This window comes from Leptodactylus fuscus, chromosome 3 (genome assembly GCF_031893055.1).
Source record: "Leptodactylus fuscus isolate aLepFus1 chromosome 3, aLepFus1.hap2, whole genome shotgun sequence".
Lineage (NCBI taxonomy): Eukaryota > Metazoa > Chordata > Amphibia > Anura > Leptodactylidae > Leptodactylus > Leptodactylus fuscus.
The window spans coordinates 117,133,132-117,277,310 of NC_134267.1; positions in this window are offsets into that span (position 1 = coordinate 117,133,132).

Genomic DNA, 144,179 nt, shown 5'->3' on the forward strand with positions numbered 1-144,179 from the left:
CTGGAGGATGGGAGTTATAGTGACGCCAGCTGTGTCAGCTACTAGGCTGGGGATGCTCCTCACACACTCCAATCCCACTCCAGGGCTGGACACAGCCAAGGAGGTCCTGCAGCACTACCTGATGGTGGTGGTAGTGGTATTATTTCCCCCAGGGTACTTCTAGTTGGGAGAGGGGACCTCTCCTAGTTGAGCCGGTGTGATGATGTTCAGAAGGGCCATTGATGGTGATGCAAACAACTACTCAGGAGGCCAGTGTTGCAGTGTAAACCAGAGAACTCTTTATCAACAGAAACAAAAATTTCACCAGCAGCTTGCAGATGGGTTACACATACAGTTCAGTTTCCATGCCTTGGTAATAGGAGGTTGGCCAGGAAAAACACAGACTCTGCAGAAATACTCTTCCACTACTCTTCCTCTCGTAATACTCCCATTCTAAGTAGATAGGAGTTGTAGCAGAGAAAAGAGACCTGATAGGGATCTGGGTACCTGGAAACTAGGCCTGAATGAGTTACTCCTGTCAGGGTCTTCTGTTGCTCCTACAGGCACGGATGGCAGATGTCTCTCAGAGATGCACCAAATTATCTCCCTGTCTCAGGGGCTGTCTCTGGGTGAACCTGGGACAAGAAGAAATCCTCCAAGAGGCTGTACTGGTGACCGTTGAAGCCCTGTTTGGGTTCTCCTTCTGTACAGCACAACAAGCACTGTGCAAGATGGCTGCTCACACTAAACTGAGGACCCCAACTGCCACCAGGAGACTAAAGTCTCTTTACATCCCTGCTCAGTGGCCTGTGATTGGCCAAAGCTGAACCAAAGCACCACTTTGAACTTCAGAGGGGGAAAAATAACAGGAAAACAATATACAAACTACATTTAACACAAAACACATAGGACGGGATAAAACAAGAGAACCTGCAGGTACAATGGACAAACAGAAAAATAACAGCTTACTTCAGGATGCTGCACATGACCAATCTGCTCCTACCATCGACTGTGTGAAAAAAAACATGGGTAACTGCGAGTTATTATTAGAGCATTTTAAAGGATTTGACATTTAAAATCAAATTGAACAACCAGAGAAGAACCAATTATGCTATTGAAATCAATAGCCGATGCTGGCTTATCTATGATTGGCTCTTTTGAATTTAGCGCCAAAGCAGATGCTATGACACTGAATTCAGATAGACCAATCACAGGAGAGACACTGCTGCTATTGAATACCATAGCAGCAGTGGCTCTTCTGTAAGGGTGCATTCACACGATGTAACGTACAGCGTGATCTGGCACGTATACGGCGTGTCAGAGTTTGCATGCCGTAAAAGCTCCCATTCATTTCAATGGGAGTTAGGATCGTATACGACGCGTATACGCCGGGAAATGTTCTGATACCTGGTCTGCTGTACTGAGTGGTCTTGTTAGGAAAGTTTTTTTCCCGTCTGGTTAAACGTTACTTTGGACAAATGGGTCTTACAGATCATAGAACGTGGTTCTATGGGCATGCACATATTGGAAATTACCATCCAGGGATGACGCTGAGCTATGATGAATGCCCCCTTTGACAGTACAAGTTTATGTTGGAGTACAGTCAAGGGGGCATTCCTCACAGTCCAGCGATGACGCTAATCTGTAAGGCTTGCGCTTCTGACAGTGGGGAGATATTGGTGCCGATGGCACATACTGGATTCAGCACACTGTCGGCTTTCTTGCTGTGTATAACACTGCACATTTATGAGGACATGAAAGGTCTTCTTTAATCTATAGGGAAACCGTTCCCAATTCCGCAGCTTAGCGGATAGGGCTATATGACTATGCTAATATTGCTCTATATTTATCCCATTATTTATGTTTTTTCTTAAGTTGCTGAACCTTTGAGACCCAAATGTGGCATAAAAAATTAATATCACAAATATTATATATATGTTGTTGATTTACATTTACATGTGCGACTATAAGAGCTGAAATTTCAAAGTATTATTTAAACTAAAAGTGTATTTCCTACATGATTTGCTGTGGTCTAATAAACTATTGAACTCAACTTTGTTCTTGGCTTCCAGTCTGAATTTCCCTCCCAGTTGTATGCCTTCCACATAAATGGATTTTGCTACCAGATCATTCTCAGTTTCTTATATTTTTTTAATAACTTTGGGACTTAAAAAGTCAAATGAAGTTTGAGGCGCTGATCATATTTTCTGTTATAGTTTTGCAAATATGTTTTAAAAGAACAAGATAAGTATACATTAACACATTAGCTTATATTAAAAGCGGATGACTAAAGCTGCTAAAATCCACTTATCTTAAACACTTTCTTGTAAGCTACTAGCCAAATAATCTCATAGTTCAATAGTTGAAAAGTTCACATTCCTAATGCTACAGTGTATCAGAAAACAACAGCCTTTCTACTTATGCAAATTCGGTTGGCATCTATTTTCTGTAGTGCAACATTAGCTACTTCTTTTGTCAAAAATAAGACCTCTGCTATGTTAGAGATAGGAGGGCTGCAGATAGAGACATGTGAATTTAATCAATGCAGAGTGACTTTGATCACCCGGGTTAGACGCAGATTCTGTGGCATCCAGCATTTTGCAAATTATTACTAAATGCAATGCAGATGACATGTCACATGTTGTGTCAAGTCTAGCTATCTACTTATTGTGCATTCAGTATTTCTGGCTTTACTACATATTTATATCTAAAGTACGTGAAGTGTTTGTTAATGTTCAAATGCTAAGGTCTGTTTTCTTATGTACTATATATATATATATATATATATATATATATATATATATATATATATATATATATAACTCTATCCTATAGTGCAATTTTAAGAGTAATTTATAATAATCATAATCACCTAACATATTGAAGATATACTGGGATACAGCCACAACTCAGTGACTGCTAATTAAAACAGATGCATGATGGAAATGTGTCTTGCTAATAAAAGCATCACAAATACTGCTAAGGTATGCAGTAAATTATATTGTTTCTGGCTGTCCGCTACTACCACTATAGGAGACTTAGAAGCATTCATACTAGTATTTGTAATTCAATATTAATAATATATTTAGGATTCTAATCTCCATTTAGTGATAGCTGCAGTTAGGCAGTCTTCAAGTTACTTTTTAAATGTGGTATACTTCAACAAGGAGACCTCCAGTATACATTAAGCTATCCACAGCTATCCATCAGCGCACCCCTGCTTGATGAACTTCTGAGAATTCCAAATGATAGACTTGGAAAACACACATATATATATATATATATATATATATATATATATACACACACACACATAGACAAAATTGTTAGTACCCCTCTAATGAAAGAAAAACGCACAGTGGTCAAAAGTTAGTATTTTCTTTTTAGAGTTCGGACTAGCAGGATTTTGATTTGCTATTATTTTGCCTGAAGTTAAGGCTGTATTTTATTTTGCTCATTTTTGTGCATGATATAAATGTTTATTTATTTTGCTCTTTTTCTTAAACAAACCTATTTGCTGCAAGATGTGTGTCCCTGTTTCTGAATGCTTGGGTCTGCATCACGGCTTCTACTGAGCTAGCCTCCCCACAATATATATATATATGTGTGTGTCTGTGTGTGTGTGAAAATGCTACAGTACTTGGAAACCTTTTAATGGCAGAACAACCTGCTAAAATATGCAAATTTACAAGACAGCAATGTATGAATATTATTTACTTATTTACATTTGATACTTTTCCAATTGAACTTCTTCAAGATGTGATCCCTGAAGTTCCTAATGTTCCAATTCATTGCTGCTGTAAGGAAAATGTAGAATTACTCTAAATGTAGTGCATGATCATTCTATGTCTGCCAATATGAGAGACAGTAAAGGGGCTCTCTACTCTGCTATTCCTATGGGCATAGCAAATCTCCTTTAAGCCTAAGGCCAACACCCTGGCCATAATTTTAGCATGCTGAAAGGGGATATCACAGTAATTCTCAAAAAACACTTGGGGAAGTATTAATAAAGCTACTCAAGCAAAGACTAAGAGGCATGGATTAAGTACCTTGCCAAATGACCTCATAAGTAATTCTTAGTCGCCTCGAAAATACAGTACAGTCTACAACAAAACTGACTGCATTCCTGTATAAATGCTAATCATGTGAATGCGCCTTGTCAGTGGCAAGTATGTTACTAAATGTACAATATTGCCAGGTTTTCAGTAACCTTGTACTATTGATTTTAGTTTTTTCAAAACTTAATGACAAGTAGACTGAAAGGAAATTCTGACAATGACCAAGTTAGGCTAATCTAGGTGACAAAATAAAACGCAAGGCAAGCAAGGAAGATTTTATCTTTTATCATGCATCATGTATCATGGCTTTTAGCTGATTTTCTAAGTGAAAGCACAGTACAGTATATATTCTCACATCGCAAAGCTGAATTTGCCTTATATTTCTTTTGTACACGATGACAACTCATTGAGTTATAGTCCTTTCTTAGGTTTACAAGTTCACTAGAGATGAGCGAGTATATTCGATTGAATACCTACCCTGCATAGTTGGTGTATAAAAGCGCCAGGGAAAGTGAGAGGGGCAGTAAAAATTTGATGCCCCTCCCACTTTTCCCAGCGCGTTTTTACACCAACTATGCAGGGTAGTTATTCGATTAAATATACTCACTCATCTCTAAAGTTCACATAGAAGTAAATGCAGCAATCTGGCAGCAATGAGAATTATTCCAATATTTGGTGAGTAAACGTTAATACAACTAATATATAAAAGTTATGACTTTTGAAAAAGTAGTAAATGGTTGTAATGATCAAGAGGAGGAGAAGGAGAAGAAGGAGAAAAAGGAGAAGAAGAAGAAATGTTACTTGTGTTATGGTAGGAGGAAGAAGGAGAAGAATTGTAGGAGGGGGGAGGCGATAGGAGAAGCTTGATAGTTCTATCCACTCCAATCTCACATCTAGGTCAAGATGAGCTGTAGCCACTCCTGCCATGTCTTCAGGAATCTCGGATGTGTCCTCCGAGACCAACTCATCAGTTCCTTGAATCCTTATTTATTTATTTTGTATTTAATATTTATTGGTAAAAGAGGTTGAAATGTCAGTGTGCCCCCAAAAGACACCAATGATCTGCAGTAAAATCACACAGTTTTCACTATCTCTAAACACAGGGGAAGGAAGGTTTCACAGTGACCATTGAATTCAATTTACCACCCAATTTTTCATGTTTTATTTCGTAATAATAAACATAGACCAACACATTGAATTTGTATATTTTATACTGATAAAAAAGGGTTATTTAAAATCAATATGAACACAGTCTCACTGAGGGAACTGTATTTATTACAATGATTAAACATAATATAAGCATAATTATTTACATCCTTTGGCAGAGATATTTGGCAGAGGCTTAATGTACAAGTTTTATCTAATAGCTATGCATATAGGGATATTATAATTTCCCTTATATTGTTCTCTTTAACCCCTTCTGTAACTTTAACCCCTTCTTTAACGCCATAGTCTGTAACTATGGCGACCGCCCGGGAGCCGGGCGGCCGCCATAGCCGCCGGGTGTCTACTGCTTTAAGCAGTAGACAACCGGCTTTAAGGCCTCTGATCGGTCACCGGACCGATTGGAGGCATTAACCCCTCCGGCGCCGCGATCAAAGGCGCCGGAGGTGCCATTTTCCCGGCGGCGCATGGGCACCGCCATTTTGGCCGGGATCGCCGGCTCCTGGAGCATGCTCCAGGGCTGACGTCCCGTTGCCATGACAGCCGGGAGCCTTGTACAGGCTCCCAGGCTTGTCTGCAAATCCTCTCCTTTGCAGGCTGGTCTATGCAGCCTGCAAAAGAAAGGATGCTTTTTTGCAATGCATTGTAATGCATTGCATTAGTGAGCAGACCCCCTGGGGTTCAACACCCCTAGGGGGTCTAATAAATGCAAAAAAAAAAAAAAAAAAATTAAAAAAATATAAAAAAAATATAAAAAGAATTAAAAGTTCAAATCACCCCCCTTTCCCTAGAACACATATAAAAGTAGTTAAAAACTGTGAAACATATACATGTTAGGTATCCCCGTGTCTGAAATCGCCCACTCTACAAATCTATAAAAATATTTTTCCTGTTCGGTAAACACCGTAGCGGGAAAAATAGTCGAAAGTGCCAAACCGCCGTTTTTTCACTGTTTTGATTCTGATAAAAATTTGAATAAAAAGTAATCAAAGCAATAACATTTCCCGAAAATGGTAGAACTAAAAAGTACACCCGGCCCCGCAAAAAAAGACGCCCTATGCATCCCCGTACACTTACGTATAAAAAAGTTACGGCCATCGGAATATGGCGACTTTTAGAAAAAAATTTTTTAACACAGTTTTGGAATTTTTTTTAGGGGTCAAAATGTAAATAAAACCATATAAATTTGGTATCCCTGGAACCGTACCGAAACACAGAATATAAGGGACATGTCATTTTGGCTGCACAGTGAACGTCATAAAACCAAAGCCCGTAAGAAAGTCGCAGAAATGCATTTTTTCTTCAAATCCACCCCATTCTGAATTTTTTTCCTGCTTCCCAGTACATTATATAGAATAATTAATGGTATCATCATGAAGAAAAATTTGTCCCGCAAAAATTAAGACCTCATATGGCTCTGGGAGCAGAGAAATAAAAAAGTTATGGGGTTTTGAAGGAGGGGAGTCAAAAATGAAAAACGAAAATCAAAAAATGCCATCGGCGGGAAGGGGTTAAAGGGATTCTACCATTAAAATACTTTTTTTCTAGTTAACATGTCGGAATAGCCTTAAGAAAGGCTATTCATCTCCTACCTTTATCAGTCACCTCTGGCCCGCCGTTTGGTAGAAATGCCGTTTTTTACCAGTATGCAAATGAGTTCTCTTGCAGCACTGGGGGTGGGCTCCAGCGCTCAAACAGCACTGGAGGCATCCCCAATGCTGCCATAGAACTCTCTCCAGCGACACCTCCATCTTCTTCTATAACCGCCTCTTCTGCTGTCTTCTTCTGGCTGGGGTCAAACTCCGGTGCCTGCACAGTCGGCTCTGCCATTGGGACGCAGGCAAAAGCCGAGTGCACAAGCCAGCCGGCGGCCATTTTTTGAAGGCTGCTTAAGCGCATGTGCGCAGTATGCTCCTCTAGTTCCATGGAGAACTGGAGCGTACTGCGCATGCGCGTGTGACCCCAGCCGGAAGAAGACGGCAGAAGAGTCAGTTGCAGAAGAAGATGGAGGTGTTGCTGGAGAGAGTTCTCTGGCAGCATTGGGGATGCCACCAGTGCTGTATAAGCAGAGGCCCGCCCCCAGTGCTGTGAGAGAACTCATTTGCATACCGGCAAAAAATGGTATTTCTACCGAATGGCGGGCCGGAGGCCACTGATAAAAGTAAGAGATGAATAGCCTTTCTTAAGGCTATTCCGATGTGTTAACTAGAAAAAAATGTATTTTAATGGTAGAATCCCTTTAAAACTGTCCAAGCATTTATTGCTGACTTCAGCCGTAATTTTCATGTCCAGCCACAAATTTTTGATGACACCGAAGTATGGAATTGGCCCCCTCAGGACATTATTAAAATGATTAACAATTTACTAAAACCAGATAGCAAAATACATAACTTTTTCTAATCGTTTTTTTAATTTTAGATCTTTTTTTTTTATTTTTTTTCTATTCAATTTTCTGTACATGGTTATGAGAGCTGCCACCTTGTCTTAGCTTCTCCCCTGCTGTGTTAACAGCATTTAGAGATATGGCTCATGGCCATAGGAAGCAATAGTGTGGAGCTAAATCATTTAGGTCTATGTAGGGAGGGGGAGTAGATAAGCTGTGATATCATCTATTGTCAACATTGGATACAATGATGGGTCAATGTTCATGTTTTATGTAGCGGTGTGATGTTCTATTGTGATCTTGTCTGTCTGTAAAGGATGTGACTGCAATAAAGATGCCTATAGAACTGGCATGTCTCAGACAATTATTAGGCTTAATGACCAGGGTGTAAATTAGAGGATATAGTATTTTATATATATATATATATATATATATATATATATATATATATATATATATATATATGCTCCCCTTAATAGTAAAAGACTATAAAGGTGTACCATGAGGGAGGGGGATAAATGCAAAGCTGAAGGTGAATTCAAGTGAATTTCAATATATCACACCCCCTATCTTAGAGGTCCTCTTTAAGATAGATCATGCTCCACTAAGTATTGTTTTGCTGAAATGTCCAACCTCAGGATAGTTATACTGTACGTACGTGCCATTCAGTGTGTTATTCTGGAGCTCATGCAATATTTTGAAAAAATAAAAAAGCACTGAAATATGCTCTCTGAACATCTTGAAAGAATTTGGTACAGACATGAATTTTACCATAGGCCAGTAATGCCATTGTATTTATGGCAAGGGCATTGGCACAACTATAATAATACTGTACAATGATAACTAGAGTAGTTCTAGCTTTTAGTGCAGAAATGAACGTATCTGTGCATTTGTTGTTAGGAGAATAAGAATGTCTGGGTACTATATTGTCATCTAAATGTCTTTTCTGTACCCCTCATTAGTGTCTTATCTGCAGTAGGAATACAATGGCAATCCATTGCTACAGATTCCTTTACTACTTATTAGTTCATTGGTCCAGCCTCATTACTTAATGCTTATCTTCTATATATAAATGATTCATGTTGGTGTCAAATATAAACTACTTATTAAACTGGTGGTGGCTTTCTTGCTGAAACAAGCTCTAAATGGGGAAAACTCCTTTGAAAATGGGAAAATTGGAGCTCATTTAATGCTGATGTGTTCTGCACTATAATAGGAGACATTTAACTTGGAAGTGCCTTGTGACACCAAATAGTCTCTTAGTCTCTGTAAATGATTGTCAGTAACTCGGGCAAGGACTCGTATATCGTTCTCTCCTCCTTAATTATACCACGTATAGGGGATGGTGGTGGAAATAGTTTTTTTTTGTCTATCCCCTTACAGTCACATGCAAGTATGAAATATACATTTGCGAACAGTACGGAAAATGAAAATTAACTTATTTCACATGTATATTGACAACACGTATTTCTTGGTTCTCTTAGGTGGATTCACACAGAGTAGAGTTTGTTTCAGAAATAACTTCAATTGTCTCATCTATCCAAACATGGCTTGAAGAAATTCATCTGCTCAAAACAGCTCCATTGTGTCGAATAAAACATATTTCCAGTTGCAGATATTTTGCAACAAAATCTACCGATTGTAAATCTTCCCTAACACAGGATCTGGTTAAATAAATGAAGTTCCTCCTACAATAGATTTATAGGATAATGTATGAACCCAACAACAAAGCAATTTCCATTAGCATATTAATTATTAAAATGTATTAATGTTAATTTTTTATCTAGTCACTTTATTTCTTTTATTTGTAGATTAGTATTAAAGGGGTTGGCCACCCTTAAGCTGAAAAAAACACAGTGCCCCAGGCAACTCAGAAAGATGGTTATAGGACAAATGTGCAGTAAAAATGAAATTTATCTTACCTGTTCCCCATTAAAATGAGATATTGCAGCGTGAGCTCAGCCAGCCTGTGAGGGCGGGACATCAATAAACTGAAAGTAAAACTCCTGGCCTACATTCCAGGCTGAGGCGCATCAAAGCGCTGCCCACACATAGGATGTGATCACACAGCTTCATTCACCTCAGCACCTCCGGCTAGCAGAATGCGCTCACAATGGCTGTCACTGTTACAACACTGGGCTGAATCCTAGGGGTCCTGCACAACTAATAGCCGCTGAGGGCCGCTATGATTCATCCAATATGAAAGGAGCCCCAAGACACCTTCTTTAGCGCTAAATTCAAATGGACTAATCAATAAAATGCCACTGGACACCATCGATTACAATAGGGTTGTGACTAAGTCCTATACTCAGTAAGGCCCTGGTCCTTATCACTTATAGTATTAGCCGCCTCAGTGTCATCTATTTCACATTACTGGTCAGGACCTTTTCCCCCTAGTGGTCAGGATCTGAACTGAAGTAGTATTTAGTCAGCTCACAGTAAAATGGCTAAATCTCCTACTCCAGAAGGACCAGGTCCTCACCAGTGACTGTGCATATATATATACAGTATATATATATATATATATATATATACAGCCAGGTCCTCACCAGTGACTGTGCATATATATATATACACAGTATATATATATATATATATATATATATATATATATATATATATATATATATATATATTACACAGCCAGGTCCTCACCAGTCCAAATTCCAGAGAAAAGTTCAAATTCTTATGACCCCCCCTTGCAAGATACCCACAGGGGAGGGGATAACTTGTTGCAGATAGCCCCTGTAAGTCTACCCCCGCACTGCTAGCAGTTATGTCACCAATAGCCATATATTTCCTGTGCACCCCCAGACAAGCATTCTACATCTCTCTAGTGCACCCCCATAGTGTTAATAAGCACTCCACAGCTCAGAACACTCCAAACATCCAAACAAGTTTCACACAGCTCCCCATGTGTCTTTTATGGCCGAAGCCCAACGTTTGCCTCTAATGGAAACCTAAGGCTTAGTTCACACGTAAATTACGTGTGGCTTATTTTGGTACCGGAAAAAAATGCTTCCTAATTAGGAAGCGTTTTTTTGGACCTTGGCCTGTTTTTGTGGAGCTTTTTTTTGTAAAAACTGCTTCCAACAAGGCCAGGCAGTTTTCCCATCCCTTAAAAGAGAACAGGCCGAAAAAACCGTGTTGCATTTTTACTGCGCGTTTTTTTGTAGAAAAAAAAAACGCGATGCATTTGTATGCAAAAAACCGCGCGGTAAAAAAAAGCCTGAAGAAAGATCATGTAGCTTCTTTTTTCGTCTAGGGTAAAAAACGCTAGCGAAAAAAAAAAAAAAAAAGCCTCTACATAGACTATCATTGTATGGAGGCGGATTATGACATGGATTCCGCTGTCAAAATCCGCCTCCATGTCCCCGTGTGAACTAGCCTTAACACACACAGATATGAAAGATTCCTCCATTCTTCATGAGCCTCTTGTGCATCACCAAGCCCCCCCTTCCTGAATGTATCTTCAGTGCAAGGAGCACACACAACCACCCCCTAGCTCTCCATGTGCCTCTCTACTATGCACCCCACATCTCTCCTCCATAGTACCGTCAAGGTATCCCAATGGCATGGGTTGTCATAAAACTTGGAGAGAAATGACAGAATAGCCTCATAAATGGTGGTCACTGATAGGGTCATATAGATGCCCAAATAGAGTAATCTCGACTGATTCCACTAAAAGTCAACGTTCAGTTTCAAGAGTTTGACCACCTGTGTAGGTTGAGTAAGAGCTTTAGATTATACAGCATTGAGCTCTAAGACAGATATTGGAGAGCTTTGATATCAGATAGAACAAGTTGGAAAACAAAGTTAAAGGGAACCTCAACAATAAATTGTCAGCAAACAGAGCACATTTATGTTTGTTCCTTCCCACTATAAAACCTTTAACATTATGGCTGCTACTAGTGGCTCCATTACCAACATTAGTAAAGCAGAGAACAGTAGGCATCCATGCCTGGTCCCTCTAGCTATGGGAATAGTAAAATGTGGTCCAAAGCCCCATCTTCTCAGAATGTACCTCCATAGCATTGCATAGGGGCCTTCCCAGTTTAATGTCACCCTCCATCTGCCCCCCAGTTTAATGTCCCCCCTTCATCTGCCTTCACTTAAATTGCTCCCTACATCTGCCCCCAGTTCCATCCTTTTGCTCACACATACTCTCTTCTCTCGTCTTTATCTTCCATCAGTCTCCATTCCCGGCAGCTTGCTCTATCTGTGTAACACCTACCACACTGTCCTGTACAATCAAGAATAGCTCCGCCCACTAAAGGGTACATCCTAGTGAGCTAAAGGACCTTTGATGACGTCATCAAAGGTCCTTTAGCTGACTTGCCATTCATCATCTACCTTTACCTGCACTATATGTGGGCCAGTCAGAGGCAGTTAGAGGGCTGGATGTGGCCCGTGGGCCGTTCAATGCCCAGGTCTGTTCTAAATTATACAAGATAGTGACCCTAACCAATTAGTATCTCCCTAACCAGGAAATTGGAATGGGAAACTTCTTTGTGAACTGATTTATCTGAGGAGGTGCTAGTAACTTTTATAAATAACAGAGATACAAGGAGCAGCAAGTAAAATAAATCCAAACATAAGCTGAGCAAGGGAACAGTGAGTATTTTGCACTCCTGTGGATGTATTTGCAGATAATTTTTGGAACCTGGATAACCCCTTTAATGCATGGTTTTCAACAAAACCTAAAGCATACTCTGAGAATAATAGCCAAGCCACAATAAGTGACTCCTGTGGTGTAGACCAGGGCCACACCTCTAATGAGGCAAGGTGAGGTGACGGTATTTTGGAGGGGGCTGCAGCTCACAGACGGATCCACCGTATTCTCCTCCTTCTGAGGCTCTGGTACCAGATAGATGCAAACATCGCCATGAGTATCACAGCACCAGAACTGGCCACATGCTGCAGTGTGATCCGGACACTTGCTTATGTATATGTATAGATGTGTATATGTGTTTACATTATGTGTTTTATATACTGTGTGAGTCCTGTATGTGTGTAGATAGGTGTGTGTGTCTATGTTGTATATGAATGTACATGTGTAAATAAATGGGTATATGTGTAGGTATATACAGCATATCAATATCTATCTATCTATCTATCTATCTATCTATCCATATATTATCTATCTATCTATCTATCATCTATCTATCTATCTATCTATCTATCTATCTATCTACAGTCCTATGAAAAAGTTTGGGCACCCCTATTAATCTTAATCATTTTTAGTTCTAAATATTTTGGTATTTGCAACAGCCATTTCAGTTTGATATATCTAATAACTGATGGACACAGTAATATTTCAGGATTGAAATGAGGTTTATTGTACTAACAGAAAATGTGCAATATGCATTAAACCAAAATTTGACCGGTGCAAAAGTATGGGCACCTCAACAGAAAAGTGACATTAATATTTAGTAGATCCTCCTTTTGCAAAGATAACAGCCTCTAGTCGCTTCCTGTAGCTTTTAATCAGTTCCTGGATCCTGGATAAAGGTATTTTGGACAAACAATTCAAGTTCAGTTAAGTTAGATGGTCGCCGAGCATGGACAGCCCGCTTCAAATCATCCCACAGATGTTCAATGATATTCAGGTCTGGGGACTGGGATGGCCATTCCAGAACATTGTAATTGTTCCTCTGCATGAATGCCTGAGGATTTGGAGCGGTGTTTTGGATCATTGTCTTGCTGAAATATCCATCCCCGGCGTAACTTCAACTTCGTCACTGATTCTTGAACATTATTCTCAAGAATCTGCTGATACTGAGTGGAATCCATACGACTCTCAACTTTAACAAGATTCCCGATGCCGGCATTGGCCACACAGCCCCAAAGCATGATGGAACCTCCACCAAATTTTACAGTGGGTAGCATGTGTTTTTCTTGGAATGCTGTTTCTTTTTGGACGCCATGCATAACGCCTTTTTTTATAACCAAACAACTCAATTTTTGTTTCCAAAATGAAGCTGCCTTGTCCAAATGTGCTTTTTCATACCTCAGGCAACTCTATTTGTGGCGTACGTGCAGAAACGGCTTCTTTCTCATCACTCTCCCATACAGCTTCTATTTGTGCAAAGTGCGCTGTATAGTTGACCGATGCACAGTGACACCATCTGCAGCAAGATGATGCTGCAGCTCTTTGGAGGTGTCTGTGGATTGTCCTTGACTGTTCTCACCATTCTTCTTCTCTGCCTTTCTGATATTTTTCTTGGCCTGCCACTTCTGGGCTTAACAAGAACTGTCCCTGTGGTCTTCCATTTCCTTACTATGTTCCTCACAGTGGAAACTGACAGGTTAAATCTCTGAGACAACGTTTTGTATCCTCCCCTGAACAACTATGTTGAACAATCTTTGTTTTCAGATCATTTGAGAGCGGGCTGTCCATGCTCGGCGACCATCAAACTTAACTGAACTTGAATTGTTTTGTAGAAAGAAATGGTCCAAAATACCTTCATCCAGGATCCAGGAACTGATTAAAAGCTACAGGAAGCGACTAGAGGCTGTTATCTTTGCAAAAGGAGGATGTACTAAATATTAATGTCACTTTTCTGTTGAGGTGCCCATATTTTTGCACCGGTCAAATTTTGGTTTAATGCATATTGCGCATTTTCTGTTAGTACAATAAACCTCATTTCAATCCTGAAATATTACTGTGTCCATCAGTTATTAGATATATCAAACTGAAATGGCTGTTGCAAACACCAAAATATTTAGAACTAAAAATGATTAAGATTAATAGGGGTGCCCAAACTTTTTCATAGGACTGTATCTATCTCATATCTATCTATCTATCTATCTATCTATCTATCTATCTATCTAGTGGCGTAACTAGGAATGGCGGGGCCCCGTGGCGAACCTTTGACATGGCCCCCCCCCCCCCCCCGGCTGACGTCGAAAACCCCGATCGACGCCGAAAACCCCGACCGACCCTACTCCCCGCATTCCTGCACACACTATTACGCCCCATAGTGGCCCCTGCACATTATTACACCCCATAGTGGCCCCTGCACACAGTATTACACCCCATAGTGGCCCCTGCACACATTATTACACCCCATAGTGGCCCCTGCACACATTATTACACCCCATAGTGGCCCCTGCACACAGTATTACACCCCATAGTGGCCCCTGCACACATTATTACACCCCATAGTGGCCCCTGCACACATTACACCCCATAGTGGCCCCTGCACACATTATTACACCCCATAGTGCCCTCTGCACACAGTATTACACCCCATAGTGGCCCCTTCACACATTATTACGCCCCATAGTGGCCCCTGCACACATTATTACGTCCCATAGTGGCCCCTGTACACAGTATTACGTCCCATAGTGGCCCCTGTACACAGTATTACGTCCCATAGTGGCCCCTGTACACATTATTATGCCCCATAGTGGCCCCTGCACCCAGTATTATGTCCCATTGTGGCCCCTTCACTCACTATTATATCCCGTTGTGGACACCCATTAACAATTATTATACTCTGGAGTCTTTTCAGACCCCAGAGTATAATAATCGGAGACCCAGAGGAAGAACAACATAAAAAAAAACAAAAAAAAAAAACACTGTAACTTACCTGTCTCCCGACTCCCCGCTGGCGGCCATCTTCAATGACGTCAGGGACGTCATGTGACCGGGAGCCTGCGTCGCAACGCACAAGGACGCAGGCCCCGATCATGTGACGTCTGAGACGTCACACAAGTAGGCCGAATCCTGCGCAGAGCCTGCCAGGATCGGTAAGTATATGGGGCCCGTTAGCGGCTGGAGTAACTCCAGCTGGTAACGGCCTATTAAAAAAAAAAAAAAAAAACGCAGCGGTAGCGGCTGTCACCGGGCCCCTAATGTCCCGGGCGTATTTTTACATGTGTAAAAAATATCATTGAAGTCGATGGGATAGCAAAATTTACAAGTGTAATTTTACTCTACAAAATAAGCTAGCGTTTACTCAGTGTGAACTTGAGGCATTTTTTAAATAGTTAGCTGTGTGTGACCAACTTATAAAACTGACCTTTTTGTGTACTATTATAGTAGTTTCTAATGTGCATGCATGTGCATCGCAAGCGCGCACGCAAGGCCAGCGGCATAGAAGCGACGTCATCTTGCTGCTGGCTTTGCATATGAAACCCCGCCCACCAATTGACGCAAGAAAACCAGGGAGAAAGAAGAGTTTACAGGGCCGGCTCCAGGTTTTTATGGGCCCTTGGGCGACAGAGCCTCAGTGGAGGCTCCCCTTGTGGAGCAAATCATGTAGTGACAGTAAAACAGCAGGTATCACAGAGACCCAAATATTTTACGCTATACACAGATACGCTATATTCAGCCAGGCTGAGTTCTAAGTGTGGGGAAAAAAACCCAGTCCTCAAACTCAGGGAAGGGGCAGACAGACAACCAAAACAGGCTGAATATAGCATATCTGCAGTGCTCCTATTAACCCCTTCCCGACAGAATAGGAGCACTGCAGATACGCTATATTCAGTAGACTGGGCACTTTCAGACACAGGGATACCTATTGTGTATGTGTTTCACGATAATTTTCTACTTTGAGGGCTGGTTCACACCAGCGCCCGATCTCTGTTATGCAGGTTTCCGTTTTCTGCCTGAGAAACTCGGCAGGAGACGGAAACCGGCAGGCAGCTTTCAAAGCCATTCATGGGTTTGAAAAGTGTCCGCCGATGTGCCTCTTCTACTCTCCACAGCGAAACCATTTTCTTTTTTAACCAGACACAAAGCCGGACATGCAAAACTTTGTGTCCGGTAACCCCCCCCCCCCCCCAAGAAAAACCCGGTTTCTCCGTGGAGAGTAGAAGATGCTCATTGGCGCTCACCGGCGGACACTGAATGATGGTTTCTGTCTTCTGCAGACAGAAAACGGAAACCTGCATAACGGAGATCGGGTGTTGATATGAACCCGCCCTTATATGTATTCTAGGGAAAGGAGTGATTTACAGCTTTTATTTATTTTAAAACTTTTTTTTTCACTATTTTAATAGAACCCTCCCCCCCAGGGTACTTGAACATGTAATCATTTGATTAGAAGTCCCATTTTGTCCCACTTTGAAGTGTATTGCCGTCTATGGGAGATTCTATACATTACTATTGCAGTTGGTCATAGCCGAAATAGTAATATAGCAGTGACAGGCCTGGGAGCCTTCATTAGGCTCTCGGCTGTCATCGGAACAGGTCGGGTGGGGGGGAAGAGGACATCTCCTGAGGGCATCTCCGGTGTTAACTCTTACAGCGGAGATGCTAGGCCGAAGCTCGTGCCTGCGGCACTTACATTACACTTGCATACCCGGCATCCGGACCTGGCATACAGACACTGGGGCGGATGCCGGGGCCTGCAGAACAGCAGCCAGGCATCAGCACAGAACGCAGGTGCAGCGGACAAGTGCTGGGGGGCCGCCAGAGGCTCTGTGGGCCCCGGCACTTGCCCGACTATGCCGTGTGCTGATGCCGGCCCTGGGCCCGGGCCGCACCGCGGGGGCCTGCTGGGCGCGGGGCCCCAGGCATTTGCCCAGCCCTGGATCCGCCCCTGTATCTATCTATCTATCTATCTATCTATCTATCTATCTATCTATCTATCTATCTATCTATCTATCTATCTATCTACAGTATCTAGCTATCTCATATCTATCTATCTATCTATCTATCTATGAAGTGGAAAAAATGGCAGCACTCCAACATTTAGAAAAAGGGTGAGTTTATTCCAAGCAGCGACGTTTCGGTTCTTATCTGAACCTTTTTCAAGCAAAGAAGTGAGGAAAACCACCAGTTTAAATAACAACCACATCATATTAATTACAATTAATTACTCAGCATGTGGAAACAATGTATCACAACATCAAAACACACTTAGGTGGAGTGAAAGATGCAGTGTAACAAAGTGCTATAAATGTACGATGATCTAGTAACAATTTTTAGATCAATATAAGTACACACACACACACACACACATATATATATATATATATAAAAATCACACCATATAAAAATATTTATAAATATGAGGAGGAACATCCACTTACTTTCACTAGTATCATGGGCGTTTATTCATACATCGCAGTGTCCACAAGTGACTACTGCGCAAAATCAGAAAAAAACGTGCCTTCCCAGGCTGAATATATCAATCATAGTATATCCCTGCACGCACAGAGTAAACTAAAGTCATGTGCGGCATACCAAATGCTAGCATCCACCCAGACTACCCAGTGCGCATGTGTAAACCTGCATGTTGATAAACAAACAGCAGACACAGCTCATCTACATAGTCAGGTGTTACTATATCCACTAAATAAATGAAATAAATAAATGAATAAATGAATGAGTAAATCAAAAACATATATAGTTTAATCTAAACCATAAATTATAAATATAAATGATAATAACATTGCCCAAAATCAAAGAAATATTTTTTTAAAAAACATTTTTTTTAGCTATAGTCCAATTAAAGGGTATATTATGGCAGACCTACATCAGCGTTGCACAAACGACCCGAATATATTACTGCCCAAGATTTCATTGTACACCTCGATAGATCATTGTAGAGGTATGGCGGCGGTGTGGAAAAAATTGGGTTCTTCCAATTATCCCCCAGAGATAAGTGACTTGATCTTGAGATTACTTGAATTGGTATTGACGCACAATTATTTTCTTTTTGGAGATGATTATTTTTTACAGTTAAAAGGGACAGTATGGCACCCACGTACGCTAACATTGTTATGTCTGTCCTGGAGGAGGATTTGTCTATGTGTCCCACCACTTCACACATGTGCTTGGGTGGTGGCAATACATAGACGTCTTCCTCCTTTGGACTGGTACAGTATTACAACTTGATGCATTTCATCAATATCTTAATACTATTGATCCAGACATTAAATTTACGGTGACATATACAAGAGATCAGTTACAATTTTTGGTTGTGTTAATTGGCTATGATAATGGGAGTTTCTCTACCCATGTCAAAAACCTACAGATAGGAATAACTTATTGAGATACAAAAGTGGCCACCCTCGATCAATGGTCAGGAGCCTTCCCCTGTCACAATTTTTACGTGTGAAGAGGATTGATAGTCAGGTTGAACAACTGCAGGGTGATTTGGATAATATGGCAGTTAAATTCAAAAATAGAGGATATCCCATTGATGTTATTTCTAGAAACAGATGTAGGGCTGAGCAATACAGTAGGGAACAATTACTAAGGGGATGAGCACTCAGATTTCAGACATTGTATGCAAACATTGGGGAGTCTTACGTATGTGTGCAGTCAATTTGCCAGAATTTCATGCCCCTCTACTTTTTTCTTATAGGCGAGTGTTAGGATTGTGCAGAAGCTGCGGCCATGAGATGGGCGTCGCTGTCTGTTCTTCTGTACAGTCCAGGGTTTAACCTGCCTTGCAACAGCCGGGTGTGGTTGAGTCTTTGATGGACTTATGTGTCGACCAATGGACGCTCGGATTGGGCAGCTGGTGTGTGTGTGTGTGTTCTGTGATAGTACTCAGTGGCTTTAGCTACCATCCCTTCTCAGTCTGGGGCCACTGGAAGTGGGCTTGGCAGTAGTTGCCTTGGTGGTTGGGTGGAACGGCATCACACTGGGTTTAGTTGGTCGCTGGCTAGTCCAGGAGTTCTGGCTAGCCAGTTAGTTTATTTGGGCGGCTGCTCTGACTGCACAGGACTCTGTGAATTGTTAACACAGCACACCTGGTCCTTTAACCGGTTAAGGACCGCCGTACGTAAATTTACGGCCTGCGGTCCAGGTACCTAAAGACCGGACTATTGTAAAAATACGTCCTGTCTTTAGGTACCTATTTCGCGGGGGGAGGGGTGCGGGGAGGACGGGGGTTAGGTGTTACTAACACCTAACCCCTTCCTCAATAACGTCCAGTCGGAACTGAGTCCGACTGGACGTTTTAACCCTTTCGATCGTGCCGTGAAACATCACGGCGCGATCGAAAGGCATCCGCCGACAATTGAAGTTGATCGGCACCTCCCGCGGCGAGATCGGGGGGTGCCGATAGCAGTAAAAGGTAGTCTGGGGTCTGGCCAGTGACCCCAGACTGCCCGGAGCCCCCACATACCTGGTGATCCTGCCAGGACCTTCTGATGTCAGGCTGTGCGTCTACACAGCCTGACATCCTGCTACGGAATGCCATGTGGGACACCTGCATGCTGTGTCTCACATGGCATTCTATATCAGCAAAGTATTGCTGATTGAAGTGCCCTAAAAGGACACATGAAAAAGTAAAAAAAAATGAAGTGTATGAAAAAAATTAATAAAGTTATAAAGCCCAAAAATCCCTTTTTCTCAATAGAAAATGAATTATATAAAAAAAGAACTAAAAAGTAATAAAAACAAAGCATATTTGGTATTGTCGCATCCGTAACAATCTGTACAATAAAACTGAAATAATATTTAATGTACACGGTGAACGCCGGGAAAAAAAACCGGAAAAAACTCGCCGGAAGTAATGATTTTTCGCCATCTCACCATACAAAATATGCTATAAAAAGTGATCAAAAAGTCATATGCATCCGACAACAGTACCAATAAAAAGCGCAGGTTGTCCCGCAAAAAATAAGCCCTCAACCAACTCTGTCAACCGAAAAATAAAAATGTTACGCCTCTTAGAAGATGCGATGCAAAAAACATTGATTTATGTCCCCAAATGTGTTTTTCCTCCGCAGAACTAGTAACACATAAAAAAATAATATAAATGAGGTATCGCCGTAACCGTACCGACCCGCAGAATAAAGGTCACATGTTACTTATACTGTACGCTGCATGGTGTAAAATTAAAAAAGTAAAACTCAATGCCAGGATTGATTTTTTTTTTTTTAAATCCAGCAAAAAAGGGTTAATAAAATGTATTCAATAAGATGTAGACACCCAAAGATGGTGTCATTACGAAATGCATCTCATCCCGCAAAGAATAAGCCCTTATATGGCCGCGTCACCAGAAAAATAAAGAAAATATAGCATCTACCAATGTGAAGACAAAAACCCGCAAAAATCGCCAAATTATTAGAACACAACTGGCTGCGTCAGGAAGGGAATATATAAGCTGTGTGAGCGAATGTCAGGGGACATCCCAGATTTACAGCTTATGAGGGAACAGACACCAGAAGTGACCCCTAAAGTGACCCCCAGAGTGACTCCCCCAATCATAGGAGCTACTGGGACATAGTAGGGAATTTGGTGTTTGCAATGTTCTCCGCACAGCTTATACATTCCCTCTTCGCCATCCGCTGTGCAGTCACGTCCGGGATACTAATACTCACTACACCCCCTGATAAATTCTTTGAGGGGTGCAGTTTTCAAAATGGGGTCACTCCTGGTACCCCATGGAATCCACTTTTCTGGTACCTTACAGGCTCTACAAACATGACATGGCGTCCAGATACCAAACATCTGAATCTGTACTCCAAAAGCCGCATAGCGCTCCTTCCCTTCTGCGCCCTGCTGTGCGCCCAAACTTCAGTTTATGACACGTATGACACATGTATGACACTGGTGTACCCCGGATAACGGACATAATGTCATATGTGGGTATAAACTGATATTAGGGCACAGCCGGACACAGAAGGGAAGAAGGGTCATTTGGTTTTTGGGGCACAGACGGTTTGGTTTTTGGATGCCATGACACTTTTGTAGAGCTGAAACGCTAGTAAAGTGGAATCCCCTGATATGAGACGTTATTTTGGAAACTACACCCCTGAAGGATTTCTCCAGGGGTACAGAGAGCATTTTTAACCCCCAAGTGTTGCTATAACTTTATATATATAACTATAACTGTAGCGGATTGTGAGAGGTGAAAATGACCATTTTTCCAGGAATACGTCCTTTCAGTGCGTAATATGTTGTGCCCACCTTGTATCAGAGATGAACGCTCTAAAAGCTGTTGTGCCTGGGATACCCGTTTAACAGTTTTTGGAGTGTCTCTGCTGACATAAGTCGGGCACAACATGTTGCACACTGAAATGGCAAATCTGTAAAATTTTCATTTTTAACTTCTCTATCAGTTGCGATTTCATTTCTGGAAACTAAATAAATGCAACACTCAAGGGTTAAAAATTCTCGCTACACCACTTGATAAATCCCATCAGTGGGGTAGTGTCCAAAATAGGGTGACATGTCTGCGGATTCCACTTTATTGGCAATTCAGGGGCTTTGCAAAAGTGGCATGACGTCCAAAAACCAAACTGTGCTCCAAAAACCAAAATAGCGCTCCTTCCCTTCTGTCCCCAGCTGTGCCCAAACAGCCATTTCTACCCACATATGGTATTAAGTCCGTTATCCGGGGTACACCAGTGTCATACATGTGGGCATACACTGCTATTTGGGTACCCAGCAGGGTGCAGATGTGAAGGAGCAATATGTGCTTTTGGAGTGCAGATTTAGATTCTTTGTTTTTGGACACCATGTCACATTTGCAGAGACCCTAAAATTGCCCCTACAAAATTGGGTCACTTCTTGGTGAATTCCAGTTTACTGGAACCTCCAGGGCTCTGCAAAAACATCATGGTGCCCAGAGGGTCCCTCTAAATCTGTACCCCAAAAGCTAAAACGCACAGTGGTCCTTCCCTTCTGAGCCCTGCTGTGTGCCCAAGCAGCAGTTTACACCCACATATATAATTTTTTGACCCCGGGATGGCCCACTTAATAGTTTTAGGAGTGCAGGTCTCTGACAACACAAAGTGGGTGCAACGTATTGGGCACCGAAATGGCATATTTTTAAAAATTTCAATTTTCATTTTGTACATTAATTTTTGGGAAGCATTTTAGGCTCAAAATGATAATACCCCTTGATACATTCCTTGACAGGTGTAGTTTCTAAAATGGGGTCACTTTTGAGGGGTTTCCATTGTATTGATACTTTAGGGGCTCTGCAAATGCGACATGGCCCCTGAAAACTATTCCAGCAACATCTGCCCTCCAAAATCCAAATAGCGCTCTTTCCATTCTGAGCCCCACCATGTACCCATACAGCAGATTATGGCCACATACGGGGTATTCTCGTGTTCAGGAGAAATTGTGTAACAAACTGTGGGGGGCTTTTAATTCTTAAACTATTTGCAAAATTAAAACTATGGCGCTAAATGGACGATTTATTGGGAAAAAAAGTAATTTTTCATTTTCACGTCCCAATGTTAATAAAATCTGTGAAACACCTGTGAGGCCAAAATACTCACTCTACCCCTAGACAAATTCTATGAGGGGTGTAGTTTCCAAAATGGGGTCACTTATAGGGAGTTTCCACTGTATTGGTACTTTAGGGGCTCTGCAAATGCGACATGGGACCTGAAAAATATTCCAGCAAAATCTGCCCTCCAAAAGCCAAATAGCCCTCTTTCCATTCTGAGCCCCGCCATGTTCCCATACAGCAGATTATGACCACATATGGGGCATTTCTGTGTTCAGGAGAATTTGTGTAACGAACTTAAGGGAGCTTTTTCTCCTTTATCCTCTTGTGAAAATTAAAAATTTGGGGCTAAATTGACAGTTTGTTGGAAAAAAAGTAATTTTTCATTTTCATGGCCCAATGTTAATAAAATCTGTGAAACAGCTGTAGGGTCAAAATGCTCACTATACCCTTTAATATGTTCTGTGGGGGGTGTAGTTTCCCAAATGGGGTCACTTTTAGGGCGTTTCCACTGTATTGGTTCTCTAGGGGCTCTGCTAATGCTACATGGCACCTAAAATTATTCCAGCAAAATCTGCCATCCAAAAGCCAAATAGCGCTCCTTCCATTCTGAGCCCCGCCATGTTCCCATACAGCAGATTATAGCCACATATGGGGTATTGCCGTGTTCAGGAGAAATTGTTTAACAAACTGTGGGGGGCTTTTACTCCTTTAACCCCTTGTGAAAATGAAAACTTTGGAGATAAAGTGACATTTTAGTAATTTTTCATTTACACATCCCAATGTTAGTAAAATCTGTGAAACAACTGTAGAGTCTAAATGCTGACTATACCCCTTGATGAATTCTGTGAGGTGTGTGGATTCTAAAATGGGGTCACTTTTGGGGGTTTCCATTGTTTTGGTACTCTAGGGTCTCTGCAAATAAGGCATGGCGCTGAAAATTATTCCAGCAAAATCTGCTGTTCAAACACCCAGTGTCGCTCCTTCCCTTCCATGCACTGCCGTGTGCCCAAAAATCAGTTTACACCCACATGTGGGGTATTTCTGTGCACAGGAGAAATTGCACAATAAACTGTCAGATGCATTTTCTCCTTTAACCCTTTGTGAATGTGTTAATTTTGGGTCTAAATGAATGTATTAGTGAAAAAAAATGAAATGTCTAAATTTCACTGCCATATTATTTTTATTCTTATGAAATGCTTAAAGGGTTAACAAATAGAGATGAGAGAACACTAAAATGTTCGAGGTTCGAAATTCGATTCGAACAGCCGCTCAATGTTCGTGTGTTCGAACGGGTTTCGAACCCCATTATAGTCTATGGGGAACAGATACTCGTTAAGGGGGAAACCCAAATCCGTGTCTGGAGGGTCACCAAGTCCACTATGACACCCCAGGAAATGATGCCAACACCTCTGGAATGACACTGGGACAGCAGGGGAAGCATGTCTGGGGCATCTAACACACCAAAGACCCTCTATTACCCCAACATCACAGCCTAACAACTACACACTTTACACACTCAATACCACCTCTCTGACAGTAGGAAAACACCTTGAAACATGTGTATTTGGCACTTGCAGTGAGGAGAGCTTGTCACCAGCAGTGAATTTGGCCCTTGTAGTAAGTTGAGGTTGGCACCAACATTTGTTTTGAAAATCAGGGTGGATTGAGCCTCTAACCAGCAGAGTTTGGGCAAATTCATGGTGGAGGGAGCCTCTAAAAACCCCAGTTTGGACCAATTCATGGTGGAGGGAGCCTCTAACCAGCCCAGTTTGGACCAATTCATGGTGGAGGGAGCCTCTAAAAAACCCAGTTTGGACCAATTCATGGTGGAGGGAGCCTCTAAACAGCCCAGTTTGGACCAATTCATGGTGGAGGGAGCCTCTAAAAACCCCAGTTTGGACCAATTCATGGTGGAGGGAGCCTCTAACCAGCAGAGTTGTGGGAAAACAGGGTGGAGGGAGCCTCTAACCAGCAGAGTTGGTGGAAATCAGGGTGGAGGGAGCCTCTAACCAGCAGAGTTGTGGGAAAGCAGGGTGGAGGGAGCCTCTAACCAGCAGAGTTGGTGGAAATCAGGGTGGAGGGAGCCTCTAACCAGCAGAGTTGTGGGAAAGCAGGGTGGAGGGAGCCTCTAACCAGCAGAGTTGGTGGAAATCAGGGTGGAGGGAGCCTCTAACCAGCAGAGTTGGGGGAAATCAGGGTGGAGGGAGCCTAGTATTAGCAGAATTGTGCAACGCTTATGGTGGATGAGTATGAGGATGCGGAGGAATTGGAGAGGTTGAGTACAGACATGGAGTTTCATGTTGGGGTGCTTTACACAGGTGGGCACAAAAATGAAGGCTCTATCCAGTGGTGGTTCATTTTTATCAAAGTGAGCCGGTCGACACTCTCAGCTGACAGACGGGTGCGCTTGTCAGTGATGATGCCACCGGCTGCACTGAACACCCTCTCAGATAGGACGCTGGCGGCAGGACAGGACAGCACCTCCAAGGCATATAGGGCAAGTTCAAGCCACAGGTCCAACTTCGACACCCAATACGTGTAGGGCGCAGAGGGGTCAGAGAGGACAGGGCTGTGGTCGGAAAGGTATTCCCGCAACATGCGCCTATACTTCTCACGCCTGGTGACACTAGGACCCTCCGTGGCGGCACTTTGGCGAGGGGGTGCCATCAAGGTGTCCCAGACCTTAGACAGTGTGCCCCTCGTTTGTGTGGACCGGTGAGAACTTGGTTGCTTACTGGAGGAACTGCCCTCCCTGCCACCAACGTCACATGCTGGAAACATCTCCATCATATTCTGCACCAATTGCCTGTGGCAAGCATTGATGCGATTGGCCCTCCCCTCTACCGGAATAAAAGACGAGATGTTGTTTTTATACCGGGGGTCAAGGATAGCAAAGATCCAGTACTGGTTGTCCTCCATGATTTTGACAATACGCTTGTCGGTTGTAAAGCACCCCAACATGAACTCAGCCATGTCTGCCACAGTGTTAGTTGGCATGACTCCTCTGGCCCCACTGGAAAGTTCAATCTCCATTTCCTCCTCATCCTCCATGTCTACCCATCCGCGCTGCAACAATGGGACGATTCGAAGTTGCCCGGAAGCCTCCTGTATCACCATCACATCATCGGACAACTCTTCTTCCTCCTCCTCCTCCTCCATTAAACGCGATGAAGCGGACAGATGTGTGGACCTACTCTCCAGCTGTGACGGATCGGATGCTATCCCTAACTCCTCTGTGTGATCTGAGTTATCCCTGATGTCAATCAGGGATTCTCTCAGAACACACAAGAGCGGGATTGTAAGGCTCACCATCGCATCCTCAGAGCTCACCCTCCTTGTGGACTCCTCAAAGACCCGTAGGATGTCACAAAGGTCTCTCATCCATGGCCACTCATGGATGTGAAACTGAGGCAGCTGACTTTGTGGCACCCTAGGGTTTTGTAGCTGGTATTCCATCAAAGGTCTCTGCTGCTCAACCACTCTATTCAACATCTGAAACGTTGAGTTCCAGCGTGTGGGGACGTCGCACAAAAGCCGGTGTTGTGGCACATGCAGGCGTTGCTGGAGAGATTTTAAGCTAGCAGCGGCTACTGTCGACTTGTGAAAGTGGGCGCACATGCGCCGCACTTTCACCAGTAGCTCTGGAACATTGGGGTAGCTCTTTAGGAAACGTTGCACCACTAGGTTGAAGACGTGGGCCAGGAATGGAACATGTTGGAGTCCGGCAAGCTCCAGAGCTGCTACCAGGTTCCGGCCGTTATCACAAATGACCATGCCTGGGCCCAGGTGCAGCGGCTCAAACCATATTGCCGTCTCATCGAGGAGGGCATCCCTCACCTCGGAGGCAGTGTGCTGTCTGTCCCCCAAGCTGATCAGCTTCAGCACAGCCTGCTGACGTCTACCAACGCCAGTGCTGCAACGTTTCCAACTCGTAGCTGGGGTCAATCTAACAGCTGAGGAGGAGGCGGTGGCGGAGGAGGAGGCGGTGGCGGAGGAGGCGGCGGTAGAGGAGGAGGAGGAGGGGGGTGTTCTTCTCGTGTCCCTGCCAGGAATGTTAGGCGGGGAGACGAGGTACACCGGGCCAGTTTGGGAAGCAGTCCCAGCCTCAACTACATTCACCCAGTGTGCCGTCAGTGAAATGTAGCGTCCCTGTCCGCATGCACTTGTCCACGCGTCGGTGGTCAAGTGGACCTTTGTGCAAAGCGCGGAACTAAGGGCCCGCCTGATGTTGAGTGACACTTGCTGGTGCAAGGCGGGGACGGCACACCGGGAGAAGTAGTGACGGCTAGGGACGGCATAGCGAGGTGCCGCAGTTGCCATCAGGTCCAGGAAGGCGGGAGTTTCAACAAGCCGGAACGCCAACATCTCCTGGGCCAGCAGTTTAGCGATGTTGGCGTTCAAGGCTTGCGCGTGTGGGTGGTTAGCAGTGTATTTCTGCCGCCGCTCCAATGTCTGAGAGATGGTGGGTTGTTGTAAAGAAGCGCCTGATGGTGCCTTTGATGGTGCAGGAGAAGGAGATAAAACAGGAACAGGGGAGGATGAGGGAGAAGTCAACAAAGTGGCGGAGGCAGATGAAGTGGTGTCCTGGCTCGTCCTCTGGAGTGCATCGCCAGCACAGTCAGCAGTGGCAGTGGCAGAGGCAGTGGCGTGAACGGCAGGCGGCCTTTGTCCTGCCGTTGCTGCCTGCCACTGATTCCAGTGCTTGGATTCCAAATGACGGCGCATTGAAGTGGTGGACAGGTTGCTCTTCTCAGAGCCCCTAATCAATTTCGAGAGGCAAATTGTGCAGACAACACTATATTTGTCCTCGGCGCATTCCTTGAAAAAACTCCACACCTTCGAGAAACGTGCCCTCGAGGTGGGAGTTTTTCGGGGCTGGGTACGAACTGGAACATCTTGGGAGATTCCGGGTGTGGCCTGGCTTCGCCTAAGCTGCTGACCTCTGCCTCTGCCTCTAGCTACCCTTTTTGGTGCTGCACCTGCCTCAACATCCACACTACTTTCCCCGCTTGACATCCCCCCTGTCCAGGTCGGGTCAGTGTCCTCATCATCCACCACTTCCTCTTCCAACTCCTGTCTCATCTCCTCCTCCCGCACAATGCACCGGTCAACTGGATGCCCTGATGGCAACTGCGTCACATCATCGTCGATGAGGATGGGTTGCTGGTCATCCACCACCAAATCGAACGGAGATGGAGGAGACTCTAGTGTTTGAGCATCTGGACACAGATGCTCCTCTGTTAGGTTCGTGGAATCGTGACGTGGAGAGGCAGGTTGAGGGACAATGAAAGGAGCGGAGAACAGCTCTGGGGAGCAGGGACAGTTGGGGTTATTGTTCTGTGAAGCTTGGGAATTTTGGGAGGAAGGAGGACAAGACTGTTGGGTAATAGGAGGAGAGGAGGCAGAGTCTGACTGGCTGCTGGACAATGTGCTGTAAGCGTTCTCTGACAGCCATTGCAAGACCTGTTCCTGGTTCTCGGGCCTACTAAGGTTTGTACCCTGCAGTTTAGTTAATGTGGCAAGCAACCCTGGCACTGTGGAGTGGCGCAATGCTTGCTGCCCCACAGGAGTAGGCACAGGACGCCCTGTGGCTTTACTGCTACCTTGCTCCCCAGAACCATTCCCCCGACCTCGCCCACGGCCTCGTCCACGTCCCTTTCCGGGAGCCTTGCGCATTTTGAATTCCCAGTTAGAAACTGGCACTATATACCAGTAGCAAAAATTGTGGGTGCACGTAACCCCAATATATTCTTTGAATTACCAGTCAGAAACTGGCACTATATGGCAGTAGCAAGAAATGAGGGTATTTGTAACCCCAATATATTCTTTGAATTCCCAGTCAGACAATGGCACTATATACCAGTAGCAAAAATTGTGGGTGCACGTAACCCCAATATATTCTTTGAATTACCAGTCAGAAACTGGCACTATATGGCAGTAGCAAGAAATGAGGGTATTTATAACCCCAATATATTCTTTGAATTCCCAGTCAGACAATGGCACTATATACCAGTAGCAAGAAATGAGGGTATTTATAACCCCAATATATTCTTTGAATTCCCAGTCAGACAATGGCACTATATACCAGTAGCAAGAAATGAGGGTATTTGTAACCCCAATATATTCTTTGAATTCCCAGTCAGACAATGGCACTATATACCAGTAGCAAGAAATGAGGGTATTTATAACCCCAATATATTCTTTGAATTCCCAGTCAGAAACTGGCACTATATGGCAGTAGCAAGAAATGAGGGTATTTATAACCCCAATATATTCTTTGAATTACCAGTCAGAAACTGGCACTATATGGCAGTAGCAAGAAATGAGGGTATTTGTAACCCCAATATATTCTTTGAATTCCCAGTCAGACAATGGCACTATATACCAGTAGCAAAAATTGTGGGTGCACGTAACCCCAATATATTCTTTGAATTACCAGTCAGAAACTGGCACTATATGGCAGTAGCAAGAAATGAGGGTATTTGTAACCCCAATATATTCTTTGAATTCCCAGTCAGACAATGGCACTATATACCAGTAGCAAAAATTGTGGGTGCACGTAACCCCAATATATTCTTTGAATTACCAGTCAGAAACTGGCACTATATGGCAGTAGCAAGAAATGAGGGTATTTGTAACCCCAATATATTCTTTGAATTCCCAGTCAGACAATGGCACTATATACCAGTAGCAAAAATTGTGGGTGCACGTAACCCCAATATATTCTTTGAATTACCAGTCAGAAACTGGCACTATATGGCAGTAGCAAGAAATGAGGGTATTTGTAACCCCAATATATTCTTTGAATTCCCAGTCAGACAATGGCACTATATACCAGTAGCAAGAAATGAGGGTATTTATAACCCCAATATATTCTTTGAATTCCCAGTCAGACAATGGCACTATATACCAGTAGCAAGAAATGAGGGTATTTGTAACCCCAATATATTCTTTGAATTCCCAGTCAGACAATGGCACTATATACCAGTAGCAAGAAATGAGGGTATTTATAACCCCAATATATTCTTTGAATTCCCAGTCAGAAACTGGCACTATATGGCAGTAGCAAGAAATGAGGGTATTTATAACCCCAATATATTCTTTGAATTACCAGTCAGAAACTGACACTATATGGCAGTAGCAAGAAATGAGGGTATTTGTAACCCCAATATATTCTTTGAATTCCCAGTCAGACAATGGCACTATATACCAGTAGCAAGAAATTTGGGTATTTATAACCCCAATATATTCTTTGAATTCCCAGTCAGACAATGGCACTATATGGCAGTAGCAAAAATAGTGGGTGTATATAGCCCCATTTCTATTGCTAGGGGACTTGCAGGGTATTTCTGGGGTGAAGGTGGGGGGGCACACCGTTGGAACGGGGATTTGGGGTGTATATATGGGGTATACGGGAATACACTGTCAGTGTATTCCATTCAGGATCCTGGGAAAGCTGGGTTGCGGCGATTGAGCCTGTCAGTGCCACGTTACACTGACAAGCTTCTCCCTGGAATTTAGCTCTTATAAGAGCTGTTGGTTGTCTTCTCCTTCCTATCCTAGCCTGTCCCTGCCTACCCAGAATCTAAGCCCTAGCTAACTGGACGGAAACCTCCGTCCCCGGTGAATTGCAAGCTCAGAATGACGCGAAGCTGGGCGTCGCTGTTCTTTTAAATTAGAGGTCACATGTTTTCGGCAGCCAATGGGTTTTGCCTACTTTTTTCAACGTCACCGGTGTCGTAGTTCCTGTCCCACCTACCCTGCGCTGTTATTGGAGCAAAAAAGGCGCCAGGGAAGGTGGGAGGGGAATCGAGTAATGGCGCACTTTACCACGCGGTGTTCGATTCGATTCGAACATGCCGAACAGCCTAATATCCGATCGAACATGAGTTCGATAGAACACTGTTCGCTCATCTCTATTAACAAACATCCCAAATGCTGTTTTGAATAATTTGAGGGGTGCAGTTTTGAAAATGGGGTAATTTATGGGGGTTTCTATTATACAGGCCTTTATAATTACTTTCAGAACTGAAGTGGTCCCTGAAAAATTGGTTTGGAGAATTTTCTCGTAAATCTGGAAAATTGCTGTTACACTTGTAAGCCTTGTGACGTCCAAAATGAATTAAAAGACAATCAAAAGATGATGCCAATATAAAGCAGAGATATGGGAGATAATATTTATTCATGTATTTGGATGGTATGACTATTTGCCTGAAAAGCAGAGAATTTCACATTTTGAAAATTGCAATTTTTTTCAAATTTCCATCAAATTTCCTAGTTTTTTTTTATAAATAAATGCAAAAATATTGATTAGTGTTTACCACTAACATGAAGTATAATGTGTTACGAGGTTTTCATTTCTTTAGTTTTTTTTAATAAACCCTGCTGACCATAACAGCGAGCTAGAAATCTGAAAGACCAATTGGTCTGTTCAAATGTAGGCAGTTTTAAGAGCAGCAGACAAACAACTTTAACAGGAGTAGTTAGGAAGGGTTGCTACCCTTGCTGTGGGTGTGTGAATTGTTCCTTTATGATTAAGGGGAATAATTTTATACACAATGGAGTAGAGTATAAGATTAAGCATTACTTGACTTGTGATTCAGACCATGTCATATATATGCTTTCCTGCCCATGCGGGTTGGTATATATAGGCGAAACGACTCTTGATGCAAAGACAAGATTGAATCAACACCGATATACTATTCGGAAACAAAAACAAGACCTGCCAGTTTCCAAACATTTCTCAGATCTTAAACATTCTGAATCTCAACTTAGATTTAGGATCATTGATTGTGTCCCCCCTCTCAGGAGAGGAGGTGATAGAGAAAAGATAATCAAAAGAAAAGAGAACGAGTGGATCTTCAAATTAAATACTTTAAAATCTCTGTGGAGTTTCTGCAAAAAGTGTTGCAAGAAAAACTGATGTGTTGACGCCAGGGGTTTTCCCACAGTGCTTTTTTGCTGCGGGACGCTGTGTCAGGCCTTATCCTTATAGTGTGATGTACAGTATATTGAGATGTTAAAGAGGACCTTTCACCTCCTGGGACACATGCGGTTTAATACACTGCTAGAGAGCTGACAGTGCGATGATTTCAGCGCACTTTCGGCTTTCCCATTCTGTGCCCCCATAAAGAGCTATCGGTGCCGGTACCGTAGCTCTTCACTGTCAGAAAGGTGTTTCTGACAGTCAGTCCGGAATGCCCTTCCTCACAGCAGCGCCTATAGTGCTGTACTGTGAGAGCGCTATAGGCGCACAGCGTCATCGCTGGCTGGTAAGCAACGACCCCTCTCATAGTACAGTGCTATAGACGCTACCGTGAGGAAGGGCGTTCCTGACTGACTGAACGTGAAAGCCAATAGTGCGCTGAATTCACCGCACTGTTGGCTTTCTAGCGGTGTATTAAACCACATGTGCCCCAGATGGTGAAAGGTCTTCTTTAAGGATTAGGCGCAACAGCGAGATGCAGCTAAAAAAAACATTGTGGGAAAAAAATTGCAGTGAATCTCAATATATTTTTTCCACAGTGTTTTTCATTGAGCTTTTGTCCCCAGCACTCCGTTGTCCCCTTCATGTGTCTGTTAGATCTCATGGCCTCATTTCTGGAAATCCTTTATCTAATTGGTTTCAGTGGTCCCATGAGGTGCAGGACTCCCAGCGTGGAGGCAACGGCGCGAGACTGAATAGACACTGGCAGCAACAGGAACAGGTGAAGGCGCTTTTTATTTATTTTTGTATTTTACACCTCCCTCCCAGCACATGGGTCGCTCCAATTCCTGGACAAATTTTTAAAGGGTTTATCCATCTTTGTAATATTAATGGTCTGTCCTTGGGATAGACCATCAATATTACATCTGTGATGACACAACAGCCAGGACCTCTGCAGATCAGCTGTTCCAGGACAGCGCGGCTACAGGTAATGGTAACATTTCTAGGAGCTGCTCTGTTTCCTTTCCATACAGTGTGTAGCATTAGGTTTAGGTAGTGCATTGTTGCATATCGTATGGCGGGTGAGCAGCATGGCTCCTGATATGTTATTACCTTCAGCCGCCCTGTCTTGGTATCGCTGGTTTGCAGGGATCCTGATGGTGGGCCCCTAGAAAAAATTCCACTGGTGGGCCCTAGACACCCCAGTCCGACACTGTCTGTGTTTGTTTCCATACATGTGGACCATTTATTCATGGCCGCAAACTAGCGCGGCGCATACGCTCCCCGCTCCCATTGAACTCAATGGGAGCGTGTACGGCACGCAAAGGGTCATGCGGCGTCTACGTGCCAAATCTCGCGGCACGTAACTCCGTGTGAACCCGGCCTAAAGCAGATCGCATTGTTTTCTATGGGAGCCGGCAGACGCGCGCTCGCCATAGAAATGAATGGGCTGCTTTTTCCATTCATTTCTATGGGGAGCTCACGTATGCCGGCTCCCATAGAAAACAATGGGAACTGCTTTAGACGCCGCTGCTACGGAACGTTTACAAGTTCTAAAGCAGCCAGCGTATCAGCCGTGTGAAGGGGCCCTTAGTTTGTAAATTAAATATTTTCACACACACATTTTTCACAAACAAAAATAGAATAAATAATGCAAACACAATAAAGAAAGTTAATGGGAAGTTTATTCTATCTATTTTATTCTATCTATTTTTATATGTGCTGGTTACCTCCCATCACTCACGAAGAGCATACAGCAACACTCAGGGCAGGAAAAAACCCCAGTGGAGGAAACCTGCAGGGAAACCATGGCCACTGTATTGCCCCTCCTCTGGGCATACTAAGGGAGGCGACCGCTAGAGCATGTATCAGTGCATATGTGTATGCATGTGTGTGATGATTGTGTGTATGTGCAGTGACTGTGTATAGTGATGTAACGAGTATGTGTGTGTGACCATGGAGGATACTTCTCTCCTTGGTTTAGGTCTTCATCCATCCCGTGTTGTTCTTCTCTTTTTACGTCTGGTCGTCCATCGTGTCTTCTTAGTTCTTCTTCTTCTTCTTGGTCTGGTTGCTGTACATTTAAGTAGAAATGATAGAAAGAAAACTTTAGTAACACATTTATTATAGAATAGAAGCAGTGCAATGTTACCAAGATCTTCTATATCAACTTCTTATTGAAAAGGTATTTCAGGTCCAACAATATGCCATAACAATCCCATAGATGTGGTTCCCGACCTCCAGTATGAAGAATAAAGGGGTAGGGGTCTCTGCAACATTGCCACAGAACCTCATTCAACTGTTAGGGTTTGGCTTCCATGATTTGTATGTTAGGAGCCATTCACATCACATTTTTTTCTTTCAGTTGTGCAGACACGCTTGAATCCAAAAAAAGTAAAAATGTGTTGTTCAACATCCCCATAGACTTCTGTTTGTAAAACAAATGTCGAAAGTGTATACTGTACTTCTGACTCAATTATAGCTCCAGTACGTCATATTCTGTTGCATTTAATGGACAGAGAAGTGCGGCATACCTCACTTTTCATCATCCTTCCAAATGAACAACGGATAGAAATATATACTTTGGGGACCTCTCAGACCCTAGAGTATAATATGTGGAGGCCCAGGGGAGGTGAATGAAAATAACAATCAGCTATTTCTCACCTCTCCAGCGGCCTCCTGGCATCTTTTTTGGTCTCTTTTGGTCCCTGGATGATGATATGCACTTCCAGGTCACCACTGAGGCCTGTGATTGGCCCTCATCGGTCACATGGTGTGTGATGTCAGAATGCCCCATGTCACCACTGAGGCCAAAACACAAGTCTCATCTGGGACCCAGGGGCACGTAATGTCATCCAGCGACCGGATGAGGCCTGAATAAAATGCAAATGGACTGTTTGTTATTTTCATTCACCCCCCTTGGTCTTATTATATTTTGGGGTCTGAGGTGACCCAAGAGTATAATAATAGCACTTTTGGAAACCATGTGGGGGAGGGGTGACCCTCACAAATATTTGTCAAAAGAAATCTTTTGAGATTTGTCCATGTCTACACACCAGTATTCATGGCTCTGTTCAATCAAACTGATATGTTTTTAAATGTAAAAACAGATGAATATTTGTATTTCTATCCATTTTTACTATTTAAAAATCATATTTGTTGAACAGATCTGCTTAACGGACAACAAAAACGTCATGTGAATGGCCCCTTACCTGAAGTTCTCTATCACACAATGGATACACTTACCTGAGATGATTATAGCTGATGTTCCAGGTTTCTCCTCTGCGTCTGTCTGATGATGAGAGTCTTCTGCCTCTTCTTCCTTGCTCGACTCTAGAATGGGGTTACAAAGAGAGCAGGTTGGAAGGGTGGTCCATGGGCCTCTTATGCGGAATTCTGTAAAATCCCTCCTGAACCAGCGTATAGCCAGGCTGTGATGGTCTTCTCTCTGTCTCTTCCATGCCCAGTGGTCGGGGTCTTGTGCCATGATCTAGAATTTAACATAATATAGAATTATTATAATCATCACAAGCTTTAGTTCAAAGTTTATATCTTTCTGTTTTATGCTACACCCCAGATCGCAGGTTTCCTTTTCTACCCAAGCTCTGAAGTCCATCTTGATGAGCATTAGGTCACGAAGGTGAAGCAGCTGGATCCTCTTCATCTCCAATGTCTGTCCAGGGGTCCAGGCGTAGATCTCCTCTCGAAATTCCAGATCCTCTTCAAACTGGTTGGCTAAAAACCTGGAAGAAATAAAAAGTAGGGCAAAGAAATGATAGAACATGTGAAAAGAAGATAATGAGGAGAAGAAGGTGGTGATATCACTAATGTTAAAGGGGTTCCCAGGCAATTAAAATAATTTTAAAAACAGTTCAGTTTTGTAACAAATAACACAAGACATACTTACCTTATCGATCCCCTCCCGCTCCAGTTGCAATGCTGCTAGGGACCCCACTGGTCTCTGCTGTGCTGCAGCAATGATGTCCTAACACAGGAAGATGTGACCACTGCAGCCAGTCACTGGCCAGAGATAGGGTGTGGTGACATGTTCTGGTGTCAGGATGTTATTGCTAATATACTGCTGTTATGTAGTAGTGTATGAATGGCATGCTATGTTATTAGCATACAGTGCTATGGTGCACTACATTAATAGCACGCCGATCTATGGTTGTACAATTAATGGCTGTTATAAGCCTATAAAGGGAATTTGACAACTGTCTTCTCTGAAACACATACCATAGGTACAGATTGGGTTAATAATAATTATAATAGAAACTTACAGAGAAGGAAAGAAATACTGGCGATATTCCTCTACACATAGTTTGGCTCTTCTGAAGTAGATCAGGACCATCGCCAGGAGATACTAATGGGATAAAAGGAGAGTTAGTAGTTTGTCATAGATTTCCTAATACATAATAGTATGCAGTACAGATATATGAGCTCAGTATATTCTTGTGTATACTGATATCTAGTTACAACCTGACTGCCGCATAGATTAGGGTTATATTTCTTTGTATAGCATCTACTACTGATATCAGGTCATAGTTTGCAGAGCTCAGGAATATTTTCTATTCTTTCCCTCTATATAATAATACCTTGTCCGAGATCTTAAGACATCTGTCCCTGTCTAGAAATAACTTGATGTCCTCGTCGTCTATCAAAGTAACAAAAATAAGATAATAGGTTAATGTATTTCATAAATACCTTCTGATATGTTCAGAACACCTTTATATCTACAGCAAAGGAACAAACTGTTTTATCTTTGTGTATACTTTTACTGAAACATTGTATTCTATATACTATACTATATTCTGTATATAAGTATACTAAATCTCCATAATATAACACATTGTAATAATAATAAACTTAATAAATAAACATAATAAACTCCACAGCAGTTCTGCAGGGTGAACATTAACTTTCCTGAAGAACAGCGGGGGATTTGGCTTCAAATGATATTTATTACATTACGTCAATAAGAGAAATTGTAGAAAAAAGAACAACCTCAATATAATCCTCAGAAATACTCACATGTGCAAAATAAGATTTTTTAAAGAGAACCTTTCATGTCCTCAGAGATGTGCGGTAGTACATACCGCTAAAAAGCCGACAGCTGAATTCAGTGCACTGTTGGCCTTCTCGGTATGTGCCAGGTACTGGAGATATTAGATATTAGTCATGAGTTTTGGCACCAATATCTCTTTACTGTCAGAAAGTTGGGCCTTACAGCCTATCATCATAGCTGGTCAGTGAGGAACGCCCACCCCCCACCTCCTCGACAGTCAGGGCCGCCGATAGGCCAGTATTACTGCTACTGGCGTCAGGGGCCCGGCCAAATTAAAAAATGGGGGGGCCCGGTTTTGGTCAGCCCCTGGCGCCCACAGCAGCAATTGTGCCCTGGGCCAGCGTCAATGTAGTATAGTCGGGCAAGTGCCGGGGCCCACAGAGCCTCTTGGGGCCCCCCGGCACTTGCCTGTCCTGATTTCAGCTCATCGGGGTGGGGAGAGAATGGCATGACACTGGGGCAGATGAAGGGGGGAGAATGACATTACACTGGGGCAGATGAGGGGGGGAGAATGGCATTACACTGGGGCAGATGAAGGGGGAGAATGGCATTACACTGGGGCAGATGAACGGGGGGAGAATGGCATTACACTGGGGCAGATGAAGTGGGAGAATGGCATGACACTGGGGCAGATGAAGGGGGTGGGGAGAGAATGGCATGGACACTGGGGCAGATGAAGGGGGGGAATGGCATGACACTGCGGCAGATGAAGGGGGAATGACATGACACTGGGGCAGATGAGGGGGGGAACGGCATGACACTGGGGCAGAGATGGGGGGACATGAAACTGTGGGCAGTTGAAAGGGGGAGAAGAGCATGAAACTGGAGGCAGAGATAGAGGGAGGAACATGAAACTGGGGGCAGAGGAAGGGTGTATATGAAACTGGGGGAGAGATGGAGGGGAGGCATATAATTTACAGGTGACTGTAGGAGGATTATACTGTGTGGGAGCACATGAAAATGAATGAGAATGGGTGGAGTTAACAGAAAAGTGGGCGGATAATAAAGTAGTGCTAAAATGGCGGGGGGGCGGGCAGACACTTAGGGTGTATGGGGCCCCAAAATTCCTGGTGGCAGCCCTGTCGACAGTACAAGGCTACAAAAGAATACCTACCCCATGTCATTGTTTAAAAAATATACAAATATTTAATTGAATTAATATAAATGACATGGAGGTCCAACCAGTTTTTCAGCCAGATATGACAAGTAGCAGAAGCCTGAAATCATCAGGGTGGGAAAGGTCATGGTTCAGTCCTTCCTAGCCTTATAATAGTAGCCTGCGGCCGTTCCACTATCCAATAGTCTCTTTAGACCAGGGGTTGGCAGCTTTTTTTGTATGTTGTGTCGTTTTAGATTAAAAATACAAAGATAAGGTACTTTGGGTGCCGCACAATAATTGTAAGGCTGACAACCTCTATACTAAAGTCATATACCACAATCCATAACACAGAAGTGCTGCCATGAGATGCTTCTGGACGCATGCGCTTACTGCTATTTCCCGGGATGCACCTGTACTTTCCCATTATAAGCAATGAAAGTCCATGTATAGCCCCCAATTGGTGGTAAATGTATGTGTCCAGGAGCACCGTGTGGCAGCATCCTTAGAGTGGTGACATACTATGTATCTGAATGTAGCTATAGCTGCATACAGTCTTAGGCCACTGGTACTTTCACTTCACTGTAAAGTTGCGTTCACATGGTGCGGTTTTGCACAAAAAATGCATGCATTTTTTACTGGAAAACTGTCTGTGTTTTTCTGAGAAAACAAACCGTCACACGGAATAATGTTCCATAGTGGCCCCTCCACACAAAATAATGATCCATAGTGGCCCTTCCACACAGTATAATGTTATATAGCGGCCTCTTCACACAGTATAATTTTCCATAGTGGCCTCCATACACATTGTAATGAACCATAGTGGTCCCTTCACACAGTATAATGTCCCATAGTGGCCTCCCATATGGTATATTGTCCCATAGTGCTCCCCTATATGTTATAATGTCTCATAGTGGCCTCTCCACTCAGTATAATGTCCCATAGTGACCTCACCACACACTATAATGCCCCATAGTGGCCTCTCCTCACAGTATAATGTCCCATAGTGGCCCTCCCCAACATAGTATAATGTCCCATAGCGGCCTCTCCACACAGTATAATGTCCCATAGTGACCTCACCACACACTATAATGTCCCATAGTGGCCCCCTAATATGGTATAATGTCCCATAGTCGCCTTGCCCACATAGTATAATGTCCCATAGCGGCCCTTCCACGTGGTATAATGTACTGTAGTAGCCCTTCCACACAGTATAATGTTAAGTAGTGGCCCCTTCACATAGTATAATATCCATTATTGGCCCCCTCCACACAATATAGAACCCCCTTGTGGCCACAACAAATTTTCCAAAAATTTCAGGTTCAACTGAACTGGAAGTTTTTGGGGTTCGCCACAGGCTGGAAGGAGTATCTTACCCAGGAGCTTGAAGAAAGCAGTCTGTTCTCTCTGTATGCTGTCATCCATCTTCTGCTTCTTGGATTCCTCCTCGGGGTCAGGTCGTGAACTGTGAGAGAAGAAACAGATATTAATTCCCATGTGACCTATTACAGTTTATCCAAGTTGCATAATATGGTAAAAAAGGACTTGTATGGGACCATAGTGGGCCACAACATGGCTATGAATTAATATTATGGCATATAGAGGCTTTTACTATTCAATCTTATGATATCTGAGAGATTGTATACAGAGCCATGTGTCATCAGATGCCATTAGAAGATTTCTTTCTCTTAAATACACTGCATTCATCTAGGAGCATAATCTTCCACTGTATAAAGGGCCCATTCATAGGTACAAGGAGTGCATATGGCTCTGTAGTTTAGAACCCTACAAACCCCAAGTGACAAAATAGGTGAACCTGTACATAAGTCTGGTTTTTGCATTATAGTATGTGTAAGGTGCAGACACTTAATAACAAAGGGCAGCATTCACCTTGATCTCCTCATAGGTAAATCTCGTAATAAAGTGGCTGTCCAAGATTAGATATTGACGTGCTATCCTTAGGTTAGGTCATTAATATTAAATCAGTAGCTCCAACATCTGACCGCCCCCCTTCCTACATGGATCAGATGATATGGGTACAGAGTTGGCTCCTTATATGGCTCCTTAAACTGTGTAAGAAAAAATGCCTTTGTACCGTGTTAGTCAGTGGATATGAAAAATTTATTTGAGAGAAGTCTTCAGTAGTTGATGCCTTTATTAATGACTAACTTAAAAAAAGATGACAAATTGACAAAGCTCGCAATTTGTCATCTTTTTTTTAAACTGTGTAGTATCTGTGCTATAAGTGAATGGGAGCTGAGCTGCCATAGAACTACAAGGCCACTACATAGTGGATGAAGCCATCTTCTACTGGCTCTGTGTGTAAATTAGATGATGGTGGTGGTGTCAGTTAGCGGACTCTTACTGATCTGATATTGATGACCTATTCTAAGGACAGGCCACCATTGACAGATCTTTGTAATAGAGTGATAAATACTATTGCACTTACGTTTCCTCTTCATACTGGGCAATACGTTCTCTCTTCCTCTTCCGCTTCATCTTCTCTTCCTCCAAGGAAATGTGAAGAAAAAGAAAATTGTACACAAATACTTGGTAATATGACTTAACAAGACCTTACAGAGAAGTTTGAGCATAAACTTAGGAAAATCTAACACCACAACAGCGGTCAGTTCACCAATATGGAGGTAGTAGCTTGGTGAGGGGGATGTGACCTACAAGGTCCTGTGGTAGCTTAACATTGATTATTCAGATGACAGACTCCCTTTAAAGATGTCTCATAAACAATATAAGCTTTTATTACTGACAGACATGAAATGTTAACCAAAAGGATCTGCCTTTTTGGTAACTATATCAGCTAATGGTTTGTCTGTTATCTCAGCTCAGCTCCATGTACTGGATAGGGAGTAACAGCGTCTAATAAAAGAGACTTTTCCTAATTCCATACAATCTCTGTAACAGTTATTATATCAGGAATGACTGGAATGATCCTCCATGTTTCTCTATATCATCAATAAGCGTCCAATATTCCCCACATTACACTATGAGCACCCAATTCTGTTATGTTTTCCCTATAGTCTCCAAGGAATTATCAATGTACATCCAAGCCATCTACTATATCTCACACAGTGTGAATCATTTCCATTATGTAAGTACAGGGGTCCCCTCACTGTCACATTTCAGGGAACATGAATCTGGATTTCACAATAAAGTGATGCTATCTTACCTCTGGTGACTCGCTATTAGCGGTTCTCTTCTTAATCCTCAGGTGTTGATCAGGAATCTGTAATAAAAAACTGTCGCTTCTGTCGCTTTCTCGCAAGTGGGAGCAATAGGGAGCCGGTCTAATCTCTATAAGAGCAATCGCTGACTGGCACCAACTGACGTTTCTTTTCCTGGTTTGTAGCCACATGCTGTGATTCTATTGCGGCACATGCCAGGATAAGTCATGCGGCACATGCCAGTGCCAGTTATACTGCAGTAAACTATATTACATGTATTCTGTATCATGAGATCTTGCTAATTAATAGAAATTTAGGAAAAAAACTCAGCATTGAAAGTCACATATAAAAAACAGATCAAAAACATTAACATTAAAGTCATGTCAGGAGAGAAATGTAAAGAGCCTAAAGTATAAATATGTTACACATGGCCGATAGTGTGTGCATCTCCATTCTTATTATACAGTAAGGCTTCATGCACACAACCAGGCGCACAGTCAATGTGCTAGCCGTGTTTTTCATGACCCATTCATTTCTATGGCGCCATAGGCACCACAGAGTATTTTCACAGCCTGGTTTATGGGGTCGCAAGTTGTGAGCAAAACTCAAGATAGGCCTTATTCCTGTTCATTTTGTGGACTGTGATCACTGGTCCTAATGAATGGAGCCGTTGAAGTATGGGTGGTGTAACATTCACCGTCGTGTTTAAGTTGCCTAAAGCTCTGTTCACATTTCCAGCACATTGGGTGCGCCGACTAATACTGGTTGACGCAACGATGTATAATTGATCCATCAATTTGTTCTTTTGGAGACTTTCATTTAGTATGCAGGCCTGGGAGGCTTGACACACCAAAGTATTTATGACTATTTTTTCATTGTTAGATTATATTTATTTTTTTATTATTCTTTTATTTTTTATTTTTTCATTATTATTATTTTTTTTCAATTTTTGTCCGGTCCCTTTATTCATTTAGCCTCCCTATATAGTTTCATTATATAGCTCTATACTAAGTGTTTTCCCTCTAACTAATAAACTATGGAGTTTCTTAATCATATATAATATACCTTGCTATTTTTTTTAGAGATACAACATCAATTTTAATTTAGCGCTAGTAACTGGCAGTCATCTGCCATTAGTTGGTCATCTATAATTAAAGCACTTACTCACTGCTCTGCCGGCAGGACAATCTGCTCAACTAATTGCAGTTTGCAGATAAACCTATCACTCTATGTAAACACACAGATAACAGAATACAGTCAGAAGGGCGTTCCTGACAGTCAGTCAGGTATGTCCTTCTCCACAGCAGTGCCTATCTCGCTGTACAGTGTGAGCGGGGAGGAACGCCCCCTCTCTCTACTCACAGTGCTTGTCCATAGACGAGTATTATCAGGAGGGGAGGGCGCATTCCTCCCCGCTCACACTGTACAGCGCGATTGGCGCTGCTGTGGAGAAGGACGTACCTGACTGACTGTCAAGAGCCCCTTCTGACTGTAAAGAGCTACCGTACCTGGACCAATAGCTCTTTACCCGGGGCACAGATCGGCAAAGCCGACAGTGCGCTGAATTCAGCACACTGTCGGCTTTCCAGGAGTATATAGAACTGCCTGTGCCCCAATCGGTGAAAGGTCCTCTTTAAGGTTTTGGACCTCCGTCTCTGTTCCAAAATTAAAAAAAGAATAGAGAGATGATAATAAAGGGCTTGTACATGGACAAATTATTTAGCTTTATCTATAGTTTTAGTTCTCTTTTGTGGAAAGGTTAGCACCATGTGAATTAGAATATATTGAGTTTGTACCCAAACCAGAAGTCCACCTTAAAAATGAGAAAATGTCAGCATTCCAATGACTGTAATAAAAAAAAAAATCTGTTATCATTCAGTGCCGCACGTTGACTATATTATTAAATATATTATCTATATAGTTATGCTGTCAAATTCATAGTCTTAAAGGGGTTGGCAACCCTTAAGCTGAAAAAACCACAGTGCTCCAGGCAACTCAGAAAGATGGTTATAGGACAAATGTGCTATAAAAATGAAATTTATCTTACCTGTTCCCCATTAAAATGAGATTTTGCAGTGTGAGCTCAGCCGGCCTGTGTGGGCGGGACATCAATAAACCGAAAGTAAAACTCCTGGCCTACATTCCAGGCTGAGGCGCATCAAAGCGCTGCCCACACATAGGATGTGATCACACAGCTTCATTCACCTCAGCACCTCCGGCTAGCAGAATGCGCTCACAATGGCTGTCACTGTCACAACACTGGGCTGAATCCTAGGGGTCCTGCACAACTAATAGCCGCTGAGGGCCGCTATGATTCATCCAATATGAAAGGAGCCCCAAGACACCTTCTTTAGCGCTAAATTCAAATGGACTAATCAATAAAATGCCACCGGACACCATCGATTACAATGGGGTTGTGACTAAATCCTATACTCAGTAAGGACCTGCTCCTTATCACTTATAGTATTAGCCGCCTCAGTGTCATCTATTTCACATTACTGGTCAGGACCTTTTCCCCCTAGTGGTCAGGATCTGAACTGAAGTAGTATTTAGCCAGCTCACAGTAAAATGGCTAAATCTCCTACTCCAGAAGGACCAGGTCCTCACCAGTGACTGTGTGTATATATATATATATATATATATATATATATATATATATATATATATATACACAGCAAGGTCCTCACCAGTCCAAATTCCAGAGAAAAGTTCAAATTCTTATGACCCCCCTTGCAAGATACCGACAGGGGAGGGGATAACTTGTCGCAGATAGCCCCTGTAAGTCTACCCCCGCACTGCTAGCAGTTATGTCACCAATAGCTATATATTTCCTGTGCACCCCCAGACAAGCATTCTACATCTCTCTAGTGCACCCCCATAGTGTTAATAAGCACTCCACAGATCAGAACACTCCAAACAAGTTTCACACAGCTCCCCATGTGTCTTTTATGGCCGAAGCCCAACGTTTGCCTCTCATGGAAACCTAAGGCTTAGTTCACACGTAAATTACGTGTGGCTTATTTTGGCACCGGAAAAAAACGCTTCCTAATTAGGAAGCGTTTTTTTGGACCTTGGCCTGTTTTTGTGGAGCTTTTTTTTGTAAAAACTGCTTCCAACAAGGCCAGGCGGTTTTCCCATCCCTTAAAAGAGAATGGGCCGCAAAAACTGCGTTGCATTTTTACCGCGCGGTTTTTTGTAGAAAAAAAATGCGACGCATTTGTATGCAAAAAAAACGCGCAGTAAAAAAAAGCCTGAAGAAAGATCATGTAGCTTCTTTTTTCGTCTAGGGTAAAAAAACGCTAGCGAAAAAAAAAAAAGCCTCTACATAGACTATCATTGTATGGAGGCGGATTATGACGTGGATTCCGCTGTCAAAATCCGCCTCCATGTCCCTGTGTGAACTAGCCCTAACACAGATATGAAAGATTCCTCCATTCTTCATGAGCCTCTTGTGCATCGCCAAGCCCCCCCTTCCTGAATGTATCTTCAGTGCAAGGAGCACACACAACTACCCCCCAGCTCTCCATGTGCCTCTCTACTATGCACCCCACATCTCTCCTCCATAGTACACCATGCACCCCACATCTCTCTCCCCACAGTACACACTGCACCCCACATTATACAATCTCTCCACCTCCACACTACAACACGCACCCGACAACTCTTACCCCATAGTACACCATGCACTCAAGATCTTTACCCCCCACACAGTACTCTACACAATGCACCCCAAATCTGCCCCCCCACAGTACACCCATATCTCTCTCCATTAGACAATGCACCCCACATCTCTCCACCTCCACACTACAACATGCACCTTACAACTCTTACCCCATAGTACACCATGCACCTGAGATCAGCCCCCCCTCCCCAGTACACCATGCACCTACATCTCTCAGCCCCACTATACAATGCACCCCACATCTCTCCACCTCCACACTACAACATGCACCTTACAACTCTTACCCCATAGTACACCATGCACTCAAGATCTTTACCCCCCACACAGTACTCTACACAATGCACCCCAAATCTGCCCCCCCACAGTACACCCCATATCTCTCCCCATTAGACAATGCACCCCACATCTCTCCACCTCCACACTACAACATGCACCTTACAACTCTTACCCCATAGTACACCATGCACCTGAGATCAGCCCCCCCTCCCCAGTACACCATGCACCTACATCTCTCAGCCCCACTATACAATGCACCCCACATCTCTCCACCTCCACACTACAACATGCACCTTACAACTCTTACCCCATAGTACACCATGCACTCAAGATCTTTACCCCCCACACAGTACTCTACACAATGCACCCCAAATCTGCCCCCCCACAGTACACCCCATATCTCTCCCCATTAGACAATGCACCCCACATCTCTCCACCTCCACACTACAACATGCACCTTACAACTCTTACCCCATAGTACACCATGCACCTGAGATCTGCCCCCCCCCTCCCCAGTACACCATGCACCTACATCTCTCAGCCCCACTACACAATGCAGCCCAGATCTGCCCCCCCCACAGTACACCCCATATCTCTCCCCATTAGACAATGCACCCCACATCTCTCCACCTCCACACTACAACATGCACCTTACAACTCTTACCCCATAGTACACCATGCACCTGAGATCTGCCCCACTACACAATGCAGCCCAGATCTCTCCCCCAGATTTGTCCTCCCCTCCACACCATGCACCCTACATCTCACCCACACTACACAATAAACCCCACATCTTTCACATCCCCACAGTACACCAGGCACCTCACATCTCTGCATGTTTCTCCACTGCAATGGGATACAACTTTTATACAGTACATGTTCAAGGACCTTCTTGCAAGCACAGACACACCTACCCAGTAACAAGACTACAGAGTCATGTGACTGTGACGTCATAAGGTCCTTGCTGAGTAGTGAAAGACCAGGCAGAAGAGCAGGGCAGGCACAGACACGTGACATGGTCAAGCTGTGTCACATGCCCCTCCATGTCACCAGCTCAGTGGTCAGAGGAGGAGTGTCAGAGAGCCGGCAGAGCCAAGTAAGCGGGGGGCGTGGCTTCAAAAATAAAGGGACAGAAGCAGAATTGAAAATGAATGTCTATGAGAAAGTTTATTATTTATCTTTGGGCTACACATTACAGACTGTTAGTTATAAAGTGGCCAACCCCTTTAAGGAGTAGCTTCCATTGTGAATCTGTGGCATGCTACTTAAGAAATTGTTTTGACTGGAAGCATTGTGCCATTCTTTTTCTATGCCAGTTTCAGACTGCAGCAGCATATGCCAGGTAAGGACAGAACAGCTGTATTTTAATATACTTTCATGTTAATGCCTCAGAGGCTGTCTATAAAACAGCAGGTATAAGTCTGTGAGATCAATGTAAGTGGATAAAGGCTAATCTACATGTCTGTCAATGGGTTTTTATCTACATGCCCACAAGACTTAAATAATGTAATTGTTTTGTTTTCCCTGGATTCTTGAGGGATTGTAGGTCATGAACTCCATGTATCATAAGTGGATTACAGTATTTTCTTACTGTTCTGGATGCCGTGCAGGGTCTTATGTGTGGCGGTACATTCACTGTATGAACCAGGGACACTTTCCCACAAAGAATTTTTTAAATAGATTTAGCTGAAAATCCTCGTGGCCTGGTGCTTAATGCTGAACTTAACCTATATACTTAAGAAACACAAGATTAAAGTTCAACTATAGCTAATTATGGTAAAAACATAGACTCATATAGTGGAAACTCTTAACCCATGAGTTATCTGTACATACAGGTTTTTCAATGATAAACAATGTTTATTACATTAATCTATATAATAGCTTTACCACCATTATTTAACAACTCAATATACATGATTTAATAGAGTATTTTTATTACCTTTTATCACGTAGTTTATTGGGCAGGCAGTGGTGTTTCACCATATAAATGAATATAACTGCAGTACATACAGTGCAGTACAAAGATGGCACAGGATTATTTTTTCTATACAATACACATCTTTTCATGGTTTATAGGCTTGCTTTAGGTTTATTTCACTAAACTGCTCATTATAATGATGCTACTTTAGGATAAAAGCAATGAAAAGAATATGAAGATGGTGCAGATATGATAAAGATTATAAGTAGAGATGAGTGAGTACTGTTCGGATCAGCCGATCCGAACAGCACGCTCGCATAGAAATGAATGGACGTAGCCGGCACGCGGGGAGTTAAGCGGCCGGCCGCCGTCAAAGCGGAAGTACCAGGTGCATCCATTCATTTCTATGGAGCATGCTGTTCGGATCGGCTGATCCGAACAGTACTCGCTCATCTCTAATTATAAGGAAAGTTATCTGGATAGCTGCCTTTAGCACACCCCACTGAAGTTGCAGTACATCACCAGAATAGATGTGTATAAAAAATAGGGTCTATTTATTCCTTACCTACATGTAACACACATGTGTGATTCATATACATGGTAAAAGTTAGTTCATAGACCGTTAGACATCTCTGAGCATGTTGGGGGTAGATATGTTGGGTCTGAAATATCTGTTAGTACAGTCCATGTTTGGTACTACTACTATTGCTTCAAAAAGCTATTAATTATTGAACTCTTTCTTGAAAGTCACTGTACTATTATGATGAATTTCAGTTACTTAAATATTGTGTCAGCTAAGGAGCTGAGCAGCTGTCATATCCGCCATGTCTCCACTTTTGGCAATGCCCACAATCAGTACCCTTACTGATCATGGGCATTAACCCCCATGGCACCTTATCAAAGCTGACCAAGGTAGGAGCAACATGGTGGCTCACACTGCAGCCCTGCAGTGCTGGAGTTCAGGGTTAAAATCCTGCCAAGGACAAAAGTTTGTATTTTCTCCCTGTGTTTGCATGGATTTCCTCCCATATTCCAAAGACATACTGATAGGGAAAAATGTACATCGAGGCTGGTCTACAAACTTATGAAAAATATTTTTCGCATGCGATGGACGATATAGCTAAACAAAAAAATCAAAAGGCTCAAACCTCTTTTTTTTTTTTTGCTGTTTCACGTATTATAAAAAATTTAATTAAAAAAATTCCTTTGGGCCTAATCAGGAGTGGGATGACGATGCATGGCATTGGCATACCGTCGCAGCTAGCTAGCTAGCTAGAGAATTCACATGATGGAAAAGGTTTCCACCGTGTGAACATGCCCTTATAATGGTATTCTATGCCTGTTTCTAACTGGCGTAGATCTCCATTCACTCGCACAGATGTCCTGATTTATGAAGAGATAAGAGTCTTTTCCTTAAATCAGTCATGTCCTGCACTAGTCAGGTCTTTATTAAGTGCAAAAAACCAGTGTTAATAAATATGCCCCATTGTCACATTGTCACAGTTGTTGCCCCCATTGTCGCATTGTCACAGTTGTTGCCGTTTCATTTGTGATGCTTTCTTTCGCCTTCATTGTCATTTTTATCTGTGCTTTACTTTTGGGAATCGACTCTTGTTGTATCTGTACCTGTTTGTAGCTTTGGAGTTAAATAGTAAATCAGTGACTATCTGTGTTCTGTAATATCTAAGGGCTAATTTTTATGAAATATACTCAATGAGATTGGAAACAAATAGTATTTATTGTAACTGTCTGCAAGGCAAAGTAAAATAAAATTTAGTATCGAGGCTAGTATTTGCACAGAATTAAGTTACATTTTATTTTTTCAAAGAATTTCACTTTTACTTGAACTTGAAGACAATTTTGGGTGATTATTTGCCATCTGCTGCTTTCAGCATTTCAATTCCCCAGGAGTCCCTTTAGAAAAAAACAAAGTCTGAAGTGTGTTGAATGCTCATTCATAGGTAGTGTCAGCATGCGAATGCCCAGATAATCCCCCAAGCAAAAAGAGACAGGACTGCAACCAACTCTAATTGATTCTGAAATGAATCAGTATGAAAAACAAGGGGCCTGGATTCCCATATGCACAGGAATATACGAGAACTACGTAAGTTTAGCTCATGGGCAGCGAGAAAAGAAAATATACAGTCAAATTTGATCAACGCTCTCAATTCTAATTAAAAATAAATTTGATTCCAATGTTAATGATCTTTTCTATCTGTAACAATTCTTTTTAATCGCGAGTTTCTGCAAATGATCCAACTTGCCTTCCTTTCACAGCTTTTTCTTCATAATATATTTATTAAATTCCACCTCCCTATTCCCACTAGCTGGAAGGCAGAAAGCAAGGATTAGGCTACTGCAGTTCCTCCGATGCTGTCAGTTTGCACTGCCAAACTTCAAATATGAACTGTTGCATGTACTGTCACAGATTTTTCTTCTACATCTTAATTTGCAAATGAGGAGCTGACATTTCCCATGCCTCATATTTGCACACAGCTCTACCACATTAAAAGCCGGGGCTGTCAGCAGCTGCTATTATGTTTATTGCTTTTGCAGATATTAGGTAGCCTATTTGAAATTTTTTTCATCAGATTTTTATTTATAACTGAGATGGTTGTGCGGCAGCAAATCCTCATATTTTATTCAGAAAGGAACTGTGAAGTATGTGCTTCGTGCATTGCATTTGAAAAGTGTTTCAAGTCAGATTTTTTAATATCGTTTAATCAGCCTGAGCCCTGTTTTCCTGTATAACCTAATGATACAGTATATCATAGTTTAATATATTCCAAATAAATATACATAACTAGTAGAGTCTAAGTTTTAAAGACTAGTACTAGCTCACTGATGCCAATGACTAAAATGTATTCAGTTTTGAACACCGTAGAGGAACAGTACAGAATTGGTTCCTGGGAGAGTCGAAGATGAAAATCAACCCTCTGGGAGAATTCTGTATTTGGGAGCTTTTCAGATAAAAAGCAAACGTCGGATTGATTAAGATCTCAGCCAGTACTGAAAGCTAGCAGAACTGCAAACTTCATAGTACAATCAGAAATAACAATGTCAAAACATAAAGGGGGATGGAGGATCAGGAAGCAAAACTTTCTCAAAGAGCATAAAATGACAGGATGAAAATGTTATGATCTGTCAAATTTTACACATGAACGTCTGCATTGAGGAAGGAAAGGTTTTTGGTAGCGCTTATAGGGTGAACTGAATCATGGCTATTCTTCATGATGGTTAAACACCTAACTGACATTAAAAAAAAAATGGTTATTTATTTTTTTTTTTCATGAACAGCACCTCTTGGGTCAGTTCACATGGTGGAAAATGAAGAGGAAATTCCTCTTCATTTTCCGCCATCGGCATTTTCACGCAGGCTAGCCATGACGGGATGTTGATGCAATGCTTCAGCATACCATCACGGCATCCCGCTCTTGATTAGGCCCAGATGAATGGGGCCTAATCAGGAGGGAGTCTTGAGCTGCGGAATCCATGGCAAGATCGAGCAGGAAGCTTCTTTTTTCTGCTTCCTGCTGCGATCTCTACCTTCCACTGAAAACAATGAGAGGTGGATTCAGGAGCAATCAGCTCTGGATTCAAGGGCAGAATATGTCCCCAAATCCACGGTAAATTCCTTTGTGTGAGCTGACCCTTTTTGCCCATGACCTGCGTCTTAGCAGAATGTGAATAGGGCTGAGCTGCACTACCAAACACAGGCCATGGGGAATACAGCCCATAAGGGACAGTGGCATTGTTTCTTAGATGAATGCTTTATTTTTAACTAGTAGAATACCCGCTGCTTTGCTTGCAGAAAATATGTTAAATTGTTGGTTAAAATTTTCAGTGTCACACTAAAATTTACATTTTCACAGCACTACAGTAAATCTTTTTTTCCATTTAAAATTTTTATTATTTTGGCATTTTACTAATTTGTTGTAACATTGATGTGAACAACTTTTTTTTTTTAATTTCAACATTTTTATTGATTTTACATATTCAATACATATTATGTAGTATAAACTATTACAGCTATTTCTTGAACAATTTATTTTTATCAAAAATTAAAATTTATGCACCTTAAATAAACATATAAAACATTTACACCCAGTTAACAGCATTTTATAACCCTCCCCCCTCCCTCCAGTGTAATCTATAAGTAGTTCACGGACAAAAGAGTAAAATTGGTTTACAGTTACACAACTATCTATTGTGGCGCTTTTTGGTAAACAATGTTTCTGGTTTTACCTTCAGTTGCATACCTGTATATGAAAAGATTTTTGGCGTTACCCACTCTAGAGCAAGCAATGTACAACTGTCCATGTGAAAAACACTGGCTCTCCAAATTAATGTCGGCTACTTTAAGTGATTGACCTTGTGCTTTGTCTATAGTCATTGCAAATGTAAGTCAGATTGGGAACTGCAGATGCTTAAAATTGAAGGACATGTCGCTTGGTATCAAAGGAATACGCAGAATGAAGACATTTGCTACCTTAGAGTTTCCCATAAGAATAGTGGCTTCAATAACATTGGGTATGAGTCTTTAAATGCACAATCTTGCATTACATATTTTTAGTTGGCCAAGGTTCCGAATCAAAATTATTGTGGCTCCTATTTTTAAAGTGAGCTTATGCGGTGGCATTCCAGGAGGCTCCAAAGAATTCAGGAACTCCAATGGATACATTATGGCTTGTCCATAAAATGAACCTGCATATTAGTAGTAAGAGTTTGCTTTTGAACGTGTATCCACAGATAAGAAAATTTTAGACAGGTATTCAGATCATCCGCTGGTGTTGCTCCCTTAAGAACAGGTAACGTCTGGCAGAAGTCACCTGCATAAATTAAAACAATTCCCCCCATTAATCAATCGGTTCCCTGCAGATCTTTCAAGGCACAATCAAGGGCCTTGACAGATTTCTTGAGCGCCATGGTAAATCCATCCCAAACAATTGCTTTGCAAGTTTGTAATACCTTAGCTTTCCCAGAGCCCTTAGGGTGGATTCAGTTAGGGTTTTTTGAACCAGATTTTGATGCGGAAGCCGCCTCAGAGTTGGGTTAAAAAAACGGCTAGCCATGACTGGATGCCAGTGCAGTGCATACAGTGCATCGGCATCCAGTCACAGCATTCCGCTCGGGATTAGGCCCAAATGAATGGGCCTAGTCGGTTGGGAGTGTCATGCTGTGAACGTCCGCGGCTGATTCAGCCACAGAATCCGCTTCAAGAAAGGGCATGTCAGTTGCAGAAAGATGAACCCATTAAATTCAATGGGTGGTGGGTTTTTTAGCCGGATTTTGGCGCGGATTCCGCATCAAATACTGGACCAAAAAACCCTGTCTGAACCCAGCCTAAGTGATATTACAGACAGGAGTTTCTAACAGCGCTAGATTAAAGGGCAATCCTAGTGCTGAATGAGCCGTGCGCCCTCCATCTAAAAGAGTGGCTGAAATCCCAGATGATGCAACAGCCAAGGCAATGTCATTGTTTAAGCGAATTTCGGCAAGCAGCAAATTAATTAAAAATGTTTTACCAGTACCTCCTGGTGCATCTAATAAAAATAGTCCCCCATTTCCACTGGAAATCTGAGCCATAATTGCCAAAATTCACAGCTTTGTGCACAAAGAAACCTATTCAGCCACCAAATCTATGGGCGAACAGCCACTAAGGATACCAGACCTGTTTTGTCAGTGCGTGGGTGTATGTGTGCACACGCGTATGATCCATGTGTATGTAAGTGTGTGTGCATGCACGTGCATGGTCCGTGTATATATATATGCGTATGTGTGCACGCGTGTGATCCATGTGTATATATGCGTGTGTGCATGCATGTGTGTGGTCTGTGTATATGTATGCATTTATGTGTGCATGTGATCCACATGTTGTGCGTGCACAGTGCAAGTGTTTATATGTGCAGTAGTTGTGTGTGAGTACGTATGTGCTCTGTTCATCCGTGTGCATAGTGTTCATTCATCTGAGTGTGTTTGCGTGCATGTGTAGTCCTTGCGTGTGCGTGTGGTATTTGTGGGGTGGTGTTTGTGTTGTGTGTGTCTAGAGTGGTCTGTTGTTTGTGTGGTGTTTGGTGGAATTTGTGTGGTGTTGTGCTTGTGGGTTGGTGTATGTGTGCTGTCTGTGTGATGTTTATATGGTGTCTGTGAAATGTTTGTGTGTTGTGTGTGGTGGTGCGGCCCCTTTAGCAATGACTTTTTGGTGCGTCGCTATAATCCATCCCTGTTAGTCAACACACAACTATTGTTTTCCCCCCAGTACTTTCACTTTCATTTTTCCCCATTATATCTATAGGGCCTAAATTTGGGGCCCCCAATCTCATTATGAGGGGATGCTAGCGAGATGTGACATGCACAGTATTCTGCTCCTGTGGGTGGAGAGGGGGTGTGCCAAATTTCACCCAAATCGGGCGAGAACTGTGGATTTGTATAGAGCAGACTACTACAGATTTTGAGATATATATATATATATATATATATATATATATATATATATATATATTTAATTTAAAAGTACATTTTGAAGTGAATTAAAGTGCACACACACAGAGTAATTCCTTATATAATATTCTTAACAGAAAACCTATGAAAACCCTCAGCACTTACAATATGCCATTAACAATGGTCTCATTGTCTCATTTTACAGCAGTAAGTGTTGTAAGTACGTCCTTTGTCATGAGCATAAGTCATTCTGCAGGAGCGAGCATGAGCTGAACTATGTCTATAACCTACTGTTATCCCGTAATCTATCTGAAGCTAACAGAAGTGTTAACTTCTACTGTAATTCTGATAATGAGATAACTGCGGACTCTCAGCCTATGGAGTACAAATTGAAAAATGACACAAAGTGTTATCCAGTTTTGAATACTTAATGGTCATTGTAAAATCTTCAGTCTGGATTGGTTAGTCACATAGGAAACAACACCAAAGAAATTTTGAAAATAATGTTTAAGGCTGAAGCCCCACATGGTGAAAAAGCAGCGTTTTACATTCCTCTGCATTTTACAGTACTAGCAAAGTGGATGGGATTGCAGAAAAAAAAAAAAATCTGCAGCAGAAAAGCTATGTTTTAAAAAACGCTTGCGTTTTTGAAAATCACAGCATGTCAATATTATACCTTCGGAAATGCTGGTATTTTTCATATAGGTATAATAGGGGTAGAAAAACTGCAGATAAAAAAATCTGCGAAATCGCAATGAAAAATGCTGCGGAAAAACGTTTCTGCTACAGTTTTTTTGCCCCAGCATTTTTTCATAACTTTAGGGGGTTTTCCCCAAAATATAACTACATTTAAATATATATATATATATATATATATATATATATATATATATATATATGCAATTAACTCCTTATAGCCACAATTACTTTTCATTTTTTAATAATTATTTTTTACTCTATTACCTATGTATTAATTCTACATTCTTTTATTTCCATCCTACATAACTATTGTACACCATTGTAAATCATGTTTAGATGTGGGAATACAGAGCAATGTAACAAATCTCCTTATTAATATGTTCCACATTTTGGTCTGTAGCATTTTCATGTCTAAATTAAGTTCACAGTTCATCTGCTTGCCATCATAAAGGCCAATGCAATGACAAATGGTCACATTTAGAATAAAGGGGAATGCTTTGCTCTCTCTGCCTAATAGACTTGTCGTAATTAGAGTCTGAAATGCAAGCTAAGATATGCTCACTTAAACTGAGCGTGCTTTTACAAATGTGTCCCGGTGATGCTTACATTTATTTTTATATTACACTGAAGAATTGAAAAAGACATAGCAAACCAATAAGAAACAATGTTATCAGTTAAAATGGCAAAGGGTTTAATAGTTTCTGTTTAAATTTTTGATCTTCTTGGTCTATTGACCATCTGTTAATCTTGGCTACAATTTACCAGTTGACCTACTTAAAAGATTTATTTCTTTTTTCTAAAGTTTCATCTTTACCTAACACATACTGCTCTTTCTCAGATTACACGTGTTATTATCACTGTGGAAGGTCATGTGAAATCCATTGCATGGATCAAATGATGCTGAAAATCAATAGTACTTCCTAAATACTTCCACACCCTACTTGGCTCAGTAGGCAAACAGAAAACCTGTTCTATCAATTCTCTTATTTTTTTCCATTCAAAGTCACCTTTTAAAGTTCAGCAAATTGCACTATAGTTTCTTCTAATGTCTAAGTTTATTTTTTATTGTATAGGAAAATAAACAAGTAAGAAGGGCTAAATAACTAATTCAATATATAATACATTTGAATTTTTTATATATATACTATGACAATAAAAACTTCAAACTTTAGGGTATTTTCAAGAATCTTATGATCTGTAGAAATATACAACCCCAATTCCAAAAAAGTTTGCAATGTAAAAAAAAACAAAAAAAAACAATGATTGAAAATCTTATATAACTATAGTTTATTCAATTTATAAGTGAGTTATTTTTATTCAAATACAATGAACAATGTCTAATTGTTAACTTCTGATATGTGTTCTATGTTCCATTGTAAATAAAATATTTATTTTACATTTCCAGGTTATTGCATTTTTACATAGTGTCCCAACTTTTTTGGAATTGGGTTTGTAGTTCATTTATTTGTTTAAAATGAAACTAATATTTTATTAGCAGTTTTTAGAAAAAAAATGTTTATTTGTATCTCAAAGAATGACCAAAATCACTGCATATACTGTATAACAGAACTGAATGAACCATGCACACAAATATTTTGGGCTCTATATTTACAAAAAATAAAAAATTGTATATTATGGTAATACAGTATGTTTCAATGGAGCCAACTATACCACTATATCAGAATAAAGGTATACAAATGTAGCATGTTTGACTTCATAAGATATTGTATATTGGTTCAAGTGTTCCTCTATAAGCAGACTCTTCAGTGGCTTGGAAAACTGGGTGTAAGTCTCTTGTAAACCACAGCATTTTACAGTCACTGCAGAGCGAATCTAGCGAATCCCATCCACACATTGCAGAAAAATATGTGCAGAGGAAATACCGCCATTTCCAAAATCGCAGCATGTCTATTATACCTACAGAAACACTAGCAGTTTCTCTATAGGTATAATGGAAGCAGAAAGCCCACAGAGGAAACCTCTATATATTTTCTATGAGAAGCGCTACAGGAAAAAACACATTGCATTTCCGTTGCGGTTTTTCCCATAGGAGATTTTTGCCATTGTCAACTAGCCTAAAGCACTGTGGAATAATTTGGTGCTTATCTTTTGGTTTCTACAGCTTGCATGTATATACAATAAAAGCTTGTAAAATATTGTTTCTTATCTAATCCATGATACTACCTGCCTCACTGCCCAAATTTTGATTGGTCATGAATCAGCCTAAAATATCTTTCAGGAGAGGTCTGATCAGGGCTGTAGAAGGAGATGCTTGGTGATCAGCCTAACTTGATAAAAAACGGCATTCTACAGCTTGTATTATGGTGCTTATTCATTCATCTGTACAAGCCAAACATAGCAAACTTATTAAACACAAATCCAAAAATTGATTCATACAATTTAATAATAGAAAGGTGCATATAGCATTTGAAATAAAATTTTAGCTCTATAGGATGGATTTATGAAACTACCTACAGCTAAGGCCCCACATTGAGGAAATGCAGTGTTTTGGGCTAGTACGGAAACGCAGTACCAGTAAAGTAAATTTGATTACTTTTAGGCTACACTGACTGTGACAGTGACTGTCTCTCCGCTGTCTCTAACATCATGCCTTCTTTTGTTCTCTCTATCTACTAACCAACCTAATCCTGGGATCTCCATTTCTGTCTGTGGTCTTACTATTACAGCAAGGTGTTATGCTTGCTGTCTTCGGGTTGTATTTGACTCAGAATTCAACTTTGTGTATCACAGGATAGGGTCCCGTAAAGAAAAAGATAAAGAAATACAAATTAACCTTTATTGATAAATCTAGAATCATGTACTATCAGCCCAAACACTTGGTGTATGATTTAAACATCAACTACAGATATCCTAGCAACCCCAGATTTAGGCTATCCAGTGAATCAATCCATAAACATTCTCCTAATCTCTTAATCTGTCTTAAATCTCTTAATAGCTGGTCAGCCTTGCTATTAGTACCCCAGCTCAACACCAGTACCCAGTTATTACTCCGTCACTCCCGATGATCCCTTGGAGAAGGGAGAAATGCATAGAGCAAATAACTAATGTATTGGATAATGATGTAGACTTGTGCAGGCACTGTTAGTGGGCTTATTAGGTCCAGCAGGATCGGAGAATTGGTGTGTTTGTGGGTGTGCCAATATTGAGTCTCATCTCAGCTGACAGAATATCATCATTAGGCTACCCACGCTTCCAGCTACCCTATCTATAGACAGACATCAGAGCTCCACTAACTAATACTGCCTTGGTGATTTCAGAGCGTATTATATTATAGAGATATTCATTCATCTGGAATTAGCAAAGCGATGTGGTGCAGAGATGGTGAGTCCTTGATCTGGGGTTTCTATGGTATCTGGGGTTGGTGTTTATATCATATACCAAGTGATTGGGCTGATAGTATTTGATTTTAGATTTATCAATAGAAGTTCATTTTTATTTATTTATGTTTTTCTTCCCAAGACCCTATACTGTTATACGCAAACTGCAAGAGGGTGGTTCCTTGTACCATCTGTGAAGTTCGGAATTCAACTTACCCCCATATACTCAGAAAGTTGTATGTTCTTCTCACCTGCACGTCAAAAACATCACCCTTTTCTCACTGTGGAAACATAAAAAAAAAAACCATTGTCAACCTGATCCACTCTCATCTTGACTATTGCAATTCTCTTCTAATTGGGCTTCCACTTGCTAAACTCTCCCCTCTATAATCTGTCCTAAAATAAGCCACAAGACTCCTGTTTCTGTCAAATTAGAACACAAATGCATCTACCTTGGGTCAATCGCTGCACTTGTTGCCCATCCACCATGGAATACAATATAAATTTGTCACACTAATCCACAAATCTATCCATAGCACTGCACTTCCCTACATCTCCTCCTTTGTCACTGTATAGCCCTAACCATCCCCTCTCCATTCTTTCAATGGCCTTAGACTTGTGTCCGCTGTTATCCAGGCATTCTAATCCCATCTCCAGTCTAGGGAGGCGGGGTCCTCTGTCCTCTTCACAGCGCCCTGCGCCCCACCTCCCTAAACTAGTATTGTAGAGATTCAGGGAGTAGGCGGGGCTTGGTGTGGCTGGAGAGTGTGGGTGGGGAGACGTGAGTGCATCACTCACATCTCCCCTCCCAGTACCCACCCACACTCTTCTAAGTCCCGCCTTCTCCATAATACTAGTCCCGGGAGGCGGGGGCAGGGCGCTCTGAAGACATGTGGACAGAGGACAGGACCAAGAAGAGGAGCTGGGAGCTGCAGCTATGCAGGTAAGCGGACAACGGTGTGTGGGGGGGTTAATCACTACACAGCGTGGGGTCCAAAAATTGAAACAATTTTTGGACTACATGCTGTGTAGTGAATAGGATCGTTTTTAAAATCCAATCTCCGAATGGATTTTAAATCCCTTTTAAATTGGATTTTAAAAACGATCTTGAAATGTCAAGATCGGCTCAACCCTAAGTGCTGGCCGATGTAGCAGTGTCCAATGTAGCAGTCCGATACAGCAGAGCTTGACCTGCTACACACTCGCCTTTGCTGCATCGGACTGCTACATCGATAGAGCTGAGTGTGTAGCAGGTTCAGCTCTGCTTCATCTTGGCATAGGAATGCATTGACCAGCGTTGATTGGCCGAATGCCGTACTTCTGTATGGCATTCGGCCAATCAATGCTGGTCAATGCATTCCTATGGGAAAAAGTCAGCTCGCGCATATCCCAAGCTGACAGGGATCCCAACCAGATAGAGCCCCAAAGAGCTGGGCGAGTAACATTCCCCACTAAATAAAGGTAATCCCTAGCTAACCCTGCCTGTAGATCTGTCCCTGTCTCACAGTCACATAGTTCACAGTCCCAAATTAGTCGAATGTTAAATCCACCATTCGTTTAAATTGGAGGTCACCTGATTTAGCCAGCCAATTCCTTTTTCCGATTTTTTTTCAATGCCTCCATTGTCGTAGTTTCTGTCCCACCTCCCCTGTGCAGTTATTGGTGCAAAAAATGTGCCAGGGAAGGTGGGAGAGGATACAAATTTTTTCTGCGTTTGCCTCGTGGTATTCGATTGTAATCAAATACCTCAAATGGCCTGATATTCGATCGAATATGTATCGAATATGCACATTTCTAGTAGCAACAATTGCTCCATTGTTGATGTATTCCCTCTTTGGCATTGTGTTAATACATACCTGAATGCTCTAGACTGGCAAACTGCCAAAACTTTAAGAGGTAGTGACACTTTCTCATGATGACTTGATCGTGGATATGTGAGAAGCAACTGGATGCTACTTACTTTCTTATTATCTATGGAAGCAGTAAGGGTGTACTTAACTTTTCACACAATGATTCTGTATTTTGGTGTAGTGTTTATTAAATACATAATGGTATGTTGTAATTTGCCATGTATTGTTCACCTAATATTGTGTGTACTTAATTGTAAGATCTTCTAAAGACCCAAATTTATTTTTATTATAGCCTGATGTATAAAACCAAATAATTCAAAGATGACTGTAGATTTGCCTTGATGGACCTGTGCCTTTTTAAATATTTAATAACTATGTCCTATTCTTATTTTAAGACCAAATTACCATAAAGCTGTTCATCATAACTGTAAAAAAAATTCCAATACATCCATCAGGATAGACTTTTATCTTTTACTGAAGAATTATGGGTAGGTCCCTTCTAGTTCCTTACCAGATTAGCCATAAATAGTTTTATTGTCAAATATATGCGTTCTTTTTTCTTCTATTGAATAATTAAAATCTTCTATTTTATTCAAATATATTTACATTTTTCTTACCTTCTTTTGGGGTTAAATTATTTAACCTTGTAAGATTTTATTTGAAGGATATATATGTCTTCTTATATTTAACACTATTTGACTCTGCCAATGTTTCATTTCTCCATTACTCTTACTACGTGGGAAATCATTTTCTCTCTTACTGCTGCTTTAGAAATCTCTCATAGCAGCTCTGATTGCTATATAAGTCTACACATGATGGGTCAGATATGTTATACACTTAGTAATAGGGTTAAACATTATCTGGGGGTAGTAAATTGTTGGATAATCACAGAATATGGTCCAAACTGGAGCATAAAACTAAAATATAGCTTTTATTAATCCTAATAAAAAGTTCCCTGACGTTCAGGATAGTGCGCATCCCCCCATAATAACTGATAAAAGCATTAGTCCCTTATAAATAGTGAAGGGACTAATACAAATAGATGCCTGACCATATCCCTGTGGCGTAAAGTAATAGCTTCACAAATGAGGTAGAGTTTGGTTATATCCTGCCCTCTCTTTAGTAACAACAACAGTAAATTTCTTTTTGTCAAGGCGTACATCCACCCTCAGGACAGATAAGTAGGTGCTTGATAAATACCGATCTTGAGAGCCTAAAAGCCTAATCAATAATGTGAGGCTCCTAAATTCAATCTCAGGGCTAGATACCTGGTGGAGGTCAGCTGTTCATTCCGCCATACATATGTATCAATTACTTCCCTTCCAGAGGTTTTAGTCTAATAGGAATCCACACCCTAAAGCTGCTCAACCCCTGTCTGACCATACAAAGTCTACAACGCAAGATATAGAATGTATAGTCTCATATACAGAGTCCAGTCACATTAATGTGACCACCTGTCAAAATTCAGAATAACCACATTCGCAGATCTGACCGCTGCGAGACATGCAGGAAGAGAGGGGATGTTGTGATGATGTTCACTGGGAGGTTGAGCCATGCCAACTCCAGTGCCATGGCCAGCTGTGCTGGGTTACACGGTGGAGCATCCATGGCGTGAACAACCCGATTGAGGTGGTCCCACAGATTCTCAATTGGGTTCAAGTCCGGGGAATTTGCTGGCCAAGGAAGTATGTTGAACTCATTCTGGTGCTCCTCAAACTGGGCAGGAGACGGAAACCTGCAGGCATTTTTCAAACCCATTCACGCTGGTGAGCGTTTTGTGCTCTCCGCGTCTAAACCAGTTTTTTTTTTTTAGTAAATCCAGAAGTAAAAAAGTATCCAGCACAGCCGTGTTCCTTGTAAAAAACTTTTCTTGATTCTTTATTCCATACAAAGTTTTAAATAAATACATCAAACACACGTGTCGTTTAAAATGTGCATCCAGACTGACGCGTTTCGGAAATCTTGTTCCTTTCTCAAAGCCTGTCTTGCACAAAATGAACCTCTTCATTTGTAGTCCCACCAATCAACTACACACCTACAATTCATATAGTTAATTACCATCTTAGTGTTGTTGGTTACGGAGCACAAATGTGAACAGGGTCATTTAAACATGAATACACCTATCGTTAAAAACATACCTATTACTTAAACTTTGATCAAAAACATATACATTATTATTTAGACATGACCTTAATGTGAAAAAACATATACAATGTATCATCACATCATTATCTGAAGATAAACATCTGAGGATGTGACTCTTCTGGAGTTATCAAGATGTGCAGTATCAACGATCTCCTCCACGGGATAGAAAACGTCATTGATTTTTATAAAGTCCATATTCCAAATACACGATAGGTATATAAACCTCAGTTTTTTTTTAACCGGACACAAAGTCGACATGCAGGACTTTGTGTCTGGTGAAAAAAAAAAACGGTTTAGCCGTGGAGAGCACCGGCGCTCACAGCCGCACACTGTCTATCGGGTGTCCGTCTTCTGTGCAGACGGAGATTGGGCGCAGATGTGAACAAGCCATAATGTGACTGAACTGTGTACAGTAGTATTTCTAAGCATTTGCCCTGGCTATTACTACCAGAATCATCAGGAGAGATAAGTAGTCAGTGGATGACAAAATAATAAATATTGCGATAAAAAAAAGCAGTTCCTAAAGCTGCGTAAACACACAGTCAGCTGGTGGAGAAAAGTCAAATACATCACTGCAGCAAGTAAGTAACATAAAAAGATTGCCAAAAGAGTTATCACCCTCAGGTAGGCATGTAACATTATCCCTCATATATAAAGACCACAATACCCTTTACTGTAATGGATATAAGGGTCAGTTTTTTTTGCATAATCACGGAACATGTGTCAAGGAGATTAACCCCATCTATCTGGTCAGGCATCTATTTGTATTAGTCTCTCCTCTATCTATAAGGGACTAATGCTTGAATCAGTTATTTTGGGGGGAATGCAGACTATCCTGAACTTCAGGGAACTTTTTATTAGGTCTAATAAAAGTTATATTTTAGTTTTATGTTTTAGTTTTGACCATATTCTGTATATTATTTATGCTAGTGGGTGTCCTTTCACAATCTGTGAAGTAGTAAATTGTTAGACCTGAAGGTGTATATATTGTAAATTATATGACATCCCATTGTGTTATTGTCAAAAATATTCTTATTAGCTTTCTATCGAAATTAGATTCTACTGATTGGATTCTATCTTACATTATCTTTTAATTAACATAACCAATTCTCTTTATTGTGCTACATTTTCTTTCTAAATAACCCAACCACAATGTTTCCAATTTCTTAATGTCTCTTAAGGAATACTGCCAACTGTAAAACATCTTTTATAAATGAATAATACTGGTGAATATAAGAAATTTTTTAAATATATCATATTAAAGAAATATGCTTTCTTGACCATCTATGAGGATTAGTTTATTTCTACATATAAGTCTATGGAGAGGGCGTTGAGAAGGCTACATGAAAAAACAAACACAAAATGACAACTGCTGCACTTTGCTGCTAAGTAAACGAGGGAGAGCTCTTCTAACACTATTGTATCTTCATGATAAAACTTTACCACTACACAGAATGAGACGTATACCCTCTCCATAGACTTCTGAGCATAAGATAAAAATGGACATGAATTCAATATCAATAAAGAGTCTAAGTGAAGATAAGGAGCAGGAGAGTAGCTTAAAAAGTGGAGAAGACAGCTGATTTCTTTAATAAAATGTATTACGAAGTTTATTATAATCCTGTGTATTATTTATGAAAAGTTGTTTCCTAATTGAAGGTACATATTAATCATGCATCCCATAATAGCTTAATTCAAATGACTTAAATAGTTTGTATATTTGTACAGGTTCTTATATCCGGTTCACATCTGCTTTCTGTATTCTGTTTGGGGAGTACGCTTGGGCATCCCCCAAACGAAATATTGAACGCATTCAAAAGTGGTTTGCAATGAAACCACACGGAACCCATAGACTATAATGAGGTCTGTGTGTTTTCCGCACAGTATTCCCACAAATCATGTGGAGAGAAAAGTGGTGCTTGAAGTACTTTTCTCTCCGAAAGATTCGTGCGGACACCGCACGGAAAACACATGGTCCCATTATAGTCTATGGAATCCGAGTGGTTCCATTGATAACACTTTTTAATGCATTCAGTATTCCATTCGGGGGGGTTCCCAAGTAGACTCCCTAAACAGAATACTGAATGCAGATGTGACCGGGCATTACTGCTGAAGCCAGTGAGGCATGTGACGATGCTAACATCCCATGTCGGCAGGGTGATTTTTCATAAAAACCTTTTCATTTTTTACTTTCAAGATAGTATGTTGTGCATAAGAATCTCGGATATTTATTTTTAAGTAAATCTGCTCTTAGATTTATAAATTGTTATTCTGATCTCTATTACCGTATATACTCGAGTATAAGCCGAGTTTTTCAGCACAGTTTTTGTGCTGAAAAAGTGCTCCTCGGCTTATATTCGGGTCATTACAGTAATTTTCTTGTAGCAGGCCAGGATAGCAGACCCCCCCCCTCCCCACACACACCGCTCCATCACATGCCGGGTGAAACTCAGGCCCCGGCACCCGGCGTGTGTCTGCTTCCTGGCCTGCTAGCAGAAGTACCGTAAGTACTTCTGCAGATTTTAATGTACAGCATCGCCATGCTCCTGGCAGGAGCGTGGCGATGCTGTGGGCCCCGGCACCCGTCCCGGTGTCTGGATGCCGAGTCCGGATGCCGGGTCTGTAAATGTAATGGCGCCGCTCTGCAGAGCAGTCGCCATAGAAACCGGCACCTCCGCTGTAATGCTTACAGCAGAGATGCTGAAGCTTATGCCTGCGATCTCTGATTGTAGGCATAAGCTTCGGCATCTCCGCTGTAAGCGTTACAGTGGAGATGCCCTCCGGAGATGTCCTCCCCCACTCTGGAGATGTCCTCCCCCCCTTCTGCCTGCCCCATACCTTTAAAGTTGCAGGCCGGCTCCTGCGCAGCGAGCTCGCAGGAGCCAACTTGTTCCGATGACAGCCGGGAGCCTAATGAAGGCTCCCAGGCCTGTCATCGCTATATTAGTATTGCGGCTGGGTCTATGACCAGCCATAATAGTAATGTACAGAATCTCCCATAGACGGCAATACACTTGTATTGCCGTCTATGGGACTTGCAATCAAATGACTGCAGGTTCAAGTCCCCCAGGGGGGGGCTAAAAAAAATAGTAAAAAAAAAAAAAAGTTAAAAAATATATAATAAAAAATAAAATAAATAAAAGTTCTAAATCACTCCTTTCCCTAGAATACATATAAAGGCGGGTTCACAGCACCTGATCTCAGTTATGCAGGTTTCCGTTTTCTGTCGGCAGAAGACAGAAACCGACATTCAGTGTCTGTCAGTGAGCGTCTTCTGCTGTCCATGGCGAAATCGTTTTTTTTTTTTTTTTTTTTTTTTTTTTTTTACCGGACACAAAGTCCTGCATGTCCAACTAAAAAAAAAAAAAAAAAATGGTTTGGTTGCGGAGAGCAGAAGACGCTCACCAGCGGACACTTTTCAAACCCATAAATGTTTCTCGGGCAGGAAACGGAAACCTGCATAACGGAGATTGGGCGCTGGTGTGAACCTGCCCTCAAAGTAGAAAATTACTGTGAAACACATACACTGTGTCTGAAAGTGCCCGGTCTACTGAATATAGGGTACATGCAGTGCTTCTATTCAGGGGTTAATAGGAGCACTGCAGATACCCTATATTCAGCCAGGCTGAATTCCAAGTGGGGGTAAAAAACCCAGTCCTCAAGCTCAGGGAAGGGGCAGACAGACAACCAAAACACCCCCTCCCCTTTCCCAGCAGTTACTGCACCCAAGAACTCGGCCATTTTAATTTTTGAAATTTTCCAGTAGCTGCTGCATTTCCCCCCCTTGGCTTATACTCGAATCAATAAGTTTTCCCAGTTTTTTGTGGTAAAATTAGGGGGGTCGGCTTATATTCGGGTTGGCTTATACTCGAGTATATACGGTACTTGCATTTTGGCAATGTTTTTTTTTTTTACCAATGATGAAAAAAGTGATTTAATATATGCATTCATATGCTTTACTCAAATAGATCAATTTTACATTTTACTTTATATTTTTACTTGTCTACTTTATGGAAAAATGTATTTATTCATTCATTTAAGTTATCTCCTATACAATATTCTTGCATCATTGAAAGCCAAAATATCTTGATAAATAGTTTACTAGGTATAAAAGTTCCATAATATTGACCTCTAGTTAAACTCAGCTGAGGGCAATGGATTGCAGTGTGTTATATGTATGTATGTATGTGTATTGTTACTCAACTTCTTGTGATGGCACTGCTTTCCAACATAACACTTTGAAGATTTTTTTCAAAGGTACACCTCTGTATAAAAGAATCTTTTCATCTGGAAGATCTGAGATCTCAAAGATGGATATAGTTCTGCACAGTACACATATGTGAAAAAAGGGCATTTTTAATATATTGTCTCTCAATAATCTGATATTCTTAACAACAAATAATAGTTTAGTTGAATGAACAATTACTTAAAATAATATTGCCTAAATTTGCGATAAAATTTAACTTTATGAAACATCCTACTTATTAAGAACAGGACATGGGTACTGTATGAGTTGGTAGAAAATGCACTTACTACAATATTGTATGCAGTATAATATATTTCTTGCATCTGCTTAGACATTGTAGGGCTCATTCATAAGACAGCCAAAGAGCCCAAATGATGGTTGTTTCTTCAGCGTCCACTGCATGACCGTTTTAAAAACAATGTATGTATTCACGTGTGTTTTATTTGCTGGACAGAAAAAATGGTCAGTTAAATAAAAGAATATGATCTATCTCTGTCCTCATGGCTGGCATACATAAACAGAAATAATTTGTACCAAAACAATTAATTTGGCATTTTTATTGCATGATTGAGCTATGAGAGCACACTTACATCCCCAAGTGGACACAATTGTTGGTACTCCTCGTTTAACCCTTTCGCTGCCAGGCACGTACACTGTACGTGCTCCCAAGGTGGCACTTCAGTAGCCGAGGACGTACTTAGTACGTCCTCCCTACTAATGCCGATATCTGTGGACTGCATCAACATATCTTGATGCTTTAAAATGCATTTTAAAGAAGAGACTCTCATCTTTAAAATGATATCAGGGACTTGATGATTTTACTTACAGTTTTGTAGTGATTCACTGTTGAAAACACTATTTGGCATTGAGATCCAACTGCAGATCTCATTTCCCGACAGCGTTTCAACAGTGAATTTCTCCAAAACTGTACATCCAATCATCGAGTTCTTGATATCATTTTAAAAATGAGATTCTTTAAAATGCAATTGAAAGCATCAAGATATGTTGATGCAGTCCAAAGATATAGAGCTCCAAAGTCCCCCCCCCCCCTGTCTAAGCAAGCAATTTGCGATCTAACAAGAAAGGAAGAGGGACAAGGAGCAGCCCAGCAGAGAGAGAGAGACACAGAAACTATCTCTCTCTCTCTGCATAACTTGTATGTGACAGCAGGAGGGGGGTGGCAGGGACTCTATTGTCCCTACTAACCCTTCTCCTGCCAATCAGAGTGTATACAATACATTTGTCTCTGATTGTCGCATACAGTTATAATGTAATTCCCCCCTGAGCTTTTCTAGTGGGGTATTCTTATGTTATACCTCCTGAACATAACCAGGAAGTTTGTTGGCACTGTGACCCAGACGTTTACCATTGTCCAGGTCGCAGAGCCAAAAAAAAAAGTTGCACCAAACACTTACACAACATATACATAAAGTCGCAAATAAAGTTTACATTTCACCCAATCCCTGTCCTGTCTATACCTGAGCTTTCTACAGTAAAATACGTCTCTAGTGATATCTGTTACACACTAAAATAATAGTAATGACGATTATCACTAGAGATGAACGGATAGATTGCTAAAATTATTATAGGGGGATGGAAAATAACATTTTTATGTAAAGTCCTATTTAATTTGCATGCACAAAATGGGATGGCGCAGTTTTGCGATTTTGGCGATTCTTTAACACCCGCCCCTGTAAATACATACATGTGGTATGTATGAACTCCTCACATATTGCAGTTTTATGGACAGTACATTATGTTTGCAGAAAGGGATTTCTTGAGCCGCACTTTAGTGGCAAATTTGAATTTTTGCGCAATTTTTGCTAGCAATCTCTGTTTGCCACAAAGTTGAATGAAGGTGGTTGTATATATAAACTATTAAATTGTGTTTTTATATACGGTATGCTGTGTACTCTGAAAAAAGTTAGATTTTGGTATCACAGTCACAGTTTGGTAGGTGCAGTATAGCTTTTTAACATATTAGTGAGCAACAGCAAAATCCTGCTTATCTTCTGTATTCGTGTTTTTGGGAGTCCGAGCTCTTGTTGTAGTTGATGTTTGCGGTACATATAGTATATATACACATTTTATACACCATAAGCTATTATTTTAAAAGTATTTTGTATATGAATGTGAGATTGAACATGAGTTTTAGGTGCAAATATGTGTTTTAGCGTATTTTTTCAAGAAAATTATTTGTGTTGGTCGCAAAGTTGCATGAAGGTGGATGTGGCTATCGATGACCCATTAAGACATTTGTAATCTTCAGATTGTCTACTTTTAAAAAATATATAGGGTTTAGGGGTTCACTTACTTTTCATGGTGTGTAATCCCTACATTTTATAGGATGATACTTTTTTTTAACATTTCCAGCTAAAAAGCAGAATTTTGTTCCTTCCAGTTCTAGCGATTTTCTGAAGACACGTGCATGCGGGTTCAGGCCATAGTGATATGTATGAACTCTGCACATGTTGAACTCTTATTTTTAGGAGGTTTGGTGCATTTAATTTTTTTGTTTAGTTTCCGCTTTTAACAACTAATATACATTTATTTGCATTTTTTCATAAAACATTCACTTTAAATCAAAATTGCATGAAGGTGCCTGTTCGTATACAGTACCAAGTGGCATTCTGACAATGCTGCAGGTGTCTACTTTAAGAAAATATATAGGTATGGGGGGGTTGGATGCTTTTTTAATGTTGCAATTTAGGTTTGATTTGTCCATCTCAAAACTGTGAAAATTGCTCTGGCTACTGGAGGTGCAAAATTTCCAGAGACCCTTGGCAGCGAAAAGGTTAATGAAAGAAAAACCCACAATGGCCCAGAAATAACTTGAATCTGACAAAAGTAATAATGAATACAAATTCTATGAAAATGAACAAATGAAAGTCAGACATTGCTTTTCAACCATGCGTCAACAGATTTATTTTTTTAAATAAGACTCATGAAACAGGCCTTAACTTAATTTTTTGTTGTACAACCTTTTGAGGCAATTGCTGTAACTGTCAATGAGACTTCTGCACCTCTCAGCAGGTATTCTGGCCCACTCCTCATGAGCAAACTGCTCCAGTTGTCTCGGGTGTGAAGGGTACCTTTTCCAGACAGCATGTTTCAGCTCCTTCCAAAGATGCTCAATAAGATTTAGGTCAGGGCTCATAGAAGGCCACTTCAGAATAGTCCAATGTTTTCCTCTTAGCCATTCTTGGGTGTTTTTAGCTGTGTGTTTTGGATCATTATCCTATTGCAAGACCCATGATCTGTGACTGAGACCAAGCTTACTGACACTGTGCAGCACATTTCTCTCTAGAATCCCTTGATAGTCTTGAGATTTCATTGTACCCTGCACAGATTCAAGACACCCTGTGCCAGATGCAGCAAAGCAGCCCCAGAACATAACAGAGTCTACTCCATGTTTCACAGTAGGGACAGTATTATTTTCAAGATATTCTTCATTTTCCCATCTGTGAACATAGAGCTGCCAAAAACTAAGGAACAGTAGTTTCTGAAACGCGTTGGCGTTTTTTTTATCTCTTGTTTTTCTTTTCTTTTGTATGTCCTCTTTTTTACTTTAATATGGAATAAAAACTAATTTTTTATGAAAAGAAAACCTCGGAGAGTTGCGGAGCTTTTTTCTATTTCTTCCTGCTTCTTTATTTGTCCCCTAGGCCTGCACTTTCTATCAATGGTGCGTTATCTCCATATTTTGCCCTTCACAGGGGAACTTGCCAGGGATGTCCTCTGTCTCCTTTGTTATTTGCCCTGGTGATAGAGCCCCTTGCCATCCTCCTTCGGACATATCTGATTTATAAGGGAGTTACAGTTGGCTCTAGGGAGGAGAAGACATCCTTCTATGCTGATGACCTCTTATTATTTATTTCTGACCCTGCTCACACACTCCCCAGAGTCATGGCTATCATTGATGGTTTTGGTGTATATTCTGGTCGGAGGAAAAATTGGTCCAAGTCTTCGTACATGCCCCTCTCTGCGCAGCCACCAGTGAAGGGGGGTACGTATGTCGTCTTAAGATTGTAGACACATGTAATATTTGGGGATTCATATTTCTACCAATCATACACGATTTCTGAGCCTAAATGTGTTTCCACTTCTTGGTCACTTCCAGGCCAAGTTTCAGGTGTGGCAAACCCTACCCCTGTCAGTGGCTGGACGAATTAATTTGATTAAAATGGTGGTGCTTCCAAATGTCTATATATTTTAGAACATGCGGCTGTATCAGTGCCGTGGTGATTTTTCAAACAATTAGATTCCTTATTTATTCCCTTTATGGGGAAACTCAAGATCTAAGGTACATCTCTACACCTTACAAAGGCCTAAAAATATGGTTGGGATGGCCCTTCCTAACATATTCCTGTACTATTTGGCTGGCCAACTCCGCTACCTGCGGTTCTCATTGTTGCCGGATCCCCTATCTGATTCGGAGGCACATTTAGCCAACCATCTGCACATCCCGAATTTATGGACGGTGTTAGAACACCCCCACCTATATAGCGGTAATCTATTGCCGCTTCATGTCTTAGCATCACAGGTTTGGCAGCGAGCTAAACAAGTGGCAACTTATACTCAGGTTCCTATTGAGACCCCGATGTGGGACAACCCGGGTGTGACAGAATTATTTGCCCTCCCGGATGTGCGGATTTGGGTGCGGTTTGGTGTTTTGTCCCTTGCTGATGTTTATGACCAGGGGGTGCTCCGCAGCTTTGATTCCCTGAGTACCCAGTTTGGCATCCCCCGTACCCAATTTTATCGATCCCTACAAATTAGGCATGCCTTGTCCACACAGTTCCCTTTGCCCAATATCACCATTTCTGCATATCCCCTTATAGGTCTTATCTTGGTACTGTATGATTATCTTATAAGGGCTAAGATGTCTGGTCTGGAAGCTCCTGCTCTACTGAGATGACGCACACTTATCTCAGATCTGACGGACGATATATTCTCCGATCTTCTGGAGTCCGCACAGTTTGTTTCCCCAGCCGCTAATAATAAGCTGATACAAGTGTATATCTTGTATCAAAGCTATCTGACCCCTGCACGCCTGCACAAAATGGGGAGATTGCAATACCCTAGGTGCCTCCGATGTAATAATATGTGTGCTGATTTTTGGCACATGATTTTGGAGTGTCCGATAATCAGGAGGTTCTGGTCCGAGGTTGTAGGCCTGCTATCAAATCTATTTAGTACCCCGATTCCACTCATACCTGAACTATGTTTGTTTGGTGTCTTGGATGAGGAGGTGTGGCTGCGCCATTCCCGCATCTTTTTTCAGGAATCTCTTTTTCTAGCCAGGAAAGCAATTGCCCTGCGCTGGATGGCTCCCCATCCCCCCTCCCTTCCCATGTGGAGGAAGCTGGTGAATTCCACTGTCCCAAATAATAAAATGGTGTATAAAGGCAGGGGCTGCCCTCAAAAATTGTATAAGGTCTGGAGCCCTTGGTGCGACTCTCCCTTGACTCTGTACACAGATATTATCGTTTTGCTCTGCCATGAATGCACTCATTGTTTAGTTGCCAGAGAGGTGACTGTGATCCATGTTTGTACTATGTTTGGAACACTGTTTTTCTCTTGTTTTCCACTCTCGCCATATACAGGTTGGACTTTAAATCTGGACTTACTACTGGACGACGTTTGCTGATCCTCAATTACTGTTATGGACTTTGGCAGCATTGTTTTGTTTTCTTGTTCTGTTTGACAAGACTTCCGATTTATGCTTATGTTGGATTATGTTTCTTTGTCATATATTTTGTATTGACTTCTCTTGTTGTGTAATTTGTTGTACACTTTCTCAATAAAATTTTTAATTTTTTAATTTTTTTTTATTAAGAGAGTAAGTTGCGATAAATTTTTTTAGAAATGTTTCCACTTTTTCTACAAGCTTATTTTTTCGAAATTGTAAGCAATTTATAATAGCATTATACTACTTTGAAAAAGTAGGATATCAAATGCGGAAGAGTGTACAGGATCGGTTCATGAAGAAAATCTTTAAGGCTGATAACAGTGGGTCCTCTCAATTTAAACAGAAGAAGATCACAAACTACAAGGTACTCCTGTTCCTCCTGCCCAGATTCAGTTATCCACTAGTTTTTTTTTATTGTTTTTATACTTATAAAATTTTATTTTTACAAACAGATCCTCTGGAGGCTTACAGGATTCAGAAAGGCAGAAGGAGTCCTTTGCTCTACAAGAGGAACAGAAACAGAATAGTGATGCCACTCCATCGACATCTCCGCAACAAAATCCGCATCAGTGTTTTTTTCAAGCAGAATCCGCATGAAACTCTGGAAGCTGAAATTTTCCTATGTGCAACTTCCTCTGCAAATTCAGTGTCAAATGCAGTGTCATTTTTTTTCCATGTAAACCTAACCTAATTATTTTCTGAAACATCAAAATTCATTATGTAGGGAAATGAAATGGAATGTATAAATTGATAATGTGCAAAAAAACCCTTTGACATTGGCCAATAAAATCTATTAAATATATAATTGGTAATACATCAATGAATAACATGTGGAACATGTATCACACGGTTTTTAACCAGAATGTATTTTACTGACTGTGAAGATATTTATATATGTAGTGCAGATAGAATCATTTTACATTGTGAGTTTGAAGAGGACCTTTCATGGCAACCCAGTAAATCTTCAGGATTTAGTGCACATTTGCTTAACCCTCTAAGGCAGGGGACCTCAAACTTTTCAAACAAGGGGCCTGTTCATTGTCCCTCAAACCATTAGAGGGCTGAAATATAGTTTAAAATTTTTTTAAAATTATATGCTCCACAGTAGCGCGCCCATAGTATTACACGTTCCACAGCAGGCCTCCCACAGTATTATATGCTCCTCAGTACACCCCCTCTCACACAGTATTATATGCTCCTCAGTACACCCCCCACACAGTATTATATGCTCCTCAGAACACCCCCCACAGTATTATATGCGCCTCAATATACCCCCCACACACGCAGTATTATATGCTCTTCAGTACACACCTACATGTACACACCTACACGTACACACCTACACTCACACCTACACCTAGACACCCACATACACACACTTACTTATACTTACCCATGAAGAGCTGCTATACGTCCTCCTCCTGCAGATGGCAGGCACAATGAGTTATGTCATCGCGCCTGTGTCGGGGCAGAGGTCACACTCTGTAGTAAGTGAATACTGCATTTGTACATACAATTGAAAGCAGCAAAAGCTCACTAACGGGGAATCCTGTATAGCTCCTGTGCCCATGGTATGAAAGTTTCAAACTATTACTGAGCTGAATGTTAACTATTCACCCAGCTTGACATAGTAGAATGACATGGAGCAAGAAGGGATTAAAATCCAAACACTTAGACACAAAAATGATGGGCTAAATTTGTGAAGATTTACTAATTTTATCTATTATATAAACAGTGTAAGCTTTGACTACATATTCTAAAAATATTACTGTGATTGAAGCTGGAAACTCAGTGCCCTTTCAGACTGTCTAGTTAAAGTTTATACTACTTATTAGCTGTCTTACTTTGTACTAGATGTTCAGTCACTCCCCTTTCCTACTACATCAATGGATGAATGTTGTGCAAGGCATGTCTACTTGTTCTTTGGTGCAAATTGCTCCAGGATTATTGAGTATTTGGGTTAGCAAGTTTCCTCTAATATATTACCACGAGACGTACTGTACTACATACTGTACAGAAACTCTACATTTTTCATTAAATTTGGTTCATGTTGGAATAGTTTACCACTGTATATAGTGATTGATCAACATTGAAGGTTTTTTAGGTGTTTATAATAATGATAGAATAGAATGTTTTACATTGTTGCACTATTACTCTATTTAACAAACAGTCACTTTATCCTTGACTATAACTGACATGATTGTGATCTTGGTCAGAAAATCAATTTTGCATTACTGGATTATACCAGAGCTTTGACAAATTGCTTTCTTAGAGTAAAATCTCCCCAGTTCCATGTCTCTAGAGAATTGATTCAGCATGTAAAAGAAACTTAGTATCTGACAGGTAACTAACAGAGATTTTCTTAATATACTTTTCTTGAAATAAAAGATAATATGTTAAAACCATTAAAACACTTATTTTCTAGTTTTCACATAAATCTGCTTGAAATTAATAAATTATATTCATTAATAATATTTTTTTTCAACTTTTTTTTTTTTAAAACAGAGCATTGTTTCCTTGTATTGAGTATATTTGTAATGTATATTAACCCCTTCCCGCAAACCGCCGTAGTACTACGGCGGCTGCATGGTGCTCTCACAGAACCAGTGTGCGCACCATGCCCTGCGAGTGTCAGCCGTATGTTATGGCTGACAATGCCCTGTAACACCCGCGGTCCGATCGCGGGTGTTAACCCTTGAGATGCTGGCGGTCAAACATGACCGCTGACATCTCAGGGGTTTTGGTTTCAGTTGGTCCCAATTGGCACTCCCCGCGCCGATTTCGGGGGGTGCCGGTGTTGGTAATGGGCAGCCCGGCGTCTGATAAGTGACCCCGAGTCTGCCCCACGCCGTCCCCTCCATGTACCTAGTTGATCCTGCCAAAATAGAAGCTGTCAGCCCTGTGCGTCTACACAGGCTGACAGCTTCCTGTACACTGTAATACACATGTAACACGTGTATTGCAGCGTACATCTAGTGAAACAGATCAGCAGATCACTGCTTCAATCCCCCATGGGGACAGAAAAAAAAGTTATAAAAAAGTAAAAATAAAAAAAGTTTATACAATGATATTATATTTGTACGACAGTGACAAGTGTCTTCTTTAGATAGGATCCTACTCTGCAAACAGACTTACTTCTCTTTGGCCCTGGGCATCTGAAGAAATTCAGGGGAAGTGTAGTTCAGCTTTAATCTGTTCTGATTTAAAACAGTTTTGAGCACATGGATGGCATATAACACCAAAATGGAGCAAGCCACACCAGCATATGAACAATACGACAAACAAAACTAGTCATTATTGCCCAAAAAATAATAAATGTACACTGCTCAAAAAAAATAACGGGAACACCTAAGCAACACAATGTAACTCCAAGCAACACTGATTGACAATCAATTTCACATGCTGTTGTGCTAATGGAATAGACAACAGATGGAAATTATTGGCAATTATCGAGACACAATCAATAAAGGAGGGGTTCTGTAGGTGGGAGCCACAGACCACATCTCAGTACCAATGCTTTTTGGCTGATGTTTTGGTCACTTTTGAATGTTGATTTTCCTTTCACACTTGTGGTAACATGAAACGGATTCTACAACCCACACGAGTGGTTCAGGTAGGGCAGCTCATCCAATATGGCACATCATTGCAAGCTGTGGCAAGAAGGTTTTCTTTGTCTGTCAGTGTAGTGTCCAGAGGCTGGAGGTGCTACCAGGAGACAAGCCAGTACACCAGGAGACATGGAGGGGGCCGTAGGAGTGCAACAACCCAGCAGCAGGACCGCTACCTCCGCCTTTGTGTAATGGAACAGGAGAACTGCCAGAGCCCTGCAAAATGACCTCCACAAATGGTTAGAAATCGACTATATGAGGATGGTATGAGGGCTCGATGTCCACAGATGGGGGTTGTGCTCACAGCCCAACACCATGAAGGACGCTTGGCATTTTCCACAGAACACCAGGATTGGCAACTTTGCCACTGGCAAACTGTACTCTTCACAGATGAAAGCAGGTTCACACTGAGCACATGTGACAGACATTACAGAGTCTGGAGACGCCATGGAGAACGATCTGCTTTCTGCAACATCCATCAGCATGACCGATTTGGCAGTGGGTCAGTAATGGTGTGGGGTGGCATTTCTTTGGAGGGCCGCACAGCTCTCCATAGGCTCGCCAGAGGTAGCCTGACTGCCATTAGGTACCGAGATGAAATCCTCAGACCCCTTGTGAGACCATATGCTGGTGCGATTGGCCCTGGGTTCCTCCTAATGCAGGACAATGCCAGACCTCATGTCTCGCTCCATCCACTAGCATCACATTGCACCACAGACTGTCCAGGAGTTGGCAGATGCTTTAGTCCAGGTCTGGGAGGAGATCCCTCAGGAGACCATCCGCAACCTCATCAGGAGCATATCCAGGCATTGTAGGGAGGTCATACAGGCACGTGCAGGGCCGCCGATAGGCCAGTACTACTGCTACTGGCGTCAGGGGCCCGGCCAAATTTTAAAATGGGGGGGCCCGGGCCCCCTGGCGCCGGCAGCAGTCATTATATGTCCTGTTTCAACTCAGATCTGCGTCCAGAGGACGCAGATCTGAGTTGAGCACATAACGCGGCTGAAGCGAGGAGCTGACACAGGTCAGCTCCACGCTTCGCCGCTGGGTGTCTCTCTCGCTGACACATATGCGGCTGAAGCGAGGAGCTGACCTGTGTCAGCTCCTCACTTCGCCGCTGCTGCCTCTCTCGGTGACACATATGAGGCTGAGCCGGAACCCGGCTCAGCCGCATATGTGTCAGCGAGAGAGGCGGCAGCGGCGAAGTGAGGAGCTGACACAGGTCAGCTCCTCGCTTCAGCCGCATACATGTCAGCGTCAGCGAGAGAGGCGGCAGTGGCGAAGCGAGGAGCTGACACAGGTCAGCTCCTCGCTTCAGCCGCATATGTGTCAGCGAGAGAGACACCCAGCGGCGAAGCGTGGAGCTGACCCGTGTCAGCTCCTTCCTTCAGCCGCATGTGTCAGCGAGAGAGACGCGCAGAGAGCGGCGAGGGAGCGGAGGAGAAGGTAAGTTTAATGGGGAGGTGGAACGTGAATCTGGGGGCAGATGAAAGAGAGGACGGCATGACACTGTGGGGACATGAATCTGGGGGCAGATGAAAGAGAGGACGGAATGACACTGGGGCAGATGAAGGAGGGGACGGCATGACACTGTGGGGACATGAATCTGGGGGCAGAGATGGAGAGGCATGAATCTGGGGGCAGAGATGTGGGGACATGAATCTGGGGGCAGAGATGTGGGGACATGAATCTGGGGGCAGAGATGGAGAGGACATGAATCTGGGGGCAGAGATGGAGGGACATGAATCTGGGGGCAGAGATGGAGGGGGGACATGAATCTGGGGGGACATGAATCTGGGGGCAGAGATGGAGCGGACATGAATCTGGGGGCAGAGATGTAGGGGGGACATGAATCTGGGGGGACATGAATCTGGGGGCAGAGATGGAGGGAACATGAAACTGGGGGCAGAGATGTGGGGACATGAATCTAGGGGCAGAGATGGAAGGGGGACATGAAACTGGGGGCAGATGAAGGGTGTATATGAAACTGGGGGAGAGATAGAGGGGGGACATATAATTTACGGGTGACTGTAGGAGGATTATACTGTGTGCGTGCACATGAAAAATTAATGAGTGGGCGGAGTCAACACAAAAGTGGGCGGGGCTAAATTTGCTGCGGCGCGCTAAGCGCGCCACACATTTTGTCCCTCTTTTAGTTCTTCAAAAGTTGGGAGGTATGGAGATGGGGGGACATGAATCTGGGGGCAGAGATGGAGGGACATGAATTTGTGGGCAGAAATGTGGGGACATAAATCTGGGGGCAGAGATGGAGGGGACATGAATCTGGGGGCAGAGATGGAGGGGACATGAATCTGGGGGCAGAGATGGAGGGGACATGAATCTGGGGGCAGATGAAGGGTGTATATGAAGCTAGGGGAGAGACGGAGGGGGACATATAATTTACGGGTGACTGTAGGAGGATTATACAGTGTGCGGGCAAATGGAAAATTAATGAGTGGGCGGAGTCAACATAACAGTGGGTGGGGCTAAATTTCCCGCGGCGCGCAAAGCAAAAATGGGAGGGGGGGGGCCAGACACTTAGGCTGTATGGGGCCCCAAAATTCCTGATGGCGGCCCTGGGCACGTGGAGGCCACACACACTACTTAGCCTCATTTTGACATTTTAAGGACATTACATCAAAGTTGTATCAGCCTGTGGTGTGTTTTTCCCCTTTAATTTTGGGTGTGACTCCAAATCCAGGCCTCCATTGGTTAATAAACTTGATTTCCATTGATGATTTTTGTGTGATTTTGTTGTCATCATATTCAACTTTGTACAGAACAAAGTATTCAATGAGAATATTTCATTCATTCAGATCTAGGAGGTGTTATTTGAGTGTTCCCTTTAATTTTTTGAACAGTGTATATACAGGTGCATGTTGCCATGACTGGAATACAAATAGAACAAATGCAAACACAAAAAATGTTAATTTCTTTTGTCTGTAGATGAATTAGAAGGTACCCGCTTTTATTTCTCTTGTGTTCAAGGCAACAAACAGATAAGTACAGATATAGGTAGCTCCATGTGAATTTTCTCTACATCATTATGAATTACGCTGTAATATTTGTTTATGATTAATATACGCATGTTCTTACATATTTATTCTGTAAAAAGCTTTTTGAAAACAATAATTAATATAGTTACTTGTATTTGTTATATCACAATGAAGCTATCGCTTACAATAGTAAAATTAGTTTTTATGACTGGAAAAATAGAAAAGAAAATAAAGTCTTTTAATTGTTGGTTGGAAAAAGTAACAATGAATTCAAGCAAATTAATTACTGACCTTTCATCGGCAGGAAAAGACACTGTGTTGTCACACTGTATAATCTGATAGGAACCACAGCAAGAAGCTATTGTCTAAAGATGTTTTCCTTTCTTGAAGACATCATGCTCATTCTCTAATTATACACGCCTAATTGACTGAGCCAATTAAATATATTTATTTCTGGAAGAAAGAAAATGTTTGCAAAAGAATACAAGACATTTGAAGCTAATTCCATCATGAAATAATATCTGTAGTTAATCTGCTATGAAATATATTTATTAAGTAAAAGGGTCACTTTTTGGTGTGTTGTGACAATTTTGTATGCAGTATATAAAGGTTAAAGAGTTAAATATTGATGACCTATCCTTAGGATAGGTCATTAATATGTGATCAGCAGGGGTCCAACAAAAGGGACCCCCCCATATCAGCTGCTCAAAGATGTTGAGGATTACTTCCACTTCACAGAACATTGACATCAAGTTCATTTTTCACATGGCCTGTTTACAGATCAGTCCCATTCAAGTTGATTGGGGATGATCTGCAATGCCAAGCACAGCCCCTGTGCAATGTAAGATGCTGTGATTGGTATCCTGTGCTTGCCCAAACACTTCAGTCTCTTCAAATAGCTAATTGTGGGGTTGGGGTATTTGATACTGATTGGTGAGGGTAGGTCAATGATATTTCAATATCAGAAATCCCCTTTAAAGGATAATTGAAGAATCATTTAGACCTCGGTCTATGTGTTGTGTAAAATATCTGCTGGAGTTTAGATCTGTCCGATCCATGCTGTGTGCTTAGAATGTATTTTGCAATAGACAGGATAGCCCATATAACTTACTTTATGAATGAAACATGTATTTTAATCCGTATGTAGACATGAGCAAACCAGTTTTGAGTTAAACAGATTTAACCTAATTTTTTTTAAAGTTATCGGCTTGACCTGAACATGAAACTTTTGGGGTTTGCAATGCACAAATCACTATTATACTCTGGGGTCCCTTCATACTCCAGAGTATAATAGACAGAGGTCCAAAGAAGATGGAGTAACATAATAAATACTTACAGTCACCTTGCTTCACCTCTCCTGGGTTCCAGCTTCTTCTGGCCTCCTGGGTGACATCATGGGTTGCCAGAGGAACGCTGAGCCCTGTTATTGGGTCTCAGTGGTAAAGTGGGGTTGACGACATTATATGCTGTAATGCAGCAACCTGGGGCTTTCACTATTTCATCACATGGGTAGTACTTTATAGCCACTATTAGATTATTATAGCGTAATTCCAATAAGAGACTCTAAGGCTGATTTATGATGCAAAGTATACCATCATTTTAGAAATACAATGAATGACAAAATTACAATTTTGTTGTACGTGCCATTTGTGTACAAAATTACAACTTGTGTTCATTTTATGTCCTTCTTGCAACTTTTAAAAATAGTGAGAGCAACAGGGCAGGAAAAAAGGAGGGTGGAGACACCGCTGTCCAATAAATTTATTAGAAAATTGAAAATTGACACTATAAACCTATCCCAGTCTCTAAATGGTGCATGGTCTAATCAAACAACCTCCCACAATGTGTCACAATTATTAGGACAATTCATTTAGAATTCCAGAAAAAATATCATATGGGCTATTTATTTTTATTATTTTTAAAGCTATTGTATTTTTGGTTTTTATTAATACAGGTATATAGCAGAAACTTACTTTTGACCCAATTGAAGTTCCTAACTTGTAGAGGCATTTAGGGCATAACACCAATGCAATCCTTTACATATTCCCTTAATAGACATCAAAGTTCTTTGTTCAAACAGGATATGTTTCTGAAAGTTAACGAGATTTGCTAGACATCTTGACAGTAGTGATTCCATTTCTCAGGTATCTTGTTGACAGGCATACAGGGGTCCAATTCAGACTTAGAATTGTTGTTGCTGAATTGAGCTATTATGATTTTGTTGTGCCATTACCAGAATGAAGGCTGCTACATGCTCTGTTGGCCACACAGAACATATAATCATAAGTGGCAGAATCCATTACATGTCAAGTGGTGTTCCATGAGCTCAGTGAATTGTTTGTTAGTCATAGAACACTAGATAATAGTATCAGAATGGTCCATCTGACTGAAATCCACTCAAATCCAGTGCAGGTATCGTATAATGGCCTACTCTGCATTATATATATATATATATATATATATATATATATATATATATAATTTTCTTGGTGTGCAAAAAAAAAATGTTGGTTTTATCAATATATATATTTATTTTAATGTTTTAGCTGTTTGTGAACTGTTCAACAGTTTATCAACTAAAACCTCATGAGCATCATGCACCTTCATGAAAATACTATACAATACTGCACTTTGTACATATGTGTAACCAGTATGACTTTAATTTTGTGTGATACTGTATGTTATCTGTACTTAGATTTCAGTATGTGTTCTGTATTAGTCCTGTATAAAAAAAAAATCTGTTTGCCCATTAATGCCCATAAAAAGCATGTCCTACCGAATGCAATATAATGGTTCTGCCTTCTATACATGATGCCCATTAATTAATGTATTATTACATACAGTATATTCATAACTAGAGATGAGCGAGTAGTACTTGATCGAGTAGGTATTCAATCGAATACTACGGTATTAGAAATACTCGTACTTGATCAAGTACCACTCACTATTCGAATGTAAAAGTTCGATGCAGAACCAGCATTGATTGGCCGAATGCTATACAGTCGGCCAATCAATGCTGGTTCTTCTCCTACCTTTAGAAGTCTTCTCCGTGCAGCTTCCCCGCGGTGTCTTCCGGCTCTTCATTCACTCTGCCAGGCATCGGGCCTGGGCAGAGCCGACTGTGCATGTCTGCTTGTAGTGCGGGAATGCGCAGTCGGCTCTGCCCAGGCCCGATGCCTGGCAGTGTGAACGAAGAGCTGGAAGATGCCGCGGGGACGCTGCAAGGAGAAGACTGCACGGAGGATCCAGCCCGACCCTCACTCGTGGACTTGGTAAGTATAATTTGATCGAACGTTGCCTACCCCTGAAACGAGCATTTTCACCCCATAGACTATAATAGGGTTCGATATTCGATTCGAGTAGTCGAATATTGAGGGGCTACTCGAAACAAATATCGAACCTCGAACATTTTACTGTTCGCTCATCTCTATTCATAACCCATGGAATAAGAGAAAAACCCGCACAAAACTATAAGAATATATGAACAAATTTTATTAATAAGTAATAAAGAACATACAACACAGACGTAATACATAAATAAATGCAGAGGGGAAGTGGACAGATAAGTCCAAGTACGTTTTTCTGGTACATTTATGGACTTATCTGTCTGTTTCCCCTCTGAATGTGTTTATGTATTAAGTCTGTGTTGTATGTTTTTTATTATTTACTAATAAAATGTGTTTATATATTCTTATAGTTTTGTACATACAGTATGTTACAAAATTTACTATATTACCATTTTACAATTATAGAAGAAACATTTCCACTCAAAGTTCCACTTTAGTTTCTAGAAATCTGCACTATTTCTTACTCTCATAAAATATTTTCCATCATTTTAACACAGGTTTCAAAATAGAAGGAACACACATCAGTCATGATTATAGAAGATGACATGCACCGAACAAGCAGTGGGAATCTGTGTAGTTTTTACTCTCCTGGGTAACTTTGAAATGCTGAATAAGCTCTTCCATTTGATCTTGATACACTACTTGCATCAGCAATTTATGATGCTAGCATTAAATGACATCATTTGTTGGAAACGATATTTTGTATGTGTTTTATAGACCTTCATATCATTAATTGATTTATCAGCCTTTATTAATCATATTAAATCCCCTTCAAATCTATTTTATTGCTCCACTTCTGGTATTATAAATACCCCCCGATGAGCACGTTGACTCCATACTTCTCATTCTGGCAGATCTTTACTGCAAACTATTGTACAGTGCCTCACCTAACAGTGGGTATTCATCGGTAGAGATTTGTTCAGAATGTTGTTTCACTCGATATAAGTACTCAAAAAACAAATTCAACTAACACATGCTGTGCTAAGGAGACAGTGACATATTTGTAGACAAACTGTCATATAAAAAAAAAATCACATTAAACAAGTACAGTAGTTTATATGGAAGACACATAATTATTGGAAAATAACATTTCACGCAAACATGGTTTGTAGTTGGTTCTCACGTTGCAATATCTTAGCTATAGATTTAATTTTATGGCATAATGTTGTAAATATATATTTTTTAAGCCACTTGGAGTATAGTCATATTTCCACATATCTTTATAATAATTTTCTTCCATGACAAGGTACAAGTATCAATTGTTGTTTCAATGATGAAGCAATGTCTAGTTAAATGCTTTACTTGTAATTCTTGGGCAAAACAATGTAGCTTTAGTAGCCATTGAATAAATGCTCTACTATGGGAATACTGTTACAAACAAAGGATTATGAAATGTTCAGGATAGTCCAATGTGGCCCTCATTATTAGCATTGGTTTTGTTTGGCCTTTGGTTATTGTACAGTAGATTTTCTATTTTCACCATTTCATAAAATTGATATTACAGTTGACCAGTATTGATACGTTTCAAGAACGCATGCCTGCTTGGCTTCATAATGGAAGTGTTAGTAGTCCATATTTCCAAAGAGTTTGTAGATCCAATTTTTCCTTTGCATTCTTTAAGACTATGAAAAATTCTGCAAAATTCTGCAGTCAAGACAATGTTCATTAACTATTGCAAGTGACAAGTCACTTTGTACTGCATACTATCTAAAAAAGGGAGTGTGACTGCTTCATTTGACTATGGCTTTTGTTTTAACCCCTTAATGACTGACCTTCCAAGATCTATAAGTTCTTTTGGTCCACAGAGTCACATGATAGCTTATTGTTTGCGTAAATAAACTGTACTTAGTAATGGCGCCATTATATATCCTGTACAATGTACTGTGAACCTGGAAAAAAAATTCAGAATGTGGTAGAAGTGAAAAAAAATTCATTTGTGCCAATTTCATATGGGTTCAATGTTTACAGCATTCACTAAGTAAAAATGGCATGTTACTTGTATCCTGTGAGTCAATACAATCACGGCAATACCAAATTTATATAATATTTGTAATGTTTTGATACCTTTTAAAAAAATGAAAAATTTAGCAAAATATAGCAGTATGGGACCAGATTATGTTTTTATTTATACCATTTGGGGGAAGGACTGATGGTTTGATCACATTTTATTAAAAAATTTTTAGGTACTAAAGTGTTGAAAAAAATCTCCATCTTGTTATTTAGATTTTTTCACTGCCACGCCATTGACGATACAGTATGGGGTAAATATTTTAATATTTTAATAGGTTCAGGCTTTTTGGCACGTGTCTATGTTTACTTTCGTTATTATTTTTATATGTGATCTAGGGAAATAGAGTGATTTAAATGTTTGTGTATTTTTAAATACTTTTAAAAACTTTTTTGTTCTGCGACATTTATGTTCAGACCCTATACAGACCTTGAACCTGAGGAGGTCTGATTTCTTATACTATTCACTGCATTGCTAATGTGTTGCAGGGAATAGTAAAATCCATTGACTTCTATTACATGTCTACACATTTTTTCATACTTTTTATTCTTTTTATTTTTTTTATACAGTCATAATCTTTACAAGATAGCCTTTTGGACTCAGTATGGCTAATTCAACCCTATATACACATTTTGCATACACTGTACAATATACATACATAAATATTAATCATATTTTTGAAAAGGCATAGTTAAGAACCTTCATACCATGGTGTCATGAATCTGTTTATGGCAAGCACCTACTATATACCTGAATACACCTGAATTTTTAACCAGAAAGTCTTTAATCAATGCAAAATTGGTAAGATATCAATTAACATCAAAAACTTTATCATAGACAGCTGGTGCATACATTTGCTTTTGGACAAACCAAATTATATATAGGATTTACATTTCACATTTTAACAGTATTTTTTGTTACATGTATTAAAATTTAGTAATATAATTAATATGAATCTAGTATGAGAAATATATACAAAACCATAAAGAACAGATTTTATCAAGATAAAGTTAGTCATTTAATACCTATCCAAAAATGTATATTATCTGCATCATTTACCATAAATTCCCTTTGAACAATAAAAAAAACACAGTCGACAGTTTCAGCAAGGATGATTCATTTCTTGGATAACATGCTTAAAATGCACGCGCAGTGGACCACTCGACCCCCTTCAATCAAAAAGATAAATTGGGTGACAATACAGGAAAACTTGAGTGGCATTGAAAGGTTGCATCTAAAATCAGTGGTTAACAAAGGAAGACACTTTTTTCTACTCTTTTCCCAGCTGACAAGTGATAGATTGCTAAACTGCTTTATATTAATTAATGCAAGCGAGGAAACTTGGATTTTGTAATGAGAATAAAATAATCGTATGCATAAATGTTACAGAGTAGTTAATGTAATGATGTAGTAATTCAGCATTTTGACACCATTTCTATGACAATATATGTACTTTACATATTGTACATGAATACTCGATGTCATAACATCTGTTATTTAGAAAAATTCTATGAACAACAAAAATTGACATTAAAGTGCATCTGCAACCATGAACAACTAAAAAGTGATTGTCCAGCCCCTTGCATATTTATACTAAAAGCTTAGCCTTGGTTCACATCTGCATTCAGTAATTAGTTCAGGGAGTCCGCACGGGGACCACCGAACGGACTACTGAACACATTTGCAAGCAGTGGTGCAGTGAAAGTACACGGATCCCCATAGATTATATTGGGGTCCATGTGCTTGCCATGAGATCTCCACACGAGTCATGCAGACAGAAAAGTAGATTGTGAAGTACTTTCCTGTCTGCATGTTCCCTGCAGAGATCTCACGGCAAGCACATGGACCCCATTATAGTCTATGGGGATCCGTGTGCTTTCACCGGACACTGCTTGCAAATGTGTTCGGTAGTCCGTCTGGAGGGTCCCCATGTGGACTTCCCTGAAAGGATGTGAACGAGGCCTTACAATGAAGTTAAACCAACAAGCTGAGTAATGTTCACCTTATGGAGACTTCCTGGGTGTCCCACTGGTTTCTACACTGTCCTTCAGTGATGAAGCTTTACATTGACACTAGTACAGCCAAGCACTGACTCCTGCACTAGTCACACGTCAGTGTCTCCAATCTCAATGTTGAAGGCTAGGATATGGAAACTGACTAAGAACCCTGGAGGGTGTGGAATAGGGTTGGTAAGATATGTGTTCCACAGTTTATTCTAAACCATACTAAACTTTTAGCTAATATTTTAAATCATTTAAACATTTTATTGTTTTATTTCCAAAATTTTAAGCTGATTAATTTTATTTAAGATCACAGTTTTTTTGGTTACAGAGTTCTGATTACAATGAATATGACAGTGCTATACAAGTAACCAAAATAATAATATAGAATTTGTAACGATAAGAATCTAATCATGTGACCAACTTGCTAAACTATGTGTTGTCTGCAATCCATGAAAAATTGAGCATGCTCTATCTTTTCACAAATTGGACTACTTTCATAGACTATCCACTCAAGAATGTGGGCGAATGTGTCCATGAAAAAATGTATCCTGCACAGATCTATTAAACATCATGGAAGCTGGTCTTACAGTATATAGACAGCCCATGGCACTGCTATGGAGGCCCTTCATAAGAGAGAGAATTGAATTCTTGTCATTGAAAAAACATCTGGATTATGAATCGCTTATTACTAAATTATCTGATGTGGTCAGTTCATCAAATCAACTTAGTTCAGGTACCATGCTGTTTGTTTTCTACTGCAGAAAGTGCTCACTCTATGTAGCTTGTTGTTAGTGAAAAATATATACAAAAAAAATGGCAGTACTCCACCAAATCCAATGGCTAGGGTGTCTTTAAGTGCCAATCAATCCGCTGAGCACTTTGGCTCACTTAGCACCTAGCCTAAAGCAGGTACTAAGATTACTTACAGAATTCTTACAGAATAAAATACTGATAGTTCGCAGTACTTTTTCAAGCTGGAAAAATTACATAAGCAATCCAAGGTTGGCTAAAGCAACATGGTACTATGCAGTGGAGAAGGGTCTTAGATATCACTAACTTGCTCTTCTGTGCCTAGCTCCTTGAAGGTGAACTTCAAAAATGAGGCAGTCAAGAAACCACCTTGAGATGATAAAATTCTTTTTGTACACACATCCCAAAAATCGCTTTATCTGTGAGATGGGAAGTATGGGATTTGGAATTTAGAAATATCATAAACATATCATAATAACAATGATAATATTTATCGGCACATTTACTTGTTTTTTTTGCCTTATTTCCCATAGACTATAGTGTTGAATGATGTGCACGTGTTAAGAATGCGATTGGCATCCTCATTCTTGGGAAGGGTTGGAGATATTATGATTAGAGATGAGCGAACAGTAAAATGTTCGATATTCGATATTCGTTTCGAGTAGCCGCTCAATATTCGACTACTCGAATCGAATATTGAATCCTATTATAGTCTATGGGGGAAAATGCTCGTTTCAGGAGTCGGCAACATTCGATCAAATTACACTTACCAAGTCCACGAGTGAGGGTCGGGCTGGATCCTCCGAGAAGTCTTCTCTGTGCAGCGTCCCCACGGCATCTTCCGGCTCTGAATTCACTCTGCCAGGCATCGGGCCTGGACAGTGCTGACTGCGCATGCCCGCACTACAAGAAAATGGCCGCTTACAGTCAAAGCAGTCAGTATGTTAATAACATTTGATGTGAGGATCTCAGTTAAAGAGAATTGCTGTTCCTCTATTATTCACTCTGAATATATAAATAACTGGATGTTACCAGTTGGAGATGTTTTTACACTCTCACACTGTCTAATCCATGCTGACAGTATCAGACTGTGTATAGACATGTCGTTTTACCAAGAAGAATGGTAAGAACCACTTGCTAAATTATTCATAAATTTCTTGGTAGAATGGCACAACACAGAGGTATTAGAAAATGGGATCCTGAATTGATTAATGCTAAATACAATATAAGTACAGGATCACTAAAAGACTTAGGGAGGGTTCACACTTGCGCCCAGTCTCCGCTTTGCAGGTTTCCAACTTCTGCCTGAGAAACTGAAAGGAGACGGAAACTGGAAGTCAGTTTTCAAACCCATTTATTTGAATGGGTTTGCAAAGTGTCCGCCCATATGTGTCTACTGGTTTCTGCGGCGAAACCGAGTTTTTTTTAACCAGACACAAAGTTGGACATGCAGGACTTTGTGTCCGGTTAAAAAAGAAAAGGTTTTGCCGCGGAGACCAGAAGATGCATATGTGCGGACACTGACTACTGGGTTTCCATCTCATGTCCAGTTTCTCAGGCAGAAGACAGAAACCCACAAAGCGGAGACTGTTTTTTTCCAAAAATGTTTGCAACAGTGGCATTGATGTGAATGGGGTTAATAAAGCACAAGCATTTGATCTACATTCAGGTGTACAGTAAAGAGCATACAGTATATTCACTCACAGATATTTCTACACTAAGTGCATAATGTGGGAACAAAGGTTATTGCTTTTCACTCTAGTTGGATGTAAATACTCTTTTTACTAGGAGAAATCGTAATTTATCATAAGCGTTTAATTGTTACTTTATACATTGTGTTGCTTCTTAATGTCTCTTTAAGTCTTATACGATCATTTTCTCTCTTCTTGTACTTAGATACTGACATCACAAACAAAGCATTGATCAATCATCAATCACTTTCCTTGTCACATTATTAACAACGAATTTTGCTTTAATCACATGTTTGGTGCAGATGGAAGCAATTGCATTTGGGTGGTCGGTCAGAACTAAATTCACACATGACATTTGCTTACAGGACATCTGGATATTTTTGCATTGTATAAACAGGTATTTTAGGGACTTAGGTATTATCTGCATATACTTATTACCTATTTAAGGTAATCTGGAAATGAGATGCTTTTATAGCATTGTGCTACATGTTATGTCTATTGTTTATTTAGTCTTTGCTTTGTAAGAATCGCCACAACATATGACCCTGTGGTACATATATGATCCATCTATACTGCAGAGGGCACTGAAAGCCAGGAGATTCTTAGGCAGTGCATTATGCTTTACGTAAAAAGTTTTCTCCAGGCACCTGTTATGTTGATAAAATAGTCCATGCATTGTACATCTTCATTGCCATAAGACAGGTAGCATGATTTAGATGCCTTCTGCCTTGTTTTATGTGTATATAATATATTAAGAAATACATAAAAATACTACATCAAAACATGATTCATGAAGAATCTATAAAATACAACAAAGAACAAATCAGAGCTGTGACCTTTTGGCTACAAGCGTATGTTTCAAGCAGAATCATTGAACCCAACGATATTTTGAAAAACAATCTTTCATTTGGATAGCAATTCTTGGCTTTAATCTTTAGAATGTACTAAGGTAACAAGTAAAACAAATGACCTCTAGATTGGAAATTTCTATAAAGAAAAATATCAAAAAAATACACTTTGCTTTTGTTTTTTGTTTTGTTTTTATATCATCTTACTAGACAAGCTCTTATGTATTGGCTTTATTCATTAGTCAGTGGTTATTAGCCTGATACCTTAATTGGGAAAGTAAAATTAGCTTCTATAGTGAATGGAGAGATGGCATGTTAAATCCCCAAAGACCCCAAATGACATCACTTTCATACAGTGCAAACCCCCTCCTTTTAGACCCATTTAACATACATACACCATTAAAGGTTATCAGAGAAGCGAGAACCTCACAAGATTAATTTTGACTAATAGGTTTTATTTTGGACAAACTCATTTGGCATAAACCAGACTGCTATTATACTCTTGGGTATCCTCAGAGTATAATATAAGTGGCCCAGGGTAGGTACGGAAACATAATACGCATCTATACTCACTTTCAATCAGAAATCCGGGGCTCCCTTGCAGCATCTTCTCCTCTCTCGAGGTCTTCTTCTGGTGAGAGAATACGAATTAACACTGAGGTTTACAGCTTTTACATCTCATAATTGTGTAGAAGAAATCTGCAGTAAATCTATAAAATCTATGGCAGAATTGAGCAGTTTGTGGATTTCTTATCCTAGTTATATGCATTGCGCTGTTTTGAGGTGCAGATTTCCATATGGACATGCAGTACATTAGGATCTCATAGAAGACATTATTATTATTATTATTATTATTATTATTATTATTATTATTATTATTATTATTATCACACCATTCATTCCATGGTTCTGTGTATTTGAGAGTTTACTTGCAAAACAGAAACACACTAAACAAGAATAATACAAACTTAATGACCAACTTTTGCAGTAGATAGAGGGTTTGGCTAACAATCTATGAGATAAGGGGGAAAGAGATAGTAGGTGAGGGTAGAAGCTGTTCAGATGGTAGCGGGGTGGCAGCGGGATTTTTAAGGGCTGTTAGGTTTCCTGGAGATGAGTCTTGAAGGTCCTCTTGAAGGCTATGATTGTACGGGAAAGTTTTATGTATTGTGGTACTGAGTTACAAAGCATAGGGGATGTGCAGGAGGAGACTTGAAGTCGGTTTTGTGAAGAACCATTGGGTGGGAAACTTTAATGCACTTATCTCCATAAGACTTTGCTATGCTTTTACAGTGAAAATTTGATTGTTGCTGAATGGAGATAGGCCACATACACATTGGGCATAACTAGCAGAGTAGCAAGCTTATCAACTGATAAAGGGCCTGACAGCTAAGGTGGCCCCTTTCTACTAAAAATAGATGCCTGGCCATAGTGAACACCAATTAACAACATCAAAAGTTGTTTAACATTTATTTAAAGGGGATGTGCCATTAAAGACACATATCCACTATCCAAAGTCCTTTATGTCACCTCTAAAAAAAAATGAAGCTCCAGTGTGCTTGGGCAGTCGTCACTCCATTCACTGCTATGAGACTGCTGGGATTGCAAAGGACTTTACAGAGCCTGATGAAAACTTTCTATCAAACAAACAATTCTTATTACACACATTTGATCATCATACAATTTGCACATTATCAACAATACATCCCATGTTTAGTTGAGAGATGTGTTGTCAACAACAATAATTTTAAAAGATACAATAAATTTCCTCATTTGTCATCTGATTGTTGCCATTTTTAAGAATGTTTATTCACTTAATAATTGGCCGGTGTAAAAGGGGAGTAAGGTGCAGTTAGTGAAGAATACGGATCACAATGCCCGCGCATGATATCATGTTTTTTTATGTAATGCTATTATACTGTACATACAAATGTACTTCAATCTTTGTGTGTGTGCTTTATTTCTAGGCTGTGGTGTCACTGTATGGGAAAAATATGCAAATCTGTTTTCCAGGATGTAATTAAGAAAACAGTGCCTCTGTTTGCTGCCCTCTAGGGCAGCCCCCTTAACAACATGCATGACTTTTTTTTTAATAAGCCTAATAACATAATGCGGTGGAGCGAAAATGGCTTGTAAGTCTCCATACACCTGTGAAGGTGCACATTCCCTAAGGAGTGTTATTATCCTGGTCTATAGTCTCTCACTCTGCCAAACTAGTATCCCTACACTGTGCTGATGAGATCCAACAGATCAAAACAGCGCTTTCCGCAGCTGGGAATCTGTTCCCTTTGGTATAGAAATACTAGTTTGGCAATTAGTCCTGCATTATGTTATTAGGCTTATTAACAAGTCATGCATGATGTTAAGGGGGCTGCCCCTAGAGGGCAGCAAACAGAGGTACTGTTTTCCTAATTACTAAACAGATTTGCATATTTTCCCCATAATTCCCCAGTGGAGCAAAAATGGCTTGTAAGTCTCCATATGCCTGTGAAGGTGCACACTCTCCCTAAGGAGTGTTATTATCCCCTGATCATGGTATCACTGTGTCACTATTCCTGGACTGTGAGATCACTGTTTACACTATCCCTGTACTTCAGGGTTCTCAAACACAGGCCACCTGGATTGGCAGATCCGAAGAGAAAAGAACCACTGGCCCAGTTGTAAAGCATCCTGAGCTTGTAAGCTGCAAACCTCTGGCCTCCTTGGAAGAGAGCACAACTGTGAGCAGTGAGGTAAGTACTGAGGTCTCTGATAGAGGACATAACAATGTGTGAGGCCACTCTGGGGAAAAAAACAAGATGTTTGGGGTGATGCTGAGGGGACGTTAAAATGTGTGGAGTCACTCCTGGATGAGACATTAAGCTATATTGGGGCACTGCTGGGATAACGTTAAACTGTGTGGAGCCTCTGGTGGGGGGGGTTTAAAACTTTACAGGGTCACTGCTTGGTGACATTAATCTGTACAAGGCCACTGCTGGGATTATTTAACAATAAATTTGTATTGCACAAAATTTGAACTAAATTCACCTGTATTCAATATCTCTGTACTGTGACATCACTATATGCATTACTCCTGTACATCACTTTGTGCATTATCCCCAGTGGCGTAACTACCACAGAGGCAGCGGAGGTGGCTGCCTTAGGGCCCGGGTCATTAGGGTGCAGGGTTCCTCTGTCCGCTTGAGAAGTCGGACATCTTCTCTTGCGGACAGGGAAGGACGGGCACGGAGTGCAAAAGAACGCACCCGATGCCCATTCAAGTGAATGACAGGTGACACGCACACAGCTAGTGTCCGCTCCTAGTGTCCGTGACAGATTCTGAGCGGACACTAGGAGCGGACACTACATGTCGGACACCGACGGTAGTGTGAACGCTCCCTAAGAGTTGACACTCCCACTGCTATGAGCTAACTGATGGACTGACCAATTTTGTTTGGGGCAAAAAATGTGCATGCTTTTGTAATGTTTATTGCGCATTTCCAACAAATACAGCAATACAATTGATCAACTAAAAAACACCCCTAGCAAAAAATCCAAACAATATCAACTTGATGCTCTGTTTGTATAAGATTGCACCTTTCTATTTCATATGCAACCAAAAAAGTGTGCTTTGTCTATTGTAATGCTTAATAGATATAAGATACTAAAAAATATGTTAAACGTGTTGTATGGATGTCAGAAATGCGCAAGCTGTATGTTAGATGGGCATCCTCTGATGATCTTTTCATTCCTTCCCAGTTTTATGCTTAGTAGAGCAATGTATTCATATGTCATGCACATGCTATACAGTTTTCTTACTTTCTTGCTTCATAATACACATGGGTAATACATAGTATAAAATATGGCAGTCAGTTTAACACTTTCTGGGTGTAAAGTAGAGAAGCTGTGTTTACAATGCAGATACAAGACAGGAACCATGGGTAATAGTTATAGCTATTGCTAGTTTTTAGTTTATAAGCCAATTCCAGATGTGAAAAAGCATCTATCTATCTATCTATCTATCTATCTCCTATCTATCTATCTATCTATCTATCTATCTATCTATCTATCTATCTATCTCATATCTTATCTATCTATCTATCTATCTATCTATCTCATATCTATCTATCTATCTATCTATCTATCTATCTCATATCTATCTATCTATCTATCTATCTATCTATCTATCTATCTATCATCTATCTATCTCCTATCTATCTATCTATCTATCTATCTATCTATCTATCTATCTATCATCTATCTATCTATCTATCTATCTATCTATATGTCTATATATCTATTTATTTTTTCAACACATATTGGGGCAGAATTACTAATCCTGTCTGATTAAGATCGGGGTCTTGTGTGTCTGTCTCAGTCCCTATGTGCGCTGACTCGACATGCGGTAGAATTATTAAGAGTATCTGGCTTATAAATAATTCAAGCACATACTGGTGAGATATTTGCACTGGCAATAAAACCTAAATCACTCATAGATTGGACAAGTTATCTGTTGGTACAGCTAACTAATAGTTGATATAAACATAGACTACACAATGTAAAGATGTACCAAATCTATCATCCTGCATCAGTCACTGTGATAAATCTGGTGCATTCCAGGCTGGTCTAAATTGACACTGTCTAAATCTTAAACAGGATTACCGGTAGTAAATTTGCCCCAATATGGTTCACAATGATCTAACAGGTTTTAGATATTTAGAGTCATTGACCAGATTAGAGCATCCTTTTATTGTAGTCACATTGGTTTATATAAAATGTTCTATAATTAATAAAAACATGTATACTACTAAATATAGCAGGTACAGTATATGCTAGTTTATGTTAGTGAAGCATTTTTACATTAATTTGCTTAAAGTTGTAGCATAGAATGCAAGATCAATTTAAGAATTTGCTGTTCACCGTATTGTGTAGGCTCCAAGGGCACACTTTTGAGAAAGTAATAGACATTCTTGTTCTTTTACATGTTTTATAGTTTTATAACTCTTTATTATTATTTTATTACATTCTATTTTATTTATATTTTATTATATTATACTCCAAATTTCAATTCTAGCCTTGGAAGAATGTAGAGAATAGGCCACAGGTCATAGTCCCAATGAACTTTAAAAAAATATCCCCTGATAGCTGACTTTTGCCCTGTGTAAATAAAGCTGTGCACCCATCGAGGATTCACAGATTTCATGTCTGGAAATCCGATTTTCTCTTTTTTGCCACCTGTTCTGTTGGGTAAATAAATGATTCATCATTATGTCAAAATGTAGTAGTATAGAGATGTATCCATTGCTCGGTAAAGCAATCCATTGCTGTATTAAGCAGATCCAAGTAGACTGTATCTTTCTCTCTAGCTGTCTGTTATCTCTCTATCTTATAAAAATGAATTCTTGTCTGTCTGTCTGTCTGTCTGTCTGTCTGTTCTTTATGCGCTACCAAACGACTGGACCGATCTTCACCAAATTTGGTACAGAGATACTTCAGGTATCTGGGAAGGTTTAAGATGAGACTCCAACTTGCTCGGAAGTACCGTTGCTGAGATACAGCATTCCCAACACAATGCAACCCCCCTTAGCAAATACAAACCTGCAAGTCTTTCACTCAAATTCCAACTGCAATACACATGGTCACTTCACATGCACAATAAAACGCTGATATCCAAATTGAGATACACTCATCAGAGGATTAGATACACAGATCAGCACACAGTATCACATGCCAGAGGATTAGATACACACGTCTGCACACAGTACCACACGCCGGGGGATTGGATGCATGCGATTGCACACAGTACCAGATGCCAGAGGATTGGATACGTGCATCTGCACACAGTTCCACACACCAGAGGTTTAGATAGGCACGTCTGCACACAGTTGTACACATCATAGGATTAGATAGGCACGTCTGCACACAGTTGTACACATCATAGGATTAGATAGGCATGTATGCACACAGTTCCACACACCAGAGGATTAGATACGCGTGTCTGCACACAGTTGTACGCACCATAGGATTAGCTACACGCGTCTGCACACAGATTAGATATGCATGTCTTCACATAGTACCATCGCCAGAGGATTAGATACGTGAGTCTACACACAGTACCACACGGGGAAGATTAGATACGTGTATCTGCACACAGTACCACACGCCAGAGGATTGGATACGCGCATCTGCACACAGTTCCACACACCAGTGGATTAACTATGCATGTCTGCACACAGTACCACATGCTGTAGGATTAGATATCTGCACACATTTCCACACGCCAGAGGAATAGATACTCAAGTCTGCTCTCAGTACCACATGCCATAGGATTAGATACGCGCATTTCCGCACATTTCCACACGCTGTAAGATTAGATAAGCGCCTCTTCACACAATACCACTCAGGGGAGGATTTGATATGCTCATCTGCACACAGCACCACACTTTGGAGGATTAAATACATGCCTCTGCACACAGTACCACACGCCAAAGAATTAGATATGCATCTCAGCACACGGTACCACACAGCGGAAGATTAGATACGCGTGTCTATACACAGTACCACACGCCAGAGGATTAGATAAGCACATCTGCACACAGTTGTACACGCTACAGGATTAGATACACGCGTCTGCACACAGTACCACATGCCGTAGCATTAGATACGCGCATTTACACACAGTTCCACATGCCGTAGGATTAGATACGCGCCTCTTCACACAATACCACACAGCGGAGGATTTGATATGCTCGTCTGCACACAGTTCCACATGCTGAAGGATTAGATACGTGTGTCTGCACAAAGTACCACATGGGAGAGGATTAGATATGCTCCTCTTCACACAATACCACACAGGGGAGGATTAGATACACACATCTGCAGACAGTTCAACACGCTGGAGGATTAGATACGCATGTCTTCACATATTACCATTGCCAGAGGATTAGATACGCAAGTTTACACACAGTACCACACGGGGAGGATTAGATACACGTATCTGCACACAGTACCACACGCCTGAGGATTGGATATGCACATCTGCACACAGTTCCACAATCCATAGTATTAGATACGTGAGTCTGCACACAGTACCACACGCCAGGGGATTGGATACATGCGTCTGCACACAGTACTACATGCCAGAGGATTGAGTATGCGCATCTGAACACAATTCCACATGCCGTACGATTAGATACGTGTGTCTTCACACAGTTCAACATGCCAGAGGATTAGATACATGTGTCTATACACAGTTCCACATGCCGCAGGATTAGATACGTGCGTCTGCACACAGTTCCACATGCCGGAGGATTAGATACGCACGTCTTTACACAATACCAAACAATGGAGGATTAGATACGCGCCACTACACACAATACAACACGGCGGAGGGTTAGATACACACTAATGCACACAATACCACACGAGGAGGGTTAGATACATGCGTCTGCACACAGTACCACACGCCAGAGGATTAGATACGCATGTCAGCACACAGTACCATATGCTGGAGGATTAGATACACGTGTCTGCACACAGTACCACACGCTGGAGGATTAGATACACAAGTCAGCACACAGTACCACATGCCAGAGGATTAGATATGCACATCTGCATACAGTTCCACATGCTGGAGGATTAGATACCCACCACTCCACACAATACCACATGCCAGTGGAATAGATACATGCGTCAGCACACAGTACCACACGCTGGAGGATTAGATACATGGCTCTTAACAGAGTACCACATATTAGAGTTTTACTCCAGGTTACCAAAGCAATCCAGCCATTTTTCTTCACTACTTTATGTCAGCCTTAAAGTGGTTAGGGCACTGTGAATGACACTGTTACTCAAGGTCACATACACACAGCTTTACTCTAGGTCTCCAGAACAAACGATCGCAGGTTTTTCACTGATATTCGAAATGAGATACACATGATCACATGACGCTAATGGACACACACAAACGATATACAAAATCACCAGTACAAAATTGGACAATTCTTATGGGGCCACTACACAAACAAAAAATTAAATATACCCGTGTGAAGCTGGGTCCTCATGCTATATATATATATATATATATATATATATATATATATATATATATATATATCACAAAACTATGAATTAACACATGTGGAAGTATATACTTAACAAAAAAGTGTGGAACAACTGAAAGTATGTCTTCTAGTCTAAGTTCTTAAAAGTAGCCACCTTTTGCTTTGATTACTGCTTTGCACACTCTTTGCATTCTCTTGATGAGCTTCAAGAGGTAGTCACCGGAAATGGTCTTCCAACAGTTGTGAAGGAGTTCCCAGAGATGTTCAGCACTTATTGGCCCTTCTTCCTTGACTCTGTGGTCCAGCTCACCCCTAACCATTTCGATTGGGTTCAGGTCTGGTGACTGTGGAGGCCAGGTCATCTGACGTAGCATCCCATCACTCTCTTTCTTGGTCAAATAGCCCTTACACAGCCTAGAGGTGTGTTTGGGGACATTGTCCTGTTGAAAAATAAATGATGGTCCAACTAAACACAAACCAGATGGAATTGCATGCCACTGCAAGATTCTGTGGTAGCCATGCTGGTTTAGTATGTCTTCAATTTTGAATAAATCCCCAACAGTGTCACCACCAAAGCACCCCCACATGATCACATCTCCTCCATGCTTCACGGTGAGAACCAGGCAAGTAGAGTCCATCTGTTCACCTTTTCTGCGTCACACAAAGACACAGTGGTTGGAACCAAAGATCTCACATTTGGACTCATCAGCCCAGAGCACAGATTTCCACTGGTCTAATGTCCATTCCTTGTGTTCTTTAGCCCAAACAAGTCTCTTTTGCTTGTGTCTGTCCTTAGCAGTGGTTTTCTAGCAGCTATTTTACCATTAAGGCCTGCTGCTCAAAGTCTCCTCTTAACATTTGTTATAGAGATGCGTCTGCTGCTAGAACTCTGTGTGGCATTGACCTGGTCTCTAATCTGAGCTGCTGTTAACCTGCGATTTCTAAGGCTGGTGACTTGGATGAACTTATCCTCCGCAGCAGAGGTGACTCTTGGTCTTCCTTTCCTGGGGTGGTCCTCATGTGAGCCAGTTTCTTTGTAGTGCTTGATGAATTTTGCAACTGCACTTGGGGACACTTTCAAAGTTTTCCCAATTTTTCGGACTGATTGACCTTCATTTCTTAAAGTAATGATGGCCACTAATTTTTCTTTACTTAGCTGCTTTTTTCTTGCCATAATACAAATTCTAACAGTCTATTCAGTAGGACTATCAGCTGTGTATCCACCTGACTTCTGCACAACACAACTGATGGTCCCAACCCCATTTAAAAGGCAAGAAATTCCACTTATTAAACCTGACAGGTCACACCTGTGAAGTGAAAACCATTTCCGGTGACTACCTCTTGAAGCTCATCAAGAGAATGCCAAGAGTCTGCAAAGCAGTAATCAAAGCAAAAGGTGGCTACTTTGAAGAACCTAGAATATAACACATATTTTCAGTTGTTTCACACTTTTTTGTTAAGTATATAATTCCACATGCGTTAATTCATAGGTTTGATGTCTTCAGTGTGAATATACAATTTTCATAGTCATGAAAATACAGAAAACTCTTTGAATGTGTCCAAACTTTTGGTCTGCACTGTATATTTACAGTACTTAGTTGTTTACATTTCTTTAGTTTTTTTACATTTTGTCATATTTTGGAAGGGTCTTCAAGCATCTCAATTGGGTTTTATCCTTAAGACTTTAAGCAGGATACTCCAAAACCTTCATTTAGTTTTTTCCAGCTATTCAGAAGTGTCCTTGCTGCTGTTCTTTAGTTTATTTCCCTGCTGTAGTACCTAAACTGATACGAACTGATGGCTGGACATTCTTCTTTACAATTACAGCAAGTCGTTCAGACCCTGAAGCAGTAAACTAGCCCCAGACCATCACACTACCACCAGCATGTTTTACTGTCAGTACAAAGCTCTTTCTCTTTAATGCTTTTAGTTTTATGCCAGATGTAATGGGAAGCATTAAGATGTTTTTGTTTTTTTTTGTCAATGTGAGACAGGCCTTTGTGTTCTGTTTGGCCAGCAGTGGTTTCCACCTTGGAACTCTCCCATGGATACCATTTTTGCCCAGTCTCTTTCTTATTGTTAAGTCATAAACACTGATCATAACTTAAGCATCTGAGGCCCGTGGTGCTTTAGATGTTGTTTTGGGTTCTTTTGGACCTCCTGGATGAGTCTTCGATGTGCTCTTGGAGTAATTTTGTTATGACGGCCACTCCTGACAAGGTTGACCACTGTTCCAAGTTCTCTCCATTTGTGGATAATAGATAGCTCTCACTGTGGTTAGCTGGAGACCCAAAGCCTTAGAATTGGTGATGTAGCCTTTTCCAAACTGATAGATGTCAATGACTTTGTTTCTCTTCTGTTCTTGAATTTCTTCAGGACATTATGTGTTGCTTTTTTAGATCTTTCAGTCTACATCATATTGTCCTTATTGTCAGACAGGTTGCATTTAAGTGATTTCTTGATTCTACAAGTCTGGCAGTAATTGGGCCTGGGTGGGGCTAGTGAAATTGATCTTAGCTTTCCAATAAATGTGGTAGATCACAGGTAATCCTGAGGAAGGGGGGGGTTATTTTATTTATTTATTTTTTTTACATAGGGCCACTTGTTTGGGATAGACTTCCCTTAATAAATGAAGTAATCATTTTAAATTGCTTTTTCTATTCACTTACGTTATCTTTGTCTGATTTTCAAATTTCTTTGTTATGCCAGGCCCCACGGATCGGAAATGGCGGAGGGAAAAATAGCAGCATTTTACAGTATCTGAAAAATGGATGGGATTCATGTGAATCCCATGCTCATGTTGTGTTTCAAACTGCAGTGCAGACATGCTGTGATTTCCAAAACATTGCGGTTTTGGAAATCACAGCATAGATATAATGCTAACAGAAAGTCCGCGGAGGAAAACTCTGTGAACTTTCTGTTTAAAGCGCTGCGGGAAGAACCACATTGCACATTTTCCAATAGTGCTTTAGCACTGCAGATACGGCCAGTGGGGCCTTAGCCTTCATCTGAAACACTTAAGATTCATAAATGTGGAAAAACCAAAGAAATCTATAAGGGTTTGTTCGCATTTCTTGGAATTCCATCCAAGGGAGTCCGCCTGGGGACCCCCCGAACGGAATACCAAACACAATTGTAAGCACTGTGTACTAAAAGCACACGGACCCCATGGACTATAATGGGGTCCGTGTGCTTGCCGCTCGCAGCCTGCACGAATCATGCAGACAAGAAAGTAGATTGTGAACTACTTTCCTGTCTGCATGTTCTGTGCGGAAATGTGACGGCAAGCACATGAACCCCATTATAGTCTATGGGTATCTGTGTGCTTTTCCTGCACAGTTCCTGCAATTGTGTTTGGTATTCCGTTCGGGGGGTCCCCATGCGGACTCCCCCAGACGGAATACAAATGCAGATGTGAACCAACCCTGAGGGGACACATAGATTTTTAAACATTTATACTGCATTGTGCAAAGGTGCGGATAAAATGCTTAAAAGAAAGATGTAAGAATAGAAATATTGTCAAATAACAAAATGGAGTGAATGACAAAACAGAAATCTAAATCAAATTTATATTTGATGTGACCACCCTTGGCCCCGAAACAGCATCAATTCTATATACACTTGCACACAGTTTTTGAAGGAAGTTGTAGGTTTGCTCAGATCCTTTAATCTGTAACAGTCTGCACCTGTTGTAATGCCTGTGTAGCATACTTTGCTTGTGGCTTGGCTCTAGTTCATACTGTGCAGTTCTTGACTCTCGAAGTTGCTGTGTGTTCTTTTTTTCTTTTTGCATCTAGTTCTGTCCTCTTTCCATACATGATTATGATGTGTCTATGTCTGGCTTATTTTTAGTCTTAGGGAGCCTTCACACGAAGTTTACGCTTGCTCATTCTGAACATAAAACTCGTTCAGAGTGAGCGGCATAAAAAACAGATCCCATTGACTTGAATGGGTACCGGCATACGTGCGCTACCCATTGAAATCAATGGGAGGCTTTTTTACCTATTGCTTTCAATGCGTAGCGCGCGTAAGCAGGCATCCATTGAAGTCAATGGGATCTGTTTTGAAGCGCCTCGCTCTGACACTTGTTTATGTGTCTAAATGATTATTGTGTTACTCCGTGGGAATGGGGCCTAAGGGTCAGTTCACTTGGAGTGTTTTGGTGAGGATTTTGACACTGAATCTGCCTCTACATTAGCCTCCCAATTGGGCATGCTGATTCTGCCATTGACATACCTGTTCAGATTTGACCCTTGGCTTTCTATTGGATGTCGCTTTTGTCTCCTGATTCTGTTTCTGCCATCTTCTCCTAGTTTTGTCCCTTTTGCCTGGACAACTATTCTCCTGCTTAAGATCAGCCCTGTATTTCAATTGTACATTCTGGTTTGGTTTCAGTTTGCAGATCATTTATTACCTGTACAGTTTTTGTTTGGTGACAATTTAGGTCATCAGATTCTTCAAAGATCATCTGGCCTCGCGGCTAGCACTGGTGAAGGCATCTGGGGGTCTATATCTGGCTCGCAGTCCTGTACAGGTATTAAATAGCCTCTTCTACTGCTCATCATTATCAGACCTTTCTGCTTTTGCTATTATTTGCAATTGCATCTCAACTATAACATTTTGGAAGGATGGGAGTTAAAAACAAAAATCATAAAATGGCTACAGCAAGAAGGGGTTAATGATTCCTTTACGGTTTTAACAAAATGTCATAGATGACAAATCCTCAGATGATATGCACACATTCTGATAGTACAACATACATGATTCAAAATAACTGCACATAATATGTTACACTGTAGTACAATTAAAACACATTTATAATACTGCAATAATATTTTTATGGGGTTTTTTAGGTGTTTTATCAAAAGAATCCTCAGGCTAACTTGTTTCAATTTATTGAAAACGTGAAAAAAAATATATCAGATTGTTTTAGTTTATTCAGGATCTATTTCTTTTCAAAAACCATAAGACTCAGCAGTAGCCGTGTCTCCACATTGGCAACAGATGTATCGAGAGATCCCATTCATTTCTATGTCTCTGTTTACAATGGTGTTATCAATTCTGTTTTTAGATAATCAGTTTGCTAATTAAAAGTCTCCTTTGAGATATCATATTTATTTCTATTGAGCCGAAACAGATGACAAATTACATTGGTCAAAGCATTGAAACAAAAATATATATTTGGATAAGGCCATGGGTATGTATTTGGTTCCATATCCACAATCCTAAGTTTAAAAAGTGAGTGTTTAATCCATTTAAGGAGGATCTTTCACATTCTCGGCGGTGTAATACAGTGCTAGAAAGCCAACAGTGTGCTGAATTCCCATTCTGTGCCCCCGCTGAAGAGCTTTCGGTGCTGTTACCATTGCTCTTCAGTGTCAGAAGGGCATTTCTGACTAGTCTATGGACGAGTACTGTCAGGAGTGTGGGGGGGGGGGCGTCATGGCTGAGCGGTAAGGAATGCCTCTCTCAGTACAGCGCAATAGATGCTACAGTGAGGAGGTGCCTTTCAGAAATGCCCTTCTGACACTGAAGAGCTATGGTAATGGCACTGATAGGTCTTGGATAAAGACTACTTAGACCAGCACAAGTCTTCCGGCCTCCGTGCATCCCGGCTTTACATGAATTTGTTCATTCAAAGTGTGAGCTGGAAAACAATTTTAGTTTTATCTCTTTATTATATTCGGTGGGACTTCGTGAGTATATGACCATTCAGAACCTCCTTCATCAACCTATACACTAAGATTAGTTGTCATGTCCTTGCGCCTTCTGCTTAGGTCGCCCTCCTTTCCATAATCCCTGGTAAATTGTGATTTCCTGTAAACTGGCATAGTGTCAATACCCCTGTCAACAACCAGGCTCTGTTTTTAATCCCTCATCTTCTGAACTCCCGCTTTTCTTCCACACTATTTTCTCCCCTTCTACTTGTGTGCCCTTGTCTCCTTATGTAAGTTTCTTCTTCCTTTTTAAGGGTAGGCTTGTTCTTTTTGTTTGGTGTTCCTGTTCTTTTTGGCAAGATCTCTGTGACACTTCTAGGTATTTTTAGGACCTTTGTTTAGGTTCCTATTTACCGTTATACATTGTTGGATTTTTGACTTCATGTGTCATAATGTTCCGTTATGCAATGCTACTACCCTGTTAGTTTTTCCTTTACTTGAAAATCTTAATAAAAGTTGATTATATATAAAAAAGGCAAATTGGACATAATTTCACACAAAACTCCAAAAATGGACCTCAACAAAATTGTTGGCACTTTTTCAAAATTGTGGGTACATAACTTTGTTTCAAGCATGTGATGCTCATTCAAACTCACCTGCCACAAATAACAGGTGTGGGCATAACACCTGTTGTGTTGATTCAATCTTTGCATTGTGTGTCTGTATGTACCACACTAAAAGCATGGAGAACAGAAGAGGAGAAGAGAACTATCTGAGGACTTGAGAACCAAAATTGTGGAAAAATATCACCAGTCTCAAGGTTTCAAGTCTATCTCCAGAGATCTTGATGTTCCTTTGTCTACAGTGCACAACATAATCAAGACATTTACAACCCATGGCACTGTAGGTAATCTCCCTTGATGTGGATGGAAGAGAAAAATTGCTAAAAGGTCGCAACGCAGGATAGTCCAGATGGTGAATAAGTAGCCCTATTCAAGATGCAAAGAAATCCAAGGTGTCCCGCAGGCTCAGGATTCATCAGTGTCTGCGGGAACTATTGGTCAACATTTGAATGAAATTAAACTTTATGGCAGGAGACCCAGGAAGACCCTACTGTTGACACAGAGACATGAAAAAAGCTAGACTGCAGTTTGCCAAAAGGTACGTGTATTAGCCAAAATCCTTCTGCGAAAACATCTTGTGAACAGATGAGACCAAGGAGCAGTTTGCAAAAGAAGAGTGGTCCAAAATTCCATTTGAGAGGTGTGAGACGCTTTTGGTGGTTATAGAAGGCAATTGATTTCAAAATATTAAGTTGAGGGTGCCAGTAATTTTGTCCAGCCCATTTTGGGGGGAAATATTTTTTTTTACTGGAAAAATTGCAGAATTTCAAGGGTACCAACACTTATGGCTGTGTGTGTATATATATATATATATATATATATATATATATATATGTAACTGTTAAATGTTCCGTATCAATTATACATATACATATCCATATGTGTAAAGCGCTGAGGCTGCAGAAACTGATTCCTGACATTTTGGTGCAAAATAATGCAGCTTTGTGAAAGAACAAAAGATAATAACCAAATTCTTAAATGACTGAATCTGATGACTACAATAATTGTCTTTAAAAGTCATGCATGCATGAAGTCACTCTTAGCATTTGACAGCCTGGAACAGTTTCAGGCAGTTTCTCTCTTCTAATGACGCACATTTGTGGCATAACATATATATAACAACAGATGTAACAGAAGTTGTCTGCATAACCATTTTTTCAAGGTCAGGCTTGCATATAATGAGAAAAACAAAATTACTTTCCTAATTATTTTGTTTAGATCTAGTCGCCGAAAATGGATATTTGCAATTAGAAATAGCTTATCTTTTTGAAATGCAAAGATAGATTTTAAATATTTGTAGGTCATACACTATGGTAGGTTGAAGTACACTGGTCGGCTACTGCCTTGTATTTTTGTACCTGGTTGGCCATTTAGATGGGTGTAAGAATATGTTCTGTTTATTTCTGAAGCTCTGCAGTTAGGGAAAAAGACTCTGAGCAAACAGCATTGTTTATATAGTTAATTGGTTGGAAATAATCGCTGAGCAGTAGAAAGGCATGGAAAGGCTTCAGTCAATTTAGACCTTTTTCTCTTGTGCTAGTAATAAACCCTTCATTAGAAACCTCTGCAGTTTCTTTATATTGTTATTATTGTTTTCAGGCATGAAATTATGTAAATTATCTAGCGCTACAACCGTATTTTATGTAAGCCTTTTCTTATATAAATTGCTAGATTCTTTATTATTAATATACAAAGATTTGCAATAAGTTTCAAATAATCTAACTTAGGCGAAGGCCCCACGTTACGGAAAAGCTGTTTTTTTGTTGTTGAAAATGTTGCTGCATTTTTTGAGCCAAGTACATGAGTAGCTAGAAAAGGAATGGCAAATATGAAGAAAGGATTTATACATCTTCCTTCTGCTCAATCCACTCCTGGCTTTAGTTCCAAAAAATCACAGCAAGATATGGGACAAATAAGCTGCTTTTCCATAATGTGGGACCTTAACCTTAAAGTGGTATCTATGGTCGGAAAATATGTGTGGTTAATAGCTGGTCTCAACATTAACAACAGCTTAAACCTGAGCGGGCGGTTGCTAAGTATTATATGGCGTCCTTTCATATACATTAAACATCTGTCCATGTAATACTGTATATAGAGTAGTTGGCTCAAATCATACAGGGCATGGGGAAGGGATTACCCAATTTTAACGGTGTTTTTCAAGTTTTCCATTTCAATGTATTAACTACTAAAAGCTACAGTATTTTTATTTTATTTTATGGACTTACTGCCTGACTACAAATGTGGCCTTCAGAATAGGTCATCAGAATGTACCATATTTTTCGGACTATAAGACGCACTGGACTATAAGATGCACCTAGGTTTTAGAGGAGGAAAATAGGGGAAAGAAAATTTGAAGCAAAAAATTGTAAAATATTTAATATATGGGAGTTGTAGTTTTGCAACAGCTCCAAGGCCACATTGACAGGTGACCCTGCAGCTGTACAGGGACGTATAGTGTTTTTTTTTCTTTTTTGCAGGGCCAGATGTACTTTTTAGTTATACCATTTTGGGGAATGTCTATTGCTTAGATCACCTTGTATTGAAAAAAAACCCGGCGGTTTAGCACTTGTGATTTTGACATTCACCGTACAGGAGAACTATTAGTAGACCGGGCATTTACGGACACAGGGATACCTAATGTATATGTGTTTGACATATGATTTTCTACTTTTATATATATTCTAGGGAAAGGAGGTGATTTAGAACTTTTATTTATTTCATTGTTTTATTATATATTTTTAAAAGCTTTTTTTTTTTTCTTTTTTTTTTTTTTTTTTACTATTTTATTCCCCCCCGAGGGCTTGAACCTGCGGTCACCTGATTGTAAGTCCCATAGACGGCAATACAACTGTATTGCCGTCTATGGGACATTCTGTATATTAGTATTACGGCTGGTCATAGACCCAGCCGCAATACTAATATAGCAGTGACAGGACTGGGAGCCTTCATTAGGCTCCCGGCTGTCACCCGAACAGGTCGGCTCCTGCGATATCGCCACGCAGGAGCCGGCCTGCAACTTTACAGGTATGGGGCCGGTGGGGACCGGCCCTGGGGGAGAAGGGGCTGCCAATACAGACCCGGCATCCGCTGTAATAGAGAGGCGGATGCCGACGAGGGATAGACGCCGGCACATGTGACGGGGCCTGAGACATCGCTACGCTCCTCTGACCTGCATGAAGCCAGCGGCGGGGGGACGGAGGAGCGGAATAGCATCGCCCCTGCCGCTGCTGGCTTCATGCAGGGCAGAGGAGCGCAGCGATGTCTCAGGCCCCAGCACCTGTGCCGGCGTCTATCCCTTGCCGGCATCCGCCTCTCTATTACAGCGGATGCCGGGCGGCCACATTCGGACTATAAGACACACCCTTCTTTTCCCCCGAAATTTTTTGGGAAAAAAGTGCGTCTTATAGTCCAAAAAATACGGTATCAATGTCTCAACTCCAGTACTCTGTTAACTATAATTTATAATATTACTACACTCAAGAAAGGTATCTAAGTCCCTTATATATTCTTTAGATTAATTTACCATAATAACCCTCTTTCAGTGCTTGTCTGCCAAAGCCATTTCTTTTCTTTTTTTTTTTTTTTTCCCATCTTCCAAGAGCCATGATTTACCGTATTTTTCGGACTATAAGACGCACTTTTTTTCCTCCCAATATGGGAGGAAAATGTGTGTGCGTCTTATAGTCCGAATGCAGCGTGTGCAGCGTCTGTGTCCCGTCTGTGCGAATGAAAAGAAGAGCAGCACGGTGCCTGCCTGCTCTGCCCCTCCTTCCCTGTCTGTGTCGCGTGTTTGCAGGAGCGAGATCTGAGAGGCAGGGAAGTAGGGGCGGGCCAGACAGGTGAAGGAAGCGTGGTTTCAAGCTTGCCGAGAAAACCACGCCTCTTTCACCCGTCTGGCTCGTCCCTCCTTCACTGCCTCTCAGATCTGGCTCCGGCAATGAAACCACACAGACAGGGAAGGAGGGGCGGGCCAAACGGGAGGAGGAGGCGTGGTTTTCTCGGCAAGCTTGAAACCACGCCTCCTTCACCCGTCTGGCCCGCCCCTATTTCCCTGCCTGTGTGGCATCATTGCAGAAGCGACATCTGAGAGGCAGTGAAGGAGGGACGAGCCAGACAGGTGAAAGAGGTGTGTTTTCAAGTTTGCTTAGAAAACCACACCTCCTTCACCCGTCTGGCCCGCCCCTTTTTCTCTTCTTACATAGCTTCACTGCAGGGTGTCTCTTTCCATCCATGGATGAGATTAGATAGAATAGATAAATAGACAGACAGACAGACAGACAGATAGATAGATAGATAGATAGATAGATAGGAGATAGATAGATAGATAGATAGATAGATAGATAGATAGATAGATAGGATAGATTAGATAGATAGGATAGATTAGATAGATAGATATGTTCAAATCACCCCCATAGCCCTACAATACATATAAAACAAAAACATTACTGTGAAACACATACACATTTGGTATCCCTGTGTCCGAAAGCCCCCGGTTCTATTTACATTGGTGAAATATTATATTATTAGGTTATTAAATATTTCACCAATTTTTTTTCCTTAAAATTTTTTTTTTCCCTATTTTCCTCCTCTAAAACCTTAGTGCGTCTTATGGTCCGGTGCGTCTTATAGTCCGAAAAATACGGTAAGTTTTTTCTGACAATAAACCTTGTAATTATTTGTGGGTTAGAATTGGCAATAAAAACTGTTTCGTAAGCAAGTGTTTAGTTTGAGGTTTTTTTCTCTATGTAAGCCAAAGTACACTGTCTACCAATAAGTATTTGGACACCCATGCAAATGAAGATATCTGCGGTTGTGATGTGCGTCACGCCTTCTGCCGTTAAATAGGAAACAGCATTGGTATTAGTGCATTGGCTTTAGTCACATACAAAATGTCACGAAGTGCAGAGTTGTCCGATTTCAAGAAAGGCTAATTGTGGGGTACCACAGAAATGGTCGATTCTTAAGGGACATAGCAAGTGAATTGAATACTATAAGACGCACCTAGGTTTTAGAGGAGGAAAATAGGGGAAAAAAATTTGAAGCAAAAAATGGTAAAATATTTAATGTATGGGAGTTGTAGTTTTGCAACAGCTGCAAGGCCACATTGACAGGTGACCCTGCAGCTGTACGGGGACGCATAGAGTGTTTTTTTTTTTTGCGGGGCCAGATGTACTTTTTAGTTTACCATTTTGGGGAATATCTATTGCTTAGATCACCTTGTATTGAAAAAAAACTCGGTGGTTTATGATATATGATTTTCTACTTTTATATATATATTCTAGGGACAGGAGGTGATTTAGAACTTTTATTTATTTCATATTTTTATTATATATTTTTAAAGCTTTTTTTTTTTTTTATTTTTTTTTTTACTATTTTATTCCCCCCCGGGGGCTTGAACCTGCGGTCACTTGATTGCAAGTCCCATAGACGGCAATACAACTGTATTGCCGTCTATGGGACATTCTGTATATTAGTATTACGGCTGGTCATAGACCCAGCCGCAATACTAATATAGCCGTGACAGGCCTGGGAGCCTCATTAGGCTCCCGGCTGTCACCCGAACAGGTCGGCTCCTGCGATATCGCCGCTCAGGAGCCGGCCTGCAACTTCACAGGTACGGGGCCGGTGGGGACCGGCCCCGGGGGAGAAGGGGCCACTGATACTGACCCGGCATCCGCTGTACTAGAGAGGCGGATGCCGGCCGGATAGACGCTGGGACAGGTGCCAGGGCCTGAGACATCGCTGTGCTCCTCTGACCTGCATGAAACCAGCGGCGGGGGAATAGCATCACTCCTGCCGCTGCTGGCTTCATGCAAGGCAGAGGAGCGCAGCGATGTCTCAGGCCCCGGCACCTGTGATGGCGTCTATCCCTTGCCGGCATCCGCCTCTCTATTACAGCAGGTGCCAGGCGCCACATTTGAACTATAAGACGCACCCTTCTTTTCCCCCAAAATTTGGGGGGAAAAAAGTGCGTCTTATAGTCCGAAAAATACGGTACCCAAAATTGACAGTGGCCTATGTGATTACGAAGTGCAAGGTGAACGGTGATTGTTGGAATGTGCCCTGAGTCGGCACACCCCCGAAACTGGGAGATAGAGACTGAAGAGTGCTGGCCAGAGAAACTGCACCCAACTGATGGCTCACATACACCAGGAGTTTCAACAGGCATCTGGGAGTATTGTGTTGATCAACACCATCAGTAAGGAAGCACATCTGCTGGATTCTACCAACTATTGAATATGAATATACTAGCCTCTGCCTGCGACTTCATCTGTGTGTTGTTGGCATCGATGATCTGCCTATATTCAGCAAATTGCTGCTGTCGATGGTTGCCTGCTCCGGCGTTTTGACAGCTCTTAAGCTGTCCTGATGTTCAACTTGTTCCTCATGCTGTGCCTGTGATTGTTCTGGCATCACAGCAGCTCACTGGGTCACCATATAAGGTTGTTGACGCTGATGATCCCCATCAGCTCAGCTTGAGGAGAACTCTGTTGACTTCTGGCTACATTCATAGCTGTCATTGTTTTAGAATTTTGCAACAAATGAGATTTTCTTTTTCCTGGCATGTTTAAAAGTAGCAAACTGCCAATTTGGATTAAAGGTTTTTTCCCATCCAGTGTGTCAGCATGTTGCCTGGAGCTGATCAGATAATATGCAAATGCATGTACAGAATGCACTGAGGGTTAGCTGAGTGTTTACATAGAGAGACCTGGCTTTATCAGAAGCTGAGATAATCTGCTGCAAGAGCTGTTTAATATAGTATGTGAACATAAATTCATAACAGTCGTAAAGCCATGTCATTTACTGGGATAAAAAGTAGCCTATGTTTTAATCTATGTGCCAAATTTCACTCAAATCCATTGAGCCATTTTTGCATGATTGACTAACAAACACACAAACATCCAAACTTTCACATTTATAATATTAGTAGGATGTTGTTTTTCTATTCTACCACAGGTGTCTAAATGCTTATTGGTAGACAGTGTATAAGCAAAGATTTGGTGATTTTGTTAGTAATCCAGGGGATGTGTGTTTCCAATTTAGGGGACCACATTAAGGCTTGATGAGAGAATATGATTGTAGTAAGAGACTCAAACATGATTTATTTAAAGGTGAACTGGTTACAGTTCTAGTCTGCTAACTCCAATATTAGGGATACATAATAGTGGAGGCATCAATCAAGAAGTTTTAGCACTCTTGTCCTTGGTCTGGCTAGATAAGTGTATTGATTATTTGTTGTGTACAGGAAAGGGCCCTTAAAAGGGTTATCCAGTTTTTACAAAATATAGGCCAAATAGCAGTTTGCATCAATATAAAACACTTCTGAATAAATATCCTGTTTAAATTCAGTACTGTTTATCTGATTTATTTTCAGGTCAACCTCAAAATGATGTCTCGGAAGCATTTCAGGAAGCAAACAAAACAATACAGTATCATATATGTCGGAGAAATTTATTATTATTTCTTCATAGGGCACCATTAATTCTATGAGGGTTTTCATACAATACACAAGACACATACTGTACAATACTAACAGTGACCATTGGAATGATGGAATAGATTTCCTTGCCCGCAAGGCCTTACAGTCTAAGAGGCAAAGGCATAGAGACGGTAGTTGAGGGTAGAAGCTGTTCAGATGGTGGTGTGGAGGCAGTAGTGCTATTGGAAATTGTATGTCTTACTTAATAGGTGAGTCTTTAAGGTGTTTTTAAAGATTGTGATTGTGAGGGACAGTCTTATGTGACGTGGTAGTGAGTTTCAGATTATGGGAGATGCAAGGAAGAAGTTTTGGAGACGGTTGTGTGAAGAGCAGATAAGAGCAGAGTGGAGAAGGAGATCATAAGAGAATCAGAGGTTACATGTGAAAAGGTAGCAGGAGATTAGGTCAGAAATGTATGGAGGAGTTATTTTGTAAGGGACAGTGGAGAAAAGAGGAATACATAGAGAATGAGATCAGGACGATGAATCATGGGAAATGTAGTTTGACCACAGATTCACTGCATGTAAATAACAGTAATACCAGGAGCAGCCAAGTAAATTAAAGCCAAGCAAAGGTCGCACAAGGAAATAGTGAGTATGTAGCAGTGATGAAGATGTATTTGCAGATCATTTTTGTATTCCGGATTTTGAAAACTTGAGAATGAGCCATCTTTCATCCAACTGGGATATGCCACACTAGAAAAGTGCACAAGGATGTGATATATCACAAGCTCCCTCTGAAAAGAGAAGAGCTCCTGACCACCCCAACCCTCTGAGCCAAAAGACTTTAAAAGGGTCAGAGAAAATTGGTCTCCCCTGCTGAAGCAAAGTAAATCTATCATGTGCCTGTCCTCTACATGGGCTCTCACCCCAGTGTATTACCACGAGCCTTCAACATGGTACACCCATCTCCACAAAAGCAGTGCTGGAGTAGAGTTATGTCATATACACAGTGCAATATTTAATGTAACTCACTATACTTACAAACTATACTTATTATATAACTGAATATGGGTCAGAAGGGTTACTATGTCTCATCAGGGAGACAGACAGGGACTTATTAGACCATACATGTCCTGCTAAGATTTCTAGGCAAGGAATACTTTGCAGGAGAGAGGGGATAAGAGAGGAATACATAGAGAATGCCAACAGGAAGATCAGTCATGGGGAATGTAATTTGACCTCAGATTCACTGCATGTAAATAACAGTAATACAAGGATAAGTAAGTAAATTAAAGCCAAGCAAAGGGTTCACAATGGAACAGTCAATATTTAGCACTGCTGTGGATGTATTTGCAGATAATTTTTGGAAGTTGGATTTTGAAAGCCTATGATTCATACATCTTGCAAATATAGATGAATGCATGGAACCTTCTTCATTTTGGAGACAGTATTCTGACTTGGCTATTATTCTCAGATTATCCTACTAGGCTTTATGAAAAAACATGCACTAATTTATAAGGTGCTTCATTCTAAAAGTAGCACTGGGAGCACATTTTTCTTTTCCACCAAGGAGGTCTTATTTGTGTAAACTCAATATGGGGTATTTTTGGCATGTTTTGAGTTGTAGCCATATTCTTGGACATGTCTATACCTACGCAACTATTTGTTAGTGATGTATCATTTACATGTTTAAAAGTAGTAATAGAAATTATAGAAATTTATAATAGCCATAAATATATATGTTAAACTAAACTATATGTAGTATAGGATATTAAAATATATGATTTTTTCACTGGGATTATACATTTTCTACATTTGGTTCTGTATTAATTTCTATTACTAGCTATAAGTCTTGTCTTATCCCTAGGATAAACTAATCATTGTATAAGGGACTAAAATACAACTATAAATATAATTAAATATACATTACATTTTTAATGAAAAAAATCTAATATAATCCCAAACCAAAATATCATATCGACAGGGCTTTATTAATAGCATTTTGCAGTTCTTAACTAAGGCTTGTGGATTTTGTTTGCCTGAGACAGCTGTTATTTCCAATGTGTATGACATGCTTTTTGTAGAGATTACAATTTACAATGATGTCTTAATTTAACAATCATTTGAAAAGAAAAGACGTCAAACTATCTACTTATAATGAAATGGTTTTGCAAGAAAAAATGAGTTCATTATAAACTTGCATTGAATATTTTTACCATCTGCTTTGAACTTTAACAGGCTAAGTGATAATCTCTTGTAAAAGAAAATACTAAACTGCAACACATTTCTGATGTATGGAAAAAATAATTTTAAGAATATACCATTATTTCTAAGCATCTTTCATGCAGAATATCTGTAAGCAGCTTTTGAGCTGAATCCAACAGTATTGTAGACAGTGGTTACACACTCTTCTTTAAAGGGGTTTTCCAGGTTTAATATTGATGACCTCTGGATAGGTCATCATTTGAAGATTGTTCAGGGTCTTTCTGTTCAGTCCTATGCCAATCAGCTCTTTGGAGAGGCTGCTTCACTGCTTGCCAAGCACAACACTGTTCATTTGAATAATGGCTGTGTTTGGTTTTTCTGTTCTATCCCTTCACCGAGCTGTGAACAGGCCATGTGACCTGATGTCGTATGACCTATGAAGTCAAAGTGGTGTTTATGACCCCCACTAAGGATAGGTCATTAAATAATAAGTTCCCAAAACCTCTTTAAATTTTATCCTGGTTTTAAATGCATTCCTGCCACTTATTGTTGGCTTGTATAATATTTATTTAGTTTAAAGGGAGACTTTAAGCAGAAAAATTGTAATCAAAATATTTCACATACTTTCCTATTATATCTTTGTTACTCAACATTGCAATTAAAAAAATGGAAAAATCACTTTTTTATTCATACACAAATTAGATGAATATGACTGTCTTGAGTCATATTTATGACTGGGTCAAAGAAACAGAATCCCTGTGCCTTGTTGTACTAAACTGAATGCCGCCCCCTCAAACTCAAGTGTTCCCTGATTGTTCAGGAAATCACCACTTGGAAAGCCACATGTAAAAATTTCTCCTTCCATATTTTCGAATATCTTCAGGAAAGAATAAATATAGGAATTCAGTATGGGGAAAGTGACATTTTTAAAAATGCCGAACTTATTGTATGACACTGAATCAACTGGCTTAATAAAAATCAAATTGAAAAAAACCTTGGATCACTCCCAGTTTCTGTCATTCACTCAAGTGAAATACTCAGTATGTGTCCTTCTCCTTCAATCTTTCCATGCACAGCACTCAGTATCTTTCTGTTGGTAGACTCATGAGAATTAACATTAGGCAATGTAAGAAGGCTTTACTTGCATAGAGGTTACCTTTGGTTCCTTTGTGACCTTGTGGACTATTGTACACCTTGCTGCTTTTTTTATCTAGCTGTTGCGGTGCACCATATCATCGGACTTGTGGCTTTGAGGCGCACGTCCCCTGGTGTATCTGTGCAGTGGTTTCACTGTGATTCCTATACATTGCAGCGTTTTTATGTTATTTTTTTAATTCAGAAAAAGAGAATGTGGGATATGCAACAAGCCAATAACACTAAGCATACAAGTATGTCTACCAATAAATGGGTAAAGAATAGAGATGAGCGAACAGTAAAATATTCGATATTCGTTATTCGTTTCGAATAGCTGCTCAATATTCGACTATTCGATCAAATATTGAACCCTATTATAGTCTATGGGGAAAAATGCTTAGTTTCAGGGGAACCCACAATTCGACTCAGGAGGGTCACAAAGTCCACTATGAAACCCCAGGAAATGATGCCAACACCTCTGCAATGCAACTGGAACAGCAGAGGAAGCATGTCTGGGGGCATCTAACAAGCCCAAGTTACAGTTTTACCCCATCATCACAGCCTATCAACTGCACAATTTCTACACTCAAAAAAAAACTCTATCAAAGTTTGAAAATGGCTGAAACCTTCTTTCTTCCCCAATTGGATGGACAGAAACCCAAATTTAAGCTAAACAAAGCACCCCTTTAAATCACGTTGCCCATGACAACCACAGATGGAATAGGCAATGGGAAATCCAACAGTACCCACTCTGAACCATCATTGTGGATGTGTGTGTGTGTGATGTGGTAAGACCTTCCAAAATTCACTTTTCTGGCCCTTAACGTGAGCCCTTCCAAATTAAGTTACAGGCCCTTGCACCAGCAAAGTTTTTGGCCCTTAGAGTGAGTAGAGCCTTGCATCAGCACTGTTTTTGGCTCTTGGAGTGAGTTGAGCCTCTAACCAGCAGAGTTTGGGGGAATGAGGGTGGATTGAGACTATAACCAGCAGAGTTTGGGGGAATGAGGGTGGATTGAGACTGTAACCAGCCGAGTTGGGGGGAATCAGGGTGGATTGAGACTCTAACCAGCCGAGTTGGGGGGAATCAGGGTGGATTGAGCCTAGTAGGAGCAGAATTGTGCAACACTGATGGTTCAGGGAGGAGGAGGAGGAGGAGGAATTGTAGAGGTTGAGCACACACATGAAACTTCATGTTGGGGTGCTTGACACAGATGGACAGGAAAATGATGGGTGTATCCAGTGGCTGTTCATTTTGCCTGCTTGTGTAATACATTTTCCTGAAGCAGAACATAATAGTTGTATGGGGATGAACAAACCATTTATCCTAATACAATTTGCATTTGTCAGCAGACCATTGCCCTGTTTATATGGGACAATGAGCTCAGATTAGCTAGCATATTTTATTTATCTTAAAGGGGTTGTCCTTCAAAAATGAGAAAAAGTATCATATTGCTGGGGTCTGACCCTAAGCAATTGTGAAGATGAATGAATGTGGATATTACAACCTGTAGCAGCCTCAGCAAACCCATAGAAGTTAATGGAGTCCTGGTCATGAAAGTGTGCTGGCACTTTATTCATTGGAAGGATGCAGGAGGATTTTCTGTCAACAGTTTTCTTAATCCCTTGACAAGTTATATGACAGTGTGTGTAATGGGACAGTTTATTTGTGCCAGTCACTACATTGGCTGCCTATTCATTATAGAATAAAGTATAAAGTTATCACTGTCATCCACAAGGCTCTCCATAATGCTGCACCTCCATACATTTCCTCCCTCATCTCTGTCTACCGCCCAACCCGTGCTCTCCGCTCACTCAATGACCTAACACTTACATCCTCTATTATCAGAACCTCCCACGCTGTATACAAGACTTCTCCCGAGCTGCACCACTTCTCTGGAATACTCTACCCCGGACAATCAGATTAACTCCCAATTTCTACAGTTTCAAACCCAAACTAAAGACACATCTTTTCAGACAGGCCTATCACAATTTCTAACGTAAACCCTTCCGTACTATAATTAGAATCCCCAAAATTTAACCTTCCTCTGTCCCCGCTCCCACATTACCCCACATGATATGATGTCTTTTCAGGCTAACTTTATTTGTCCAAGCTCCATCCAAATGTTTCAGGACACCACTGTAATGACAGTCACCTCTATTACAAAATTATCTGAATACTGTATAAGCAATGCCGCTCCTACTACCTCTTGTGTCACCCCCTCTACCTCATAGATTGTAAGCTCTTGTGAGCAGGGCCCTCAGTCCCATTGTGTGAAATGACGTTCTTTGTTATGTATCTGTCTGTATTTGAACCCTAAAAATTGTACAGTGCTGCGGAATATGTTGGCGCTATATAAATAAAATTTATTATTATATTATTATTATTATTATTTAAGAAATGATATATCTCGACAAACTTGGATTCATACATGTACATGGGTTTAACTACCAAAAACAAGTGGTTCTTACACAGTATTTGAAGCGGCCATTTTCTTATGGCTGGCAGGCATGCACAGTTGGCTTTGCCCTAGGCCCGAGGCCTAAGAAGCCAATCCCCAGAAGAAGACGCAAAGAAGACCCCATTCCTGAAGAAAATGGAGGCGGAACTGGAGAGTTCTCTCGCAGAATTGGGGATGCCCGTAGTGCTGTTTGAGCACTGGGGCTTGCCCCCAGTGCTGCTGTGAAGGTAGACCATGTCTATTCTTATTTTTATACATGCTTTATACTGCTTAAGAAATTATATTTTTCTTTGTGCAACGTTTATACATTAAGATGGCGCCTGTATCCAGTACCGCACCCAGATGCTGACGCACATGATCGTCATGTGGTTTACAAGAAAGACAGTATCATTTCCTGGGAACTCGAAAGCTAAGAGATGTTGAAATTTAACAGCCAATGACTGATCGCCAGTGTATTCGGATACAAGACGTATATGCTTACAGCCTGCCTTTTTCTTATCTTTCTTGCATTCCTGTATAAAAACTGTAACTTCCTCAATAAACCTCAGTTCTGTGTGAATAGGCATCACGCTCATTGCATGGACTGAGATTGAAACTGCATCAATGTCAGTGTTTATCTTTGTCAGCGCGCACATGCATGATTGATTTGGAGCAGGTGACTGACCACTGTAAGTGACCCGTATTCTGGCGGGGGTTCTCCCTCAACAAGTGGTGCCGAAACCCGGGATCACGGCCATGGGACCACCGCGGATGACCGACCCGCGCAGGACCCTGGACGCCGGACGACGTCTCACCGACCCGAGGCCTGATCACCCTCATTAGAGTCACGGTAAGTGTATGCATATTCATATGAATATGTGTCATTTGCCTGTGACTGTCGGTGTGTCGTTGTCTGGCTGACAGGTGATCCAGTTGGATCGATTGTCCGGTCTGAGTGATACAGATAGGTGGGTCCTAGAGCCGTAGTCTGAACTTGTTTTTCCTCACTGGTATATATATATATCACCGAGTGTTCAGTCACCTGTGGTGCTGCAGATTCCAGGAAGTGAATTTCTTGCCCTCTTTGATGTAGAGTAGTGCATGTGACCTTTTGGACGATTGCAGCATTTGGTCTGGGCACGGGCCGTCAGTAAAGAGGACGGGTGCTGTAATTTACTTATTTATTGATCCCTAGCATAAGGCTGTCAGCTGGTGGATTGCTTCTGCTTATTCTTTCCTATCTGATATTGCCCAGTGACCGCAACCTTTGATCAGCGGAGGACCTGTCAGCAAGAGTCTGAGACCGGTAAAGGTGACTTTTGTTGGTGGTTGTGGGGTCACATATCTGCCGTGCGCACGCAGATAAGCAATATTGGGACCGTAAGAATGTTGCGGTTGTTCAAGAGGGAACATGTTCTGCCTGACAGGGCACAGACTGCTGTTGATTTAGTTCGAATCAGGGAGGGCAAGAAATACGTGAAAGAAGCTTTGAGAATGTATAAACTGGCTGAGGTGCCTCCTACGGGCCGATTGCAACCTAGTATGTGGAGAAAAATGTTAGAAGAGTCACGGGGAGTGTTAGAAGATAAAGGTTTGCTGGAAGCTGCCCAAGCTCATTACAGGGTCGCAAGGACTCTAGAACGTGAGGGATATGAAAATGCTGAACCTTTGTTTCTTCATTTGGTTATCTGAAACTTGATGATAAAAAGAATATGCCGAGTATAATTGCTTGTGCGCCACTGCCCCAAAATGGCGCTGAGAGTAGTGGAGATGGGTGGATCTGTGACGTCTATAGGCAGCTGAATCCTGATTGGCAAGATGTCTGTGTAGCCTGTGGATCTCCCCGCCCATGCCCCTGTTGTCTCATCTTCCGGACCAATGCCCAGGAATGGCGGAAGTGAGGTTATGGCTGTTCCCACTGGCAGCCATGTTAGTATACCCAGACCAACATCTCCGGCCCCCACCGTCCCTCAGATCACGCCCCCTTTATCCGGTGATTCCAGTGATAGCCACATCCAGTTCCTATCACAAACCCTCAAACCCGGAAGAGGTCAAACCCCCGGTAGCCCCCTTTCCGAGTGTCTATGCCCAGTTCAGCTATAAAAGACCTCACTGTATACCATTATTATGATGTTTAGAGGATTATCCGTTCAAAACTTTGGTTGGGATCTAGTAAAGAAAAGGAAAATTGGGAAGGAAGGAAATTTCCCTTAACGTCAAGTATAGTTTAAGAGATTCTGAACACTTGTGGTAATTACTAGAGTGAGGTTTGCTATGAAAATAAAAAATTGTGCAAAAATATTAATGTGTAATTTTGGTGTCAGTATATTAACTGCTGTTTGAGTTTTATTCCTATTTTATTTCTGTAAAGGGCAATCAAAACATTTCAATTGACTGCCAAGAGCTTCAAGGTCGTTTTATCTCATAGACTGCCAGATGCTGGAGGAAGCACAGAAAAGATGAAACTTGGCTTTGTGCCAGCACCACAGTCCACAGTCTATGTATTATATCCAAAGAAGTGATTTAGTACCAAAAAAAAAAAAGGTTAACCTGAGTAACGTATAATGACAATGTGTATACAGGGATATCCAAGCATATGATGTAATGGTTATTTTTTGAATTATTGTTTGTCTGGTATTGTCTTTCAAACTGTTGTATCCACAAAAGAGCAAAAAGGTGATAGTGAAAAGTTTTGAGTCTCCACAGCGTGGGTATGGGAGGTCACGGAGGGGGAGACGGCCACTCACCCTCTGTCGCCTCGCCAACCTACAAGTTGGGGTTCTGATTTTTACTTGTTTGTTTATATATCTATGTGTTTATGTTTTATTTATGGGAGTGGAAAATAATGAGATGAAACTTCTTCTTTGTGTCTTATCCCATAGTTATGTGTTGAAACCTATGTTGGAACTTTATATCCCGTTATGTTATGCTAATTATTCTAACGTGTCTTCTTCTTGTCTAAAAATTTACCATAAGAGACCAGAATCCTTTTCCTGAGCTGACTCAGATCACGGTTATGAGGGAAGGTAACTCATCTGGTCTGTGCTGTATTTTAATCTTTGTATATTAATCTTTATAATTTGTATCATACAGAAGTGTGCACAATATCACACTAGCTTCCGTTCTCTTTTTATGTAGTCACTGATCCCACATAGAATTGTCTTAGTAAAGCATTTAGTGTTGCCTTCTTTAAAGCCGTACCCAACCCCTTAAGATAGTTAAGATAGTTGGAAAAACATATAGTGCTATAAGAGGGGTACGGTAGAAGGTTTTTCTTGTTAGGACTGTGTTGTTAGCAACATTTTGATCTTAAAAGTAAAATTCTAGGTAAATTCTGATAATCTGGAATTTTGAGACGTCCATCCAACAATCCGGAATATAGTGTGAAATTGTGTTAAACATGTATTTTAGTCAATGAGTGGTCACAATGTGTTAGATTATGTGAATCATGAAATGAATGGTTGAAAAATGTTGATGTAATGAAGAGGTGCCAGAAAGTGGAAAGAAACAGGAGGTTTAAGTATGTTGCCTAAGTTTAGGATGTCAAAGAGATGGAACTTGGAATGTTGAACCATAAAGTGATGTGACAATATGCACATAATAGGATGGGTATCAGATTTTAGGGTGAAGCAAGTGGAAAGATTTCGCAAGAAAATGAACATAGGTTGAGATAAGCTAATTGAAACCAGGATTGTCCCCATTATAGGAAAACTGTTATTGAAACTTAGAAACTCAGTAAGGTGTCCGAATTTGAAAACGTGTGTGTGTATGTTGATAAAAAAAAAAGACGTAGAACAGATTATCTTTGTAATGATGTTTTGGTTGTAGGAAAAAGGAAAGAGAGAGAAAAATTCCTTTGTGTCTAAAAAAAAAAAAAAAAAAAAAAAAAAAAAGAATTAGAAGTCACTCCCATACCTGTTGTATAGTTGTGTGACCAGGAGATTGATTTGATCCCTCAGTTAATGTTTCTGCTTTCTCTGCTGATATATATATATATATATATATATATATATATATATATATATATATATATATGTTCTATATATGTTCTGAATATGTGCCTAACCTTATTGTATTGATATTATGAGATTGTACAAATGTGTTTCTGTTTCTTTAAGAGAGATTGCTGAAGTCTGTAGTCCTACACAAGACACAGCTATGAGATACAGGGGGGGGGGGGATACCCAGCCGCAGCTATGAGTGGGATAGGCAGCTATGTGAGCTGCAGCATAAGATAAGATAATACTGGCTCTTCTTGTATTGTCTAGCTTTGACCTTGCAGAGACTCCTGTGCCCCGTCAGACATGTATCTCTCTCACAGAACATGAAGTACTTTTGGAAAAAAAAAAAAAACAAAGGTCCAGTCCACGTAACATTAAGATTGTGTTAAAGTTCATTTCTCTGACAAGTCACATTTGCTTGCTGCATTAGAAGGTTTTTGTTTTGTTTTTTGTTTTTTTTTGTTTTTTTTCCAGGGGGGAAAGACAGCACAGCCATTGTTGTTTGTTTTCCAGCACGCCCCATCCTATTTGTTACCGTTGGCAGCTGCACCTATTCTTTCATTAGGGGTGACCATCTTTAGTATCCCAGTCCCTAGCCTCTTTCAGCTCTCACCCCACCTGTCTGTTAGGTCTTCGTGTTTAGAGAGCCAGAAGTTGTCGGGGCCAAGTTTAGCTTGGGAACAGCTGACCAACACCCGCAGGCAGGGCCTAGTCAGCCAGTAGCGCCAGGGAGAGTTTTCCTACCCCATTCCCATAGAAGTGCATGCAGCATTCAGTATATGGTTGTTTGGGCATTGATACAACCGAACCGTGATGTTATCAATATCTTCAAAGGGGGGGGGGGGGGGGTGAAGAAGCCTAAGATAACTTAAGAAAATTTTGCTGATATGAATCTATTGATAACTTTTTTGATTGAGCTCTATTATAGATGGTCTTATATTTGGGAAAGATGGTGAATCCTGCATCAGATATGCCACAGTCACCGTATATGAGGTAAACCAAGCGTAAGGAGACCTATTATGGGACTCCACGGGTCTCAGGTGAACTTGAAGCCATCGCTTGAACATGGTACAATGTCTGAGGGTAGGTGGTTGATATAGTAGAATTATGGTCCGATCTGGAGGGCAAGAACTTTTGTGTGATGGAGACCCTGCGGCTGCTCATAGGTTGGTATAGTCAGAAGTCATGGCACACACCAAGGCTGATACGAAAGAAAGTAGAGGTAGCATGTGGGCAGACACTGCCATTAGCCCAGCTGCGGAAGCCTAGGGGACATGTTTTACTGGTAAGACCCAAACCTTTTAGCTCTCTTTTCAGGTTTTATGACACTGATGCACCGAAGATGGTCCAGGAGGAAAGAAGACTTGGAAAGAGGATGTACAAGTCCTGGTGTCTGGTGGTAAGAGAGTATGTACTGAGAACATTGTTCCCACTGATGGCATAAGCAGATTATTATTATTAAGTGCACTGTTTAGTAGTAGCCATGTGTGACCTGGTAAGCGGAGGATGGGCAGCTGCAGGATTTAGCATCACTATAGTCAGATATATATGTGAGCCCGCACGGCATGTGCTAGGCCAAAGAGCCAGGCCTGAAGCCCTTGTACCTGTTCCAGAGATTGCAGGTTGAGTATATACAGTGAGACGGTATGAGTACGTGCTTGGGTGTAGTTGTCTCCCTTCAGGATGGCTTGGGGCATATCTGGTGAGGAAAAACCATCACAAACAGTCTGTGTACAAAGTCCACTAGTTCTGGGGCAGACGTGTCTACGCGTGTCATTATTGGTTACCTGAATCTATTGTCCATAAGTATGCAGTGTGTTTCACACTAAGTTGAAAAGAGGAAAATTGATATTTAGCCCTGTCTTTGGATTGTATTTCTTATAAATGTTCCAGATGTAATATGTTGTGCTGACTGACTATGTGACGAATCATCAAAGACATATGATTAATGTATATTCTCGAGTTTTCCCCCTTTTCCCTCCAGATTCTAAGTCAGTGGAAGAAACCTATAAACTAAAACCCAAAGATTGGATGTTGATAAAGAGATGTATGAGATTCAATGGTCACTTCCGGTTCCTGTTGATCACCAGTACAGCTGTGAGAGTATAAGGAAAACCTTAAACCTTCGCCCACTTGATGATGTTCTTAAAAATAAATGGGACAATAAACTGTTAGAGGATATGGGCCTTGAGAAGAGAAAATTTGAAGACTGTTGGATCCATCTGAACTTATATTCCTGTTATGTTTCTATAGTTATTATATTCATATTGTTTATAGGTCTGACAATAGTCAATGTATATGCTTTTTATAAGATCTGAAGGGTATTTCCTTACAGTCTGGTAGTGAGAGATAGGGACAGACATCCCACCCTGCATTCCCTTTGTCTGGAGCTGTTTCAAGGGGGGACTATTAAGGTCATGTGTATATACATGCTGGTAACTATACCTGTTTTACTGCCAATGAAACATCTGGAGTCAAACTAGGCATATTTGGCTCTGACTTCCGCATGAAAAACTCTACCACACCCTCCTCCTCTCTCCAAAACCGACTAGCTATAGATATGATCACAGGAGAAAGAGGTGGAGTCTGCTCCATGATTGGTGAAGAATGTTGTACTCACATTCCAGATAACACTGTGTAGAAATTTCAGGGAAAGAAAAATATAATTTAGGGGGGAATGTGAAGGTAGACCATGTCTATTCTTATTTTTATACATGCTTTATACTGCTTAAGAAATTATATTTTTCTTTGTGCAACGTTTATACATTAAGATGGCGCCTGTATCCAGTACCGCACCCAGATGCTGACGCACATGATCGTCATGTGGTTTACAAGAAAGACAGTATCATTTCCTGGGAACTCGAAAGCTAAGAGATGTTGAAATTTAACAGCCAATGACTGATCGCCAGTGTATTCGGATACAAGACGTATATGCTTACAGCCTGCCTTTTTCTTATCTTTCTTGCATTCCTGTATAAAAACTGTAACTTCCTCAATAAACCTCAGTTCTGTGTGAATAGGCATCACGCTCATTGCATGGACTGAGATTGAAACTGCATCAATGTCAGTGTTTATCTTTGTCAGCGCGCACATGCATGATTGATTTGGAGCAGGTGACTGACCACTGTAAGTGACCCGTATTCTGGCGGGGGTTCTCCCTCAACACTGCGAGAGAGCTCTTTTGCATACCAGCGAAAACCGGGATTTCTACGGAACGGCAGCCCGGAGAAGACATCTAAAGGTAGGAGAAGAATAGCCTTTCTTAAGGATATTCCTACGTGATAGGCAGAAAAAAATTAAGTTTAAATAATAGGATTGCTTTAAAGTCTGCTGCTGTATAACTAGGCATGCCCTTCTTTTGAAGGATGATCTATGTTGGAGTATAATTCTGTCTGTCCAGGCTGACGGTATAACTAGGGTTCCTGAATATTAAATCATATGGTATAGGTGTCAGCTCTGCTAGTTGGTGTAAGTAGACTAGTTGAATGCTTCTCTGATATGCTTTCTAAAGAAAATTGTAAAGATACTGCCCTGGTGAAGACAAAGTGGAGGAAGGCGCTGCTTTGAAGAAGGACGTACCTGACTGACTGTCAGGAATGCTCTTCTGACTGTAAAGAGCTACGGTACCGGGACCGATAGCTCTTTACCTGGGGCACAGATTGGGAAAGCCGACAGTGCGCTGAATTAAGCACACTGTCGGCTTTCCACCAGTATATAGAACTGTCTGTGCCCAAATCCATGAAAGGTCCTCTTTAGCAGTGAGCATTTGTCAGACTTAGAAAATTGGAAACCTATACAGAAATTCTTTTTGGGATAAACGGAGGATAAACACTGATTAGAATGATGTGGCATGTATTTATAGCCTAGGTTAGGAGTCTTTAAAAAAAATTAGATGAGACAAATAGCAGAAAGAAGTCTTTTGAATTCTTCGTATTGTAGAGGAGCTCTGTGTTGAGAACTCTTTGGATAATAAGAAATTATTCTGGCAAGAATGCCAGATCAATATGATAATTTTCTTTGAGGGAACCTTTTACTAGGAAAATTGGTATTAAAATAGGAAATATGTCAGGCTGTCCTAATTTAGGTGCAGGTGCTTGTGGAGAATATCCAATCAAAGTCAATTGTTAAAGAAGAATTCATAGCACTCTCCAGATTATGAACCTTGCAATTAACATTTATCGGTTAGTATAAATAATAACACAACAGTTATATACAGTTATGGATTTACTCACACACGCTGAATGTTTCAGTCAAAACCTTTGAACTTCATCAGCAAGTGTATGCAATAATAATTAATAGCCATGATTATTATAATTATAAATATGTCCAACTAACCTCACATAAAAAATCTACATAAATATATCATATTACTCCACTGTTATATATAAAAGATTACATATCAATCTATATGTATCTCAGTCACACTCCACACATTATATCTTACCAAAAGTAATAGTAATTTATGGCCAACAATATAACAAATTAAATGTGTCCATGTGTCCAGATCCCATAATCGGTCCCCATACCATAATACTCATAAGCAGTGCTAAAATAAAGAAAGTAACTTATCAGAGACTTCCTATCTCTTCACATAGCATACTTCATTTGAAAGTTATCCCATTGTGAACATCACAAGTAAAACAACTTTCCAGTATCTCAACTGGATCTCTGTCTAATATGCTGATAATCCAAATCACATACCCATTTTGTTCAGAATCTGGAAAGGTATGTATAAATAAGGGCCCAATATTTATATCCATGATAGCTTTAACCGATTCCTGCTCTGTGCCGTAATAGATTCTCATGGCAAGTACATCACCTTGCGCCCTCCGGTTAAACATGGGGCTTCTGAAAGTATCATCCATTAGGGAATACTGGAATATATTATACTACACCCCCTTATACCGAACCACAATGTCCAGGATGCATTTTGAGACCATACTTCGATTCTTATACTATCCAGATAATGAACAGTGCCCACCACAGGATGACTACAGTTTTGACCATTTATATAAACTGAGACCCCTAATAGACGGTTTTAGTGCCTGGTTTGCCCAAACACACTCCAGACAAGTGTATTTCTGTAGATGAACCACTGGTACGTTTTAAAGGGAAATTTCAATTCTGCCAATTCCTGCCAATCAAAAGGGCAATGTATGGCATGAAGATGCATAAGCTGTGCAAGGGTGCATCAGGGTATACCCACAGATTTAGAATATATTAAGGGAAGGATACCAGAATTGATCCCCCAGAATGCCCCCCCATCCCTGCTTCCTGAGAGTTACTGCCAAAATTATGTTGGATTTGGTAGATCCACTGTTGGACCATGGTTACTACCCTTACCTGGATAATTTTAATATAAGTGTGACACTCTTCAAAAGCCTTACTTCATCATAAGAAAAAAACTGAGGCCTCCCTAAGACACTGTTTGTGAAACACTCAAAAGGGGAGAAAGCAGGGCTCAATGTACCAGCAAAGTATTGTTTTTCAATTACAATGACAAGAAAGATACCAGTACAGAGATCCCCAAACCATACATGCATCCTGGACTACGATAGGTACATGGGGGTGGGGGTGGACCTCCTTTAAGAGACCAGAAAGGGTGGTACTAAATACTTCCGGAAGCAAGGCCATACGCATAGTACTTTCTAGGAGAAGTTCCCCAAACTGCCAATAAGATTTAAATGCCGGAGGAGGTGGAGGAGGAGGCGGAGTCTAAGATCGGTCCTCAGCAGTCTCCATTCTGGTCCGATCTTAGGCTCCGCCTCCTCACAGATGAGCCTCCGGCAGAACCAGCGTTGATTGGCCGAATGCTGTACTCTGTATGGCATTCGGCCAATCAACGCTGGTCAATGCATTCCTATGGGAAAAAGTCAGCTCTCGCATATCGCAAGTTGACAGGGATCCTGACGTAATACAGTGACTTGGGCATGTTAGATGCCCTCAGACATGCTTCCCCTGCGGTCCCAGTTGCATTCCAGGGTGTTGGTATCATTTCCTGTTGTGTCATAGTGGACTTGGTGACCCTCCTGAGTCGAATAGTGGTTTCCCACCAAAAGGAGTATTTATTCCCCATAGACTATAATGGGGTTCGATGTTCGATCGAACAGTCGAGTATTGAGCGGCTATTCGAATTGAACATCGAACTTCGAATATTTCACTGTTCGCTCATCTCTAATAGTAAAGTGTATGGGACCTGTAAATGGATGCAAACTACATGTGAACAAAAAAGTTTAGATTAGGAGTTAAAGGGATCCTATCACTCAGACATGATTTTTTCTAAGTACCACGTCAGAATAGCCTTAAGAAAGGCTATTCATCTCCTACTTTTTGTCATGTTCTCCGCACCGTCATTCGCCTACAATCCCCGTTCTTGTCGGTATGCTAATGAGCTCTATTGCAGCACTGGGGGCGGGCCCCAGCTCTCAGACAGTACTGGGGGCATCCCCAATGCTGCGGGAGAACTATCTCCAGCGCCTCCTCCTCTTCTTCAGCAGCGTCATCTTCCGCCTTTTCTTCCGGCGGTGGCTTGTAACTTCTAAGGCCTCGGGGCTTGGGCAGAGCAGACTGCCCTTCCCCTAGGCCACGAGAAAATGGCCGCTTGCACAGTATCGGAAGTGGCCATTTTCTTGTGGCCTGTGGGCATGCACATTCTGCTCTGCCCAAGGCCTGAGGCCTTAGAAGTTACAAGCTATTGCTGGAAGAAGAGGCTGAAGATGATGTTGGTGAAGAAGAGGAGGCAGCGCTGGGGAGAGTTCTCTTCCAGCATTGGGGATGCCCCCAGTGCTGTCTGAGTGCTTGGGCCCGCCACCAGTGCTGTGTTAGAGCTCATTAGCATACCGACAAGAATCGGGATTTCAGGTGAACAGCGGTGCAGAGAAGACGACGAAAGGTAGGAGACAAATAGCCTTTCTTAAGGCTATTCCGATGTGGTACTTAGAAAAGAATCATGTCTGAGTGATAGGATCCCTTTAATAGCAGATACAATAGGTTACACTGCACTACAGGAGAGATGAGTTGGCACAGTTTTAGACCACTCCCTTTAATAGCAGTGCGCTGTACAGTGCAATTTTCATTGAAAATGAAGAGTGTAGATCTGTGCACTGACTACATGGGCCAACCGCAGCTAGGATATAGATCCACAGATTAGAGGCCAGAAGGGATTGAGTTTTCCTCCAAACTAATTTTTTAAAGGGGCTTATATCATACAATTATAGTCTATGGCTCATGTACAATTTTACTGTCACATTCTGTACCAGCTGCCCTTATCATATAATTCCTTATCATATCATTATATAATAGTGTGGACTCATACATTTATATATTTCCCTTCTCAATACCAATTGTGTTACTCTTATTCAATTTAGATTGTATGCTTTGTTGTAATTTCTTAATTACTTTTTCTCTTCTTTGTTATTTGACACATATATTAATCGTAATAGCAGCCAACTTAGTAGTCAGAGAGTGAGAAGACTATTTACCTGTGCAGCAAATCAATGCATTCTAGAAAATCAAAGAAAAAGTGTTTTATGTTATTATTATTATTATTATTATTTTTATTGTTTATTTACATAGCACCATTAATTCCATGGTGCTTTACATTTGGGGGTTACATACAATACACAAAATATACAGGTAGATATAATACTAACAGTGACCGACTGGCACAGTGGGGTAGAGGGCCCTGCCCGCGAGGGCTTACAATCTATGAGGGAAGAGGGATAGAGACAGGAGGTGAGGGGGAAGTCACTGTATTTTTTTTTTTTTTTTTAAAGGCCTAAATGTAAATATTTACTATAACTTACTCTTTCCTGTGGTTGGAACTCATTTCTGTGTCTGGCAGAAATCCATAGTTGGTGGTTTGTAAGCTAGTTAAGTTGTAAATCCTGTGTACATTCATCCTCTAATACATGTACAACACACGACTTCAAGTCCATATTTGATATTTTACAGTAACATCTGAAATCCACACTTCTAAATACAAAAATCCTCATGCTGAGTTTTTTCCTTTCTTTTCTCCAGTATGACTAAGCACTTGTAAGAATATTTTGTGATGCTTAAATGATTTTGCAATAATTTTGCTTGTCAACAAAATGGATCAAGGTGTTTGATATGATGTATTTGTTCAAAGAATGCTTGTAGCAATTTGTCATAGTACATTTCCTCAGTTAGAATCAAACTGCTGAACTTATTTTACCTTTTAACAAGAACCGGCCACACAGATGGAAGCAAAACTAAAACTTCAAATCAACAGCAGGGAACATTAAACACAATTTTACACTCTGGTTACTGTTGGAAATAGCAGTGATTAGTGGTCACCATCAACAAAGATTGCCTTGCCACCTGAAGTGTCTCTGCTTCGTACAGGAAAAAAGAAAGGAAAGAAAATCTATACCACCTTCTAGGTCAAATATCTCAGGCACTTATACCTCAACCCTAGTATGGGAATTTCTCAAGACCGTTAATGCTTTCGTTTTTACATTTTGACTATTTATGTAATTTTGTGCTAAATATTAATCTGAAGGCACAGTTGGAGCTGTCCACAAGGAAGAAACCAAGCTGCATTTTTTTAAAAATTTTTCTAAATTTATATTTTGTATGATGACATTACATTTAGAATACCCAGAAAGGATTCATTGGATAGTATTTCTATAAAGTACACATTAAATTTTACAGATAGTACAAACATACAGATAAATTATGCAACTTGAAAAAATGTATTTGAAATATATTGTTTAAATAGTACATTTTGCAAAGTGACAAGTAAATAATATATATTTTAAAAATAATAGTAATAATAATGAGTATTATCCTACTAATATTATAAATGTGAATGTTTGTATGTTTGTTACTCTTTCATGCAAAAATGGCTGAATGGATTTGGATGAAATTTGGCACATAGATAGTTTGCAGCCTCAATTAAAAAATAGGCTACTTTTTATCCTGGTAAATGACATGGCTTCACGACTGCTAGGAATTTATGTTCGTATACTATGGGGTAAGTTCACACTGAGTAAACGCTAGCTTATTTTGTAGAGTAAAATTACACTTGTAAATTTTGCTATCCCATTGACTTCAATATTTTTTTACACTTGTAAAAATACGCCTGTAAAAATACGCCTGTAAAATGTCATTGAAGTCAATGGGAGTCTTATTTTTACACGTGTATTTTGCGCGTTTACTCAGTGTGAATGCTCTTCCTGCCAGGAGAATCAGCTAATCTGCAGCTTGCTGATAACACCTGCTTTGTTATCTCTCTATGTAAACACGCAGATAACACTGAGTCCATTCTGTAAAAGCAAACAGAAGACTCTGCACAAGTAAGTTTTCTGCGCCCTGTTGAGCCAGAGGGAGGAGAGGAAACACAAATACAGAACATCAAAAGCAGACTCTGGAGGCAGCATGTTTGGACACTGGCTTGGGAAAACACCTTTAATAAAAATTTGCAGTTTCCCAATTTTAAACATGCCAAAGAAACAAAAATCGAATTTGTCACAAATTTCCAAATCAAACAGAGTTATGAAGGTAGCCAGAAGTCAACAGACTTCTGCTCAAGTGGAGCTGAGGAGGATTGAGCAAGCTAGGCATCATGTGGCTTTTAGAGCAGCCAAAATGCTGAAGCAGACGGATCATCGACGCCAATAACACACTCATTATATGGTGTACCAGCGAGCTGCTGATATGCTGGATATCACAGACACAGTGCCAGGAACAAGTTCAGTGGCAGGCCAGCATGAGAGCTGCCAAAACGCTGGAGCAAGTGGATTATTGAGGCCGACAACACACTCATTATATGGCGTCCCAGTGAGATGCTAAGATGCTGGAAAAATCACAGACATGGTGTGAGGAACAAGTTCAGCGGCAGGACAGCTTGAGAGCTGCTGAAATACTGGAGCAGGTGGATCATTGATGGCAGCAATTTGCTGAATATAGGCGGATCATCAACACCAACAACACGCGGACAGAGACTAGTTATGTTAATAGAAATAACAATATTCAGCAGAAAAAGATCTTGTAGAAAGTATGTATAAATGATTTTAAACTAATTTCAAGTTATAAATGCAGATATATCTATATAAAAAAAAAATAAATTATGCTATTTGTAAGACCTAAGGTTCAGTTCAAGATCATGGTTTCCATTTATTGTTCATACTGCAGAATTTAGCGCCCAAACACATGGGGACTTGACATGTCTGTTGGGATTTAAATTAAAATGAACACTCCCTCTTGGTATAGTGAGTCACCAGCTCGGGAGAGACAGAACACACTGGGTGGTTCAATGGTACTTGATGTGGCCCTTGATGTCCCGGGGGAAGTTCCCCCTTACACACCATAGATACAAATTACTAATAAAATGCATAGGAAACATATGGAAATGTTTTTTATGTTTACATGTAAAATATATCAAATAAAGTGCTTGATTTCTATTCTGCCAGAAGCTCTTATTGAAATGTTTTCTACTTGTTGCTTTTATAGGATCATTTGTTCTACACTTCATTCTTTTCGGGATCTAATTTAAGCATTATTTTGTATCAAAATACAGCAGAAGTTATTTTTTCATCAAAAGTTTATAACAAGTGAAGAGTACAAAATAGAGTTAGAATAGATACAAAATGAAGCACAACAATGTTTATAATCCACCTAATTTATTTCATACTATATAGCTTTCATTGTCTTACACCATTAGGTCTTATTTAAGCCTAAATTTCACTTACAACTATTTCTATTTGCAATGCCAGTAAAAACACATATCCTTTCACCTCTGATAAGTATGATCCACTTTGTATGAGGTAACTGAAAATTAAGATAGATGGCTAATAAGTGTAGGTCAAGTAAAATACAAGGAAAATAATAAGGTTAAATAAGGTTAAAATAATACATCATACCAGACACAGTACCTGAACTTTCTGTAACATATTTAAAAGGGTTTTCAAGGATGAACTGAAAACCCAGGAGTGGCCTGCAGTGTAAATAAAATAAGAAGCAATACTCACCTACTACTATCCCTCCACTTGGGTGGTGTGTCCTTCGTTCCCTCCATTACTGATATGCGACTGGCCAGAAGTGATTTTGTGGTTGCTGCAGCCAATCACTAACATCAACTATCACATGTGATATGAAAAAAAGAAATCAATTCAGCTCACCATATCCATGTAAAATAAACTTCTCCTGGAGAGCCCGGTATACTAGCCTGCTAGTATTGGAAGTTTCCAATAAACGAAACAACCAGCTGCATCCAGGATGTAGTAGATGAATCCTCACGGTAAGTTAAAATTTAGTTTTTACTCAATCATTTAAAAAGTTACATAGTAACTGTTACGGGTACACTGTGAACCAGTCAATATAGCGACGCGTTTTGGGAACATCTCTTCCCTTCTTCTCAGCTCAAACATTATACCCAGAAAAAGTCCTTATAAACACACAGGTTAACGTAACCCCACCCTCTCCATTACACAGAATTAACTATTAACACTCCAAACAACTGCTTCAAAAACATTCAAAAATAAATTGTATTAGAGCACAATTTCATAAATAACAACATATTATACAATATCCCACATTAAAAATATGTTCTATTATCATATCATATCATATTATCACATTACTCTCTTCATGTTCTTTAAAAATTTTCACATGTTGAAGATTCGTCAATCATCTAAAAGAGACTTACAAAAATCAAGGAACAAGCTGCAAGAACAACCCAGTTTAAGTCTCAGGAATTTCTGCAACAAATCTCATGTATGTGTATATATCTTTAGAGCATTTATTCAGGCTTTATGAAAACTATAATTGTATGTAAAATGGCCTTTTTTAATATTCATCCTCTAAACCACTGCTTCTCTAGTAGAATCTGTAAGTGCAGTATAAGCAAAAGTAAATACATTAATAAATCAATCAATTGATCTTTCCTTCCCCTTTTCGGTTAAAATACTCAAATAAGATTAGATTTATTACATGTTCTGCCTTGTCCAATCAATAGTTTGTGTGTCTGTATAATGCTGTTATGTTCCATAATAAGGAAATTCATTTCTATGCTTTTGTATGTTCTGATGTATCAATAGAACTTTAATAGATATGCATATTTTACATTTGTATGATTTCTGCATTGCAGTATTTTATTTGTATCTACAATATGGGACAAATTCACAAATTGGAAGCACTACTCAAATTTTTTAATGAAAAAAAGTATTGATGCAGGAATACATTCTTTATTCACTAAAACCTTGGAGTGTTCCTTTCAATTTGCGTTTTTGTAAATTTTGAAACACATACTGCCAGTTGTCTCTGGAAGATGTGCACATTTTTAACTGCAGTCTTTTGTGTCAATAAAATATGCAACAAATATATGAGTACACAAAAATACTGGAACAACATGAATTGTAAATCACGACAGAAAGTTTGCGGAGTTTTCTTCTACAGACTTTCGGCTACAATTACACCTATGGGGAAACCGCCAACGTTTGCATTGATATAATTGACATGCTGCGATTTCCAAAACCTCACCGGTTTTCAAAATTGCGGCATGTCCACACCGTGGTTTTTATCGCTAAGTGTGCATGGGATTTGATAGAATTCCATCCACTTTGCTCTTACTGTAAAACGCCATGATTTTTCCCACAAATCGCAGCATTTCTGTCCCGTGGGGCCCTGGCCATAAACCACAAAAGGACAAAATAGCAACCAAAGTCATGGGAAAATTGAATCCTACAAGGAATGTGCGTGATCTATTTGTTACATTTCTTTGGGTTCTATTAGGATAATTAACATAAAAATAAAACCATAACGGCTCGTTAACACGGGCACTAAGGGGGCGGATTATGGCGTGTAATCCACGTCATAATCCACCCCCTCACAATGATGGTCTATGTAGACTGCCAGGGTACCATTTTCTGTGAGCAGCATGCTGCTGCTCACGGAAAGAAGAAGTGGGCTGCCCTTTCTTCAGACGGCTTCCGCAGCTTGTTGAGCCACTGCATCCACCTCGCAGGAGCAACCTCCGGAGTCGGCCCATTTATTTGAGCCTGCTCCGGAGGGGGAAGACGCAACAGTCGTGGCAGGTGGGTTTTGACCCAAGAGTGACACGGCTCCCCACGTCACTCTCGGTGCCAAAATCTGCCGTACCGACTCCGTGTGAACTTAGCCTAATACTCAGAATGCTAATCATAATAGTAATGAATAGAGATGCAGAGACCACAATTGTATAACATAGTAGTGACTGAATTTCCTTTTTGATTTTCTTTATCACTTAAAAGGTAACTTTCCAAAGTCAATGATATGTATTAATAAACTGAGTAGCTGAAATTTCACAGGAAGTCAATCAATTTATCATCCATTCATCAAACAATTGAAACTGCCTTTGTTTTTATAAATGAGTTCATTCAGCTCCTTGCCACATAATACTGCAGTGGTTATACCATGGGTATCCATCCATTAAAAAATATAAAATATAAATACAGCACCCTATTAGATTGGAAGAAGAAAAGATCCATTTACTATGAAATATAAATATCTATTTTTAGAAAATAAAAAATAGGGCCTCAACGCAAAGTCATCTTGTGTAATTTCCCTCAGGGTCCAAGGCCTGGTAGCAACTATGACCTCGGCATCCCTTATAGTTGCACCTATGAATATAAATAAACACTTGGACATTTAGAATTTTGAATTTCTGTATGAGATTTTCAGCCTCACCTTTAAAATTCTCCATAAAATAAAAGGATCCAGTTAAAAAAAAAAAAAAGACAATGGAAACAATGTAAAATTAATAAAGTTTGAAAGAGTTGATTTTACTATCTACCCAAAGACAAAAGAAAAATTGCCCTTCAGAAATGCGTTTCATTGTTCATCAGAGCAGTAATGAACAATGAATTATAACTGTTTTATAAGCAACATTCCTTCGTGGTACTAAAGCAATGCATTATTAATAAGCACTATTTTTGAAAACGAATAAACTATTTGAAAGGCATTTACATAGTCTATTGCCTGTGATTGACACTGACTTCCCATTCATTTTGCTGTTGGCAAGAGACACCTAGCCAGAATTATGTGCATCTGGACATTACTAATATTATTCTTGTTATTCAAGCTGGCCAGGAGTGATATGGAAATTAACCCATATTATAGTTCGGAGCTGGAATAGCTCAAAGAGGTTTTGTGCAATATGATTGCTTAGAAAACTTTATTAAGATCCACAAGACTGTGCATCATTAAACCCATAAACTGTTCATAGTAACATGAAGATGCAAATTTATTCAGAATACAATTAACCTATAATCGAGTTTCATGTTTAAGGTTTCTCAAATATCTAAATTTAGACCAGGAATTAAAGACTATAAAAATGTGACAATATTGTACAGGATCAATTCCTAGTATCTCCCGGTATAATGCTTGAAATTACTAATATATGTACATAAATAAAATAATACCATGCTATCAAGAGGTGATATGTGAAAAATCTCTTCCACATGTTGATATAATTACTTATTTCCTACATGGAATGAGGTGTAGCCTCAAAATAAGATGCAATAATAAACAATGTGAATTTCTGAGCAAATGCGGAAAATGCAAAAGTAGTGGTGCCCATTAAACACATCAAGTCTCACCTACACAATTCTCCAATTATGCGACACATATGGTAAACCAGTGACGTAAATATCGGGGTAGCAGCAGTAGCAGCTGCCACAGGGCCCGGCACCTTAGGGGGCCCAGTGGGCCGCTGATGGGTTTTGTTTTTTTTTTTCAATAGGCTATTACCTGCTGGAGTAACGGCAACAGGTAACGGACCCATTTACTTACCGATCCTCACTCCTGATCACGGCCGCTGTGATCAGGAGCGGAGATTGGAAAGTGAGACCTCAGGCCTATGAACCCCAACAAACACTAACATTTTACTGTGGGTTCTTTTCATACCCCAGAATATAATGATCAGAGGGCCAGAGGAGGTGAGAATACATAAAAAACACTGTTATTTACCTCTACTGGGTTTGGGTCTATGGGTCTATTTGGTGATATCACAGACATCACGTGGGCCAGGCTGCCACCATTATGCATAGTGACGCTGGCCTGGTTCACATGACGCCTGTACCGACCCTTAAGAAGGCAGAAAGAAACAGGGAGTGCGCTGGAGTCCAGGAGAGGAAAATAACACTAGTTTTTATGGTTTTCAACTCCCTGGATCTCCAATCATTATACTATGGGGTCCAAAAATACCCCTGAATATAATAATTGTTCTTGGGTTTTCCTCTGTGGGGCATAATACTGTGTAGAGGGGCCTCTATGGGAAAAGTACTATGTGCAGAGACCACTGTGATGCATAATAGTGTGTGCAGGGGCCACTGTGGGACATTATACCATTGAGAGGGACTGCTATGGTACATTACACTGTGTGGAGGGGCCACTATGAGACTTTGGGACACTATAAATGATGTGTGTGTAAATGGGGTATTATACTGTGTGTGGGCCACGAAATGGGGGGCTATGCAGTGAGGGGGAAGGCCTAAGTTTGCTATGGGGGCCCAGCCTTTGCTAGTAGTAGTCAATGTAGATGGTAGTTTGATACTTAGATGGCTTCCTCCCCAACTAGCAAAATCTGGATATTCGGGATTTGCCCGTAAAAAAGATTTGCCATAAATCTGCAATAATCAGCAGGATGAAGACTATGATTCTTGAAGTGCTGACTATGGGTGTTCTAGGGTCCAGCCCTACCAAACATAAGTTATTCTCATAGGAGAGTCACAGAACATTTTCTTTTTTAATAATAGGCATTCTAATGGTCAAGCCCCATTAATCACACATAGGTGTCCCATCACACAGAAAGGCCATTTTCCTAGAACATACTTATTCAACACAAATGCCACTTATCTGAAAAAGCAACTTCCACTAGTTTCCCAATTTATTGATTAAAGGGGTATTCCCACGTCGCATACTCGCTAGTCTTCGCTGCAGTAAATTCTTCTGTCTTCCGGCTTTGTTGTTTCATTGGTGGGCGGGGTTACATATGCAAAGCCAGCGGCGAGAAGTCGTCACTTCTATGCCGCTGGCCCTGCGTGTGCGCTGCCGATGCAGTAGGCATCGGACGTACAGCCTTCACAATGTAATACAGACCCGACATCTGCTGTAATAGAGAGGCGGATGCCGGGGAGTGTAGACGCCGGCACAGGTGAAGCCAGCAGCGGCAGGAGTGATGCTGGTATTCCGCTCCTCCCCCCCCCTTTCTCCGGAATATCAGCATCACTCCTGGCGCTGCTGGCTTCACCTGTGCCGGCGTCTACACTCCCCGGCATCCGCCTCTCTATTACAGTGGATGCCGGGTCTGTATTGGTGCCCCCCTCCAGGCTCGCTCCTGTACACTTAGCCCCTCCTCCCTCCCCCCTCAGAGCAGGCAGATACATCACTTGACTTATGACCAGATAAGTCAAGGGATGTGTAAAAAAAAAATTAATAAAGTAAGATGGTGAACAAACAAAGCAGTTTTGCTGAAGCAGTGTATTTAGGAAAAGTCTTACATTCACATTAACAAGCAGTATAGATAGGATCCTTGTGATGGGACAACCCCTTTAATGTTAATTGATTGCAGAAAATACTGTTAATGTATCATTTAGAAGAAAAGAAAAAATATACTAAAAGGATACTGTGGAAAATTCTCATAAAAATTGTGAAAAAGTAGCTGGAATATATGTGTCTGTAAAGGCTTACAAACAATTTCTAAGTTCCTGAGACTCCATCAAAAACACAGTGTGAGCCATTATCTCTAAAGTGAGAAGAAAGAAAAGAGTGGTGATTCTTTGCTGTAGTAACTGACCTGCACAATAACAATTCATTCAGGGAGTCTTTGTAGGCCTTTTTCTGCAAAGATTTATTTTGCACCTCACAATAAGAAGAGAGTTTAGGAAAAAAGGGGCAATTAATAAGACAGAAATTTCTGCCCTCCAAAAGTAACATTGATACTCTTATGAAAGAAGATGGTGCACCAAGCAACCGTTGGTTGTCTACTCCAGTTGTCCTTTGGAGTGTATGACAATGTATAGGGTATTCAGTAACGAAGAGGTTTAAGCAGCAGGAATCCCAAACATCCTCACAGGATGGTAATGCAGACAGGGAAGACCAACAATGGGAAGGAACTGCGCTTACTCCGAGGAATTTTGAAATACATATGCAACTTTATTTGGGTAACATCAAACACAATGCCAACACCAGCGTTTCGGGGTTTCTCCCTTTGTCAAGTGTAACAGTTAAACTCAGGAGTATCATAAGCCACTTGTGATGTCCCGCATCCTTTCCTTAGGCCACTGATTGGCCTCAGCAGTCCCGAGGGTGATGACTTCTACCAGAACAAGGCCCTGGGAGCCACCTGATCGGACAGCCATGGAAGAAAATTTGGCTGAATTGCTGGGTGCACAGGACATGGCTCCCAGGGCCATGTTCTGGTAGAAGTCATTGCAACTCGTGACTGCTGAGGCCAATCAGCAGCCTAAGGAAAGGATACGGGACATCACAAGTGGCCTATGATACTCCTGAGTTTAACTGTTACACTTGACAAAGGAGGAAACCCCAAAACTCTGGTGTAGGCATTGTGTTTGATGTTACCCAATAAAGTTGCATATGTATTTCAGAATTCCTCGGAGTAAGCACGGTTCCTTCCCATTGTTGATCTTCCCTGTCTGCATTACCATCCCGTGAGGATGTTTGGGATTCCTGCTGCTTAAATCTCTCCATTACTGAATACCCTATACCAGGGGTGGGCAATTAATTTTCCCATGGGGCCGTATAAGAAATTGAAACTATGCTAGAGGGCCACGCCATGGCAAATTTAGCTCCACCCACTTCTATGTTGACTCCGCCCATTCCCAATCATCTTTCCATGCCCCCCCACACAGTATAATCCTCCTACAGTCACCCGTACATTATATGTCCCCACATTATAATGTCCCCTCCAACTGCCCCACAGTATTAAGACCCTCACCTGGTGCCTCAGTATAAACTGGGGGAAACTAGAGGGGACATGAAACTGGGGCAGCTGGAGGGGGACATTAAACAGTGGGGTAGTTGGAGGTGGGCAATAAATTGACAGCTGGAGCGGGACATGAAACTGAGGGCAACTAGAGGGGGATATTAAAATCGGGAAGCTGGAAGCAGACATTAAAACCGTAGGGGTAGCTGGAGGGTGACATTAAACTGGGGGCAACTAGAGGCAGAAGGGTCCCCCTCCACCTACCTCCACGGTTTAATGTCCCCCCAGTCTAAGTGCCCTCTTCATCTACCCCGTTTCATGTCCCCCCCTCCATTTTTCCCTCAGTTTCATATCCCCCTTTATTTTCCCCATTTCATGTCCCCCCCCCTCCATCTCTCCCCCAGTTTCATGTCCCCCCCTCCATCTGCCATCTCTGCCCTAGTATAACATTCCCCTTCCATCTCTGCCCCTAGGTTGCTAAGATACACACACAGATAGACAGACACATATAGACACACTCACACATATATAGAGACAGACACATAGACACACATATAGACAGACACACATATAGACAGGCACACATATAGACAGACACATAGACAGGCACACATATAGACAGACACACATATAGACAGGCACACATACAGACAGACACATAGGCACACAGATAGACAGGCACACAGATAGACAGGCACACATAGACAGACACACATATAGACAGGCACACATATAGACAGGCACACATATATAGACAGACACACATACTGTATACACACTCACACACGCACTCTCTCTCCCCCCTGCAGCTCACCTTACATCTCTCAGTACTTTATGACACGCTCCACATCTCCATCTTCGGCCGGTACTAAGACACGCCCCCTAGACACGCCTCCCTAGTCAAAGCTGTGCGGGCCGGACTGAATAAGTCAGAGGGCCGGATATGGCCCGGGGGCCGGACTTTGCCCAGGTCTGCCCTATACCCTGTTACACTTGAGCAAGTGTTAGGATGGGATCCTGCAGCGCCACCTGCGGGCCAATCCAACCCTCGCCCTCCGCGTCGTGCAGTGATCTGTGTGTACTCTAAGTCCAGATTTCTGCCTACTGAGCTTGGATCTTTTGGAAGTGCTCAGAGGCTAAGTCCCATTCTGCTTCTACTGAGCGTGCTCAGACCTTTTGGAGGCGCTCAGAGGCTAAGTCCCATTCTTCCCCTACTGAGCGTGCTCAAACCTTTTGGAGGCACTCAGAGGCTAAGTCCCATTCTTCCTCTACTGAGCGTGCTCAGACCTTTTGGAGGCGCTCAGATACTAAGTCCCATTCTGCCCATACTGAGCATGTCCTGTGAAGTTATACCACTGCCCCTGTGGGCGGGGACTTGCCTTTATATAGTGTGAGCCGACACCCGCCTGGTGCTCACACTTTGTCTATAATACTTTGAGAAAGGAGGTCAGGGCTAGGTTCCAGTGAAAGGCAGGAGCAGTCTAGGGATCTAGTTAGGATTCCTTGGCTCTGCCAGTGGGAATCTGTAAGGCCTATTGAACTGTCTAGTTACTCTATAGCTCCTTGCTGTTGTGGAGCCCTTTCTATTGCTGACCAGGGGTGACGCTTAACCCCTGGCAGCCTTTCCTGTGTAGCAGGCTGAATCTTTTACTAGTGCCTATTCATCTGCTGTGATTTAGCAGAGGTCTGTTGCAAGGCTTCATTCAGCTTCACCCAGCAGCCTTACACAGGTGCACTCTCCCAGTGAGGTTAACTGGTGAGAGTTTGTTTGCAGTCTGTTCACATTTGAACCGCACTAACACCACAGCCAGTGCAGTTAACTGATGGTTAGCCTTCCAAGCACACGGCTGTCCCTCAGGGGGCCTGTGGACCTGACTGCACTGTCTTGCAGTCTAGCAGTTCTGTCACATTAAAAAATTATTATTTTCATATACATAGACAGAACGGTAACACCAAGGGGGAAATCCCGAAACACTGGTGTAGGCGTCGTGTTTGATGTTACCCAAATAAAGTTGTGTGTATAGTTCAAAATTCCTCGGAGTAAGCACGGTTCCTTCCCATTGTTGGTCTTCCCTGTCTATTGATACTGTTATGTCTCGCATGAAAAATCAAACAACTATCAGTAAGTATTTGGACACCTGTGGTAGGGCACATTCCAACAATCACTGTTCACTTTCCACTATGTAATCACATAGACCACTGTCAATTTTGAGTAATTCAGTTCACTTTCTATGTCCCTTAAGGATTGACCATTTCTGTGCTACCTGATAATTATCCCTTTCTCGAAATCGGACAACTCTGCACTTTGTGGCATCTTGTATGCGACTAATGCCAATGTTGTTTCCTATTTAACCGGGAAGGCGTGATGTACATCACGACCGCAGATATCTTTATTTGCATGGGTGTCCAAATACTTATTTGTAGACAGTGTGGTTACAGAACACTGATTTTGCATCCACACCACCTACAGCTATATCACTAATTGTTACCCCCAAAATAGGCAGAATCTTTCTCCAATTGTCCAGTTAATATCACTAATAATCAGTTTTCATCCAATATGAGCAATAGAGATGAGCGAACACTAAAATGTTCGAGGTTCGAAATTCGATTCGAACAGCCGCTCAATGTTCGTGTGTTCGAACGGGTTTCGAACCCCATTATAGTCTATGGGGAACAGATACTCGTTAAGGGGGAAACCCAAATCCGTGTCTGGAGGGTCACCAAGTCCACTAAGACAACCCAGGAAATGATGCCAACACCTCTGGAATGACACTGGGACAGCAGGGGAAGCATGTCTGGGGGCATCTAACACACCAAAGACCCTCTATTACCCCAACATCACAGCCTAACAACTACACACTTTACACACTCAATACCACCTCTCTGACAGTAGGAAAACACCTTGAAACATGTGTATTTGGCACTTGCAGTGAGGAGAGCTTGTCACCAGCAGTGAATTTGGCCCTTGTAGTAAGTTGAGGTTGGCACCAACATTTGTTTTGAAAATCAGGGTGGATTGAGCCTCTAACCAGCAGAGTTTGGGCAAATTCATGGTGGAGGGAGCCTCTAAAAACCCCAGTTTGGACCAATTCATGGTGGAGGGAGCCTCTAAAAAACCCAGTTTGGACCAATTCATGGTGGAGGGAGCCTCTAAACAGCCCAGTTTGGACCAATTCATGGTGGAGGGAGCCTCTAAAAACCCCAGTTTGGACCAATTCATGGTGGAGGGAGCCTCTAAACAGCCCAGTTTGGACCAATTCATGGTGGAGGGAGCCTCTAAAAACCCCAGTTTGGACCAATTCATGGTGGAGGGAGCCTCTAAACAGCCCAGTTTGGACCAATTCATGGTGGAGGGAGCCTCTAAAAACCCCAGTTTGGACCAATTCATGGTGGAGGGAGCCTCTAAAAACCCCAGTTTGGACCAATTCATGATGGAGGGAGCCTCTAAACAGCCCAGTTTGGGCAAATTCATGGTGGAGGGAGCCTCTAAAAACCCCCAGTTTGGACCAATTCATGGTGGAGGGAGCCTCTAAAAACCCCAGTTTGGACCAATTCATGGTGGAGGGAGCCTCTAAACAGCCCAGTTTGGGCAAATTCATGGTGGAGGGAGCCTCTAAAACCCCCCAGTTTGGACCAATTCATGGTGGAGGGAGCCTCTAAAAACCCCAGTTTGGACCAATTCATGGTGGAGGGAGCCTCTAAACAGCTCAGTTTGGGCAAATTCATGGTGGAGGGAGCCTCTAAAAACCCCAGTTTGGACCAATTCATGGTGGAGGGAGCCTCTAAAAACCCCAGTTTGGACCAATTCATGGTGGAGGGAGCCTCTAAACAGCCCAGTTTGGGCAAATTCATGGTGGAGGGAGCCTCTAAACAGCCCAGTTTGGGCAAATTCATGGTGGAGGGAGCCTCTAAAAACCCCAGTTTGGACCAATTCATGGTGGAGGGAGCCTCTAAAAACCCCAGTTTGGACCAATTCATGGTGGAGGGAGCCTCTAAAAACCCCAGTTTGGACCAATTCATGGTGGAGGGAGCCTCTAAAAACCCCAGTTTGGACCAATTCATGATGGAGGGAGCCTCTAAACAGCCCAGTTTGGACCAATTCATGGTGGAGAGAGCCTCTAAAAACCCCAGTTTGGACCAATTCATGGTGGAGGGAGCCTCTAAACAGGCCAGTTTGGGCAAATTCATGGTGGAGGGAGCCTCTAAACAGGCCAGTTTGGGCAAATTCATGGTGGAGGGAGCCTCTAACCAGCCCAGTTTGGACCAATTCATGGTGGAGGGAGCCTCTAAAAACCCCAGTTTGGACCAATTCATGGTGGAGGGAGCCTCTAAACAGCCCAGTTTGGGCAAATTCATGGTGGAGGGAGCCTCTAAACAGCCCAGTTTGGGCAAATTCATGGTGGAGGGAGCCTCTAAAAACCCCAGTTTGGACCAATTCATGGTGGAGGGAGCCTCTAAAAACCCCAGTTTGGACCAATTCATGGTGGAGGGAGCCTCTAAACAGCCCAGTTTGGACCAATTCATGGTGGAGGGAGCCTCTAAAAACCCCAGTTTGGACCAATTCATGGTGGAGGGAGCCTCTAAAAACCCCAGTTTGGACCAATTCATGGTGGAGGGAGCCTCTAAAAACCCCAGTTTGGACCAATTCATGGTGGAGGGAGCCTCTAAACAGCCCAGTTTGGGCAAATTCATGGTGGAGGGAGCCTCTAAACAGCCCAGTTTGGGCAAATTCATGGTGGAGGGAGCCTCTAAAAACCCCAGTTTGGACCAATTCATGGTGGAGGGAGCCTCTAAAAACCCCAGTTTGGACCAATTCATGGTGGAGGGAGCCTCTAAAAACCCCAGTTTGGACCAATTCATGATGGAGGGAGCCTCTAAACAGCCCAGTTTGGACCAATTCATGGTGGAGAGAGCCTCTAAAAACCCCAGTTTGGACCAATTCATGGTGGAGGGAGCCTCTAAACAGGCCAGTTTGGGCAAATTCATGGTGGAGGGAGCCTCTAAACAGGCCAGTTTGGGCAAATTCATGGTGGAGGGAGCCTCTAACCAGCCCAGTTTGGACCAATTCATGGTGGAGGGAGCCTCTAAAAACCCCAGTTTGGACCAATTCATGGTGGAGGGAGCCTCTAAACAGCCCAGTTTGGACCAATTCATGGTGGAGGGAGCCTCTAAAAACCCCCAGTTTGGACCAATTCATGGTGGAGGGAGCCTCTAAAAACCCCAGTTTGGACCAATTCATGATGGAGGGAGCCTCTAAACAGCTCAGTTGGGGCAAATTCATGGTGGAGGGAGCCTCTAAAAACCCCAGTTTGGACCAATTCATGGTGGAGGGAGGCTCTAAAAACCCCAGTTTGGACCAATTCATGGTGGAGGGAGCCTCTAAAAACCCCAGTTTGGACCAATTCATGGTGGAGGGAGACTCTAAACAGCCCAGTTTGGGCAAATTCATGGTGGAGGGAGCCTCTAAACAGCCCAGTTTGGGCAAATTCATGGTGGAGGGAGCCTCTAAAAACCCCCAGTTTGGACCAATTCATGGTGGAGGGAGCCTCTAAAAACCCCAGTTTGGACCAATTCATGGTGGAGGGAGCCTCTAAACAGCCCAGTTTGGGCAAATTCATGGTGGAGGGAGCCTCTAAACAGCCCAGTTTGGGCAAATTCATGGTGGAGGGAGCCTCTAAAAACCCCAGTTTGGACCAATTCATGGTGGAGAGAGCCTCTAAAAACCCCAGTTTGGACCAATTCATGGTGGAGGGAGCCTCTAAACAGCCCAGTTTGGGCAAATTCATGGTGGAGGGAGCCTCTAAACAGGCCAGTTTGGGCAAATTCATGGTGGAGGGAGCCTCTAACCAGCCCAGTTTGGACCAATTCATGGTGGAGGGAGCCTCTAAAAACCCCAGTTTGGAACAATTCATGGTGGAGGGAGCCTCTAAACAGCCCAGTTTGGGCAAATTCATGGTGGAGGGAGCCTCTAAAAACCCCAGTTTGGACCAATTCATGGTGGAGGGAGCCTCTAAAAACCCCAGTTTGGACCAATTCATGGTGGAGGGAGCCTCTAAACAGCTCAGTTTGGGCAAATTCATGGTGGAGGGAGCCTCTAAAAACCCCAGTTTGGACCAATTCATGGTGGAGGGAGCCTCTAAAAACCCCAGTTTGGACCAATT